Consider the following 144,179-nt stretch of genomic DNA (forward strand, 5'->3'; position numbering starts at 1 on the left):
GGTAGACCTAGGTTTCTTACTTTAATTTCCCTAATTATTTGAATGGCTCTCTTCTTGCTCTTTAACTTCTCTTTGGTTCACGAATATAAAGTGGAGTTGTTCGTACAGGGTCTTCTTCTTGCTTTCTCAGTCCTTTGCTCTTTCCACCTAACCTCTTCAAGGATATGTCCCAGCTATGGGTCGACTGATCCACATGATTTAGATGGTTTAAATGGCTTAAAAATGCCCGTTTAACCAGATTTTCTTTATTGGAAAAGGTACTCCAACTAGCTCAAACCTAAACTAAGTTTCAGCAGACATTTCAAGGTAACCAACAGATGTAGAGGCACCATCTAACCGATCACTTGAACCAACACGAGAAAATATAACATAACCAAGGTCACCAGATGTAGCATAAACAAGGTCTTCAGAAAGGAGCGATAACTAATAAAAGTCTCTAACTAGTTAACGTTCACTAGCTCTTGCTCAATCACCTAGCTTAAATACAAAACCTCTTGATTCAAGGCTACTTCCACTTGTGATAACGAATCCCCCACATACTGAATGCTCAGGATCTGATGTACATGTAGATCCAGCCTAACCTAGAAACCAAGGTGATTAAGAAGACCAAGTCTTTCATATTCACCAAGACCTCTCACCTTTTCCACCTGCTAACCCATGTAGTCCAGCAACTTAACCACTATCACTACCCATTTCGCGATCACTTGAACCTTCGGGTCTATACTTCTTAAGCGTATAACCCTTTTCTAGCCTAGCTAAGTTTATAGAGCCATTTATCATTGAACCAAGAACACTTTCACTACCTGGCCTAACAAAGCTAGCTTTAGAATCAGTAACTAGCCTAGCGGAATCTTCACTTTATGTACTAAGACTCGATCCTGCTCAACCAACCAGTCCAGATCTCGTTAAACCAAGACCGTTTCCACCTGCATCAACTGATTCCTTTGGCCTAGGAAGCGAAGTACCAGCACTTCTTCCATCAAATGAACCACTAAGTACACCAGAAAGTGTAGTATAAATAGATTCACGAGGAAGGGCCAATTCTAAGCTAGAGAAGCAAGAATTTCCTATACTTCCATGACTTTCTTCACTACCAGCAACTCTGGGGACCAAGAAGCTATGAACAAATCTGGTTATATGATTCCACTTTTGCCAGTTCCTAGACCAAGTCCAGTAATTGACTCAGTTTCACCAAGAAACTCAACCATTTCATGATAACCGGAACCTCCTGGACCTTACTTATCAAGCGTTGAAGCTTTTTCTAGCCCAGCCAAGATTCTAGATCCAAACTGACTTTGTCCAGATTAACCAGAGCTTAGTCCAGTATCACCATCCCTTTCAAGGGCATCCACTTCAGTTGAGGAACCTGCTAATCCAGACCGAATCCTAGGAACTGATCTACTAACTGAGATTTGGGTTTTCTAACCTGAAGCACTTGATGAAACTGGCATAACTGACTGACCTGCTTTTGTACGCTTTTACCTAGAAGAAGCTAATCCAGCAGCTAAACCAAGCTCAAGGGTACTCTGCCCAGTTACTAGTCCAGCGGAACCTAATATACCAAGCCTAGAAAGCTCAACAAGGTGACCAAGAAGACCCATTATTTATCATATCCAGTAGGATTTGCTCCAAGTTGTACAAAGGTAGATTCCTCCTCAAGATGACTAAACCCTGTTACTGTACCAAGGAATAAAGCACTTCCTGACCTAGCATAATCTAATCGAGTAGCTGACCAACTAACGAAGTTTTTGCCATCATAACTAGCCGAACCAGTTTCTAATGAATAAAGGGACCAAGCACCTGATCTAGCTTCACGTTCTCCACCAACTAATTCAAACCTAGTTACTAGCTCAGCCGATGAAGCAGATTCTGCCTACTCTGACCTACTATTACCATCCCTTTCACGATCACCAACTCCTGACTAACCTGACGTAGTACTTTCTTCTTTATTATCATCCGCTTATGTTCAACTGTGGTTAGGTTAGGACCTCACAAGCTAGAAGAACCCAAAATTGAGCCTGACCTAGTTATCGTATATGCATGTAGTCTAGAGCCAAATTGTAGGTGAAAAATGAAAGTGCAAATACTTTTTGCATCTGGTGAGATCTAGAAAGTTTCTTGGCTTTCTTGTCCCACAAGGAAGGAACAAAAGAAGAAGCATCCTCCTTCGTCGGATCCCTTAGCCGTTTTTCTTCTCTACCATGACGAATGAGTAGGCATCGCTCTTTTCTTTGTCCTTCCCATTGAGCCCTCTCACTAGTGTAGTGGTTACTCCCGATCCGAAGCACCCCTTTTCCATTCATAGAGAGATCCAATCGTCAATATCAATAAAAAAGGCCATCATGGACCAAGATCCAAAGGAATCAATCTTGTTGGGAGAGACTGCCCAAGGAAAGAAAAAGGTGACTTCCAGATCAGGGATAATAAATAAAATAGAAACCAGATAAATCTTATATCAAAACGACTTCTGGCATCACCGGAAGGATCGGAACCACATGCGTAGGCCGACAATTTTTCTGGATAGGTCGAACTATTGGAAGCAAATAGAAAAGGAAGACCTAGTGAGATCAAAGAAACTAGCGGACAGATCACTAAATAGATACAAATAGGTGCAAGTTCTGACATGACCACATCCCACTTACTTCTCTCGCTCTACTCGCGGTGTTCCTTACTCGCGGAGCGGCATACCGAAAAGTATATTCTCTCACCTCCAGTTTTCTTTAATGCAAGGCTTCTCGCTTTCAGGAACGAAGAGATCTCAAACTATATAAACAAATAAAATATGAAGAACGGAACTCCGGTACCGAATCGAGCCATAACTCTATGGAGCCAATCCAACGCGACGATGTCATTTCAATCGACAACCAAGTCAAAGGAAAACCCTCAATTTAGCTAGTGAATGACCTCGCTGATCACAGACGCTATCTCTTAAAATGCTCTCGCTACTTCCAGAAACGAATTCATCTTAGATCGGAATAGCATTCACATCAGAGTCGAAGATTTCAGAGATTAGTTGAAGATGGGCGCCTAATTCCAAATAGGCCTCTATCAGTGCAAGTCAGCTAAAGAGTCAATGCTGTCGGAACGAGAGAAGAAAGAGAAGTGGACCCAAACCGATTCAAGCCGAGCAATAGTGTAGAAAGCCTTCTGAAAGCGCTTTGTTCTTGTATGATCGACTGAGACTATGCTTTCAGTTCTTACAAGCTGTCCACCCAGCACGCTTCCTTCATCTATTCAGACGAGCTAGCTCCTAGATCAGCAATGCGATGATCAAAAGTTCTCCGTAAAGGCATATCGACAAATTAATATGACATCCCTTTCTACCAGGGCTGCCTGCCCTAGCATAGCTTGTTGGAAGAGTTTCTTGCCTTGGTCAACGGAAGCCACCGACCTTGGAACTTAGCTTGTTTCTGTCAAGTTCTTTAACTGGATTCCTTTTTCTGCCAAGTTATGTAATAGTGTGAAGTGAGCTAGTAAGACTCCCCACCTAAGCTTTTAAGCACGGAGCTATATCGAGTAAGATCATAATTGTTTAACAAGGAGCTCAACCGATCCATCTTTTTTTGATTGAATTCCCGATTGGAAGCGATCTAGTCTTGTTTGAAAATCAAGGTCATATACATATATATTTAACACATAAACGTCCAACTTAGCATTTACATTTCACTTCTCATTTGAGATGCTCTGATCAAAGAAATAGCTATGAAAGATCTTAGAACCCTAAGCGAGACCTGGTCGAGTCCAGAAGCTTGTAGTAGTAGTCTCAATTCCTTGCCATGTTGGCAATTCAAATGAAGTTCAGTAAGTTTCTTGGCTAACTTCTTAGGATAGGTAAATAGTATACTAAGACAGTTATAGATTTAATTCCAACATAGCACTCAGAAAGAGGGAGATGCGCAAACAAAGTTCTTTTAGTTAGTAGCATTGGTCATACCATTACAAGTAGAACGAACGTAGCCTGCGCGAGGATTCCATAGTGTGTTGTGACTCCACATCCAAATAAGGGCGATTAAAAGACATATGGGAAGTACATTAAATTATGTGTATAATCCGTAAAAACTTCCCAACCTCCTAAAAGCAGATAGATTGGTACACGGACACTCGAGCTAAGTGAATTCTCTTTCCATCAAGTCGAGCTATCTTCTTCTGGAAGTCTTCAGATCGGTGAGAAGGTTGTTTACAAACTCATGTGTCCCACAAAGTTGTTGACTTACTCGCTTGCTTATATATAATAATATAATAAAAGACGGGATCGAGACCAAGCCGAGCCACTAGTGGAGTGGTGAAGGAGGCCTATATTCTTTTGGCCGGTTACTCTTTGGTTTTTGGCTCGCAATAAAGCTAGGGTCCTGATCGAGCCTGCTACACTAGTCTACCTCTTCCTATCTATCTACCTCTCCAGACACAATATCTTGAGTACCTATGATGGTGACCACATCTGCTGGCATGTGATGTTTGGACATAGAATCGAGTCCTTGTGAATGGGCAGAACCAGGTGCTCTTATTTTACAACGGTAGGGACGATTGCTTCCATTACTGACCAGAAAGACACCAAATTCTCCTTTAGGTGCTTCAACTGCGGTATAGGTAGAAGGAGCTGGTACGGAAAAACCTTCTGTATAAGGCTCGAAATGGTGAATTAAGGATTCCATGGATAGTTTCATTCGACTTCGTGATGGAGGACATAGCTTACGATCGTCGGCTTTGATCATCCCACTAGGCATTTGATTAGGACATTGCACAATGATCCGAACACTTTGGTGCATCTCTTCGATACGGATACAGTAACGATCATAGCGATCTCCTCTGGTACCTACTGGTATGTCAAGATCTGATTGGTCATGAACATCGTAAGGTGCTGCTCTTCTCGAATCCAAGCATACCCCTGAACCTCTTAACATTACACCACTGAATCCCCAATCCTTTGCTTGTTGTGCAGTGACAGTACCAATATCTACTAAGCGTTCTTTCCAGATACGGTCGCCGGTTAACATCTCTTCTGATTTGTCGATACGAGAAGCAAATTGTTGGGTGAAGGAATCAATATCTCGACATAAGCCAAGAGGCAGATCTTGTGCCACTCTACCTGGTCGTATGAAACTGGCATGCATCCTCGCTCCCGGGACTTTTTCATGGAATTCCAAAAATTTCTCCCGCTCCTCAGAAGCCCACAGGAACGGAGTTGATGCTCCCACATCCGTAGCATGAGTAGTTGAAGCAAGTGAATGATTTGAAGTTCGAGTTATTTCACGGAATAACACTCGTATATATTGAGATCGTAATGGTGCCTCGCAATTCAAAAGTCTCTCTACGGCTGAAGAATAAGCGTGTTCTTGGGCCATCGTAGAAACATAGATAGGGTCGACGACGGAACGAAGAATGAAAATGACGACAACTTTTTTGTACATGTTCACTTGCATCACATAGTATAATTAAATTTATGCTTTTAAAAGATTTTTGGAGTCTTCCTGAGTTTTTTAGAGTTTCTCATAGCTCTTTCAGGGCTCTTTAGTGATTTTAGGGTTTTTAGGAAAAATTTAAAGATAATCTTCATTATTGTAGGAAATTTTGTTAGTATCATTCTTTATATAGAATTAATTTACTTTCAGTTGGCTTTAAAGAATACCCTGGCTAGTATATACTAGCGCTACGAAATATAATTAACTTAAAGCTTTTTCAGAGCTTTATAAAGCTTTTCAGAGTTCTTTAGATTTTTCGGAGCTCTTTAGATATTTTAGGGCTTTTTTGAGTTTTCAGGGTTTTTTATAGTTTTCAAGGCTTTTTAGAGAACATTCAAAGATGATCTTCACTGTTGTAGGGATTTGTTACTATCATTCTTTAACGAATCTCCTAGCTTGTAGATCCCAGTGTTACGGAGTATAATTAAATTTAAGCTTTTCAAAGCTTTTTGGAGTCTTCCTGAGCATTTTAGAGTTTCTCAGAGCTCTTTCAAGGCTCTTTAGTGTTTTTAGGAAACATTCAAAGATAATCTTCATTATTGTAGGGAATTTTGTTAGTATCATTCTTTATAAAGAATTCAGTTACTTTAAGTTGGCTTTAACGGATCCCCTGGCTAGTAGATACTAGGGCTACGAAATATAATTAACTTAAAGCTTTTTCAGAGATTTTTAAAGCTTTTAGAGCTCTTTAGATTTTTATGAGCTCTTTAGATATTTTAGGGCTTTTTAGAGTTTTCAGGGTTTTTTTAGAGCTTTCAAGGCTTTTTAGATTCAAAGTTGATCTTCACTATTGTAGGGATTTTTTTTTATCATTCTTTGACGAATCTCCTAGCTTGTAGATCCCAGTGTTACGGAGTATAATTAAATTTAAGCTTTTCAAAGCTTTTTGGAGTCTTCCTGAGCTTTTTAGATTTTCTCAGAGCTCTTTCAAGGCTCTTTAGTGTTTTCAGGAAACATTCAAAGATAATTTTCATTATTGTACGGAATTTTGTTAGTATCATTCTTTATACAGAATTAAGTTACTTTCAGTTGGCTTTAACGGATCCCCTGGCTAGTAGATACTAGTGCTATGAAATATAATTAACTTAAAGCTTTTTCACAGCATTTTAGAGTTTTTCAAAGCTCTTTAGATTTTTCAGAGCTCTTTGGATATGTAAGGGTTTTTTAGAGTTTTCAGTTTTTTTTTTAGAGTTTTCAAGGCTTTTTAGAGAACATTCAAAGTTGATCTTCACTATTGTAGGAATTTGTTATTATAATTCTTTAACGAATCTCCTATCTTGTAGATCCCAGTGCTCCGGAGTATAATTAAATTTAAGCTTTTCAAAGTTTTTTGGAGTCTTCCTGAGATTTTTAGAGTTTCCCAGAGCTCTTTCAGGGATCTTTAGTGTTTTTAGGGTTTCTAGGAAACATTCAAAGATAATCTTCATTATTATAGGGAAATTTGTTAGTATCATTCTTTATAAAGAATTAAGTTACTTTCAGTTGGCTTTAACGAATCCCCTGTCTAGTAGATACTAGTGCTACGAAATATAATTAACTTAAAGTTTTTTCAGAGCTTTTTAATGCTTTTCAGAGCTCTTTAGATTTTTCAGATCTCTTTAGATATTTTAGGGCTTTTTAGAGTTTTCAGTTTTTTTTTAGAGTTTTCAATGCTTTTTAGAGAACATTCAAAGTTGATCTTCACTATTGTAGGAATTTGTTATTATAATTCTTTAACGAATTATCCTAGCTTGTAGATCCCAGTGTTACGGAGTATAATTAAATTTAAGTTTTTCAAAGCTTTTTGGAGTCTTCCTGAGCTTTTTAGATTTTCTCAGAGCTCTTTCAGGGCTCTTTAGTGTTTCTAGGAAACATTCAAAGATAATCTTCATTATTGTAGGGAATTTTGTTAATATCATTCTTTATAAAGAATTAAGTTACTTTCAGTTGGATTTAACGGATCCCCTGGCTAGTAGATACTAGTGCTACGAAATATAATTAACTTAAAGCTTTTTCACAGCTTTTTAGAGTTTTTCAGAGCTCTTTAGATTTTTCAGAGCTCTTTGGATATGTAAGGGCGTTTTAGAGTTTTCAGGATTTTTTTAGAGTTTTCAAGGCTTTTTAGAGAACATTCAAAGTTGATCTTCACTATTGTAGGGATTTGTTATTATCATTATTTAATGTATCTCCTAGCTTGTAGATCCCAGTGTTACGGAGTATAATTAAATTTAAGCTTTTCAAAGCTTTTTGGAGTCTTCATGAGCTTTTTAGATTTTCTCAGAGCTCTTTCAGGGCTCTTTAATGTTTTTAGGAAACATTCAAAGATAATGTTCATTATTGTAGGGAGTTTTGTTAGTATCATTCTTTATAAAGAATTAAGTTACTTTCAGTTGGATTTAACGAATCCCCTGGCTAGTAGATACTAGTGCTACGAAATATAATTAACTTAAAGCTTTTTTAGAGCTTTTTAAAGTTTTTCAGAGCTCTTTAGATTTTTCAGAGCTCTTTGTATATGTAAGGGCCTTTTAGAGGTTTCAGGGTTTTTTTAGAGTTTTCAAGGCTTTTTAGAGAACATTAAAAGTTGATCTTCACTATTGTAGCGATTTGTTATTATCATTCTTTAACGAATCTCCTATCTTATAAATCCCAGTGCTACAGAGTAGAATTAAATTTAAGCTTTTAAAAGCTTTTTGTAGTCTTCTTGAGCTTTTTAGAGTTTCTCATATCTCTTTCAGGGCTCCTTAGTGACTTTAGGAAAAATTCAAAGATAATCTTCATTATTGTAGAAAATTTTGTTAGTATCATTCTTTATAAAGAATTAAGTTACTTTCAGTTGGCCTTAACGGATCCCATGGCTAGTAGATACTAGTGCTACGAAATATAATTAACTTAAAGCTTTTTCAGAGCTTTTTAGAGTTTTCAAAGCTCTTTAGATTTTCCATAGCTCTTTGGATATGTTAGGGATTTTTCAAGTTTTCAGGGTTTTTTTACAGTTTTCAGGGCTTTTTAGAGAACATTCAAAATTGATCTTCACTATTGTAGGGATTTGTTACTATCATTCTTTAACGAATCTCCTATCTTGTAAAACCCAGTGCTCCGGAGTATAATTAAATTTAAGCTTTTTAAAGCTTTTTGGAGTCTTCCTGAGACTTTTAGAGTTTCCCAGAACTCTTTCAGGGCTCTTTATTGTTTTTAGGGTTTCTAGGAAACATTCAAAGATAATCTTCATTATTGTAGGAAATTTTGTTAGTATCATTCTTTATGAAGAATTAAGTTACTTTCAGTTGATTTTAACGAATCCCCTAGCTAGTAGATACTAGCGCTAAGAAATATAATTAACTTAAAGCATTTTCAGAGCTTTTTAGAGGTTTTCAGAGCTCTTTAGATTTTTATGAGCTCTTTAGATATTTTAGGGCCTTTTAGAGTTTTTCAGGGTTTTATTAGAGTTTTCAAGGCTTTTTAGAGAACATTCAAAGTTGATCTTCACTATTGTAGGGATTTGTGATTATCATTCTTTATCGAATCTCCTAGCTTGTAGATCCTAGTGTTACGGAGTATAATTAAATTTAATCTTTTTAAAGCTTTTTGGAGTCTTCTTGAGCTTTTTAGATTTTCTCAAAGCTCTTTCAGGGCTCCTTAGTGTTTTTAGGAAACTTTCAAAGATAATCTTCATTATTGTACAGAATTTTTTTAGTATCATTCTTTATAAAGAATTAAGTTACTTTCAGTTGGCTTTAACTGATCCTCTGGCTAGTAGATACTAGTGCTACGAAATATAATTAACTTAAAGCTTTTTCACAGCTTTTTAGAGTTTTTCAGAGCTCTTTGGATATGTAAGGGCGTTTTAGAGTTTTCAGGGTTTTTTGTTAGAGTTTTCAAGGCTTTCTAGAGAACATTCAAAATTGATCTTCACTATTGTAGGGATTTTTTATTATAACGAATCTCCTATCTTGTAGATCCCAGTGCTCCGGAGTATAATTAAATTTATGCTTTTCAAAGCTTTTTGGAGTCTTCCTGAGATTTTTAGAGTTTCCTAGAGCTCTTTCAGGCTCTTTATTGTTTTTAGGAAACATTCAAAGATAATCTTCATTATTGTAGAAAATTTTGTTAGTATCATTCTTTATAAAGAATTAAGTTACTTTCAGTTGGCCTTAACGGATCCCATGGCTAGTAGATACTAGTGCTACGAAATATAATTAACTTAAAGCTTTTTCAGAGCTTTTTAGAGTTTTCAGAGCTCTTTAGATTTTCCATAGCTCTTTGGATATGTTAGGGATTTTTCAAGTTTTCAGGGTTTTTTTACAGTTTTCAAGGCTTTTTAGAGAACATTCAAAATTGATCTTCACTATTGTAGGGATTTGTTACTATCATTCTTTAACGAATCTCCTATCTTGTAGAACCCAGTGCTCCGGAGTATAATTAAATTTAAGCTTTTTAAAGATTTTTGGAGTCTTCCTGAGACTTTTAGAGTTTCCCAGAACTCTTTCAGGGCTCTTTATTGTTTTTAGGGTTTCTAGGAAACATTCAAAGATAATCTTCATTATTGTAGGAAATTTTGTTAGTATCATTCTTTATGAAGAATTAAGTTACTTTCAGTTGATTTTAACGAATCCCCTAGCTAGTAGATACTAGCGCTAAGAAATATAATTAACTTAAAGCATTTTCAGAGCTTTTTAGAGGTTTTCAGAGCTCTTTAGATTTTTATGAGCTCTTTAGATATTTTAGGGCCTTTTAGAGTTTTTCAGGGTTTTATTAGAGTTTTCAAGGCTTTTTAGAGAACATTCAAAGTTGATCTTCACTATTGTAGGGATTTGTGATTATCATTCTTTAACGAATCTCCTAGCTTGTAGATCCTAGTGTTACGGAGTATAATTAAATTTAAGCTTTTTAAAGCTTTTTGGAGTCTTCTTGAGCTTTTTAGATTTTCTCAAAGCTCTTTCAGGGCTCCTTAGTGTTTTTAGGAAACTTTCAAAGATAATCTTCATTATTGTACAGAATTTTTTTAGTATCATTCTTTATAAAGAATTAAGTTACTTTCAGTTGACTTTAACAGATCCTCTGGCTAGTAGATACTAGTGCTACGAAATATAATTAACTTAAAGCTTTTTCACAACTTTTTAGAGTTTTTCAGAGCTCTTTTGATTTTTCAGAGCTCTTTGGATATGTAAGGGCGTTTTAGAGTTTTCAGGGTTTTTTGTTAGAGTTTTCAAGGCTTTCTAGAGAACATTCAAAATTGATCTTCACTGTTGTAGGGATTTTTTATTATCATTCTATAACGAATCTCCTATCTTGTAGATCCCAGTGCTCCGGAGTATAATTAAATTTATGCTTTTCAAAGCTTTTTGGAGTCTTCCTGAGATTTTTAGAGTTTCCTAGAGCTCTTTCAGGGCTCTTTATTGTTTTTAGGAAACATTCAAAGATAATCTTCATTATTGTAGGGAATTTTGTTAGTATCATTCTTTATAAATAATTAAATTATTTTCAGTTGGCTTTAACGGATCCCCTGGCTAGTAGATACTAGTGCTACGGAATATAATTAACTTAAAGCTTTTTCAGAGCTTTTTAGATTTTCCAGAGCTCTTTGGATATGTTAGGGATTTTTCAAGTTTTCAGGGTTTTTTTAAAGTTTTCAAGGCTTTTTAGAGATCATTCAAAGTTGATCTTCACTATTGTAGGGATTTGTTATTATCATTCTTTAACGAATCTCCTATCTTGTAGATCCCAGTGCTCCGGAGTATAATTAAATTTAAGCTTTTCAAAGCTTTTTGGAGTCTTCCTGAGACTTTTAGAGTTTCCCGGAACTCTTTCAGGGCTCTTTATTGTTTTTAGGGTTTCTAGGAAACATTCAAAGATAATCTTCATTGTTGTAGGAAATTTTGTTAGTATCATTCTTTATAAAAAAATTAAGTTATTTTCATTTGGCCTTAACGAATCCCCTGGCTAGTAGATACTAGTGCCACGAAATATAATTAACATAAAGCCTTTTCAGAGCTTTTTAGAGGTTTTCAGGGTTTTTTTTAGTGTTTTCAAGGCTTTTTAGAGAACATTCAAAGTTGATCTTCACTATTGTAGGGATTTGTTATTATCATTCTTTAACGAATCTCCTAGCTTACAGATCCCAGTGCTACATAGTATAATTAAATTTAAGCTTTTAAAAGCTTTTTGGAGTCTTCCTGAGCTTTTTAGAGTTTCTCATAGCTCTTTCAAAACTCTTTAGTGATTTTAGGGTTTTTAGGAAAATTCAAAGATAATCTTCATTATTGTAGGAAATTTTGTTAGTATCATTCTTTATAAAGAATTAAGTTACTTTCAGTTGACTTTAACGAATCCCCTGGCTAGTAGATACTAGCGCTACGAAATATAATTAACTTAAAGCATTTTCAGAGCTTTTTAGAGGTTTTCAGAGCTCTTTAGATTTTTCGGAGCTCTTTAGATATTTTAGGGCCTTTTAGAGTTTTTCAGGGTTTTATTAGAGTTTTCAAGGCTTTATAGAGAACATTCAAAGTTGATCTTCACTATTGTAGGGATTTGTGATTATCATTCTTTAACGAATCTCCTAGCTTGTAGATCCTAGTGTTACGGAGTATAATTAAATTTAAGCTTTTTAAAACTTTTTGGAGTCTTCTTGAGCTTTTTAGATTTTCTCAGAGCTCTTTCAGGGCTCTTTAGTGTTTTTAGGAAACTTTCAAAGATAATTTTCATTATTGTACAGAATTTTTTTAGTATCATTCTTTATAAAGAATTAAGTTATTTTCAGTTGGCTTTAACAGATCCTCTGGCTAGTAGATACTAGTGCTACGAAATATAATTAACTTAAAGCTTTTTCACAGCTTTTTAGAGTTTTTCAGAGCTCTTTTGATTTTTCAGAGCTCTTTGGATATGTAAGGGTGTTTTAGAGTTTTCGTGGTTTTTTGTTAGAGTTTTCAAGGCTTTTTAGAGAACATTCAAAGTTGATCTTCACTATTGTAGGGATTTTTTATTATCATTCTATAACGAATCTCCTATCTTGTAGATCCCAGTGCTCCGGAGTATAATTTAATTTAAGCTTTTCAAAGCTTTTTGGAGTCTTCCTGAGATTTTTAGAGTTTCCCAGAGCTCTTTCAGGGCTCTTTATTGTTTTTAGGGTTTCTAGGAAACATTCAAAGATAATCTTCATTATTGTAGGGAATTTTGTTAGTATCATTCTTTATAAATAATTAAGTTATTTTCAGTTGGCTTTAACGAATCCTTTGGCTAGTAGATACTAGTGCTACGAAATATAATTAACTTAAAGCTTTTTCAGAGCTTTTTAAAGCTTTTCAGAGCTTTTTAGATTTTTATGAACTCTTTAGACATTTTAGGGCTTTTTAGAGTTCAGGGTTTTTTTTAGAGTTTTCAAGGCTTTTTAGAGAACACTCAAAGTTGATCTTCACTATTGTAGCGATTTGTTATTATCATTCTTTAACAAATCTCCTAGCTTATAGATCCAAGTGTTACAGAGTATAATTAAATTTAAGCTTTTAAAAACTTTTTGCAGTCTTCCTGAGCTTTTTAGAGTTTCTCATAGCCCTTTCAAGGCTCTTTAGTGATTTTAGGGTTTTTAGGAAAAATTCAAAGATAATCTTCATTATTGTAGGAAATTTTGTTAATATCATTCAGTTACTTTCAGTTGGCTTTAACTAATCTCCTGGCTAGTAGATACTAGCACTACGAAATATAATTAATTTAAAGCTTTTTCAGAGCTTTTTAGAGTTTTTCAGAGCTCTTTAGATTTTTCGGAGCTCTTTAGATATTTTATGGGTTTTTAGTTTTCACAGGTTTTTCTAGAGTTTTCAAGGCTTTTTAGAGAACATTCAAAGTTGATCTTCACTATTGTAGGGATTTGTTATTATCATTCTTTAACGAATCTCCTATCTTGTAGATCCCAGTGCTCCGGAGTATAATCAAATTTAAGCTTTTCAAAGCTTTTTGGAGTCTTCCTGAGCTTTTTAGAGTTTCCCAGAGCTCTTTCAGGCTCTTTAGTGTTTTCAGGAAACATTGAAAGATAATATTCATTATTGTAGGGAATTTTGTTAGTATCATTCTTTATAAAGAATTAAGTTACTTTCAGTTGGCTTTAACGGATCCCCTGGATAGTAGATACTAGTGCTACGAAATATAATTAACTTAAAGCTTTTTCACAGCTTTTTAGAGTTTTTCAAAGCTCTTTAGATTTTTCAGAGCTCTTTGGATATGTAAGGGATTTTTAGAGTTTTCAGGTTTTTTTTTAGAGTTTTCAAGGCTTTTAGAGATCATTCAAAGTTGATCTTCACTATTGTAGGGGTTTGTTATTATCATTCTTTACGAATCTCCTATCTTGTAGATGCCAGTGCTCCGGAGTATAATTAAATTTAAGCTTTTCAAAGTTTTTTCGAGTCTTCCTGAGCTTTTTAAGCGTTTCCCAGAGCTCTTTCAGGACTCTACAGTGTTTTTAGGGTTTCTAGGAAACATTCAAAGATAAAGTTCATTATTGTAGGGAATTTTATTAGTATCATTTTATAAAGAATTAAGTTACGTTCAGTTGGCTTTAAAGAATCCCCTGGCTAGATACTAGTGCTACGAATATAATTAACATAAAGCTTTTTCAGATCTTTTCAGAGCTCTTTAGATTTTTATGAGCTCTTTAGATATTTTAGGGCTTTTTAGAGTTTTCAGCGTTTTTTTAAGACTTTTCAAGGCTTTTTAGAGGACATTAAAGTTGATCTTCACTATTGTAGTGATTTGTTATTATCATTTTTTAAGCTTTTCAAAGCTTTTGGAGTCTTCCTGATCTTTTTAGAGTTTTCCCAGTGCTCTTTCAGGCTCTTTAGTGTTTTTAGGGTTTCTAGGAAACATTCAAAGATAATCTTCATTATTGTAGGGAATTTTGTTAGTATCATTCTTTTTAAAGAATTAAGTTATTTTCTGTTGGCTTTAACGAATCCCCTGGCTAGTAGATACTAGTGCTAGAAATATAATTAACTTAAAGCTTTTTCAGAGCTTTTAAAGATTTTCAGAGCTCTTTAGATTTTTAGAGCTCTTTAGATATTTTAGGGATTTTTAGAGTTTTCAGATTTTTTTTAGAGTTTTCAAGGCTTTTTAGAGAACATTCAAAGTTGATCTTCACTATTGTAGGGATTTGTTTATCATTCTTTAACGAATCTCCTAGCTTACAGATCCCAGTGCTACAGAGTATAATTAAATTTAAGCTTTTAAAAGTTTTTGGAGTCTTCCTGAGCTTTTTAGAGTTTCTAATAGCTCTTTCAGAGCTCTTTAGTGATTTTAGGGTTTTTAGGAAAAATTCAAAGATAATCTTCATTATTGTAGGAAATTTAGTTAGTATCATTCTTTATGAAGAATTAAGTTACTTTCAGTTGATTTTAATGAATCCCCTAGCTAGTAGATACTAGCGCTACTAAATATAATTAACTTAAAGCATTTTCAGAGCTTTTCAGAGCTCTTTAGATTTTTCGGAGCTCTTTAGATATTTTAGGGCTTTTTAGAGTTTTTCAGGGTTTTATTAGAGTTTTCAAGGCTTTTTAGAGAACATTCAAAGTTGATCTTCACTATTGTAGGGATTTGTGATTATCATTCTTTAACGAATCTCCTAGCTTGTAGATCCTAGTGTTACGGAGTATAATTAAATTTAAGCTTTTTAAAACTTTTTGGAGTCTTCTTGAGCTTTTTAGATTTTCTCAGAGCTCTTTCAGGGCTCTTTAGTGTTTTTAGGAAACTTTCAAAGATAATTTTCATTATTGTACAGAATTTTTTTAGTATCATTCTTTATAAAGAATTAAGTTATTTTCAGTTGGCTTTAACAGATCCTCTGGCTAGTAGATACTAGTGCTACGAAATATAATTAACTTAAAGCTTTTTCACAGCTTTTTAGAGTTTTTCAGAGCTCTTTTTTTTTTCAGAGCTCTTTGGTATGTAAGGGTGTTTTAGAGTTTTCGTGGTTTTTTGTTAGAGTTTTCAAGGCTTTTTAGAGAACATTCAAAGTTGATCTTCACTATTGTAGGGATTTTTATTATCATTCTATAACGAATCTCCTATCTTGTAGATCCCAGTGCTCCGGAGTATAATTTAATTTAAGCTTTTCAAAGCTTTTTGGAGTCTTCCTGAGATTTTTAGAGTTTCCCAGAGCTCTTTCAGGGCTCTTTATTGTTTTTAGGGTTTCTAGGAAACATTCAAAGATAATCTTCATTATTGTAGGGAATTTTGTTAGTATCATTCTTTATAAATAATTAAGTTATTTCAGTTGGCTTTAACGAATCCTTTGGCTAGTAGATACTAGTGCTACGAATATAATTAACTTAAAGCTTTTTTCAGAGCTTTTTAAAGCTTTTCAGAGCTTTTTTATTTATGAACTCTTTAGACATTTAGGGCTTTTTAGAGTTCAGGGTTTTTTTTAGAGTTTTCAAGGCTTTTTAGAGAACACTCAAAGTTGATCTTCACTATTGTAGCGATTTGTTATTATCATTCTTTAACAAATCTCCTAGCTTATAGATCCAAGTGTTACAGAGTATAATTAAATTTAAGCTTTTAAAAACTTTTTGCAGTCTTCCTGAGCTTTTTAGAGTTTCTCATAGCCTTTCAAGGCTCTTTAGTGATTTTAGGGTTTTTAGGAAAAATTCAAAGATAATCTTCATTATTGTAGGAAATTTTGTTAATATCATTCAGTTACTTTCAGTTGGCTTAACTAATCTCCTGGCTAGTAGATACTAGCACTACGAAATAAATTAATTTAAAGCTTTTTCAGAAGCTTTTTAGAGTTTTTCAGAGCTCTTTAGATTTTTCGGAGCTCTTTAGATATTTTATGGGTTTTTAGAGTTTTCAAGGTTTTTCTAGAGTTTTCAAGGCTTTTTAGAGAACATTCAAAGTTGATCTTCACTATTGTAGGGATTTGTTATTATCATTCTTTAACGAATCTCCTATCTTGTAGATCCCAGTGCTCCGGAGTATAATCAAATTTAAGCTTTTCAAAGCTTTTTGGAGTCTTCCTGAGCTTTTTAGAGTTTCCCAGAGCTCTTTCAAGGCTCTTTAAGTTTTCAGGAAACATTGAAAGATAATATTCATTATTGTAGGGAATTTTGTTAGTATCATTCTTTATAAAGAATTAAGTTACTTTCAGTTGGCTTTAACGGATCCCCTGGATAGTAGATACTAGTGCTACGAAATATAATTAACTTAAAGCTTTTTCACAGCTTTTTAGTTTTTTCAAAGCTCTTTAGATTTTTCAGAGCTCTTTGGATATGTAAGGGATTTTTAGAGTTTTCAGGGTTTTTTTTAGAGTTTTCAAGGCTTTTTAGAGATCATTCAAAGTTGATCTTCACTATTGTAGGGTTTGTTATTATCATTCTTTAACGAATCTCCTATCTTGTAGATGCCAGTGCTCCGGAGTATATAATTAAATTTAAGCTTTTCAAAGTTTTTTCGAGTCTTCCTGAGCTTTTTAGCGTTTCCCAGAGCTCTTTCAGGACTCTAACAGTGTTTTTAGGGTTTCTAGGAAACATTCAAAGATAAAGTTCATTATTGTAGGGAATTTTATTAGTATCATTCTTTATAAAGAATTAAGTTACGTTCAGTTGGCTTTAAGAATCCCCTGGCTAGTAGATACTAGTGCTACGACATATAATTAACATAAAGCTTTTTCAGATCTTTTCAGAGCTCTTTAGATTTTATGAGCTCTTTAGATATTTTAGGGCTTTTTAGAGTTTCATCAGCGTTTTTTTAGACTTTTCAAGGCTTTTTAGAGGACATTAAAAGTTGATCTTCACTATTGTAGTGATTTGTTATATCATTTTTTTTAAGCTTTTCAAAGCTTTTTGGAGTCTTCCTGATCTTTTTAGAGTTTCCCAGTGCTCTTTCAGGGCTCTTTAGTGTTTTTAGGGTTTCTAGGAAACATTCAAAGATAATCTTCATTATGTAGGGAATTTTGTTAGTATCATTCTTTTAAAGAATTAAGTTATTTTCTGTTGGCTTTAAAAATCCCCTGGCTAGTAGATACTAGTGCTATGAAATATAATTAACTTAAAGCTTTTTCAGAGCTTTTTAAAGATTTTCAGAGCTCTTTAGATTTTATGAGCTCTTTAGATATTTTAGGATTTTTTAGAGTTTTCAGATTTTTTTAGAGTTTTCAAGGCTTTTTTTAGAGAACTTCAAAGTTGATCTTCACTATTGTAGGATTTGTATTATCATTCTTTAACGAATCTCCTAGCTTACAGATCCCAGTGCTACAGAGTATAATTAATTTAAGCTTTTAAAAGTTTTTTGGAGTCTTCCTGAGCTTTTTAGAGTTTCTAATAGCTCTTTCAGAGCTCTTTAGTGATTTTAGGGTTTTTAGGAAAAATTCAAGATAATCTTCATTATTGTAGGAAATTTAGTTAGTATCATTCTTTATGAAGAATTAAGTTACTTTCAGTTTGATTTTAATGAATCCCCTAGCTAGTAATACTAGCGCTACTAAATATAATTAACTTAAAGCATTTTCAGAGCTTTTCAGAGCTCTTTAGATTTTTCGGAGCTCTTTAGATATTTTAGGGCTTTTTTAAGAGTTTTTCAGGGTTTTATTAGAGTTTTCAAGGCTTTTTAGAGAACATTCAAAGTTTTGATCTTCACTATTGTAGGGATTTGTGATTATCATTCTTTAACGAATCTCCTAGCTTGTAGATCCTAGTGTTACGGAGTATATTAAATTTAAGCTTTTAAAACTTTTTGGAGTCTTCTTGAGCTTTTTAGATTTTCTCAGAGCTCTTTCAGGGCTCTTTAGTGTTTTTAGGAAACTTTCAAAGATAATTTTCATTATTGTACAGAATTTTTTTAGTATCATTCTTTATAAAGAATTAAGTTATTTTCAGTTGGCTTTAACAGATCCTCTGGCTAGTAGATACTAGTGCTACGAAATAATTAACTTAAAGCTTTTTTCACAGCTTTTTAGAGTTTTTTCAGAGCTCTTTTGATTTTTCAGAGCTCTTTGGATATGTAAGGGTGTTTTAGAGAGTTTTCGTGGTTTTTGTTAGAGTTTTCAAGGCTTTTTAGAGAACATTCAAAGTTGATCTTCACTATTGTAGGGATTTTTTATTATCATTCTATAACGAATCTCTATCTTGTAGATCCCAGTGCTCCGGATATAATTTAATTTAAGCTTTTCAAAGCTTTTTGGAGTCTTCCTGAGATTTTAGAGTTTCCCAGAGCTCTTTCAGGCTCTTTATTGTTTTTAGGGTTTCTAGGAAACATTCAAAGATAATCTTCATTATTGTAGGGAATTTTTGTTAGTATCATTCTTATAAATAATTAAGTTATTTCAGTTGGCTTTAACGAATCCTTGGCTAGTAGATACTAGTGCTACGAAATATAATTAACTTAAAGCTTTTTCAGAGCTTTTTAAAGCTTTTCAGAGCTTTTAGATTTTTATGAACTCTTTAGACATTTTAGGGCTTTTTAGAGTTCAGGGTTTTTTTTAGAGTTTTCAAGGCTTTTTAGAGAACACTCAAAGTTGATCTTCACTATTGTAGCGATTTGTTATTATCATTCTTTAACAAATCTCCTAGCTTATAGATCCAAGTGTTACAGAGTATAATTAAATTTAAGCTTTTAAAAACTTTTTGCAGTCTTCCTGAGCTTTTTAGAGTTTCTCATAGCCCTTTCAAGGCTCTTTAGTGATTTTAGGGTTTTTAGGAAAAATTCAAAGATAATCTTCATTATTGTAGGAAATTTTGTTAATATCATTCAGTTACTTTCAGTTGGCTTTAACTAATCTCCTGGCTAGTAGATACTAGCACTACGAAATATAATTAATTTAAAGCTTTTTCAGAGCTTTTTAGAGTTTTTCAGAGCTCTTTAGATTTTTCGGAGCTCTTTAGATATTTTATGGGTTTTTAGAGTTTTCAAGGTTTTTCTAGAGTTTTCAAGGCTTTTTAGAGAACATTCAAAGTTGATCTTCACTATTGTAGGGATTTGTTATTATCATTCTTTAACGAATCTCCTATCTTGTAGATCCCAGTGCTCCGGAGTATAATCAAATTTAAGCTTTTCAAAGCTTTTTGGAGTCTTCCTGAGCTTTTTAGAGTTTCCCAGAGCTCTTTCAAGGCTCTTTAGTGTTTTCAGGAAACATTGAAAGATAATATTCATTATTGTAGGGAATTTTGTTAGTATCATTCTTTATAAAGAATTAAGTTACTTTCAGTTGGCTTTAACGGATCCCCTGGATAGTAGATACTAGTGCTACGAAATATAATTAACTTAAAGCTTTTTCACAGCTTTTTAGAGTTTTTCAAAGCTCTTTAGATTTTTCAGAGCTCTTTGGATATGTAAGGGATTTTTAGAGTTTTCAGGGTTTTTTTTTAGAGTTTTCAAGGCTTTTTAGAGATCATTCAAAGTTGATCTTCACTATTGTAGGGGTTTGTTATTATCATTCTTTAACGAATCTCCTATCTTGTAGATGCCAGTGCTCCGGAGTATAATTAAATTTAAGCTTTTCAAAGTTTTTTCGAGTCTTCCTGAGCTTTTTAGCGTTTCCCAGAGCTCTTTCAGGACTCTACAGTGTTTTTAGGGTTTCTAGGAAACATTCAAAGATAAAGTTCATTATTGTAGGGAATTTTATTAGTATCATTCTTTATAAAGAATTAAGTTACGTTCAGTTGGCTTTAAAGAATCCCCTGGCTAGTAGATACTAGTGCTACGACATATAATTAACTTAAAGCTTTTTCAGATCTTTTCAGAGCTCTTTAGATTTTTATGAGCTCTTTAGATATTTTAGGGCTTTTTAGAGTTTTCAGCGTTTTTTTAGACTTTTCAAGGCTTTTTAGAGGACATTAAAAGTTGATCTTCACTATTGTAGTGATTTGTTATTATCATTTTTTTTAAGCTTTTCAAAGCTTTTTGGAGTCTTCCTGATCTTTTTAGAGTTTCCCAGTGCTCTTTCAGGGCTCTTTAGTGTTTTTAGGGTTTCTAGGAAACATTCAAAGATAATCTTCATTATTGTAGGGAATTTTGTTAGTATCATTCTTTTTAAAGAATTAAGTTATTTTCTGTTGGCTTTAACGAATCCCCTGGCTAGTAGATACTAGTGCTATGAAATATAATTAACTTAAAGCTTTTTCAGAGCTTTTTAAAGATTTTCAGAGCTCTTTAGATTTTTATGAGCTCTTTAGATATTTTAGGGATTTTTAGAGTTTTCAGATTTTTTTTAGAGTTTTCAAGGCTTTTTAGAGAACATTCAAAGTTGATCTTCACTATTGTAGGGATTTGTTATTATCATTCTTTAACGAATCTCCTAGCTTACAGATCCCAGTGCTACAGAGTATAATTAAATTTAAGCTTTTAAAAGTTTTTTGGAGTCTTCCTGAGCTTTTTAGAGTTTCTAATAGCTCTTTCAGAGCTCTTTAGTGATTTTAGGGTTTTTAGGAAAAATTCAAAGATAATCTTCATTATTGTAGGAAATTTAGTTAGTATCATTCTTTATGAAGAATTAAGTTACTTTCAGTTGATTTTAATGAATCCCCTAGCTAGTAAATACTAGCGCTACGAAATATAATTAACTTAAAGCATTTTCAGAGCTTTTCAGAGCTCTTTAGATTTTTCGGAGCTCTTTAGATATTTTAGGGCTTTTTAGAGTTTTTCAGGGTTTTATTAGAGTTTTCAAGGCTTTTTAGAGAACATTCAAAGTTGATCTTCACTATTGTAGGGATTTGTGATTATCATTCTTTAACGAATCTCCTAGCTTGTAGATCCTAGTTTTACGGAGTATAATTAAATTTAAGCTTTTTAAAGATTTTTGGAGTCTTCTTGAGCTTTTTAGATTTTCTCAGAGCTCTTTCAGGGCTCCTTAGTGTTTTTAGGAAACTTTCAAAGATAATCTTCATTATTGTACAGAAGTTTTTTAGTATCATTCTTTATAAAGAATTATGTTACTTTCAGTTGGCTTTAACAGATCCTCTGGCTAGTAGATACTAGTGCTACGAAATATAATTAACTTAAAGCTTTTTCACAACTTTTTAGAGTTTTTCAGAGCTCTTTTGATTTTTCAGAGCTCTTTGGATATGTAAGGGCGTTTTAGAGTTTTCAGGGTTTTTTGTTAGAGTTTTCAAGGCTTTCTAGAGAACATTCAAAGTTGATCTTCACTATTGTAGGGATTTTTTATTATCATTCTATAACGAATCTCTTATCTTGTAGATCCCAGGGCTCCGGAGTATAATTAAATTTATGCTTTTCAAAGCTTTTTGGAGTCTTCCTGAGATTTTTAGAGTTTCCCAGAGCTCTTTCAGGGCTCTTTATTGTTTTTAGGAAACATTCAAAGATAATCTTCATTATTGTAGGGAATTTTGTTAGTATCATTCTTTATAAATAATTAAATTATTTTCAGTTGACTTTAACGGATCCCCTGGCTAGTAGATACTAGTGCTACGAAATATAATTAACTTAAAGCTTTTTCAGAGCTTTTTAGATTTTACAGAGCTCTTTGGATATGTTAGGGATTTTTCAAGTTTTCAGGGTTTTTTTACAGTTTTCAAGGCTTTTTAGAGATCATTCAAAGTTGATCTTCACTATTGTAGGGATTTGTTATTATCATTCTTTAACGAATCTCCTATCTTTTAGATCCCAGTGCTCCGGAGTATAATTAAATTTAAGCTTTTCAAAGCTTTTTGGAGTCTTCCTGAGACTTTTAGAGGTTCCCGGAACTCTTTCAGGGCTCTTTATTGTTTTTAGGGTTTCTAGGAAACATTCAAACATAATCTTCATTATTGTAGGAAATTTTGTTAGTATCATTCTTTATAAAAAAATTAAGTTATTTTCATTTGGCTTTAACGAATCCCCTGGCTAGTAGATACTAGTGCCACGAAATATAATTAACATAAAGATTTTTCAGAGCTTTTTAAAGATTTTCAGAGATATTAGATTTTTATGAGCTCTTTAGATATTTTAGGGATTTTTAGAGTTTTCAGGGGTTTTTTTAGTGTTTTCAAGGCTTTTTAGAGAACATTCAAAGTTGATCTTCACTATTGTAGGGATTTGTTATTATCATTCTTTAACGAATCTCTTAGCTTACAGATCCCAATGCTACAAAGTATAGTTAAATTTAAGCTTTTAAAAGCTTTTTGGAGTCTTCTTGAGATTTTTAGAGTTTCTCATAGCTCTTTCAAAACTCTTTAGTGATTTTAGGGTTTTTAGGAAAAATTCAAAGATAATCTTCATTATTGTAGGAAATTTTGTTAGTATCATTTTTTTTTAAAGAATTAAGTTACTTTCAGTTGACTTTAACGAATTTTTTTTTTTGATAAGTCAAAAATTGTATTAATAGATAACAAAATTTACAAAAAGTAGATTACAAGAAAAGAGGTCACAGCAACCCCAAAAACTTGTAACACTACTTGAAACGATAATAGGAAACATTGGGATTTTCAACAGAAATTAAAAAATCAGGTTTTCCTTCATACTGAACTCCTTCTTCATTATCTAGATAACAACCATTCTTAGCCATCTTATCTGCTGAAAAGTTCACCTCTCTGAAAGTATGAATAATCCTTATAGAAATATAATGATTGCATAACCTCTCCCATCTTGTTCTTGCAAACCAAGGAATAGAAGAGCTTTGTAAAGCTTGAACTACTCCATAGGAATCAGATTGCACACAAATACGATCATAATTCCATTGCATTGCCCATTCCATACCAATTATAATTGCATATAGTTCCGCCAAATAGTTTGTAGTAACTCCAAGACCAATACTCAAAGCACCAAGAACTGCACAGCTAGAGTCTCTTGCCACCACTCCTGCTCCCGCAATGCCTGGATTCCCACGCGCTGCTCCATCACAACAAATTAGAATCTCATTAAGATCCGGAGGCTTCCATAACACTTCAATAGGCTGCTGGTGACTAACACTTCTATGAACCACACGGAAGTAATCCAACAGCATCATATCTTCCACACTGTTGCGCATAAACCCTTTTAGACGGACTGAATATTCTTGAATTAGCTTCAGCACTTTTTTAGAAAATAGACTCCAGCTCGGTTTCTGTTTCTCAAAGATGCATTTGTTGCGCATAGCCCAAAGTTCTGACCTGATTACTAAGTTCGCCACCAGCCACAAGTCACGGACAATTGCACTTCTTCCCTTCGCTGCCTTGAAAGAAGCCACAATGTCGAAATTTGCTGACATACCAAAGATACCAGAAATCCAAGACCACGCACGAGCTGCAAAAGAACAATGAAAAAGAATATGTTATAGAGATTCTTCCTCAGTTTCACACAGAACACACTTGTTAGCCAAATTAATGTTGAACCTAGATTGAATGATATCCAAAGTGGCACAAGCACCACGAATAAATTTCCAGTTTTGAGCCGCAAGTTTAGGGTGAATTTCCTTCCTCCACAGCATAGACGCTGCATTGAATCTACCATGTTTCTGACGAATAATTTCCTTGGCAGAACTTACCGAAAAATCACCTGAAAAGTTTGGCATCCAAACTCTCTTATCTTCACCCCCATTTGGCAAAGGAAGATTATGCATATCCACACCAGCCGCGAGTAAACAGTTCAAGTGATTTTCAGAGAAAACCCATTGGTTATCCCTATAACAATCACTCACCAAAACCAATCTGTCAAGAGTAAAATCATCTAGTATCTCTGAAAAACATTTTTCTCCATACCAAACATCATAATAGAGAGAAGTAGACCTGCCATCACCAAGAAGAACTTTAGTGTTAGCCTCCACATATTTATAAACCCTTCTAATGCCTGGAAGAATGGTAGACTTCACCCCATAAGTCTTAATGTAGCCTCTTCGACTAAAAAATTTAGCCTTAAGATAACCTGCCCAATTCTTCTTAGAAGTACTGATTTTCCACCATAACTTCATCAACATTGCAAAATTCATAGTAGCCATACGAGATAAACCCAAACCCCCCTCCTCAAAAGGACAACAGATTTTAGACTTTAACGAATCCCCTGGCTAGTAGATACTAGCGCTACGAAATATAATTAACTTAAAGCATTTTCAGAGCTTTTTAGAGGTTTTCAGAGCTCTTTAGATATTTTAGGGCTTTTTAAAGTTTTTCAGGGTTTTATTAGAGTTTTCAAGGCTTTTTAGAGAACATTCAAAGTTGATCTTCACTATTGTAGGGATTTGTGATTATCATTCTTTAACGAATCTCCTAGCTTGTAGATCCTAGTGTTACGGAGTATAATTAAATTTAAGCTTTTTAAAACTTTTTGGAGTCTTCTTGAGATTTTTAGATTTTCTCAGAGCTCTTTCAGGGGTCTTTAGTGTTTTTAGGAAACTTTCAAAGATAATTTTCATTATTGTACAGAATTTTTTTAGTATCATTCTTTATAAAGAATTAAGTTACTTTCAGTTGGCTTTAACAGATCCTCTGGCTAGTAGATACTAGTGCTACGAAATATAATTAACTTAAAGCTTTTTCACAGCTTTTTAGAGTTTTTCAGAGCTCTTTTGATTTTTCAGAGCTCTTTGGATATGTAAGGGCGTTTTAGAGTTTTCGTGGTTTTTTGTTAGAGTTTTCAAGGCTTTTTAGAGAACATTCAAAGTTGACTCTTCACTATTGTAGGGATTTTTTATTATCATTCTATAACGAATCTCCTATCTTGTAGATCCCAGTGCTCCGGAGTATAATTTAATTTAAGCTTTTCAAAGCTTTTTGGAGTCTTCCTGAGATTTTTAGAGTTTCCCAGAGCTCTTTCAGGGCTCTTTATTGTTTTTAGGGTTTCTAGGAAACATTCAAAGATAATCTTCATTATTGTAGGGAATTTTGTTAGTATCATTCTTTATAAATAATTAAGTTATTTTCAGTTGGCTTTAACGAATCCTCTGGCTAGTAGATACTAGTGCTACGAAATATAATTAACTTAAAGCGTTTTGAGAGCTTTTTAATGCTTTTCAGAGCTTTTTAGATTTTTATGAACTCTTTAGACATTTTAGGGCTTTTTAGAGTTCATGGGTTTTTTTTAGAGTTTTCAAGGCTTTTTAGAGAACACTCAAAGTTGATCTTCACTATTGTAGCGATTTGTTATTATCATTCTTTAACAATTCTCCTAGCTTATAGATCCAAGTGTTACAGAGTATAATTAAATTTAAGCTTTTAAAAACTTTTTGCAGTCTTCCTGAGCTTTTTAGAGTTTCTCATAGCCCTTTCAAGGCTCTTTAGTGATTTTAGGGTTTTTAGGAAAAATTCAAAGATAATCTTCATTATTGTAGGAAATTTTGTTAATATCATTCAGTTACTTTCAGTTGGCTTTAACTAATCTCCTGGCTAGTAGATACTAGCACTACGAAATATAATTAACTTAAAGCTTTTTCAGAGCTTTTTAGAGTTTTTCAGAGCTCTTTAGATTTTTCGGAGCTCTTTAGATATTTTAAGGATTTTTAGAGTTTTCAAGGTTTTTCTAGAGTTTTCAAGGCTTTTTAGAGAACATTCAAAGTTGATCTTCACTATTGTAGGGATTTGTTATTATCATTCTTTAACGAATCTCCTATCTTGTAGATCCCAGTGCTCCGGAGTATAATCAAATTTAAGCTTTTCAAAGCTTTTTGGAGTCTTCCTGAGCTTTTTAGAGTTTCCCAGAGCTCTTTCAAGGCTCTTTAGTGTTTTCAGGAAACATTGAAAGATAATATTCATTATTGTAGGGAATTTTGTTAGTATCATTCTTTATAAAGAATTAAGTTACTTTCAGTTGGCTTTAACGGATCCCCTGGATAATAGATACTAGTGCTACGAAATATAATTAACTTAAACCTTTTTCACAGCTTTTTAGAGTTTTTCAAAGCTCTTTAGATTTTTCAGAGCTCTTTGGATATGTAAGGGATTTTTAGAGTTTTCAGATTTTTTTTAGAGTTTTCAAGGCTTTTTAGAGAACATTCAAAGTTGATCTTCACTATTGTAGGGATTTGTTATTATCATTCTTTAACGAATCTCCTAGCTTACAGATCCCAGTGCTCCGGAGTATAATTAAATTTAAGCTTTTAAAAGTTTTTTGGAGTCTTCCTGAGCTTTTTAGAGTTTCTAATAGCTCTTTCAGAGCTCTTTAGTGATTTTAGGGTTTTTAGGAAAAATTCAAAGATAATCTTCATTATTGTAGGAAATTTAGTTAGTATCATTCTTTATGAAGAATTAAGTTACTTTCAGTTGATTTTAATGAATCCCCTAGCTAGTAGATACTAGCGCTACGAAATATAATTAACTTAAAGCATTTTCAGAGCTTTTCAGAGCTCTTTAGATTTTTCGGAGCTCTTTAGATATTTTAGGGCTTTTTAGAGTTTTTCAGGGTTTTATTAGAGTTTTCAAGGCTTTTTAGAGAACATTCAAAGTTGATCTTCACTATTGTAGGGATTTGTGATTATCATTCTTTAACGAATCTCCTAGCTTGTAGATCCTAGTTTTACGGAGTATAATTAAATTTAAGCTTTTTAAAGATTTTTTGAGTCTTCTTGAGCTTTTTAGATTTTCTCAGAGCTCTTTCAGGGCTCCTTAGTGTTTTTAGGAAACTTTCAAAGATAATCTTCATTATTGTACAGAATTTTTTTAGTATCATTCTTTATAAAGAATTATGTTACTTTCAGTTGGCTTTAACAGATCCTCTGGCTAGTAGATACTAGTGCTACGAAATATAATTAACTTAAAGCTTTTTCACAGCTTTTTAGAGTTTTTCAGAGCTCTTTTGATTTTTCAGAGCTCTTTGGATATGTAAGGGCGTTTTAGAGTTTTCAGGGTTTTTTGTTAGAGTTTTCAAGGCTTTCTAGAGAACATTCAAAGTTGATCTTCACTATTGTAGGGATTTTTTATTATCATTCTATAACGAATCTCCTATCTTGTAGATCCCAGTGCTCCGGAGTATAATTAAATTTATGCTTTTCAAAGCTTTTTGGAGTCTTCCTGAGATTTTTAGAGTTTCCCAGAGCTCTTTCAGGGCTCTTTATTGTTTTTAGGAAACATTCAAAGGTAATCTTCATTATTGTAGGGAATTTTGTTAGTATCATTCTTTATAAATAATTAAATTATTTTCAGTTGGCTTTAACGGATCCCCTGGCTAGTAGATACTAGTGCTACGAAATATAATTAACTTAAAGCTTTTTCAGAGCTTTTTAGATTTTACAGAGCTCTTTGGATATGTTAGGGATTTTTCAAGTTTTCAGGGTTTTTTTACAGTTTTCAAGGCTTTTTAGAGATCATTCAAAGTTGATCTTCACTATTGTAGGGATTTGTTATTATCATTCTTTAACGAATCTCCTATCTTTTAGATCCCAGTGCTCCGGAGTATAATTAAATTTAAGCTTTTCAAAGCTTTTTGGAGTCTTGCTGAGACTTTTAGAGTTTCCCGGAACTCTTTCAGGGCTCTTTATTGTTTTTAGGGTTTCTAGGAAACATTCAAACATAATCTTCATTATTGTAGGAAATTTTGTTAGTATCATTCTTTATAAAAAAATTAAGTTATTTTCATTTGGCTTTAACGAATCCCCTGGCTAGTAGATACTAGTGCCACGAAATATAATTAACATAAAGCTTTTTCAGAGCTTTTTAAAGATTTTCAGAGCTATTAGATTTTTATGAGCTCTTTAGATATTTTAGGGATTTTTAGAGTTTTCAGGGGTTTTTTTAGTGTTTTCAAGGCTTTTTAGAGAACATTCAAAGTTGATCTTCACTATTGTAGGGATTTGTTATTATCATTCTTTAACGAATCTCCTAGCTTACAGATCCCAGTGCTACAGAGTATAATTAAATTTAAGCTTTTAAAAGCTTTTTGGAGTCTTCCTGAGCTTTTTAGAGTTTCTCATAGCTCTTTCAAAACTCTTTAGTGATTTTAGGGTTTTTAGGAAAAATTCAAAGATAATCTTCATTATTGTAGGAAATTTTGTTAGTATCATTTTTTTTTAAAGAATTAAGTTACTTTCAGTTGACTTTAACGAATCCCCTGGCTAGTAGATACTAGCGCTACGAAATATAATTAACTTAAAGCATTTTCAGAGCTTTTTAGAGGTTTTCAGAGCTCTTTAGATATTTTAGGGATTTTTAAAGTTTTTCAGGGTTTTATTAGAGTTTTCAAGGCTTTTTAGAGAACATTCAAAGTTGATCTTCACTATTGTAGGGATTTGTGATTATCATTCTTTAACGAATCTCCTAGCTTGTAGATCCTAGTGTTACGGAGTATAATTAAATTTAAGCTTTTTAAAACTTTTTGGAGTCTTCTTGAGATTTTTAGATTTTCTCAGAGCTCTTTCAGGGGTCTTTAGTGTTTTTAGGAAACTTTCAAAGATAATTTTCATTATTGTACAGAATTTTTTTAGTATCATTCTTTATAAAGAATTAAGTTACTTTCAGTTGGCTTTAACAGATCCTCTGGCTAGTAGATACTAGTGCTACGAAATATAATTAACTTAAAGCTTTTTCACAGCTTTTTAGAGTTTTTCAGAGCTCTTTTGATTTTTCAGAGCTCTTTGGATATGTAAGGGCGTTTTAGAGTTTTCGTGGTTTTTTGTTAGAGTTTTCAAGGCTTTTTAGAGAACATTCAAAGTTGATCTTCACTATTGTAGGGATTTTTTATTATCATTCTATAACGAATCTCCTATCTTGTAGATCCCAGTGCTCCGGAGTATAATTAAATTTAAGCTTTTCAAAGCTTTTTGGAGTCTTCCTGAGATTTTTAGAGTTTCCCAGAGCTCTTTCAGGGCTCTTTATTGTTTTTAGGGTTTCTAGGAAACATTCAAAGATAAACTTCGTTATTGTAGGGAATTTTGTTAGTATCATTCTTTATAAATAATTAAGTTATTTTCAGTTGGCTTTAATGAATCCCCTGGCTAGTAGATACTAGTGCTACGAAATATAATTACCTTAAAGCTTTTTCAGAGCTTTTTAGATTTTTATGAACTCTTTAGACATTTTAGGGATTTTTAGAGATTTCAGGGTTTTTTTTACAGTTTTCTAGGCTTTTTAGAGAACACTCAAAGTTGATCTTCACTATTGTAGAGATTTGTTATTATCATTCTTTAACAAATCTCCTAACTTATAGATCCAAGTGTTACAGAGTATAATTAAATTTAAGCTTTTAAAAGCTTTTTGCAGTCTTCCTGAGCTTTTTAGAGTTTCTCATAGCCCTTTCAAGGCTCTTTAGTGATTTTAGGGTTTTTAGGAAAAATTCAAAGATAATCTTCATTATTGTAGGAAATTTTGTTAATATCATTCAGTTACTTTCAGTTGGCTTTAACGAATCTCCTGGCTAGTAGATACTAGCACTACGAAATGTAATTAACTTAAAGCTTTTTCAGAGCTTTTTAGAGTTTTTCAGAGCTCTTTAGATTTTTCGGAGCTCTTTAGATTTTTTAGGGGTTTTTAGAGTTTTCAAGGTTTTTCTAGAGTTTTCAAGGCTTTTTAGAGAACATTCAAAGTCGATCTTCACTATTGTAGGGATTTGTTATTATCATTCTTTAACGAATCTCCTATCTTGTAGATCCCAGTGCTCCGGAGTATAATCAAATTTAAGATTTTCAAAGCTTTTTGGAGTCTTCCTGAGCTTTTTAGAGTTTCCCAGAGCTCTTTCAAGGCTCTTTAGTGTTTTCAGGAAACATTGAAAGATAATATTCATTATTGTAGGGAATTTTGTTAGTATCATTCTTTATAAAGAATTAAGTTACTTTCAGTTGGCTTTAACGGATCCCCTGGATAGTAGATACTAGTGCTACGAAATATAATTAACTTAAACCTTTTTCACAGCTTTTTAGAGTTTTTCAAAGCTCTTTAGATTTTTCAGAGCTCTTTGGATATGTAAGGGATTTTTAGAGTTTTCAGGGTTTTTTTTTTAGAGTTTTCAAGGCTTTTTAGAGAACATTCAAAGTTGATCTTCACTATTGTAGGGATTTGTTATTATCATTCTTTAACGAATCTCCTAGCTTACAGATCCCAGTGCTACAGAGTATAATTAAATTTAAGCTTTTAAAAGATTTTTGGAGTCTTCCTGAGCTTTTTAGAGTTTCTCATAGCTCTTTCAGAGCTCTTTAGTGATTTTAGGGTTTTTAGGAAAAATTCAAAGATAATCTTCATTATTGTAGGAAATTTTGTTAGTATCATTCTTTATGAAGAATTAAGTTACTTTCAGTTGATTTTAACGAATCCCCTAGCTAGTAGATACTAGCGCTACGAAATATAATTAACTTAAAGCATTTTCAGAGCTTTTTAGAGGTTTTCAGAGCTCTTTAGATTTTTCGGAGCTCTTTAGATATTTTAGGGCTTTTTAGAGTTTTTCAGGGTTTTATTAGAGCTTTCAAGGCTTTTTAGAGAACATTCAAAGTTGATCTTCACTATTGTAGGGGTTTGTGATTATCATTCTTTAACGAATCTCCTAGCTTGTAGATCCTAGTGTTACGGAGTATAATTAAATTTAAGTTTTTTAAAGCTTTTTGGAGTCTTCTTGAGCTTTTTAGATTTTCTCAGAGCTCTTTCAGGGCTCTTTAGTGTTTTTAGGAAACTTTCAAAGATAATCTTCATTATTGTACAGAATTTTTTTAGTATCATTCTTTATAAAGAATTAAGTTACTTTCAGTTGGCTTTAACAGATCCTCTGGCTAGTAGATACTAGTGCTACGAAATATAATTAACTTAAAGCTTTTCACAGCTTTTTAGAGTTTTTCAGATCTCTTTTGATTTTTCAGAGCTCTTTGGATATGTAAGGGCGTTTTAGAGTTTTCAGGGTTTTTTGTTAGAGTTTTCAAGGCTTTCTAGAGAACATTCAAAGTTGATCTTCACTATTGTACGGATTTTTTATTATCATTCTATAACGAATCTCCTATCTTGTAGATCCCAGTGCTCCGGAGTATAATTAAATTTATGCTTTTCAAAGCTTTTTGGAGTCTTCCTGAGATTTTTAGAGTTTCCTAGAGCACTTTCAGGGCTCTTTATTGTTTTTAGGGTTTCTAGGAAACATTCAAAGATAATCTACATTATTGTAGGAAATTTTGTTAATATCATTCAGTTACTTTCAGTTGGCTTTAACGAATCTCCTGGCTAGTAGATACTAGCACTACGAAATGTAATTAACTTAAAGCTTTTTCAGAGCTTTTTAGAGTTTTTCAGAGCTCTTTAGATTTTTCGGAGCTCTTTAGATATTTTAGGGGTTTTTAGAGTTTTCAAGGTTTTTCTAGAGTTTTCAAGGCTTTTTAAAGAACATTCAAAGTCGATCTTCACTATTGTAGGGATTTGTTATTATCATTCTTTGACGAATCTCCTATCTTGTAGATCCCAGTGCTCCGGAGTATAATCAAATTTAAGCTTTTCAAAGCTTTTTGGAGTCTTCCTGAGCTTTTTAGAGTTTCCCAGAGCTCTTTCAAGGCTCTTTAGTGTTTTCAGGAAACATTGAAAGATAATATTCATTATTGTAGGGAATTTTGTTAGTATCATTCTTTATAAAGAATTAAGTTACTTTCAGTTGGCTTTAACGGATCCCATGGATAGTAGATACTAGTGCTACGAAATATAATTAACTTAAAGCTTTTTCACAGCTTTTTAGAGTTTTTCAAAGCTCTTTAGGTTTTTCAGAGCTCTTTGGATATGTAAGGGATTTTTAGAGTTTTCAGGGTTTTTTTTCCAGAGTTTTCAAGGCTTTTTAGAGAACATTCAAAGTTGATCTTCACTATTGTAGGGGTTTGTTATTATCATTCTTTAACGAATCTCCTATCTAGTAGATGCCAGTGCTCCGGAGTATAATTAAATTTAAGCTTTTCAAAGTTTTTTCGAGTCTTCCTGATCTTTTTAGCGTTTCCCAGAGCTCTTTCAGGACTCTACAGTGTTTTTAGGGTTTCTAGGAAACATTCAAAGATAAAGTTCATTATTGTAGGGAGTTTTGTTAGTATCATACTTTATAAAGAATTAAGTTACGTTCAGTTGGCTTTAAAGAATCCCCTGGCTAGTAGATACTAGTGCTGTGACATATAATTAACTTAAAGCTTTTTCAGATCTTTTCAGAGCTCTTTAGATTTTTATGAGCTCTTTAGATATTTTAGGGCTTTTTAGAGTTTTCAGCGTTTTTTTAGAGTTTTCAAGGCTTTTTAGAGGACATTAAAAGTTGATCTTCACTATTGTAGTGATTTGTTATTATCATTTTTTTTAAGCTTTTCAAAGCTTTTTGGAGTCTTCCTGATCTTTTTAGAGTTTCCCAGTGCTCTTTCAGGGCTCTTTAGTGTTTTTAAGGTTTCTAGGAAACATTCAAAGATAATCTTCATTATTGTAGGGAATTTTGTTAGTATCATTCTTTTTAAAGAATTAGGTTATTTTCTGTTGGCTTTGACGAATCCCCTGGCTAGTAGATACTAGTGCTACGAAATATAATTAACTTAAAAGCTTTTTCAGAGCTTTTTAAAGATTTTCAGAGCTCTTTAGATTTTTATGAGCTCTTTAGATATTTTAGGGATTCTTAGAGTTTTCAGGTTTTTTTTAGAGTTTTCAAGGCTTTTTAGAGAACATTCAAAGTTGATCTTCACTATTGTAGGGATTTGTTATTATCATTCTTTAACGAATCTCCTAGTTTACAGATCCCAGTGCTACAGAGTATAATTAAATTTAAGCTTTTAAAAGCTTTTTGGAGTCTTCCTGAGCTTTTTAGAGTTTCTCATAGCTCTTTCAGAGCTCTTTAGTGGTTTTAGGGTTTTTAGGAAAAATTCAAAGATAATCTTCATTATTGTAGGAAATTTTGTTAGTATCATTCTTTATGAAGAATTAAGTTACTTTCAGTTGATTTTAACGAATCCCCTAGCTAGTAGATACTAGCGCTACGAAATATAATTAACTTAAAGCATTTTCAGAGCTTTTTAGAGGTTTTCAGAGCTCTTTAGATTTTTCGGAGCTCTTTAGATATTTTAGGGCTTTTTAGAGTTTTTCAGGGTTTTATTAGAGTTTTCAAGGCTTTTTAGAGAACATTCAAAGTTGATCTTCACTATTGTAGGGGTTTGTGATTATCATTCTTTAACGAATCTCCTAGCTTGTAGATCCTAGTGTTACGGAGTATAATTAAATTTAAGTTTTTTAAAGCTTTTTGGAGTCTTCTTGAGCTTTTTAGATTTTCTCAGAGCTCTTTCAGGGCTCTTTAGTGTTTTTAGGAAACTTTCAAAGATAATCTTCATTATTGTACAGAATCTTTTTAGTATCATTCTTTATAAAGAATTAAGTTACTTTCAGTTGGCTTTAACAGATCCTCTGGCTAGTAGATACTAGTGCTACGAAATATAATTAACTTAAAGCTTTTCACAGCTTTTTAGAGTTTTTCAGAGCTCTTTTGATATGTAAGGGCGTTTTAGAGTTTTCAGGGTTTTTTGTTAGAGTTTTCAAGGCTTTCTAGAGAACATTCAAAGTTGATCTTCACTATTGTAGGGATTTTTTATTATCATTCTATAACGAATCTCCTATCTTGTAGATCCCAGTGCTCCGGAGTATAATTAAATTTATGCTTTTCAAAGCTTTTTGGAGTCTTCCTGAGATTTTTAGAGTTTCCCAGAGCTCTTTCAGGGCTCTTTATTGTTTTTAGGGTTTCTAGGAAACATTCAAAGATAATCTTCATTATTGTAGTGAATTTTGTTAGTATCATTCTTTATAAATAATTGAATTATTTTCAGTTGGCTTTAACGGATCCCCTGGCTAGTAGATACTAGTGCTACGAAATATAATTAACTTAAAGCTTTTTCAGAGCTTTTTAGATTTTCCAGAGCTCTTTGGATATGTTAGGGATTTTTCAAGTTTTCAGGTTTTTTTTACAGTTTTCAAGGCTTTTTAGAGATCATTCAAAGTTGATCTTCACTATTGTAGGGATTTGTTATTATCATTCTTTAACGAATCTCCTATCTTTTAGATCCCAGTGTTCCGGAGTATAATTAAATTTAAGCTTTTCAAAGCTTTTGGAGTCTTCCTGAGACTTTTAGAGTTTCCCGGAACTCTTTCAGGGCTCTTTATTGTTTTTAGGGTTTCTAGGAAACATTCAAAGATAATCTGCATTATTGTAGGAAATTTTGTTAGTATCATTTTTTATAAATAATTAAGTTACTTTCAGTTGACTTTAACGAATCCCCTGGCTAGTAGATACTAGCGCTACGAAATATAATTAACTTAAAGCATTTTCAGAGCTTTTTAGAGGTTTTCAGAGCTCTTTAGATTTTTCGGAGCTCTTTAGATATTTTAGGGATTTTTAGAGTTTTTCAGGGTTTTATTAGAGTTTTCAAGGCTTTTTAGAGAACATTCAAAGTTGATATTCACTATTGTAGGGATTTGTGATTATCATTCTTTAACGAATATCCTAGCTTGTAGATCCTAGTGTTACGGAGTATAATTAAATTTAAGCTTTTTAAAGCTTTTTGGAGTCTTCTTGAGCTTTTTAGATTTTCTCAGAGCTCTTTCAGGGGTCTTTAGTGTTTTTAGGAAACTTTCAAAGATAATTTTCATTATTGTACAGAATTCATTATAAAGAATTAAGTTACTTTCAGTTGGCTTTAACAGATCCTCTGGCTAGTAGATACTAGTGCTACGAAATATAATTAACTTAAAGCTTTTTCACAGCTTTTTAGAGTTTTTCAGAGCTCTTTAGATTTTTCAGAGCTCTTAGGATATGTAAGGGCGTTTTAGAATTTTCATGGTTTTTTGTTAGAGTTTTCAAGGCTTTTTAGAGAACATTCAAAGTTGATCTTCACTATTGTTGGGATTTTTTATTATCATTCTATAACGAATCTCCTATCTTGTAGATCCCAGTGCTCCGGAGTACAATTAAATTTAAGCTTTTCAAAGCTTATTGGAGTCTTCCTGAGATTTTTAGAGTTTCCCAGAGCTCTTTCAGGGCTCTTTATTGTTTTCAGGAAACATTGAAAGATAATATTCATTATTGTAGGGAATTTTGTTAGTATCATTCTTTATAAAGAATTAAGTTACTTTCAGTTGGCTTTAACGGATCCCCTGGATAGTAGATACTAGTGCTACGAAATATAATTAACTTAAAGCTTTTTCAGAGCTTTTTAGAGTTTTTCAAAGCTCTTTAGATTTTTCAGAGCTCTTTGGATATGTAAGGGATTTTTAGAGTTTTCAGGGTTTTTTTTAGAGTTTTCAAGGCTTTTTAGAGAACATTCAAAGTTGATCTTCACTATTGTAGGGGTTTGTTATTATCATTCTTTAACGAATCTCCTATCTTGTAGATGCCAGTGCTCCGGAGTATAATTAAATTTAAGCTTTTCAAAGTTTTTTTGAGTCTTCCTGAGCTTTTTAGCGTTTCCCAGAGCTCTTTCAGGCCTCTACAATGTTTTTAGGGTTTCTAGGAAACATTCAAAGATAAAGTTCATTATTGTAGGGAATTTTGTTAGTATCATTCTTTATAAAGAATTAAGTTACGTTCAGTTGGCTTTAAAGAATCCCCTGGCTAGTAGATACTAGTGCTACGAAATATAATTAACTTAAAGCTTTTTCAGATCTTTTGAGAGCTCTTTAGATTTTTATGAGCTCTTTAGATATTTTAGGGCTTTTTAGAGTTTTTAGCGTTTTTTTAGAGTTTTCAAGGCTTTTTAGAGGACATTCAAAGTTGATCTTCACTATTGTAGTGATTTGTTATTATCATTTTTTTTTTAAGCTTTTCAAAGCTTTTTGGAGTCTTCCTGATCTTTTTAGAGTTTCCCAGTGCTCTTTCAGGGCTCTTTAGTGTTTTTAGGGTTTCTAGGAAACATTCAAAGATAATCTTCATTATTGTAGGGAATTTTTTAGTATCATTCTTTTTAAAGAATTAAGTTATTTTCTGTTGGCTTTAACGAATCCCCTGGCTAGTAGATACTAGTGCTACGAAATATAATTAACTTAAAGCTTTTTCATAACTTTTTAAAGATTTTCAGAGCTCTTTAGATTTTTATGAGCTCTTTAGATATTTTAGGGATTTTTAGAGTTTTCAGGTTTTTTTTAGAGTTTTCAAGGCTTTTTAGAGAACATTCAAAGTTGATCTTCACTATTGTAGGGATTTGTTATTATCATTCTTTAACGAATCTCCTAGCTTACAGATCCCAGTGCTACAAAGTATAATTAAATTTAAGCTTTTAAAAGCTTTTTGGAGTCTTCCTGAGCTTTTTAGAGTTTCTCATAGCTCTTTCAGAGCTCTTTAGTGATTTTAGGGTTTTTAGGAAAAATTCAAAGATAATCTTCATTATTGTAGGAAATTTTGTTAGTATCATTCTTTATGAAGAATTAAGTTACTTTCAGTTGATTTTAACGAATCCCCTAGCTAGTAGATACTAGCGCTACGAAATATAATTAACTTTAAGCATTTTCAGAGCTTTTTAGAGGTTTTCAGAGCTCTTTAGATTTTTCAGAGCTCTTTGGATATCTAACGGCGTTTTAGAGGTTTCAGGGTTTTTTTAGAGTTTTCAAGGCTTTTTAGAGAACATTCAAAGTTGATCTTCACTATTGTAGGGATTTGTTATTATAATTCTTTAACGAATCTCCTAGCTTGTATATCCCAGTGTTACGGAGTATAATTAAATTTAAGCTTTTCAAAGCTTTTTGGAGTCTTCCTGAGCTTTTTAGATTTTCTCAGAGCTCTTTCAGGGTTCTTTAATGTTTTTAGGAAACATTCAAAGATAATCTTCATTACTGTAGGGAGTTTTGTTAGTATCATTCTTTATAAAGAATTAAGTTACTTTCAGTTGGCTTTAACGAATCCCTTGGCTAGTAGATACTAGTGCTACGAAATATAATTAACTTAAAGCTTTTTCACAGCTGTTTAAAGTTTTTCAGAGCTCTTTGGATATGTAAGGGCGTTTTAGAGTTTTTCAGGGTTTTTTTAGAGTTTTCAAGGCTTTTTAGAGAACATTCAAAGTTGATCTTCACTATTGTAGGGATTTGTTATTATAATTCTTTAACGAATCTCCTAGCTTGTATATCCCAGTGTTACGGAGTATAATTAAATTTAAGCTTTTCAAAGCTTTTTGGAGTCTTCCTGAGCTTTTTAGAGTTTCTCAGAGCTCTTTCAGGGCTCTTTACTGTTTTTAGGAAACATTCAAAGATAATCTTCATTATTGTAGAGAATTTTGTTAGTAGCATTCTTTATAAAGAATTAAGTTACTTTCAGTTGGATTTAACGGATCCCCAGGCTAGTAGATACTAATGCTAAGAAATATAATTAACTTAAAGCTTTTTCAGAGCTTTTTAGAGTTTTTTAGAGCTCTTTAGATATTTTAGGGCTTTTAAGAGTTTTCAGGGTTTTTATTAGAGTTTTCAAGGCTTTTTAGAGAACATTCATAGTTGATCTTCACTATTGTAGGGATCTGTTATTATCATTCTTTAACAAATCTCCTAGCTTATAGATCCCAGTGCTACAGAGTATAATTAAATTTAAGCTTTTAAAAGCTTTTTGGAGTCTTCCTGAGCTTCTTAGAGTTTCTCAGAGCTCTTTCAAGGCTCTTTAGTGTTTTTATGAAACATTCAAAGATAATCTTCATTATTGTAGGCAATTTTGTTAGTATCATTCTTTATAAAGAATTAAGTTATTTTCAATTGGCTTTAACGGATCCCCTGGCTAGTAGATACTAGTGCTACGAAATATAATTAACTTAAAGCTTTATCACAACTTTTTAGAGTTTTTCAAAGATCTTTAGATTTTTCAGAGCTCTTTGGATATGTAAGGGCGTTTCAGAGTTTTCAGGGTTTTTTAGAGTTTTCAAAGCTGTTTAGAGAACATTCAAAGTTGATCTTCACTATTGTAGAAATTTGTTATTATCATTCTTTAACGAATCTTCTATCTTGTAGATCCCAGTGCTCCGCAGTGTAATTAAATTTAATCTTTTCAAAGTTTTTTGGAGTCTTCCTGAGCTTTTAAGAGTTTCCCAGAGCTCTTTCAGGGCTCTTTAGTGTTTTTAGGGTTTCTAGGAAACATTCAAAGATAATCTTCATTATTGTAGAGATTTTTGTTAGTATCATTCTTTTTAAAGAATTAAGTTATTTTCTGTTGGCTTTAACGAATCCCCTGGCTAGTAGATACTAGTGCTACGAAATATAATTAACTTAAAGCTTTTTCAGAGCTTTTTATAGATTTTCAGAGCTCTTTAGATTTTTATGAGCTCTTTAGATATTTTAGGGATTTTAGAGTTTTCAGGTTTTTTTTAGAGTTTTCAAGGCTTTTTAGAGAACATTCAAAGTTGATCTTCACTATTGTAGGGATTTGTTATTATCATTCTTTAACGAATCTCCTAGCTTACAAATCCCAGTGCTACAGAGTATAATTAAATTTAAGCTTTTAAAAGCTTTTTGGAGTCTTCCTGAGCTTTTTAGAGTTTCTCATAGCTCTTTCAGAGCTCTTTAGTGATTTTAGGGTTTTTAGGAAAAATTCAAAGATAATCTTGATTAATGTAGAAAATTTTGTTAGTATTATTCATTATAAAGAATTAAGTTACTTTCAGTTGATTTTAACGAATCCCCTAGCTAGTAGATACTAGCGCTACGAAATATAATTAACTTAAAGCATTTTCAGAGCTTTTTAGAGTTTATTAGAGCTCTTTAGATTATTTAGAGATCTTTAGATATATTAGGGCTTTTTATAGTTTTTAGGGTTTTTTTTAGAGTTTTCAATGATTTTTAGAGAACATTCAAAGTTGAACTTCACTATTGTAGGGATTTGTTATTATCATTCTTTAATGAATCTCCTAGCTTGTAGATCACAGTGTTACGGAGTATAATTAAATTTATGCTTATCAAAGCTTTTTAGAGTCTTCCTGAGCTTTTTAGAGTTTCTCAGAGCTCTTTCAGGGCTCTTTACTGTTTTTAGGAAACATTCAAAGATAATCTTCATTATTGTAGAGAATTTTGTTAGTAGCATTCTTTATAAAGAATTAAGTTACTTTCAGTTGGCTTTAACGGATCCCCTGGCTAGTAGATACTAATGCTACGAAATATAATTAACTTAAAGCTTTTTCAGAGCTTTTTAGAGTTTTTCAGAGCTCTTTAGATATTTTAGGGCTTTTTAGAGTTTTCAGGGTTTTTTTTAGAGTTTTCAAGGCTTTTTAGAGAACACTCATAGTTGATTTTCACTATTGTAGGGATCTGTTATTATCATTCTTTAACAAATCTCCTAGCTTATAGATCCCAGTGCTATAGAGTATAATTAAATTTAAGCTTTTAAAAGCTTTTTGGAGTCTTCCTGAGCTTCTTAGAGTTTCTCAAAGCTCTTTCAGGGCTCATTAGTGTTTTTATGAAACATTCAAAGATAATCTTCATTATTGTAGGGAATTTTGTTAGTATCATTCTTTATAAAGAATTAAGTTATTTTCAATTGGCTTTAACGGATCCCATGGCTAGTAGATACTAGTGCTACGAAATATAATTAACTTAAAGCTTTTTCACAGCTTTTTAGAGTTTTTCAGAGCTCTTTAGATTTTTCAGAGCTCTTTGGATATGTAAGGGCGTTTTAGAGTTTTCAGGTTTTTTTAGAGTTTTCAAGGCTGTTTAGAGAACATTCAAAGTTGATCTTCACTATTGTAGGGATTTGTTATTATCATTCTTTAACGAATCTCCTATCTTGTAGATCCCAGTGCTCCGCAGTATAATTAAATTTAATCTTTTCAAAGTTTTTTGGAGTCTTCCTGAGCTTTTTGGAGTTTCCCAGAGCTCATTCAGGGCTCTTTAGTGTTTTTAGGGTTTCTAGGAAACATTCAAAGATAATCTTCATTATTGTAGGAAATTTTGTTAGTATCATTCTTTATAAAGAATTAAGTTACTTACAGTTGACTTTAACGAATCCCCTGGCTAGTAGATACTAGCGCTACGAAATATAATTAACTTAAAGCTTTTTCAGAGCTTTTTAGAGTTTTTCAGAGCTCTTTAGATTTTTCAGAGCTCTTTGGATATGTAAGGGAGTTTTAGAGGTTTCAGGGTTTTTTTAGAGTTTTCAAGGCTTTTTAGAGAACATTCAAAGTTGATCTTCACTATTGTAGCGATTTGTTATTATCATTCTTTAACTAATCTCCTATCTTGTAGATCCCAGTGCTCCGCAGCATAATTAAATTTAATCTTTTCAAAGATTTTTGGAGTCTTCGTGAGCTTTTTAGAGTTTCCCCAGAGCTCTTTCAGGGCTCTTTAGTGTTTTTAGGGTTTCTAGGAAACATTCAAAGATAATCTTCATTATTGTAGAGAATTTTGTTAGTAGCATTCTTTATAAAGAATTAAGTTACTTTCAGTTGGCTTTAACGGATCCCCAGGCTAGTAGATACTAATGCTACGAAATATAATTAACTTAAAGCTTTTTCAGAGCTTTTTAGAGTTTTTTTTTGGGCTCTTTAGATATTTTAGGGCTTTTTAGAGTTTTCAGGGTTTTTATTAGAGTTTTCAAGGCTTTTTAGAGAACATTCATAGTTGATCTTCACTATTGTAGGGATCTGTTATTATCATTCTTTAACAAATCTCCTAGCTTATAGATCCCAGTGCTACAGAGTATAATTAAATTTAAGCTTTTAAAAGCTTTTTGGAGTCTTCCTGAGCTTCTTAGAGTTTCTCAGAGCTCTTTCAAGGCTCTTTAGTGTTTTTATGAAACATTCAAAGATAATCTTCATTATTGTAGGCAATTTTGTTAGTATCATTCTTTATAAAGAATTAAGTTATTTTCAATTGGCCTTAACGGATCCCCTGGCTAGTAGATACTAGTGCTACGAAATATAATTAACTTAAAGCTTTATCACAACTTTTTACAGTTTTTCAAAGCTCTTTAGATTTTTCAGAGCTCTTTGGATATGTAAGGGTGTTTCAGAGTTTTCAGGTTTTTTTAGAGTTTTCAAAGCTGTTTAGAGAACATTTAAAAGTTGATCTTCACCATTGTAGGGATTTTTTATTATCATTCTTTAACGAATCTCCTAGCTTGTAGATCCCAGTGTTACGGAGTATAATTAAATTTAAGCTTTTCAAAGCTTTTTGGAGTCTTCTTGAGATTTTTAGATTTTCTCAGAGCTCTTTCAGGGATCTTTAATATTTTTAGGAAACATTCAGAGATAATCTTCATCTTTGGAGGGAGTTTTGTTAGTATCATTCTTTATAAAGAATTAAGTTACTTTCAGTTGGCTTTAACGGATCCCCTGGCTAGTAGATACTAGTGCTACGAAATATAATTAACTTTAAAAGCTTTTTCAGAGCTTTTTAGAGGTTTTCAGAGCTCTTTAGATTTTTCAGAGCTCTTTGGATATGTTAGGGCTTTTTAGAGTTTCAGGTTTTTTTTACAGTTTTCAAGGCTTTTTAGAGAACATTCAAAGTTGATCTTCACTATTGCAGGGATTTGTTATTATCATTCTTTAACGAATCTCTTATCTTGTAGATCACAGTGCTCCGGAGTATAATTAAATTTAATCTTTTCAAAGTTTTTTGGAGTCTTCCTGAGCTTTTTAGAGTTTCCCCAGAGCTCTTTCAGGGCTCTTTAGTGTTTTTAGGGTTTCTAGGAAACATTCAAAGATAATCTTCATTATTGTAGGAAATTTTGTTAGTATCATTCTTTATAAAGAATTAAGTTACTTTCAGTTAACTTTAACGAATCCCCTGGCTAGTAGATACTAGCGCTACGAAATATTATTAACTTAAAGCTTTTTCAGAGCTTTTTCGAGTTTTTTAGAGCTCTTTAGATTTTTCAGAGCTCTTTATATATTTTAGGGTTTTTTTTATAGTTTTAGGGTTTTTTTAGAGTTTTCAAGGCTTTTTAGAGAACATTCAAAGTTGATCTTCACTATTGTATGGATTTGTTATTATCATTCTTTAATGAATCTCCTAGCTTGTAGATCCCAGTGTTACGGAGTATAATTAAATTTATGCTTATCAAAGCTTTTTAGAGTCTTCCTGAGCTTTTTAGAGTTTCTCAGAGCTCTTTCAGGGCTCTTTACTGTTTTTAGGAAACATTCAAAGATAATCTTCATTATTGTAGAGAATTTTGTTAGTAGCATTCTTTATAAAGAATTAAGTTACTTTCAGTTGGCTTTAACGGATCCCCTGGCTAGTAGATACTAATGCTACGAAATATAATTAACTTAAAGCTTTTTCAGTGCTTTTTAGAGTTTTTCAGAGCTCTTTAGATATTTTAGGGCTTTTTAGAGTTTTCAGGGTTTTTTTTTTAGAGTTTTCAAGGCTTTTTAGAGAACATTCATAGTTGATCTTCACTATTGTAGGGATCTGTTATTATCATTCTTTAACAAATCTCCTAGCTTATAGATCCCAGTGCTACAGAGTATAATTAAATTTAAGCTTTTAAAAGCTTTTTGGATTCTTCCTGAGCTTCTTAGAGTTTCTCAGAGCTCTTTCAGGGCTCATTAGTGTTTTTATGAAACATTCAAAGATAATCTTCATTATTGTAGGGAATTTTTTAGTATCATTCTTTATAAAGAATTAAGTTATTTTCAATTGGCTTTAACGGATCCCCTGGCTAGTAGATACTAGTGCTACGAAATATAATTAACTTACAGCTTTTTCACAGCTTTTTAGAGTTGTTCAAAGCTCTTTAGATTTTTCAGAGCTCTTTGTATATGTAAGGGCGTTTTAGAGTTTTCAGGTTTTTTTAGAGTTTTCAAGGCTGTTTAGAGAACATTCAAAGTTGATCTTCACTATTGTAGGGATTTGTTATTATCATTCTTTAACGAATCTCCTATCTTGTAGATCCCAGTGTTCCGCAGTATAATTAAATTTAATCTTTTCAAAGTTTTTTGGAGTCTTCCTGAGATTTTTAGAGTTTCCCAGAGCTCATTCAGGGCTCTTTAGTGTTTTTAGGGTTTCTAGGAAAACATTCAAAGAATCTTCATTATTGTAGGAAATTTTTGTTAGTATATTCTTTATAAAGAATTAAGTTACTTTACAGTTGACTTTAACGAATCCCCTGGCTAGTAGATACTAGCGCTACGAAATATAATTAACTTAAAGCTTTTTCAGAGCTTTTAGAGTTTTTCAGAGCTCTTTAGATTTTTCAGAGCTCTTTGGATATGTAGGAGGAGTTTTTAGAGGGTTTCAGGTTTTTTAGAGTTTTCAAGGCTTTTTAGAGAACATTCAAAGTTGATCTTCACTATTGTAGCGATTTGTTATTATCATTCTTAACTAATCTCCTATCTTGTAGATCCCAGTGCTCCGCAGCATAATTAAATTTAATCTTTTCAAAGATTTTTGGAGTCTTCTGAGCTTTTTAGAGTTTCCCCAGAGCTCTTTCAGGGCTCTTTAGTGTTTTTAGGGTTTCTAGGAAACATTCAAAGATAATCTTCATTATTGTAGAGAATTTTGTTAGTAGCATTCTTTATAAAGAATTAAGTTACTTTCAGTTGGCTTTAACGGATCCCCAGGCTAGTAGATACTAATGCTACGAAATATAATTAACTTAAAGCTTTTCAGAGTTTTTTAGAGTTTTTTTGGGCTCTTTAGATATTTTAGGGCTTTTTAGAGTTTTCAGGGTTTTTATTAGAGTTTTCAAGGCTTTTTAGAGAACATTCATAGTTGATCTTCACTATTGTAGGGATCGTTATTATCATTCTTTACAAATCTCCTAGCTTATAGATCCCAGTGCTACAGAGTATAATTAAATTTAAGCTTTTAAAAGCTTTTTTGGAGTCTTCCTGAGCTTCTTAGAGTTTCTCAGAGCTCTTCAAGGCTCTTTGTGTTTTTATGAAACATTCAAAGATAATCTTCATTATTGTAGGCAATTTTGTTAGTATCATTCTTTAAAAGAATTAAGTTATTTTCAATTGGCCTTAACGGATCCCCTGGCTAGTAGATACTAGTGCTACGAAATATAATTTTTAGAGAACATTCAAAGTTGATCTTCACTATTGTATGGATTTGTTATTATCATTCTTTAATGAATCTCCTAGCTTGTAGATCCCAGTGTTACGGAGTATAATTAAATTTATGCTTATCAAAGCTTTTTAGAGTCTTCCTGAGCTTTTTAGAGTTTCTCAGAGCTCTTTCAGGGCTCTTTACTGTTTTTAGGAAACATTCAAAGATAATCTTCATTATTGTAGAGAATTTTGTTAGTAGCATTCTTTATAAAGAATTAAGTTACTTTCAGTTGGCTTTAACGGATCCCCTGGCTAGTAGATACTAATGCTACGAAATATAATTAACTTAAAGCTTTTTCAGTGCTTTTTAGAGTTTTTCAGAGCTCTTTAGATATTTTAGGGCTTTTTAGAGTTTTCAGGGTTTTTTTTTTAGAGTTTTCAAGGCTTTTTAGAGAACATTCATAGTTGATCTTCACTATTGTAGGGATCTGTTATTATCATTCTTTAACAAATCTCCTAGCTTATAGATCCCAGTGCTACAGAGTATAATTAAATTTAAGCTTTTAAAAGCTTTTTGGATTCTTCCTGAGCTTCTTAGAGTTTCTCAGAGCTCTTTCAGGGCTCATTAGTGTTTTTATGAAACATTCAAAGATAATCTTCATTATTGTAGGGAATTTTTTAGTATCATTCTTTATAAAGAATTAAGTTATTTTCAATTGGCTTTAACGGATCCCCTGGCTAGTAGATACTAGTGCTACGAAATATAATTAACTTACAGCTTTTTCACAGCTTTTTAGAGTTGTTCAAAGCTCTTTAGATTTTTCAGAGCTCTTTGTATATGTAAGGGCGTTTTAGAGTTTTCAGGTTTTTTTAGAGTTTTCAAGGCTGTTTAGAGAACATTCAAAGTTGATCTTCACTATTGTAGGGATTTGTTATTATCATTCTTTAACGAATCTCCTATCTTGTAGATCCCAGTGTTCCGCAGTATAATTAAATTTAATCTTTTCAAAGTTTTTTGGAGTCTTCCTGAGATTTTTAGAGTTTCCCAGAGCTCATTCAGGGCTCTTTAGTGTTTTTAGGGTTTCTAGGAAACATTCAAAGATAATCTTCATTATTGTAGGAAATTTTGTTAGTATCATTCTTTATAAAGAATTAAGTTACTTACAGTTGACTTTAACGAATCCCCTGGCTAGTAGATACTAGCGCTACGAAATATTATTAACTTAAAGCTTTTTCAGAGCTTTTTAGAGTTTTTCAGAGCTCTTTAGATTTTTCAAAGCTCTTTGGATATGTAAGGGAGTTTTAGAGGTTTCAGGGTTTTTTTAGAGTTTTCAAGGATTTTTAGAGAACATTCAAAGTTGAACTTCACTATTGTAGCGATTTGTTATTATTATTCTTTAACTAATCTCCTATCTTGTAGATCCCAGTGCTCCGCAGTATAATTAAATTTAATCTTTTCAAAGATTTTTGGAGTCTTCGTGAGCTTTTTAGAGTTTCCCCAGAGCTCTTTCAGGGCTCTTTAGTGTTTTTAGGGTTTCTAGGAAACATTCAAAGATAATTTTCATTATTGTAGAGAATTTTGTTAGTAGCATTCTTTATAAAGAATTAAGTTACTTTCAGTTGGATTTAACGGATCCCCAGGCTAGTAGATACTAATGCTACGAAATATAATTAACTTAAAGCTTTTTCAGAGCTTTTTAGAGTTTTTCAGAGCTCTTTAGATATTTTAGGGCTTTTTAGATATTTTAGGGCTTTTTATAGTTTTTAGGGGTTTTTTTAGAGTTTTCAAGGCTTTTTAGAGAACATTGAAAGTTGATCTTCACAATTGTAGCGATTTGTTATTATCATTCTTTAACTAATCTCCTATCTTGTAGATCCCAGTGCTCCGCAGTATAATTAAATTTAATCTTTTCAAAGATTTTTGGAGTCTTCGTGAGCTTTTTAGAGTTTCCCCAGAGCTCTTTCAGGGCTCTTTAGTGTTTTTAGGGTTTCTAGGAAACATTCAAAGATAATTTTCATTATTGTAGAGAATTTTGTTAGTAGCATTCTTTATAAAGAATTAAGTTACTTTCAGTTGGATTTAACGGATCCCCAGGCTAGTAGATACTAATTCTACGAAATATAATTAACTTAAAGCTTTTTCAGAGTTTTTTAGAGTTTTTCAGAGCTCTTTAGATATTTTATGGCTTTTTAGAGTTTTCAGGGTTTTTTTAGAGTTTTCAAGGCTTTTTAGAGAACATTCATAATTGATCTCCACTATTGTAGGGATCTGTTATTATCATTCTTTAACAAATCTCCTAGCTTATAGATCCCAGTGCTACAGAGTATAATTAAATTTAAGCTTTTAAAAGCTTTTTGGAGTCTTCCTGAGCTTCTTAGAGTTTCTCAGAGCTCTTTCAAGGCTCTTTAGTGTTTTTATGAAACATTCAAACATAATCTTCATTATTGTAGGGAATTTTGTTAGTATCATTCTTTATAAAGAATTAACTTATTTTCAATTGGCTTTAACGGATCCCCTGGCTAGTAGATACTAGCGCTACGAAATATTATTAACTTAAAGCTTTTTCAGAGCTTTTTAGAGTTTTTTAGAGCTCTTTAGATTTTTTAGAGCTCTTTAGATATTTTAGGGATTTTTATAGTTTTTAGGGTTTTTTTTAGAGTTTTCAAGGCTTTTTAGAGAACTTTCAAAGTTGATCTTCACTATTGTAGGGATTTGTTATTATCATTCTTTAATGAATCTCCTAGCTTGTAGATCACAGTGTTACGGAGTATAATTAAATTTATGCTTATCAAAGCTTTTTAGAGTCTTCCTGAGCTTTTTAGAGTTTCTCAGGGCTCTTTACTGTTTTTAGGAAACATTCAAAGATAATCTTCATTATTGTAGAGAATTTTGTTAGTAGCATTCTTTATAAAGAATTAAGTTACTTTCAGTTGGCTTTAACGGATCCCCTGGCTAGTAGATACTAATACTACGAAATATAATTAACTTAAAGCTTTTTCAGAGATTTTTAGAGCTTTTCAGAGCTCTTTAGATATTTTAGGGCTTTTTAGAGTTTTCAGGGTTTTTTTTAGAGTTTTCAAGGCTTTTTAGAGAACATTCATAGTTGATCTTCACTATTGTAGGGATCTGTTATTATCATTCTTTAACAAATCTCCTAGCTTATAGATCCCAGTGCTATAGAATATAATTAAATTTAAGCTTTTAAAAGCTTTTTGGAGTCTTCCTGAGCTTCTTAGAGTTTCTCAGAGCTCTTTCAGGGCTCTTTAGTGTTTTTATGAAACATTCAAAGATAATCTTCATTATTGTAGGGAATTTTGTTAGTATCATTTTTTATAAAGAATTAAGTTATTTTCAATTGGCTTTAACGGATCCCCTGGCTAGTAGATACTAGTGCTACGAAATATAATTAACTTAAAGCTTTTTCACAGCTTTTATGAGTTTTTCAGAGCTCTTTAGATTTTTCAGAGCTCTTTGGATATGTAAGGGCGTTTTAGAGTTTTCAGGTTTTTTTAGAGTTTTCAAGGATGTTTAGAGAACATTCAAAGTTGATCTTCACAATTGTAGGGATTTGTTATTATCATTCTTTAAAGAATCTCCTATCTTGTAGATCCCAGTGCTCCGCAGTATAATTAAATTTAATCTTTTCAAAGTTTTTTGGAGTCTTCCTGAGCTTTTTTGAGTTTCCCAGAGCTCATTCAGGGCTCTTTAGTGTTTTTAGGGTTTCTAGGAAACATTCAAAGATAATCTTCATTATTGTAGGAAATTTTGTTAGTATTATTCTTTATAAAGAATTAAATTACTTACAGTTGACTTTAACGAATCCCCTGGCTTGTAGATACTAATGCTACGAAATATAATTAACTTAAAGCTTTTTCAGAGCTCTTTAGAGTTTTTCAGAGCTCTTTAGATATTTTAGGGCTTTTTAGAGTTTTCAGGGTTTTTTTAGAGTTTTCAAGGCTTTTTAGAGAACATTCATAGTTGATCTTAACTATTGTAGGGATCTGTTATTATCATTCTTTAACAAATCTCCTAGCTTATAGATCCCAGTGCTACAAAGTATAATTAAATTTAAGCTTTTAAAAGCTTTTTGGAGTCTTCCTGAGCTTCTTAGAGTTTCTCAGAGCTCTTTCAAGGCTCTTTAGTGTTTTTATGAAACATTCAAAGATAATCTTCATTATTGTAGGGAATTTTGTTAGTATCATTCTTTATAAAGAATTAAGTTATTTTCAATTGGCTTTAACGGATCCCCTGGCTAGTAGATACTAGTGCTACGAAATATAATTAACTTAAAGCTTTTTCACAACTTTTTAGAGTTTTTCAGAGCTCTTTATATTTTTCAGAGCTCTTTGGATATGTAAGGGCGTTTTAGAGTTTTCAGGTTTTTTTAGAGTTTTCAAGGCTGTTTAGAGAACATTCAAAGTTGATCTTCACTATTGTAGGGATTTGTTATTATCATTCTTTAACGAATCTCCTATCTTATAGATCCCATTACTCCGCACTATAATTAAATTTAATCTTTTCAAAGTTTTTTGGGGTCTTCCTGAGCTTTTAAGAGTTTCCCAGAGCTCTTTCAGGGCTCTTTAGTGTTTTTAGGGTTTCTAGGAGACATTCAAGGATAATCTTCATTATTGTAGGAAATTTTGTTAGTATCATTCTTTATAAAGAATTAAGTTACTTTCAATTGGCTTTAACGAATCCCCTGGCTAGTAGATACTAGTGCTACGAAATATAATTAACTTAAAGCTTTTTTAGAGCTTTTAAAGTTTTTCAGAGCTCTTTACATTTTTCAGAGCTCTTTGGATATGTAAGGGCGTTTTAGAGGTTTCAGGGTTTTTTTAGAGTTTTCAAGGCTTTTTAGAGAACATTCAATGTTGATCTTCACTATTGTAGGGATTTGTTATTATCATTCTTCAACGAATATCCTATCTTGTAGATGCCAGTGCTCCGGAGTATAATTAACTTTAATCTTTTCAAAGTTTTTTGGAGTCTTCCGGAGCTTTTTAGAGTTTGCCAGAGCTCTTTCAGGCCTCTTTAGTGTTTTTAGGGTTTCTAGGAAACATTCAAAGATAATCTTCATTATTGTAAGGAATTTTGTTAGTATCATTCTTTATAAAGAATTAAGTTACTTTCAGTTGGCTTTAACGAATCCCCTGGCTAGTAGATACTAGTGCTACGAAATATAATTAACTTAAAGCTTTTTCAGATCTTTTCAGAGCTCTTTAGATTTTTATGAGCTCTTTAGATATTTTAGGGCTTTTTAGAGTTTTCGGCCTTTTTTTATAGTGTTCAAGGCTTTTTAGAGGACATTTAAAGTTGATCTTCACTATTGTAGTGATTTGTTATTATCATTCTTTAACGAATCTCCTAGCTTATAGATCCCAGTGTTACGGAGTATAATTAAATTTAAGCTTTTCAAAGCTTTTTGGAGTCTTCCTGATCTTTTTTAAGTTTCCCAGAGATCTTTCAGGGCTCTTTAGTGTTTTTAGGGTTTCTAGGAGACATTCAAAGATAATCTTCATTATTGTAGGGAATTTTGTTAGTATCATTCTTTTTAAAGAATTAAGTTATTTTCTGTTGGCCTTAACAAATCCCCTGGCTAGTAGATACTAGTGCTACGAAATATAATTAACTTAAAGCTTTTCAGAGCTCTTTAGAATTTTATGAGCTCTTTAGATATTTTAGGGGTTTTTAGAGTTTTCAGGTTTTTTTTAGAGTTTTCAAGGCTTTTTGGAGAACATTCAAAGTTGATCTTCACTATTGTAGGGATTTGTTATTATCATTCGTTAACGAATCTCCTAGTTTGTAGATCCCAGTGTTACAAAGTATAATTAAATTTAAGCTTTTCAAAGCTTTTTGAAGTCTTCCTGAGCTTTTTAGATTGTCTCACAGCTCTTTCAGGGCTCTTTAATGTTTTTAGGAAACATTCAAAGATAATCTTCATTATTGGAGGTAGTTTTGTTAGTATCATTCTTTGTAAAGAATTAAGTTACTTTCAGTTGGCTTTAACAAATCCACTAGCTAGTAGATACTAGTGCTACGAAATATAATTAACTTAAAGATTTTTTAGAGCTTTTTAAAGTTTTTCAGAGCTCTTTAGATTTTTCAGAGCTCTTTGGATATGTAAGGGCTTTTTAGAGGTTTCAGGGTTTTTTTTAGAGTTTTCAAGGCTTTTTAGAGAACATTCAAAGTTGATCTTCACTATTGTAGGGATTTGTTATTATAATTCTTTAACGAATCTCCTAGCTTATAGATCCCAGTGCTACGGAGTATAATTAAATTTAAGCTTTTCAAAGCTTTTTGGAGTCTTCCTGAGCTTTTTAGATTTTCTCAGAGCTATTTCAGGGCTCTTTAATGTTTTTAGGAAACATTCAAAGATAATCTTCATTATTGTAGGGAGTTTTGTTAGTATCATTCTTTATAATGAATTAAGTTACTTTCAGTTGGCTTTAACGGATCCCCTGGCTAGTAGATACTAGTGCTACGAAATATAATTAACTTAAAGCTTTTTCACAGCTTTTTAGAGTTTTTCAGTGCTCTTTATATTTATCAAAGCTCTTTGGATATGTAAGGGCGTTTTAGAGTTTTCAGAGTTTTTTAGAGTTTTCAAGGCTTTTTAGAGAACATTCAAAGTTGATCTTCACTATTGTAGGGATTTTTTATTATCATTATTTAACGTATCTCCTAGCTTGTAGATCCCAGTGTTACGGAGTATAATTAAATTTAAGCTTTTCAAAGCTTTTTTGGAATCTTCCTGAGCTTTTTAGATTTTCTTAGAGCTCTTTCAGGGCTCTGTAGTGTTTTTAGGAAATATTCAAAGATAATCTTCATTATTGTAGGGAATTTTGTTAGTATCATTCTTTATAAAGAATTAAGTTACTTTCAGTTGGATTTAACGAATACCCTGGCTAGTATATACTAGCGCTACGAAATATAATTAACTTAAAGCTTCTTCAGAGCTTTTTAGAGTTTTTCAGAGCTCTTTAGATTTTTCAGAGCTCTTTGGATATTTTAGGGCATTTTAGAGTTTTCAAGGCTTTTTAGAGAGCATTCAAAGTTGATTTTCACTATTGTATGGATTTGTTATTATCATTCTTTAACGAATCTGCTATCTTGTGGATCCCATTGCACCGGAGTATAATTAAATTTAAGCTTTTCAAAGTTTTTTGGAGTCTTCCTGAGCTTTTTTGAGTTTCCTAGAGCTCTTTCAGGGCTCTTTAATGTTGTTAGTATCATTCTTTATATTAATAAAGTTACTTTCAGTTGGCTTTAACGAATCCCCTGGCTAGTAGATACTAGTGCTGCGAAATATAATTAACTTAAAGCTTTTTCATAGCTGTTTAAAGCTTTTCAGAGCTCTTTAGAATTTTATGAGCTCTTTAGATATTTTAGGGCTTTTTAGAGTTTTCAGGTTTTTTTTAGAGTTTTCAAGGCTTTTTGGAGAACATTCAAAGTTGATCTTCACTATTGTAGGGATTTGTTATTATCATTCGTTAACGAATCTCCTAGTTTGTAGATCCCAGTGTTACGGAGTATAATTAAATTTAAGCTTTTCAAAGCTTTTTTGGAATCTTCCTGAGCTTTTTAGATTTTCTTAGAGCTCTTTCAGGGCTCTGTAGTGTTTTTAGGAAATATTCAAAGATAATCTTCATTATTATAGGGAATTTTGTTAGTATCATTCTTTATAAAGAATTAAGTTACTTTCAGTTGGATTTAACGAATACCCTGGCTAGTATATACTAGCGCTACGAAATATAATTAACTTAAAGCTTTTTCAGAGCTTTTGAGAGTATTTCACAGTTTTTTATATTTTTCAGAGCTCTTTGGATATGTAAGGGCGTTTTAGAGTTTTCAGGGTTTTTTTAGTGTTTTTAAGGATTTTTAGAAAACATTCAAAAGTTGATCTTCACTATTGTAGGGATTTGTTATTATCATTCTTTAACGAATCTCCTAGCTTGTAGATCCCAGTGTTACGGAGTATAATTAAATTTAAGATTTTCAAAGCTTTTTGGAGTCTTCCTCAGCTTTTTAGATTTTCTCAGAGCTCTTTCAGGGCTCTTTAATGTTTTTAGGAAACATCAAAGATAATCTTCATTATTGTAGGGAGGTTTTTTAGTATCATTCTTTATAAAGAATTAAGTTACTTTCAGTTGGATTTAAAGAATCCCCTGGCTAGTAGATACTAGTGCTACGAAACATAATTAACTTAAAGCTTGTTTAGAGCTCTTTAAAGTTTTTCAAAGCTCTTTAGATTTTTCAGAGCTCTTTGGATATGTAAGGGCGTTTTAGAGGTTTTTGTGTTTTTTTAGAGTTTTCAAGTATTATTAGAGAACATTCAAAGTTAATCTTCACTATTGTAGCGATTTGTTATTATCATTCTTTAACGAATCTCCTATCTTATAAATCCCAGTGTTACAGAGTATAATTAAATTTAAGCTTGTAAAAGCTTTTTGTAGTCTTCCTGAGCTTTTTAGAGTTTCTGATATCTCTTTCAGGGCTCTTTAGTGATTTTAGGAAAAATTCAAAGATAATCTTCATTATTTTAGGAAATTTTGTTAGTATCATTCTTTATAAAGAATTAAGTTACTTTCAGTTGGCTTTAACGAATCTCCTGGCTAGTAGATAATAGCACTACGAAATATAATTAACTTAAACCTTTTTCAGAGCGTTTTAGAGTTTTTCAGAGCTCTATAGATTTTTCGAAGCTCTTTAGATATTTTAGGGGTTTTTAGAGTTTTCAGGGTTTTTCTAGAGTTTTTAAGGCTTTTTAGAGAACATTCAAAGTTGATCTTCACTATTGTAGGGATTTGTTATTATCATTCTTTAACGAATCTCCTATCTTGTAGATCCAGTGCTCCGGAGTATAATTAAATTTAAGCTTTTCAAAGCTTTTTGGAGTCTTCCGGAGCTTTTTAGAGTTTCCCAGAGCTCTTCCAGGCCTCTTTAGTGTTTTTAAGGTTTCTAGGAAACATTCAAAGATAATCTTCATTATTGTAGGGAATTTTGTTAGTATCATTCTTTATAAAGAATTAAGTTACTTTCAGGTGCTTTAACGGATCCCCTGGCTAGTAGATACTAGTGCTACGAAATATACTAACTTAAAGCTTTTTCACAGATTTTTAGAGTTCTTCAAAGCTCTTTAGATTTTTCAGAGCTCTTAGGATATGTAAGGGCTTTTTAGAGTTTTCAGGGTTTTTTTTCTAGTTTTCAAGGCTTTTTAGAGAACATTCAAAGTTGATCTTCACTATTGTAGGGATTTGTTATTATTATTCTTCAACGAATCTCCTATCTTGTAGATGCCAGTGCTCCGGAGTATAATTAAATTTAAGCTTTTCAAAGTTTTTTGGAGTCTTCCGGAGCTTTTTAGAGTTTCCCAGAGCTCTTTCAGGCCTCTTTAGTGTTTTTAAGGTTTCTAGGAAACATTCAAAGATAATCTTCATTATTGTAGGGAATTTTGTTAGTATCATTCTTTATAAAGAATTAAGTTACTTTCAATTGGCTTTAACGAATCCCCTGGCTAGTAGATACTAGTGCTACGAAATATAATTAACTTAAAGCTTTTTCAGATCTTTTCAGAGCTCTTTAGATTTTTATGAGCTCTTTAGATATTTTAGGGCTTTTTAGAGTTTTCAGCGTTTTTTTAGAGTGTTCAAGGCTTTTAAGAGGACATTTAAAGTTGATCTTCACTATTGTAGTGATTTGTTATTATCATTCTTTAACGAATCTCCTAGCTTATAGATCCCAGTGTTAAGGAGATTAATTAAATTTAAGCTTTTCAAAGCTTTTTGGAGTCTTCCTGATCTTTTTAGAGTTTCCCAGAGCTCTTTCAGGGCTCTTTAGTGTTTTTAGGGTTTCTAGGAGACATTCAAAGATAAACTTCATTATTGTAGGGAATTTTGTTAGTATCATTTTTTTTAAAGAATTAAGTTATTTTCTGTTGGCCTTAACTAATCCCATGGCTAGTAGATACTAGTGCTACGAAATATAATTAACTTAAAGCTTTTTCAGAGCTTTTTAAAGCTTTTCAGAGCTCTTTAGAATTTTATGAGCTCTTTAGATATTTTAGGGCTTTTTAGAGTTTTCAGGGTTTTTTTAGAGTTTTCAAGGCTTTTTAGAGAACATTCAAAGTTGATCTTCACTAATGTAAGGATTTGTTATTATCAATCTTTAACGAATCTCCTAGCTTGTAGATCCCAGTGTTACGGAGTATAATTAAATTTAAGCTTTTCAAAGCTTTTTGGAGTCTTCCTGAGCTTTTTAGATTTTCTTAGAGCTCTTTCAGGGCTCTTTAATGTTTTTAGGAAACATTCAAAGATAATCTTCATTATTGGAGGGAGTTTTGTTAGTATCATTCTTTATAAAGAATTAAGTTACTTTCAGTTGGCTTTAACAAATCCCCTGGCTAGTAGATACTAGTGCTACGAAATATAATTAACTTAAAGCTTTTTTAGAGCTTTTTAAAGTTTTTCAGAGCTCTTTAGATTTTTTAGAGCTCTTTGGATATGTAAGGGCGTTTTAGAGGTTTCAGGGTTTTTTTAGAGTTTTCAAGGCTTTTTAGAGAACATTCAAAGTTGATATTCACTATTGTAGGGATTTGTTATTATCATTATTTAACGTATCTCCTAGTTTGTAGATCCCAGTGTTACGGAGTATAATTAAATTTAAGCTTTTCAAAGCTTTTTGGAATCTTCCTGAGCTTTTTAGATTTTCTTAGAGCTCTTTCAGGGCTCTGTAGTGTTTTTAGGAAACATTCAAAGATAATCTTCATTATTGTAGGGAATTTTGTTAGTATCATTCTTTATAAAGAATTAAGTTACTTTCAGTTGGCTTTAACGAATACCCTGGCTAGTATATACTAGCGCTACGAAATATAATTAACTTAAAGCTTTTTCAGAGCTTTTTAGAGTTTTTCAGAGCTCTTTAGATTTTTCTGAGCTCTTTGGATATGTAAGGGCGTTTTAGAGTTTTCAGGGTTTTTTTAGTGTTTTGAAGGCTTTTTAGAGAACATTCAAAAGTTGATCTTCACTATTGTAGGGATTTGTTATTATCATTCTTTAACGAATCTCCTAGCTTGTAGATCCCAGTGTTACGGAGTATAATTAAATTTAAGCTTTTCAAAGCTTTTTGGAGTCTTCTTGAGCTTTTTAGATTTTCTCAGAGCTCTTTCAGGGCTCTTTAATTTTTTTAGGAAACATTCAAAGATAATCTTCATTATTGTAGGTAGTTTTGTTAGTATCATTCTTTATAAAGAATTAATTACTTTCAGTTGGATTTAATGAATCCCCTGGCTAGTAGATACTAGTGCTACGAAACATAATTAACTTAAAGCTTGTTTAGAGCTTTTTAAAGTTTTTCAAAGATCTTTAGATTTTTCAGAGCTCTTTGGATATGTAAGGGCGTTTTAGAGGTTTCTGGGTTTTTTTAGAGTTTTCAAGGCTTTTTAGAGAACATTCAAAGTTGATCTTCACTATTGTAGCGATTTGTTATTATCTTTTTTTTTGCTAGGTCAAAATGGTTAATTAAAGCAAAAAAACGTAATTACAAGAATTACATAATTGGAGGCTCAAGGCCTCCCCTCCCCCATAAACCAAAGGGGCAAAAAAACTCTAAAAACTCATAAAATAAGCTCCTAAACACGAAAAAACATGCAAAAAGAAGAAAACTAGAAATGTTTTCGTCCCTTATTTCCAACTCTAAATTTCTTCTTCTTGGGAATGAGACCATCAATAACTTGAGTTAAATCATAGTCTCCATAAGACTCCTTGTAAACATCTTCAGAATCATCATAGGTTTCATCATAGTCATAATCCTCTCCATTTTCATCTGAAGCATAATTACCACTCGGAACAAGCTTAATAGGAGATTGTGCTTTCTTCTTAGTTGACATTCTATCCATTTGCTCTTTTTTTTCCTTGAAATACTCTTTTCTAAAGGCTGACTCTCTAATGAAATTAGCACGCACTTCATCATTCTGAATGGTGCTTGCCTCCTCTAGTTCCTCATTTGTCAAAATATTATTCATATCAAAAACACATTTGTCCAACCCGATTAGGCTAGGATTTTCTTCATTGGACCTAGAATTCGTAGCCATGATTTTCGCAGCTTGCTTGGCCACTTTTCTAGCTTGTTTCCTTGCTAGAATATCTGCATCAACTTCACCCCAATCTTTTGAACCCATACTAATATCCGAGTCACTAGAATCATCTTGTTCCTCCTCCACCAAAGCCTTACTAGAATCATTAGCAAGGCCTAACTCAGATGCCAGGGCACCATATTTGTTATTCACCATTAATTCTGTTTGAAAAAGCGCATCCACAAAAGGAGTTTCAAAAGATTTAAATTTAAACGGAGTACCTTTGTTTGGGGAACTCTTACCCTTTACTTTTGTCCAATCCTCTTTCGATTACCCTGATTTAGTAATCAAGCCTTGAGAATTATTCACGACCTGATGCTTGGCCTGAATATTCTTATTCACAGACTCTTGTTTTGAAGAGGATTCTAAAACCGAGTCTTCTAAGGACCCTGGATTTGTATTCAGACCATGAGAATTCACGGCCTGAGTATGACATTGCACGGACATAACCTCAGAGTTTTCATTGGACACGGGTTGTTGCTGAGTTTCCATAACCAAGTTGGATATGGAACTTACCTGATTATGCTTGGATAAGGACTCAGTGTTCTTTTTGGGCACGGAAGTTGGCTGAATCTCCAAGCCAGATTCCACGTTATTTCCTGACTCTTGCCTTATCCCAGTTTGAACTTGTGTAACAGCTACATTAACTTCAGTAACAGATTTAATTCGTGCAGCAATATCTTTTCTCACAGCAAAGCATTCTTACACTTGATCAGTTTGAGCTGTGCTTCCCTATATTCTACAAAAGAGTTATTAAGCTCTTCCTCCAACAGTTTATCCTCATAGCACTCTCGAACTGTAGTATCCTTAGAAACAAAGTTACTATTTGTTGCCACTTCTGTCACATTCCCCTTCCCGGACTGAACACCTTCCCTTGCTGCAATATTGTTAATTTTATCTGCATGGTTTTCATGGGAAACAATAACTATACTCTCCTTACCAGCCTGCACTTTATTGACGTTAACTGCATGGCCTGCATGGGAAGTTTCACTAACTTCTTTCCAAACAGATTTGATTGATTTTTCCTTCTTTGCCATTCTTAATGTTAACAGTAGGTGACTTCTTTTCAGCATTAGAACCTCCCAATATTTTCTTTGCAGCAAGGAAATTCTCAAATTTGTGGCCCATAAACTTACAATGAGTGCAGAATTTGACATTCTCTAAGTCTTGAATTTCAATATACTGCCAGAACTCTTTTTCATTTGCCTTCAAGCGAATTCTTTTAGGAATCAACTTAGCAAAGTCAATATCAATCAGAACCGCAACATAGTTTCCAACATCATGATCCAATGTCTTCTGATCAATAGCAATCGGTTTTCCAATAATTTTAGCAATGGAAAGAAGAATTTTCTTAGTCCATAACTCAATGTACAAACCATGGAAACTTACGCAAACTGAAGCTCTTGAAGTTTGTTGTCTTTCTGGATCAAAATTTGGGTAAAAATTAAAAACCCTAAGCTGTTGATTCTGTATAACCCAAGTATCACCATGCCATACACGTTCCTTATCATCTGCTGAAGTTAACTTTATGATAAAGAACCCTTTTGTCATTGGAACTAACTTACATCTTCCAGCACCGAAACCCCATTATTCCTCCAAACTCTTTTGAACATCAGCAAGTTTTAAACCCTTAAAGTTCAATCTCCGAATGAGACTGAACTGAAATATATCACGTCCCTCTTGAAGAAGACTATTAGGCAAAACCAAAGATGGTTCTTCCAAATATGTTGATGCCTCAGGGAGAGATAAGAAATCTGAATCTGTTAACATATAGGGTTTTTTACCCTTAACCAAATCAGCAAAAGATACCTTATTGTTCCCATGATTATTCACGTTTGAATCAGGGTTTTCCCCCATCCTAAATCACCAAAGATGATCTAGAATGAAGGAAAAACGTTGATGAAAGTTGAAAACCCTAAAGAAAAAATTCGCCAATTTTTTGGAGAGAAAAATTCGCATGAGAGAGAAAAACAACAGGTTTTCCACGATTTGTTATTATAATCTTTAACGAATCTCCTATCTTATAAATCCCAGTGCTACAGAGTATAATTAAATTTAAGCTTTTAAAAGCTTTTTGTAGTCTTCCTGAGCTTTTTAGAGTTTCTCATAGCTCTTTCAGGGCTCTTTAGTGATTTTAGGAAAAATTCAAATATAATCTTCATTATTGTAGGAAATTTTGTTAGTATCATACTTTATAAAGAATTAAGTTACTTTGAGTTGGCTTTAACGAATACTCTGGATAGTATATACTAGCGCTACGAACTTAAAGCTTTTTCAGAGCTGGTTAGAGTTTCCCAGAGCTCTTTGGAGCCTCTTTAGTGTTTTTAAGGTTTCTAGGAAACATTCAAAGATAATCTTCATTATTGTAGGGAATTTTGTTAGTATCATTCTTTATAAAGAATTAAGTTACTTTCAATTGGCTTTAACGAATCCCCTGGCTAGTAGATACTAGTGCTACGAAATATAATTAACTTAATGCTTTTTCAGATCTTTTCAGAGCTCTTTAGATTTTTATGAGCTCTTTAGATATTTTAGGGCTTTTTAGAGTTTTCAGCGTTTTTTTAGAGTGTTCAAGGCTTTTAAGAGGACATTTAAAGTTGATCTTCACTATTGTAGTGATTTGTTATTATCATTCTTTAACGAATCTCCTAGCTTATAGATCCCAGTGTTAAGGAGTATAATTAAATTTAAGCTTTTCAAAGCTTTTTGGAGTCTTCCTGATCTTTTTAGAGTTTCCCAGAGCTCTTTCAGGGCTCTTTAGTGTTTTTAGGGTTTCTAGGAGACATTCAAAGATAAACTTCATTATTGTAGGGAATTTTGTTAGTATCATTTTTTTTAAAGAATTAAGTTATTTTCTGTTGGCCTTAACTAATCCCATGGCTAGTAGATACTAGTGCTACGAAATATAATTAACTTAAAGCTTTTTCAGAGCTTTTTAAAGCTTTTCAGAGCTCTTTAGAATTTTATGAGCTCTTTAGATATTTTAGGGCTTTTTAGAGTTTTCAGGGTTTTTTTAGAGTTTTCAAGGCTTTTTAGAGAACATTCAAAGTTGATCTTCACTAATGTAAGGATTTGTTATTATCAATCTTTAACGAATCTCCTAGCTTGTAGATCCCAGTGTTACGGAGTATAATTAAATTTAAGCTTTTCAAAGCTTTTTGGAGTCTTCCTGAGCTTTTTAGATTTTCTTAGAGCTCTTTCAGGGCTCTTTAATGTTTTTAGGAAACATTCAAAGATAATCTTCATTATTGGAGGGAGTTTTGTTAGTATCATTCTTTATAAAGAATTAAGTTACTTTCAGTTGGCTTTAACAAATCCCCTGGCTAGTAGATACTAGTGCTACGAAATATAATTAACTTAAAGCTTTTTTAGAGCTTTTTAAAGTTTTTCAGAGCTCTTTAGATTTTTTAGAGCTCTTTGGATATGTAAGGGCGTTTTAGAGGTTTCAGGGTTTTTTTAGAGTTTTCAAGGCTTTTTAGAGAACATTCAAAGTTGATATTCACTATTGTAGGGATTTGTTATTATCATTATTTAACGTATCTCCTAGTTTGTAGATCCCAGTGTTACGGAGTATAATTAAATTTAAGCTTTTCAAAGCTTTTTGGAATCTTCCTGAGCTTTTTAGATTTTCTTAGAGCTCTTTCAGGGCTCTGTAGTGTTTTTAGGAAACATTCAAAGATAATCTTCATTATTGTAGGGAATTTTGTTAGTATCATTCTTTATAAAGAATTAAGTTACTTTCAGTTGGCTTTAACGAATACCCTGGCTAGTATATACTAGCGCTACGAAATATAATTAACTTAAAGCTTTTTCAGAGCTTTTTAGAGTTTTTCAGAGCTCTTTAGATTTTTCTGAGCTCTTTGGATATGTAAGGGCGTTTTAGAGTTTTCAGGGTTTTTTTAGTGTTTTGAAGGCTTTTTAGAGAACATTCAAAAGTTGATCTTCACTATTGTAGGGATTTGTTATTATCATTCTTTAACGAATCTCCTAGCTTGTAGATCCCAGTGTTACGGAGTATAATTAAATTTAAGCTTTTCAAAGCTTTTTGGAGTCTTCTTGAGCTTTTTAGATTTTCTCAGAGCTCTTTCAGGGCTCTTTAATTTTTTTAGGAAACATTCAAAGATAATCTTCATTATTGTAGGTAGTTTTGTTAGTATCATTCTTTATAAAGAATTAATTACTTTCAGTTGGATTTAATGAATCCCCTGGCTAGTAGATACTAGTGCTACGAAACATAATTAACTTAAAGCTTGTTTAGAGCTTTTTAAAGTTTTTCAAAGATCTTTAGATTTTTCAGAGCTCTTTGGATATGTAAGGGCGTTTTAGAGGTTTCTGGGTTTTTTTAGAGTTTTCAAGGCTTTTTAGAGAACATTCAAAGTTGATCTTCACTATTGTAGCGATTTGTTATTATCTTTTTTTTTGCTAGGTCAAAATGGTTAATTAAAGCAAAAAAACGTAATTACAAGAATTACATAATTGGAGGCTCAAGGCCTCCCCTCCCCCATAAACCAAAGGGGCAAAAAAACTCTAAAAACTCATAAAATAAGCTCCTAAACACGAAAAAACATGCAAAAAGAAGAAAACTAGAAATGTTTTCGTCCCTTATTTCCAACTCTAAATTTCTTCTTCTTGGGAATGAGACCATCAATAACTTGAGTTAAATCATAGTCTCCATAAGACTCCTTGTAAACATCTTCAGAATCATCATAGGTTTCATCATAGTCATAATCCTCTCCATTTTCATCTGAAGCATAATTACCACTCGGAACAAGCTTAATAGGAGATTGTGCTTTCTTCTTAGTTGACATTCTATCCATTTGCTCTTTTTTTTCCTTGAAATACTCTTTTCTAAAGGCTGACTCTCTAATGAAATTAGCACGCACTTCATCATTCTGAATGGTGCTTGCCTCCTCTAGTTCCTCATTTGTCAAAATATTATTCATATCAAAAACACATTTGTCCAACCCGATTAGGCTAGGATTTTCTTCATTGGACCTAGAATTCGTAGCCATGATTTTCGCAGCTTGCTTGGCCACTTTTCTAGCTTGTTTCCTTGCTAGAATATCTGCATCAACTTCACCCCAATCTTTTGAACCCATACTAATATCCGAGTCACTAGAATCATCTTGTTCCTCCTCCACCAAAGCATTACTAGAATCATTAGCAAGGCCTAACTCAGATGCCAGGGCACCATATTTGTTATTCACCACTAATTCTGTTTCAAAAAGCGCATCCACAAAAGGAGTTTCAAAAGATTTAAATTTAAACGGGGTACCTTTGTTTGGGGAACTCTTACCCTTTACTTTTGTCCAATCCTCTTTCGATGACCCTGATTTAGTAATCAAGCCTTGAGAATTATTCACGACTTGATTATCAGCTTGCTTGGCCTGAATATTCTTATTCACAGACTCTTGTTTTGAAGAATATTCTAAAACCGAGTCTTCTAAGGACCCTGGCATTGTATTCAGACCATGAGAGATATTCACGGCCTGAGTATGACATTGCACGGACATAACCTCAGAGTTTTCATTGGACACGGGTTGTTGCTGAGTTTCCATAACCAAGTTGGATACGGAACTTACCTGATTATGCTTGGATAAGGACTCAGTGTTCTTTTTGGGCACGGAAGTTGGCTGAATCTCCAAGCCAGATTCCACGTTATTTCCTGACTCTTGCCTTATCCCGGTTTGAACTTGCGTAACAGCTACATTAACTTCAGTAGCAGATTTAATTCTTGCAGCAATATCTTTTCTCGCAGCAATAGCATTCTTACACTTGATCAGTTTGAGTTGTGCTTCCCTATATTCTACAAAAGAGTTATTAAGCTCTTCCTCCAACAGTTTATCCTCATCGCACTCTTGAACTGTAGTATCCTTAGAAACAACGTTACTATTTGTTGCCACTTCTGTCACATTCCCCTTCCCGGACTGAACACCTTCCCTTGCTGCAATATTGTTAATGTTATCTGCATGGTTTTCATGGGAAACAATAACTATACTCTCCTTACCAGCCTGCACATTATTGACGTTAACTGCATGGCCTGCATGGGAAGTTTCACTAACTTCTTTCCAAACAGATTTGATTGATTTTCCTTCTTTGCCATTCTTAATGTTCACAGTAGGTGACTTCTTTTCAGCATTAGAACCTCCCAAAATTTTCTTTGCAGCAAGGCAATTCTCAAATTTGTGGCCCATAAACTTACAATGAGTGCAGAATTTGACATTCTCTAAGTCTTGAATTTCAATATACTGCCAGAACTCTTTTCCATTTGCTTTCAAGCGAATTCTTTTAGGAATCAACTTAGCAAAGTCAATATCAATCAGAACCGCAGCATAGTTTCCAACATCATGATCCAATGTCTTTTGATCAATAGCAATCGGTTTTCCAATAATTTTAGCAATGGAAAGAAGAATTTTCTTAGTCCATAACTCAATGTACAAACCAGGGAAACTTACCCAAACTGAAGCTCTTGAAGTTTGCTGTCTTTCTGGATCAAAATTTGGGTAAAAATTAAAAAACCTAAGTTGTTGATTCTGTATAACCCAAGTATCACCATGCCATACACGTTCCTTGTCATCTGCTGAAGTTAACTTTATGATAAAGAACTCTTTTGTCATTGGAACTAACTTACATCTTCCAGCACCGAAACCCCATTGTTCCTCCAAACTCTTTTGAACATCAGCAAGTTTTAAGCCCTTAAAGTTCAATCTACCAATGAGACTGAACTGAAATATATCACGTCCCTCTTGAAGAAGACTATTATGCAAAACCAAAGATGGTTCTTCCAAATATGTTGATGCCTCAGGGAGAGATAAGAAATCTGAATCTGTTAACATATAGGGTTTTTTACCCTTAACCAAATCAGCAAAAGATACCTTATTGTTCCCATGATTATTCACGTTTGAATCAGGGTTTTCCCCCATCCTAAATCACCAAAGATGATCTAGAATGAAGGAAAAACGTTGATGAAAGTTGAAAACCCTAAAGAAAAAATTCGCCAATTTTTTGGAGAGAAAAATTCGCATGAGAGAGAAAAACAACAGGTTTTCCACGATTTGTTATTATAATCTTTAACGAATCTCCTATCTTATAAATCCCAGTGCTACAGAGTATAATTAAATTTAAGCTTTTAAAAGCTTTTTGTAGTCTTCCTGAGCTTTTTAGAGTTTCTCATAGCTCTTTCAGGGCTCTTTAGTGATTTTAGGAAAAATTCAAATATAATCTTCATTATTGTAGGAAATTTTGTTAGTATCATACTTTATAAAGAATTAAGTTACTTTGAGTTGGCTTTAACGAATACTCTGGATAGTATATACTAGCGCTACGAACTTAAAGCTTTTTCAGAGCTGGTTAGAGTTTCCCAGAGCTCTTTGGAGCCTCTTTAGTGTTTTTAAGGTTTCTAGGAAACATTCAAAGATAATCTTCATTATTGTAGGGAATTTTGTTAGTATCATTCTTTATAAAGAATTAAGTTACTTTCAATTGGCTTTAACGAATCCCCTGGCTAGTAGATACTAGTGCTACGAAATATAATTAACTTAATGCTTTTTCAGATCTTTTCAGAGCTCTTTAGATTTTTATGAGCTCTTTAGATATTTTAGGGCTTTTTAGAGTTTTCAGCGTTTTTTTAGAGTGTTCAAGGCTTTTAAGAGGACATTTAAAGTTGATCTTCACTATTGTAGTGATTTGTTATTATCATTCTTTAACGAATCTCCTAGCTTATAGATCCCAGTGTTAAGGAGTATAATTAAATTTAAGCTTTTCAAAGCTTTTTGGAGTCTTCCTGATCTTTTTAGAGTTTCCCAGAGCTCTTTCAGGGCTCTTTAGTGTTTTTAGGGTTTCTAGGAGACATTCAAAGATAAACTTCATTATTGTAGGGAATTTTGTTAGTATCATTCTTTTTAAAGAATTAAGTTATTTTCTGTTGGCCTTAACGAATCCCATGGCTAGTAGATACTAGTGCTACGAAATATAATTAACTTAAAGCTTTTTCAGAGCTTTTTAAAGCTTTTCAGAGCTCTTTAGAATTTTATGAGCTCTTTAGATATTTTAGGGCTTTTTAGAGTTTTCAGGGTTTTTTTAGAGTTTTCAAGGCTTTTTAGAGAACATTCAAAGTTGATCTTCACTAATGTAAGGATTTGTTATTATCAATCTTTAACGAATCTCCTAGCTTGTAGATCCCAGTGTTACGGAGTATAATTAAATTTAAGCTTTTCAAAGCTTTTTGGAGTCTTCCTGAGCTTTTTAGATTTTCTTAGAGCTCTTTCAGGGCTCTTTAATGTTTTTAGGAAACATTCAAAGATAATCTTCATTATTGGAGGGAGTTTTGTTAGTATCATTCTTTATAAAGAATTAAGTTACTTTCAGTTGGCTTTAACAAATCCCCTGGCTAGTAGATACTAGTGCTACGAAATATAATTAACTTAAAGCTTTTTTAGAGCTTTTTAAAGTTTTTCAGAGCTCTTTAGATTTTTTAGAGCTCTTTGGATATGTAAGGGCGTTTTAGAGGTTTCAGGGTTTTTTTTAGAGTTTTCAAGGCTTTTTAGAGAACATTCAAAGTTGATATTCACTATTGTAGGGATTTGTTATTATAATCTTTAACGAATCTCCTATCTTATAAATCCCAGTGCTACAGAGTATAATTAAATTTAAGCTTTTAAAAGCTTTTTGTAGTCTTCCTGAGCTTTTTAGAGTTTCTCATAGCTCTTTCAGGGCTCTTTAGTGATTTTAGGAAAAATTCAAAGATAATCTTCATTATTGTAGGAAATTTTGTTAGTATCATACTTTATAAAGAATTAAGTTACTTTGAGTTGGCTTTAACGAATACTCTGGATAGTATATACTAGCGCTACGAACTTAAAGCTTTTTCAGAGCTGGTTAGAGTTTTTCAGAGCTCTTTGGATATTTTGTTAGTATAATTCTTGATAAAGAATTAAGTTACTTTCAGTTGGCTTTAACGGATCCCCTGGCTAGTAGATACTAGTGCTACGAAATATAATTAACTTAAAGCTTTTTCACAGCTTTTTAGAGTTTTTCAGAGCTCTTTAGATTTTTCAGAGCTCTTTGGATATGTAAGGGCGTTTTAGAGTTTTCAGGGTTTTTTTTAGAGTTTTCAAGGTATTTTTGAGAACATTCAAAGTTGATCTTCACTATTGTAGGGATTTGTTATTATCATTATTTAACGTATCTCCTAGCTTGTAGATCCCAGTGTTACATAATATAATTAAATTTAAGCTTTTCAAAGCTTTTTGGAATCTTCTTGAGCTTTTTGGATTTTCTTAGAGCTCTTTCAGGGCTCTTTAGTGTTTTTAGGAAACATTCAAAGATAATCTTCATTATTGTAAGGAATTTTGTTAGTATCATTCTTTATAAAGAATTAAGTTACTTTCAGTTGGCTTTAACGAATACCCTGGCTAGTATATACTAGCGCTACGAAATATAATTAACTTAAAGCTTTTTCAGAGATTTTTAGAGTTTTTCAGAGCTCTTTAGATTTTTCAGAGCTCTTTGGATATGTAAGGGCGTTTTAGAGTTTTCAGGGTTTTTTTAGTGTTTTTAAGGCTTTTTAGAGAACATTCAAAAGTTGATCTTCACTATTGTAGGGATTTGTTATTATCATTCTTTAATGAATCTCCTAGCTTGTAGATCCCAGTGTTATGGAGTATAATTAAATTTAAGCTTTTCAAAGCTTTTTGGGGTCTTCCTGAGCTTTTTAGATTTTCTCAGAGCTCTTTCAGGGCTCTTTAATGGTTTTTGGGTTTTTAGGAAAAATTCAAAGATAATATTCATTTTTGTAAGAAATTTTGTTAGTATCATTCTTTATAAAGAATTAAGTTACTTTTAGTTGGCTTTAACGAATACCCTGGATAGTATATACTAGCGCTACGAAATATAATGAACTTAAAGCTTTTTCAGAGCTTTTTAGAGTTTTTCAGAGCTCTTTAGATTTTTCGGAGCTCTTTAGATATTTTAGGGCTTTTTAGAGTTTTTCAGGGTTTTTTTTAGAGTTTTCAAAGCTTTTTAGAGAACATTCAAAGTTGATCTTCACTGTTGTAGGGATTTTTTATTATCATTCTTTAACGAATCTCCTAGCTTGTAGATCCCAGTGTTACGAGTATAATTAAATTTAAGCTTTTTAAAGCTTTTTGGAGTCTTCCTGAGCTTTTTAGATTTTCTCAGAGCTCTTTCAGGGTTCTTTAGTGTTTTTAGGAAACTTTCAAAGATAATATTCATTATCGTAGGGAATTTTGTTAGTATCATTCTTTATAAAGAATTAAGTTACTTTCAGTTGGATTTAACGAATACCCTGGCTTGTACATACTAGCGCTATGCAATATAATTAACTTAAAGCTTTTTCAGAGCTTTTTAGAGTTTTTCAGAGCTCTTTAGATTTTTCAGAGCTCTTTGGATATGTAAGCGCGTTTTAGAGTTTTCAGGGGTTTTTTAGAGATTTCAAGGCTTTTTAGAGAAAATTCAAAGTTGATCTTCACTATTGTAGGGATTTCTTATTATCATTATTTAATGTATCTCCTAGCTTGTAGATCCCAGTGTTACGGAGTATAATTAAATTTAAGCTTTTCAAAGCTTTTTGGAATCTTCCTGAGCTTTTTAGATTTTCTTAGAGCTCTTTCAGGGCCCTTTAGTGTTTTTAGGAAACATTCAAAGATAATCTTCATTATTGTAGGGAATTTTGTTAGTATCATTCTTTATAAAGAATTAAGTTACTTTCAGTTGGCTTTAATGAATACCCTGGCTAGTATATCCTAGCGCTACGAAATATAATTAACTTAAAGCTTTTTCAGAGCTTTTTAGAGTTTTTCAGAGCTCTTTAGATTTTTCTGAGCTCTTTGGATATGTAAGGGCGTTTTAGAGTTTTCAGGGTTTTTTTAGTGTTTTTAAGGCTTTTTAGAGAACATTCAAAAGTTGATCTTCAATATTGTTGGGATTCGTTATTATCATTCTTTAACGAATCTCCTAGCTTGTAGATCCCAGTGTTATGGAGTATAATTAAATTTAAGCTTTTCAAAGCTTTTTGGAGTCTTCCTGAGCTTTTTATATTTTCTCAGAGCTCTTTCAAGGCTCTTTAATGTTTTTAGCAAACATTCAAAGATAATCTTCATTATTGTAGGAAATTTTGTTAGTATCATTCTTTATAAAGAATTAAGTTACTTTCAGTTGGCTTTAACGGATCCCCTGGCTAGTAGATACTAGTGCTACGAAATATAATTAACTTAAAGCTTTTTCCGGAGCTTTTTAGAGTTTACAAGGCTTTTAAGAGAGCATTCAAAGTTGATCTTCACTATTGTAGGGATTTGTTATTATCATTCTTTAACGAATCTGCTATCTTGTGGATCCCATTGCTCCGGAGTATAATTAAATTTAATCTTTTCAAAGTTTTTTGGAGTCTTCCTGAGCTTTTTTGAGTTTCCTAGAGCTCTTTCAGGGCTCTTTAATGTTTTTAGGGTTTCTAGGAAACATTCAAAGATAATCTTCATTATTTAGGGAATTTTGTTAGTATCATTCTTTATAAATAATAAAGTTACTTTCAGTTGGCTTTAACGAATCCTCTGGCAGTAGATACTAGTGCTACGAAATATAATTAACTCAAAGCTTTTTCATAGCTGTTTAAAGCTTTTCAGATCTCTTCAGATTTTTATGAGCTCTTCAGATAGTTTAGGGTTTTTTAGAGTTTTCAGGGTTTTTTAAGAGTTTTCAAGGCTTTTTAGAGAACATTCATAGTTGATCTTCACTATTGTGGGGATCTGTTATTATCATTCCTTAACAAATCTCCTAGCTTATAGATCCCAGTGCTACAGAGTATAATTAAATTTAAGTTTTTAAAAGCTTTTCGGAGTCTTCCTGAGCTTTTTAGTGTTTCTCAGAGCTCTTTCAGGGCTCTTTAGTGTTTTTATGAAACATTCAAAGATAATCTTCATTATTGTATGGAATTTTGTTAGTATCATTTTTTATAAAGAATTAAGTTACTTTCAATTGGCTTTAACGGATCCCCTGAATAGTAGATACTAGTGCTACGAAATATAATTAACTTAAAGCTTCTTCAGAGCTTTTTAGAGTTTTTCAGAGCTCATTAGATTTTTCAGAGCTCTTTGGATATTTTAGGGCATTTTAGAGTTTTCAAGGCTTTTTAGAGAGCATTCAAAGTTGATTTTCACTATTGTATGGATTTGTTATTATCATTCTTTAACGAATCTGCTATCTTGTGGATCCCATTGCACCGGAGTATAATTAAATTTAAGCTTTTCAAAGTTTTTTGGAGTCTTCCTGAGCTTTTTTGAGTTTCCTAGAGCTCTTTCAGGGCTCTTTAATGTTTTTAGGGTTTCTAGGAAACATTCAAAGATAATCTTCATTATTGTAGGGAATTTTGTTAGTATCAATCTTTATAAATAATAAAGTTACTTTCAGTTGGCTTTAACGAATCCCCTGGCTAGTAGATACTAGTGCTGCGAAATATAATTAACTTAAAGCTTTTTCATAGCTGTTTAAAGCTTTTCAGAGCTCTTTAGATTTTTATGAGCTCTTTAGATATTTTAGGGCTTTTTAGAGTTTTCAGGTTTTTTTAGAGTTTTCAAGGCTTTTTAGAGAACATTCAAAGTTGATCTTCACTATTGTAGCGATTTGTTATTATCATTCTTTAACGAATCTCCTAGCCTATAGATCCCAGTGTTACGGAGTATAATTAAATTTAAGCTTTTTGAAGTCTTCCTGAGCTTTTTAGACTTTCTCAGAGCTCTTTCCGGGTTCTTGATTGTTTTCAGGAAACATTCAAAGATAATCTTCATTATTGTAGGGAATTTTGTTAGTATCATTCTTGATAAAGAATTAAGTTACTTTCAGTTGGCTTAAACGGATCCCCTGGCTAGTAGATACTAGTGCTACGAAATATAATTAACTTAAATCTTTTTCACAGCTTTTTAGAGTTTTTCAGAGCTCTTTAGATTTTTCAGAGCTCTTTGGATATGTAAGGGCGTTTTAGAATTTTCAGGGTTTTTTTTTAGAGTTTTCAAGGTATTTTAGAGAACATTCAAAGTTGATCTTCACTATTGTAGGGATTTGTTATTATCATTCTTTAACGAATCTCCTAGCTTACAGATCCAGTGCTACATAGTATAATTAAATTTAAGCTTTTAAAAGCTTTTTGGAGTCTTCCTGAGCTTTTTAGAGTTTCTCATAGCTCTTTCAGGGATCTTTAGTGATTTTAGGGTTTTTAGGAAAAATTCAAAGATACTCTTCATTATTGTAGGAAATTTCGTTAGTATCATTCTTTATAAAGAATTAAGTTACTTTCAGTTGGCTTTAACGAATACCATTGCTAGTATATACTAGTGCTACGAAATATAATGAACTTAAAGCTTTTTCATAGCTGTTTAAAGCTTTTAAGATCTCTTCAGATTTTTATGAGCTCTTCAGATATTTTAGGGCTTTTTAGAGTTTTCAGGGTTTTTTAAGAGTTTTCAAGGCTTTTTAGAGAACATTCATAGTTGATCTTCACTATTGTGGGGATCTATTATTATCATTCCTTAACAAATCTCCTAGCTTATAGATCCCAGTGCTACAGAGTATAATTAAATTTAAGTTTTTAAAAGCTTTTCGGAGTCTTCCTGAGCTTTTTAGTGTTTCTCAGAGCTCTTTTAGGGCTCTTTAGTGTTTTTATGAAACATTCAAAGATAATCTTCATTATTGTATGGAATTTTGTTAGTATCATTTTTTATAAAGAATTAAGTTACTTTCAATTGGCTTTAACGGATCCCCTGAATAGTAGATACTAGTGCTACGAAATATAATTAACTTAAAGCTTCTTCAGAGCTTTTTAGAGTTTTTCAGAGCTCTTTAGATTTTTCAGAGCTCTTTGGATATTTTAGGGCATTTTAGAGTTTTCAAGGCTTTTTAGAGAGCATTCAAAGTTGATTTTCACTATTGTATGGATTTGTTATTATCATTCTTTAACGAATCTGCTATCTTGTGGATCCCATTGCACCGGAGTATAATTAAATTTAAGCTTTTCAAAGTTTTTTGGAGTCTTCCTGAGCTTTTTTGAGTTTCCTAGAGCTCTTTCAGGGCTCTTTAATGTTTTTAGGGTTTCTAGGAAACATTCAAAGATAATCTTCATTATTGTAGGGAATTTTGTTAGTATCATTCTTTATAAATAATAAAGTTACTTTCAGTTGGCTTTAACGAATCCCCTGGCTAGTAGATACTAGTGCTGCGAAATATAATTAACTTAAAGCTTTTTCATAGCTGTTTAAAGCTTTTCAGAGCTCTTTAGATTTTTATGAGCTCTTTAGATATTTTAGGGCTTTTTAGAGTTTTCAGGTTTTTTTTAGAGTTTTCAAGGCTTTTTAGAGAACATTCAAAGTTGATCTTCACTATTGTAGCGATTTGTTATTATCATTCTTTAATGAATCTCCTAGCCTATAGATCCCAGTGTTACGGAGTATAATTAAATTTAAGCTTTTTGAAGTCTTCCTGAGCTTTTTAGACTTTCTCAGAACTCTTTCAGGGTTCTTGATTGTTTTCAGGAAACATTCAAAGATAATCTTCATTATTGTAGGGAATTTTGTTAGTATCATTCTTGATAAAGAATTAAGTTACTTTCAGTTGGCTTAAACGGATCCCCTGGCTAGTAGATACTAGTGCTACGAAATATAATTAACTTAAATCTTTTTCACAGCTTTTTAGAGTTTTTCAGAGCTCTTTAGATTTTTCAGAGCTCTTTGGATATGTAAGGGCATTTTAGAATTTTCAGGGTTTTTTTTTAGAGTTTTCAAGGTATTTTAGAGAACATTCAAAGTTGATCTTCACTATTGTAGGGATTTGTTATTATCATTCTTTAACGAATCTCCTAGCTTACAGATCCAGTGCTACATAGTATAATTAAATTTAAGCTTTTAAAAGCTTTTTGGAGTCTTCCTGAGCTTTTTATTGTTTCTCAGAGCTCTTTCAGGGCTCTTTAGTGTTTTTATGAAACATTCAAAGATAATCTTCATTATTGTATGGAATTTTGTTAGTATCATTTTTTATAAAGAATTAAGTTACTTTCAATTGGCTTTAACGGATCCCCTGAATAGTAGATACTAGTGCTCCGAAATGTAATTAACTTAAAGCTTCTTGAGAGCTTTTTAGAGTTTTTCAGAGCTCTTTAGATTTTTCAGAGCTCTTTGGATATTTTAGGGCTTTTTAGAGTTTTCAAGGCTTTTTAGAGAGCATTCAAAGTTGATCTTCACTATTGTAGGGATTTGTTATTATCATTCTTTAACGAATCTGCTATCTTGTGGATCCCATTGCACCGGAGTATAATTAAATTAAAGCTTTTCAAAGTTTTTTGGAGTCTTCCTAAGCTTTTTTGAGTTTCCTAGAGCTCTTTCAGGGCTCTTTAATGTTTTTAGGGTTTCTAGGAAACATTCAAAGATAATCTTCATTATTGTAGGGAATTTTGTTAGTATCATTCTTTATAAATAATAAAGTTACTTTCAGTTGGCTTTAACGAATCCCCTGGCTAGTAGATACTAGTGCTGCGAAATATAATTAACTTAAAGCTTTTTCATAGCTGTTTAAAGCTTTTCAGAGCTCTTTAGATTTTTATGAGCTCTTTAGATATTTTAGGGCTTTTTAGAGTTTTCAGGGTTTTTTTAGAGTTTTCAAGGCTTTTTAGAGAACATTCAAAGTTGATCTTCACTATTGTAGCGATTTGTTATTATCATTCTTTAACGAATCTCCTAGCCTATAGATCCCAGTGTTACGGAGTATAATTAAATTTAAGCTTTTTGGAGTCTTCCTGAGCTTTTTAGATTTTCTCAGAGCTCTTTCAGGGCTCTTGATTGTTTTCAGGAAACATTCAAAGATAATCTTCATTATTGTAGGGAATTTTGTTAGTATCATTCTTGATAAAGAATTAAGTTACTTTCAGTTGGCTTTAACGGATCCCCTGGCTAGTAGATACTAGTGCTACGAAATATAATTAACTTACATCTTTTTCACAGCTTTTTAGAGTTTTTCATAGCTCTTTAGATTTTTCAGAGCTCTTTGGATATGTAAGGGCGTTTTAGAGTTTTCAGGGTTTTTTTTTAGAGTTTTCAAGGTATTTTAGAGAACATTCAAAGTTGATCTTCACTATTGTAGGCATTTGTTATTATCATTCTTTAACGAATCTCCTAGCTTACAGATCCCAGTGCTACAGAGTATAAATAAATTTAAGCTTTTAAAAGCTTTCGGGAGTCTTCCTGAGCTTTTTAGAGTTTCTCATAGCTCTTTCAGGGCTCTTTAGTGTTTTTATGAAACATTCAAAGATAATCTTCATTATTGTATGGAATTTTGTTAGTATCATTTTTTATAAAGAATTAATTTACTTTCAATTGGCTTTAACGGATCCCCTGAATAGTAGATACTAGTGCTACGAAATATAATTAACTTAAAGCTTCTTCAGAGCTTTTTAGAGTTTTTCAGAGCTCTTTAGATTTTTCAGAGCTCTTTGGATATTTTAGGGCTTTTTAGAGTTTTCAAGGCTTTTTAGAGAGCATTCAAAGTTGATCTTCACTATTTTAGGGATTTGTTATTATCATTCTTTAACGAATCTGCTATCATGTGGATCCCATTGCACCGGAGTATAATTAAATTTAAGCTTTTCAAAGTTTTTTGGAGTCTTCCTGAGCTTTTTTGAGTTTCCTAGAGCTCTTTCAGGGCTCTTTAATGTTTTTAGGGTTTCTAGGAAACATTCAAAGATAATCTTCATTATTGTAAGGAATTTTGTTAGTATCATTCTTTATAAATAATAAAGTTACTTTCAGTTGGCTTTAACGAATACCCTTGCTAGTATATACTAGTGCTACGAAATATAATTAACTTAAAGCTTTTTCCAAGATTTTTAGAGTTTTTCAGAGCTCTTTAGATTTTTCAGAGCTCTTTAGATATTTTAGGGCTTTTTAGAGTTTTTCAGAGCTCTTTAGATTTTTCAGAGCTCTTTAGATATTTTAGGGCTTTTTAGAGTTTTCAGGGTTTTTTAGAGTTTTCAAGGCTTTTTAGAGAACATTCAAAGTTGATCTTCACTATTGTCGGGATATGTTATTATCATTCTTTAACAAATCTCCTAGCTTATAGATCCCAGTGCTACAGAGTATAATTAAATTTAAGTTTTTAAAAGCTTTTTGGAGTCTTCCTGAGCTTTTTAGTGTTTCTCAGAGCTCTTTCAGGGCTCTTTAGTGTTTTTATGAAACATTCAAAGATAATCTTCATTATTGTAAGGAATTTTGTTAGTATCATTTTTTATAAAGAATTAATTTACTTTCAATTGGCTTTAACGGATCCCCTGAATAGTAGATACTAGTGCTACGAAATATAATTAACTTAAAGCTTCTTCAGAGCTTTTTAGAGTTTTTCAGAGCTCTTTAGATTTTTCAGAGCTCTTTGGATATTTTAGGGCTTTTTAGAGAGCATTCAAAGTTGATCTTCACTATTTTAGGGATTTGTTATTATCATTCTTTAACGAATCTGCTATCTTGTGGATCCCATTGCACCGGAGTATAATTAAATTTAAGCTTTTCAAAGTTTTTTGGAGTCTTCCTGAGCTTTTTTGAGTTTCCTAGAGCTCTTTCAGGGCTCTTTAATGTTTTTAGGGTTTCTAGGAAACATTCAAAGATAATCTTCATTATTGTAGGGAATTTTGTTAGTATCATTCTTTATAAATAATAAAGTTACTTTCAGTTGGCTTTAACGAATCCCCTGGCTAGTAGATACTAGTGCTGCGAAATATAATTAACTTAAAGCTTTTTCATAGCTGTTTAAAGCTTTTCAGAGTTCTTTAGATTTTTATGAGCTCTTTAGATATTTTAGGGATTTTTAGAGTTTTCAGGGTTTTTTTAGAGTTTTCAAGGCTTTTTAGAGAACATTCAAAGTTGATCTTCACTATTGTAGCGATTTGTTATTATCATTCTTTAACGAATCTCCTAGCCTATGGATCCCAGTGTTACGGAGTATAATTAAATTTAAGCTTTTTGGAGTCTTCCTGAGCTTTTCAGATTTTTTCAGAGCTCTTTCAGGGATCTTTATTGTTTTCAGGAAACATTCAAAGATAATCTTCATTATTGTAGGGAATTTTGTTAGTATCATTCTTGATAAAGAATTAAGTTACTTTCAGTTGGCTTTAACGGATCCCCTGGCTAGTAGATACTAGTGCTACGAAATATAATTAACTTAAATCTCTTTCACAGCTTTTTAGAGTTTTTCAGAGCTCTTTAGATTTTTCAGAGCTCTTTGGATATGTAAGGGCGTTTTAGAAGTTTCAGGGTTTTTTTTAGAGTTTTCAAGGTATTTTAGAGAACATTCAAAGTTGATCTTCACTGTTGTAGGGATTTGTTATTATCATTCTTTAACGAATCTCCTAGCTTACAGATCCCAGGGCTACAGAGTATAATTAAATTTAAGCTTTTAAAAGCTTTTTGGAGTCTTCCTGAGCTTTTTAGAGTTTCTCATAGCTCTTTCAGGGATCTTTAGTGATTTTAGGGTTTTTAGGAAAAATTCAAAGATACTCTTCATTATTGTAGGAAATTTCGTTAGTATCATTCTTTATAAAGAATTAAGTTACTTTCAGTTGGCTTTAACGAATACCCTTGCTAGTATATACTAGTGCTACGAAATATAATTAACTTAAAGCTTTTTCCAAGCTTTTTAGAGTTTTTCAGAGCTCTTTAGATTTTTCGGAGCTCTTTAGATATTTTAGGGATTTTTAGAGTTTTCAGGATTTTTTAGAGTTTTCAAGGCTTTTTAGAGAACATTCAAAGTTGATCTTCACTATTGTCAAGATCTGTTATTATCATTCTTTAACAAATCTCCTAGCTTATAGATCCCAGTGCTACAGAGTATAATTAAATTTAAGTTTTTAAAAGCTTTTTGGAGTCTTCCTGAGCTTTTTAGTGTTTCTCAGAGCTCTTTCAGGGCTCTTTAGTGTTTTTATGAAACATTCAAAGATAATCTTCATTATTGTATGGAATTTTGTTAGTATCATTTTTTATAACAAAATTAAGTTACTTTCAATTGGCTTTAACGGATCCCATGAATAGTAGATACTAGTGCTACGAAATATAATTAACTTAAAGCTTCTTCAGAGCTTTTTAGAGTTTTTCAGAGCTCTTTAGATTTTTCAGAGCTCTTTGGATATTTTAGGGATTTTTAGAGTTTTCAAGGCTTTTTAGAGAGCATTCAAAGTTGATTTTCACTATTTTAGGGATTTGTTATTATCATTCTTTAACGAATCTGCTATCTTGTGGATCCCATTGCACCGGAGTATAATTAAATTTAAGCTTTTCAAAGTTTTTTGGAGTCTTCCTGAGCTTTTTTGAGTTTCCTAAAGCTCTTTCAGGGCTCTTTAATGTTTTTAGGGTTTCTAGGAAACATTCAAAGATAATCTTCATTATTGTAGGGAATTTTGTTAGTATCATTCTTTATAAATAATAAAGTTACTTTCAGTTGGCTTTAACGAATCCCCTGGCTAGTAGATACTAGTGCTGCGAAATATAATTAACTTAAAGCTTTTTCGTAGCTGTTTAAAGCTTTTCAGAGATCTTTAGATTTTTGTGACCTCTCTAGATAGTTTAGTGATTTTTAGAGTTTTCAGGGTTTTTTTAGAGTTTTCAAGGCTTTTTAGAGAACATTCAAAGTTGATCTTCACTATTGTAGCGATTTGTTATTATCATTCTTTAACGAATCTCCTAGCCTATGGATCCCAGTGTTACGGAGTATAATTAAATTTAAGCTTTTTGGAGTCTTCCTGAGCTTTTTAGATTTTCTCAGAGCTCATTCAGGGATCTTTATTGTTTTCAGGAAACATTCAAAGATAATCTTCATTATTGTAGGGAATTTTGTTAGTATCATTCTTGATAAAGAATTAAGTTACTTTCAGTTGGCTTTAACGGATCCCCTGGCTAGTAGATACTAGTGCTACGAAATATAATTAACTTAAATCTCTTTCACAGCTTTTTAGAGTTTTTCAGAGCTCTTTAGATTTTTCAGAGCTCTTTGGATATGTAAGGGCGTTTTAGAGTTTTCAGGTTTTTTTTAGAGTTTTCAAGGTATTTTAGAGAACATTCAAAGTTGATCTTCACTATTGTAGGGATTTGTTATTATCATTCTTTAACGAATCTCCTAGCTTACAGATCCCAGTGCTACAGAGTATAATTAAATTTAAGCTTTTAAAAGCTTTTTGGAGTCTTCTTGAGCTTTTTAGAGTTTCTCATAGCTCTTTCAGGGCTCTTTAGTGATTTTAGGGTTTTTTAGGAAAAATTCAAAGATACTCTTCATTATTGTAGGAAATTTCGTTAGTATCTTTCTTTATAAAGAATTAAGTTACTTTCAGTTGGCTTTAACGAATACCCTTGCTAGTATATACTAATGCTACGAAATATAATTAACTTAAAGCTTTTTCCAAGATTTTTAGAGTTTTTCAAAACTCTTTAGATTTTTTTTCGGAGCTCTTTAGATATTTTAGGGCTTTTTAGAGTTTTCAGGTTTTTTTAGAGTTTTCAAGGCTTTTTAGAGAACATTCAAAGTTGATCTTCACTATTGTAGGGATTTGTTATTATCATTCTTTCACGAATCTCCTAGCTTGTAGATCCCAGTGTTACGGAGTATAATTAAATTTAAGCTTTTTGGAGTCTTCCTGAGCTTTTTAGATTTTCTCAGAGCTCTTTCAGGGGTCTTTAGTGTTTTTAGGAAACATTCAAAGATAATCTTCATGATTGTAAGGAATTTTGTTAGTATCATTCTTTATAAAGAATTAAGTTACTTTCAGTTGGCTTTAACAGATCCCCTGGCTAGTAGACACTGGTGCTACGAAATATAATTAACTTAAAGCTTTTTCACAGCTTTTTGGAGTTTGTCAGAGCTCTTTAGATTTTTCAGAGCTCTTTGGATATATAAGGGCGTTTTAGAGTTTTCAGGTTTTTTTTAGAGTTTTCAAGGCTTTTTAGAGAACATTCAAAGTTGATCTTCACTATTGTAGGGATTTGTTATTATCATTATTTAACGTATCTCCAAGCTTGTAGATCCCAGTGCTACAGAGTATAATTAAATTTAAGTTTTTAAAAGCTTTTTGGAGTCTTCCTGAGCTTTTTAGTGTTTCTCAGAGCTCTTTCAGGGCTCTTTAGTGTTTTTATGAAACATTCAAAGATAATCTTCATTATTGTAGGGAATTTTGTTAGTATCATTTTTTATAACAAAATTAAGTTACTTTCAATTGGCTTTAACGGATCCCCTGAATAGTAGATACTAGTGCTACGAAATATAATTAACTTAAAGCTTCTTCAGAGCTTTTTAGAGTTTTTCAGAGCTCTTTAGATTTTTCAGAGCTCTTTGGATATTTTAGGGCTTTTTAGAGTTTTCAAGGCTTTTTAGAGAGCATTCAAAGTTGATTTTCACTATTGTAGGGATTTGTTATTATCATTCTTTAACGAATCTGCTATCTTGTGGATCCCATTGCACCGGAGTATAATTAAATTTAAGCTTTTCAAAGTTTTTTGGAGTCTTCCTGAGCTTTTTGGAGTTTCCTTGAGCTCTTTCAGGGCTCTTTAATGTTTTTAGGGTTTCTAGGAAACATTCAAAGATAATCTTCATTATTGTAGGAATTTTGTTAGTATCTTTCTTTATAAATAATAAAGTTACTTTCAGTTGGCTTTAACAAATCCCCTGGCTAGTAGATACTAGTGCTGCGAAATATAATTAACTTAAAGCTTTTTCGTAGCTGTTTAAAGCTTTTCAGAGCTCTTTAGATTTTTATGAGCTCTTTAGATATTTTAGGGCTTTTTAGAGTGTTCAGGGTTTTTTAGAGTTTTCAAGGCTTTTTAGAGAACATTCAAAGTTGATCTTCACTATTGTAGCGATTTGTTATTATCATTCTTTAACGAATCTCCTAGCCTATGGATCCCAGTGTTACGGAGTATAATTAAATTTAAGCTTTTTGGAGTCTTCCTGAGCTTTTTAGATTTTCTCAGAGCTGTTTCAGAGCTCTTTCAGGGATCTTTATTGTTTTCAGGAAACATTCAAAGATAATCTTCATTATTGTAGGGAATTTTGTTAGTATCATTCTTGATAAAGAATTAAGTTACTTTCAGTTGGCTTTAACGGATCCCCTGGCTAGTAGATACTAGTGCTACGAAATATAATTAACTTAAATCTCTTTCACAGCTTTTTAGAGTTTTTCAGAGCTCTTTAGATTTTTCAGAGCTCTTTGGATATGTAAGGGCGTTTTAGAAGTTTCAGGGTTTTTTTTTAGAGTTTTCAAGGTATTTTAGAGAACATTCAAAGTTGATCTTCACTGTTGTAGGGATTTGTTATTATCATTCTTTAACGAATCTCCTAGCTTACAGATCCCAGGGCTACAGAGTATAATTAAATTTAAGCTTTTAAAAGCTTTTTGGAGTCTTCCTGAGCTTTTTAGAGTTTCTCATAGCTCTTTCAGGGATCTTTAGTGATTTTAGGGTTTTTAGGAAAAATTCAAAGATACTCTTCATTATTGTAGGAAATTTCGTTAGTATCATTCTTTATAAAGAATTAAGTTACTTTCAGTTGGCTTTAACGAATACCCTTGCTAGTATATACTAGTGCTACGAAATATAATTAACTTAAAGCTTTTTCCAAGCTTTTTAGAGTTTTTCAGAGCTCTTTAGATTTTTCGGAGCTCTTTAGATATTTTAGGGCTTTTTAGAGTTTTCAGGATTTTTTAGAGTTTTCAAGGCTTTTTAGAGAACATTCAAAGTTGATCTTCACTATTGTCAAGATCTGTTATTATCATTCTTTAACAAATCTCCTAGCTTATAGATCCCAGTGCTACAGAGTATAATTAAATTTAAGTTTTTAAAAGCTTTTTGGAGTCTTCCTGAGCTTTTTAGTGTTTCTCAGAGCTCTTTCAGGGCTCTTTAGTGTTTTTATGAAACATTCAAAGATAATCTTCATTATTGTATGGAATTTTGTTAGTATCATTTTTTATAACAAAATTAAGTTACTTTCAATTGGCTTTAACGGATCCCATGAATAGTAGATACTAGTGCTACGAAATATAATTAACTTAAAGCTTCTTCAGAGCTTTTTAGAGTTTTTCAGAGCTCTTTAGATTTTTCAGAGCTCTTTGGATATTTTAGGGATTTTTAGAGTTTTCAAGGCTTTTTAGAGAGCATTCAAAGTTGATTTTCACTATTTTAGGGATTTGTTATTATCATTCTTTAACGAATCTGCTATCTTGTGGATCCCATTGCACCGGAGTATAATTAAATTTAAGCTTTTCAAAGTTTTTTGGAGTCTTCCTGAGCTTTTTTGAGTTTCCTAAAGCTCTTTCAGGGCTCTTTAATGTTTTTAGGGTTTCTAGGAAACATTCAAAGATAATCTTCATTATTGTAGGGAATTTTGTTAGTATCATTCTTTATAAATAATAAAGTTACTTTCAGTTGGCTTTAACGAATCCCCTGGCTAGTAGATACTAGTGCTGCGAAATATAATTAACTTAAAGCTTTTTCGTAGCTGTTTAAAGCTTTTCAGAGATCTTTAGATTTTTGTGACCTCTCTAGATAGTTTAGTGATTTTTAGAGTTTTCAGGGTTTTTTTAGAGTTTTCAAGGCTTTTTAGAGAACATTCAAAGTTGATCTTCACTATTGTAGCGATTTGTTATTATCATTCTTTAACGAATCTCCTAGCCTATGGATCCCAGTGTTACGGAGTATAATTAAATTTAAGCTTTTTGGAGTCTTCCTGAGCTTTTTAGATTTTCTCAGAGCTCATTCAGGGATCTTTATTGTTTTCAGGAAACATTCAAAGATAATCTTCATTATTGTAGGGAATTTTGTTAGTATCATTCTTGATAAAGAATTAAGTTACTTTCAGTTGGCTTTAACGGATCCCCTGGCTAGTAGATACTAGTGCTACGAAATATAATTAACTTAAATCTCTTTCACAGCTTTTTAGAGTTTTTCAGAGCTCTTTAGATTTTTCAGAGCTCTTTGGATATGTAAGGGCGTTTTAGAGTTTTCAGGTTTTTTTTAGAGTTTTCAAGGTATTTTAGAGAACATTCAAAGTTGATCTTCACTATTGTAGGGATTTGTTATTATCATTCTTTAACGAATCTCCTAGCTTACAGATCCCAGTGCTACAGAGTATAATTAAATTTAAGCTTTTAAAAGCTTTTTGGAGTCTTCTTGAGCTTTTTAGAGTTTCTCATAGCTCTTTCAGGGCTCTTTAGTGATTTTAGGGTTTTTTAGGAAAAATTCAAAGATACTCTTCATTATTGTAGGAAATTTCGTTAGTATCTTTCTTTATAAAGAATTAAGTTACTTTCAGTTGGCTTTAACGAATACCCTTGCTAGTATATACTAGTGCTACGAAATATAATTAACTTAAAGCTTTTTCCAAGATTTTTAGAGTTTTTCAAAACTCTTTAGATTTTTTTTCGGAGCTCTTTAGATATTTTAGGGCTTTTTAGAGTTTTCAGGTTTTTTTAGAGTTTTCAAGGCTTTTTAGAGAACATTCAAAGTTGATCTTCACTATTGTAGGGATTTGTTATTATCATTCTTTCACGAATCTCCTAGCTTGTAGATCCCAGTGTTACGGAGTATAATTAAATTTAAGCTTTTCAAAGCTTTTTGGAGTCTTCCTGAGCTTTTTAGATTTTCTCAGAGCTCTTTCAGGGGTCTTTAGTGTTTTTAGGAAACATTCAAAGATAATCTTCATGATTGTAAGGAATTTTGTTAGTATCATTCTTTATAAAGAATTAAGTTACTTTCAGTTGGCTTTAACAGATCCCCTGGCTAGTAGACACTGGTGCTACGAAATATAATTAACTTAAAGCTTTTTCACAGCTTTTTGGAGTTTGTCAGAGCTCTTTAGATTTTTCAGAGCTCTTTGGATATATAAGGGCGTTTTAGAGTTTTCAGGTTTTTTTTAGAGTTTTCAAGGCTTTTTAGAGAACATTCAAAGTTGATCTTCACTATTGTAGGGATTTGTTATTATCATTATTTAACGTATCTCCAAGCTTGTAGATCCCAGTGCTACAGAGTATAATTAAATTTAAGTTTTTAAAAGCTTTTTGGAGTCTTCCTGAGCTTTTTAGTGTTTCTCAGAGCTCTTTCAGGGCTCTTTAGTGTTTTTATGAAACATTCAAAGATAATCTTCATTATTGTAGGGAATTTTGTTAGTATCATTTTTTATAACAAAATTAAGTTACTTTCAATTGGCTTTAACGGATCCCCTGAATAGTAGATACTAGTGCTACAAAATATAATTAACTTAAAGCTTCTTCAGAGCTTTTTAGAGTTTTTCAGAGCTCTTTAGATTTTTCAGAGCTCTTTGGATATTTTAGGGCTTTTTAGAGTTTTCAAGGCTTTTTAGAGAGCATTCAAAGTTGATTTTCACTATTGTAGGGATTTGTTATTATCATTCTTTAACGAATCTGCTATCTTGTGGATCCCATTGCACCGGAGTATAATTAAATTTAAGCTTTTCAAAGTTTTTTGGAGTCTTCCTGAGCTTTTTGGAGTTTCCTTGAGCTCTTTCAGGGCTCTTTAATGTTTTTAGGGTTTCTAGGAAACATTCAAAGATAATCTTCATTATTGTAGGAATTTTGTTAGTATCTTTCTTTATAAATAATAAAGTTACTTTCAGTTGGCTTTAACAAATCCCCTGGCTAGTAGATACTAGTGCTGCGAAATATAATTAACTTAAAGCTTTTTCGTAGCTGTTTAAAGCTTTTCAGAGCTCTTTAGATTTTTATGAGCTCTTTAGATATTTTAGGGCTTTTTAGAGTGTTCAGGGTTTTTTAGAGTTTTCAAGGCTTTTTAGAGAACATTCAAAGTTGATCTTCACTATTGTAGCGATTTGTTATTATCATTCTTTAACGAATCTCCTAGCCTATGGATCCCAGTGTTACGGAGTATAATTAAATTTAAGCTTTTTGGAGTCTTCCTGAGCTTTTTAGATTTTCTCAGAGCTGTTTCAGAGCTCTTTCAGGGATCTTTATTGTTTTCAGGAAACATTCAAAGATAATCTTCATTATTGTAGGGAATTTTGTTAGTATCATTCTTGATAAAGAATTAAGTTACTTTCAGTTGGCTTTAACGGATCCCCTGGCTAGTAGATACTAGTGCTACGAAATATAATTAACTTAAATCTCTTTCACAGCTTTTTAGAGTTTTTCAGAGCTCTTTAGATTTTTCAGAGCTCTTTGGATATGTAAGGGCGTTTTAGAGTTTTCAGGGTTTTTTTAGAGTTTTCAAGGTATTTTAGAGAACATTCAAAGTTGATCTTCACTATTGTAGGGATTTGTTATTATCATTCTTTAACGAATCTCCTAGCTTACAGATCCTAGTGCTACAGAGTATAATTAAATTTAAGCTTTTAAAAGCTTTTTGGAGTCTTTCTGAGCTTTTTAGAGTTTCTCATAGCTCTTTCAGGGCTCTTTAGTGATTTTAAGGTTTTTAGGAAAAATTCAAAGATACTCTTCATTATTGTAGGAAATTTCGTTAGTATCATTCTTTATAAAGAATTAAGTTACTTTCAATTGGCTTTAACGAATACCCTTGCTAGTATATACTAGTGCTACGAAATATAATTAACTTAAAGCTTTTTCCAAGCTTTTTAGAGTTTTTCAGAGCTCTTTAGATTTTTCGGAGCTCTTTAGATATTTTAGGGCTTTTTAGAGTTTTCAGGATTTTTTAGAGTTTTCAAGGCTTTTTAGAGAACATTCAAAGTTGATCTTCACTATTGTCAAGATCTGTTATTATCATTCTTTAACAAATCTCCTAGCTTATAGATCCCAGTGCTACAGAGTATAATTAAATTTAAGTTTTTAAAAGCTTTTTGGAGTCTTCCTGAGCTTTTTAGTGTTTCTCAGAGCTCTTTCAGGGCTCTTTAGTGTTTTTATGAAACATTCAAAGATAATCTTCATTATTGTATGGAATTTTGTTAGTATCATTTTTTATAACAAAATTAAGTTACTTTCAATTGGCTTTAACGGATCCCATGAATAGTAGATACTAGTGCTACGAAATATAATTAACTTAAAGCTTCTTCAGAGCTTTTTAGAGTTTTTCAGAGCTCTTTAGATTTTTCAGAGCTCTTTGGATATTTTAGGGATTTTTAGAGTTTTCAAGGCTTTTTAGAGAGCATTCAAAGTTGATTTTCACTATTTTAGGGATTTGTTATTATCATTCTTTAACGAATCTGCTATCTTGTGGATCCCATTGCACCGGAGTATAATTAAATTTAAGCTTTTCAAAGTTTTTTGGAGTCTTCCTGAGCTTTTTTGAGTTTCCTAAAGCTCTTTCAGGGCTCTTTAATGTTTTTAGGGTTTCTAGGAAACATTCAAAGATAATCTTCATTATTGTAGGGAATTTTGTTAGTATCATTCTTTATAAATAATAAAGTTACTTTCAGTTGGCTTTAACGAATCCCCTGGCTAGTAGATACTAGTGCTGCGAAATATAATTAACTTAAAGCTTTTTCGTAGCTGTTTAAAGCTTTTCAGAGATCTTTAGATTTTTATGACCTCTCTAGATAGTTTAGTGATTTTTAGAGTTTTCAGGGTTTTTTTAGAGTTTTCAAGGCTTTTTAGAGAACATTCAAAGTTGATCTTCACTATTGTAGCGATTTGTTATTATCATTCTTTAACGAATCTCCTAGCCTATGGATCCCAGTGTTACGGAGTATAATTAAATTTAAGCTTTTTGGAGTCTTCCTGAGCTTTTTAGATTTTCTCAGAGCTCATTCAGGGATCTTTATTGTTTTCAGGAAACATTCAAAGATAATCTTCATTATTGTAGGGAATTTTGTTAGTATCATTCTTGATAAAGAATTAAGTTACTTTCAGTTGGCTTTAACGGATCCCCTGGCTAGTAGATACTAGTGCTACGAAATATAATTAACTTAAATCTCTTTCACAGCTTTTTAGAGTTTTCTCAGAGCTCTTTAGATTTTTCAGAGCTCTTTGGATATGTAAGGGCGTTTTAGAGTTTTCAGGTTTTTTTTAGAGTTTTCAAGGTATTTTAGAGAACATTCAAAGTTGATCTTCACTATTGTAGGGATTTGTTATTATCATTCTTTAACGAATCTCCTAGCTTACAGATCCCAGTGCTACAGAGTATAATTAAATTTAAGCTTTTAAAAGCTTTTTGGAGTCTTCTTGAGCTTTTTAGAGTTTCTCATAGCTCTTTCAGGGCTCTTTAGTGATTTTAGGGTTTTTTAGGAAAAATTCAAAGATACTCTTCATTATTGTAGGAAATTTCGTTAGTATCTTTCTTTATAAAGAATTAAGTTACTTTCAGTTGGCTTTAACGAATACCCTTGCTAGTATATACTAGTGCTACGAAATATAATTAACTTAAAGCTTTTTCCAAGATTTTTAGAGTTTTTCAAAACTCTTTAGATTTTTTTTCGGAGCTCTTTAGATATTTTAGGGCTTTTTAGAGTTTTCAGGTTTTTTTAGAGTTTTCAAGGCTTTTTAGAGAACATTCAAAGTTTATCTTCACTATTGTAGGGATTTTTTATTATCATTCTTTAACGAATCTCCTAGCTTGTAGATCCCAGTGTTACGGAGTATAATTAAATTTAAGCTTTTCAAAGCTTTTTGGAATCTTCCTGAGCTTTTTAGATTTTCTTAGAACTCTTTCAGGGCTCTTTAGTTTTTTTATGAAACATTCAAAGATAATCTTCATTATTGTAGGGAATTTTGTTAGTATCATTCTTTATAAAGAATTAAGTCACTTTCAATTGGCTTTAACGGATCCCCTGGCTAGTAGATACTAGTGCTACGAAATATAATTAACTTAAAGCTTTTTCACAGCTTTTTGGAGTTTGTCAGAGCTCTTTAGATTTTTCAGATCTCTTTGGATATGTAAGGGCGTTTTAGAGTTTTCAGGTTTTTTTTTAGAGTTTTCAATGCTTTTTAGAGAACATTCAAAGTTGATCTTCACTATTGTAGGGTTTTGTAATTATCATTTCTTAAAGAATCTCCTAGCTTGTAGATCCTAGTGTTACGGAGTATAATTAAATTTAAGCTTTTTAAAGCTTTTTGGAGTCTTCCTGAGCTTTTTAGATTTTCTCAGAGCTTTTTCAGGGCTCTTTAGTGTTTTTAGGAAACTTTCAAAGATAATCTTCATTATTGTAGGGAATTTTGTTAGTATCATTCTTTATAAAGAATTAAGTCACTTTCAATTGGCTTTAACGGATCCCCTGGCTAGTAGATACTAGTGCTACGAAATATAATTAACTTAAAGCTTTTTCACAGCCTTTTAGAGTTTTTCAGAGCTCTTTAGATTTTTCAGATCTCTTTGGATATGTAAGGGCTTTTTAGAGTTTTCAGGTTTTTTTTTAGAGTTTTCAAGGCTTTTTAGAGAACATTCAAAGTTGATCTTCACTATTGTAGGGTTTTGTAATTATCATTTCTTAAAGAATCTCCTAGCTTGTAGATCCTAGTGTTACGGAGTATAATTAAATTTAAGCTTTTTAAAGCTTTTTGGAGTCTTCCTGAGCTTTTTAGATTTTCTCAGAGCTTTTTCAGGGCTCTTTAGTGTTTTTAGGAAACTTTCAAAGATAATTTTCATTATTGTAGGGAATTTTGTTAGTATCATTCTTTATAAAGAATTAAGTCACTTTCAATTGGCTTTAACGGATCCCCTGGCTAGTAGATACTAGTGCTACGAAATATAATTAACTTAAAGCTTTTTCACAGCCTTTTAGAGTTTTTCAGAGCTCTTTAGATTTTTCAGATCTCTTTGGATATGTAAGGGCGTTTTAGAGTTTTCAGGTTTTTTTTTTAGAGTTTTCAAGGTATTTTAGAGAACATTCAAAGTTGATCTTCACTATTGTAGGGATTTGTTATTATCATTATTTAACATATCTCCTAGCTTCTAGATCCCAGTGTTACGGAGTATAATTAAATTTAAGCTTTTCAAAGCTGTTTGGAATCTTCCTGAGCTTTTTAGATTTTCTTAGAGCTCTTTCAGGGCTCTTTAGTGTTTTTAGGAAACATTCAAAGATAATCTTCATTATTGTAAGGAATTTTGTTAGTATCATTCTTTATAAAGAATTAAGTCACTTTCAATTGGCTTTAACGGATCCCCTGGCTAGTAGATACTAGTGCTACGAAATATAATTAACTTAAAGCTTTTTCACAGCTTTTTGGAGTTTGTCAGAGCTCTTTAGATTTTCAGAGCTCTTTGGATATGTAAGGGCGTTTTAGAGTTTTCAGGGTTTTTTTAGAGTTTTCAAGGCTTTTTAGAGAACATTCAAAGTTGATCTTCACTATTGTAGGGATTTGTTATTATCATTCTTTAACGAATCTCCTAGCTTGTAGATCCCAGTGTTACGGAGTATAATTAAATTTAAGCTTTTCAAAGCTTTTTGGAATCTTCCTGAGCTTTTTAGATTTTCTTAGAACTCTTTCAGGGCTCTTTAGTGTTTTTATGAAACATTCAAAGATAATCTTCATTATTGTAGGGAATTTTGTTAGTATCATTCTTTATAAAGAATTAAGTCACTTTCAATTGGCTTTAACGGATCCCCTGGCTAGTAGATACTAGTGCTACGAAATATAATTAACTTAAAGCTTTTTCACAGCTTTTTGGAGTTTGTCAGAGCTCTTTAGATTTTTCAGATCTCTTTGGATATGTAAGAGCGTTTTAGAGATTTCAGGTTTTTTTTTAGAGTTTTCAAGGCTTTTTAGAGAACATTCAAAGTTGATCTTCACTATTGTAGGGTTTTGTAATTATCATTTCTTAAAGAATCTCCTAGCTTGTAGATCCTAGTGTTACGGAGTATAATTAAATTTAAGCTTTTTAAAGCTTTTTGGAGTCTTCCTGAGCTTTTTAGATTTTCTCAGAGCTTTTTCAGGGCTCTTTAGTGTTTTTATGAAACTTTCAAAGATAATCTTCATTATTGTAGGGAATTTTGTTAGTATCATTCTTTATAAAGAATTAAGTCACTTTCAATTGGCTTTAACGGATCCCCTGGCTAGTAGATACTAGTGCTACGAAATATAATTAACTTAAAGCTTTTTCACAGCCTTTTAGAGTTTTTCAGAGCTCTTTAGATTTTTCAGATCTCTTTGGATATGTAAGGGCGTTTTAGAGTTTTCAGGTTTTTTTTTAGAGTTTTCAAGGCTTTTTAGAGAACATTCAAAGTTGATCTTCACTATTGTAGGGTTTTGTAATTATCATTTCTTAAAGAATCACCTAGCTTGTAGATCCTAGTGTTACGGAGTATAATTAAATTTAAGCTTTTTAAAGCTTTTTGGAGTCTTCCTGAGCTTTTTAGATTTTCTCAGAGCTTTTTCAGGGCTCTTTAGTGTTTTTAGGAAACTTTCAAAGATAATTTTCATTATTGTAGGGAATTTAGTTAGTATCATTCTTTATAAAGAATTAAGTCACTTTCAATTGGCTTTAACGGATCCCCTGGCTAGTAGATACTAGTGCTACGAAATATAATTAACTTAAAGCTTTTTCACAGCCTTTTAGAGTTTTTCAGAGCCCTTTAGATTTTTCAGATCTCTTTGGATATGTAAGGGCGTTTTAGAGTTTTCAGGTTTTTTTTTTTTAGAGTTTTCAAGGTATTTTAGAGAACATTCAAAGTTGATCTTCACTATTGTAGGGATTTGTTATTATCATTATTTAACATATCTCCTAGCTTCTAGATCCCAGTGTTACGGAGTATAATTAAATTTAAGCTTTTCAAAGCTGTTTGGAATCTTCCTGAGCTTTTTAGATTTTCTCAGAGCTCTTTCAGGGCTCTTTAGTGTTTTTAGGAAACATTCAAAGATAATCTTCATTATTGTAAGGAATTTTGTTAGTATCATTCTTTATAAAGAATTAAGTCACTTTCAATTGGCTTTAACGGATCCCCTGGCTAGTAGATACTAGTGCTACGAAATATAATTAACTTAAAGCTTTTTCACAGCTTTTTGGAGTTTGTCAGAGCTCTTTAGATTTTTCAGAGCTCTTTGGATATGTAAGGGCGTTTTGGAGTTTTCAGGGTTTTTTTAGAGTTTTCAAGGCTTTTTAGAGAACATTCAAAGTTGATCTTCACTATTGTAGGGATTTGTTATTATCATTCTTTAACGAATATCCTAGCTTGTAGATCCCAGTGTTACGGAGTATAATTAAATTTAAGCTTTTCAAAGCTTTTTGGAATCTTCCTGAGCTTTTTAGATTTTCTTAGAACTCTTTCAGGGCTCTTTAGTGTTTTTATGAAACATTCAAAGATAATCTTCATTATTGTAGGGAATTTTGTTAGTATCATTCTTTATAAAGAATTAAGTCACTTTCAATTGGCTTTAACGGATCCCCTGGCTAGTAGATACTAGTGCTACGAAATATAATTAACTTAAAGCTTTTTCACAGCTTTTTGGAGTTTGTCAGAGCTCTTTAGATTTTTCAGATCTCTTTGGATATGTAAGGGCGTTTTAGAGTTTTCAGGTTTTTTTTAGAGTTTTCAAGGCTTTTTAGAGAACATTCAAAGTTGATCTTCACTATTGTAGGGTTTTGTAATTATCATTTCTTAAAGAATCTCCTAGCTTGTAGATCCTAGTGTTACGGAGTATAATTAAATTTAAGCTTTTTAAAGCTTTTTGGAGTCTTCCTGAGCTTTTGAGATTTTCTCAGAGCTTTTTCAGGGCTCTTTAGTGTTTTTAGGAAACTTTCAAAGATAATCTTCATTATTGTAGGGAATTTTGTTAGTATCATTCTTTATAAAGAATTAAGTCACTTTCAATTGGCTTTAACGGATCCCCTGGCTAGTAGATACTAGTGCTACGAAATATAATTAACTTAAAGCTTTTTCACAGCTTTTTGGAGTTTGTCAGAGCTCTTTAGATTTTCAGAGCTCTTTGGATATGTAAGGGCGTTTTAGAGTTTTCAGGGTTTTTTTAGAGTTTTCAAGGCTTTTTAGAGAACATTCAAAGTTGATCTTCACTATTGTAGGGATTTGTTATTATCATTCTTTAACGAATCTCCTAGCTTGTAGATCCCAGTGTTACGGAGTATAATTAAATTTAAGCTTTTCAAAGCTTTTTGGAATCTTCCTGAGCTTTTTAGATTTTCTTAGAACTCTTTCAGGGCTCTTTAGTGTTTTTATGAAACATTCAAAGATAATCTTCATTATTGTAGGGAATTTTGTTAGTATCATTCTTTATAAAGAATTAAGTCACTTTCAATTGGCTTTAACGGATCCCCTGGCTAGTAGATACTAGTGCTACGAAATATAATTAACTTAAAGCTTTTTCACAGCTTTTTGGAGTTTGTCAGAGCTCTTTAGATTTTCAGAGCTCTTTGGATATGTAAGGGCGTTTTAGAGTTTTCAGGGTTTTTTTAGAGTTTTCAAGGCTTTTTAGAGAACATTCAAAGTTGATCTTCACTATTGTAGGGATTTGTTATTATCATTCTTTAACGAATCTCCTAGCTTGTAGATCCCAGTGTTACGGAGTATAATTAAATTTAAGCTTTTCAAAGCTTTTTGGAATCTTCCTGAGCTTTTTAGATTTTCTTAGAACTCTTTCAGGGCTCTTTAGTGTTTTTATGAAACATTCAAAGATAATCTTCATTATTGTAGGGAATTTTGTTAGTATCATTCTTTATAAAGAATTAAGTCACTTTCAATTGGCTTTAACGGATCCCCTGGCTAGTAGATACTAGTGCTACGAAATATAATTAACATAAATCTTTTTCACAGCTTTTTGGAGTTTGTCAGAGCTCTTTAGATTTTTCAGATCTCTTTGGATATGTAAGGGCGTTTTAGAGTTTTCAGGGTTTTTTTAGAGATTTCAAGGCTTTTTAGAGAACATTCAAAAGTTGATCTTCACTATTGTAGGGTTTTGTTATTATCATTCTTTAACGAATCTCCTAGCTTATAGATCCCAGTGTTACGGTGTATAATTAAATTTAAGCTTTTCAAAGCTTTTTGGAGTCTTCATGAGCTTTTTAGATTTTCTCTGATCTCTTTCAGGGATTTTTAATGTTTTTAGGAAACATTCAAAGAGAATCTTCATTATTGTAGGGAGTTTTGGTAGTATCATTCTTTATAAAGAATTAAGTTACTTTCCGTTGGCTTTAAAGAATCCACTGGCTAGTAGATACTAATGCTACGAAATATAATTATAACTTAAAGCTTTTTTTAGAGCTTTTTCAAGTTTTTCAGAGCTCTTTAGATTTTTCAGAGCTTTTTGGATATGTAAGGGCGTTTTAGAGGTTTCAGGGTTTTTTTTAGAGTTTTCAAGGCTTTTTGAGAACATTCAAAGTTGATCTTCACTATTGTAGGGATTTGTTATTATCACTCTTTAACACTCCTAGATTACAGATCTCAGTGCTACAGAGTAAAATTAAATTTAAGCTTTAAAAAGCTTTTTGGAGTCTTACTGAACTTTTTCGAGTTTTTCATAGCTCTTTCAGGGCTCTTTAGTGATTTTAGGGTTTTTAGGAAAAATTCAAAGATAACCTTCATTATTGTAGGAAATTTCGTTAGTATCATTCTTTATAAAGAGTTAAGTTACTTTCAGTTGGCTTTAATGGATACCCTGGCTAGTAGATACTAGTGCTACGAAATATAATTAACTTAAATCTTTTTCAGAGCTTTTTGGAGTTTTTCAGAGCTCTTTAGATTTTTCAGAGCTCTTTGGATATGTTACGGCTTTTTAAAGTTTTCAGGTTTTTTTTTTACAGTTTTCAAGGCTTTTTAGAGAACATTCAAAGTTGATCTTCACTTTTGTAGGGATTTGTTATTATCATTCTTTAACGAATCTCCTATCTTTTAAAGCTTTTTGGAGTATTCCTGAGATTTTTAGAGTTTCCCAGAGCTCTTTCAGGTCTCTTTAGTGTTTTTAGAAAACATTCAAAGATAATCTTCATTATTGTAGGGAATTTTGTTAGTAGCATTCTTTATAAAGAATTAAGTTACTTTCAGTTGGCTTAAACGAATACCCTGGCTAGTATACACTAGCGCTACATAATATAATTAAATTAAAGCTTTTTCAGAGCTTTTTAGAGTTTTTCAGAGCTCTTTGGATATGTAAGGGCGTTTTAGAGTTTTCAGGGTTTTTTTAGTGTTTTTAAGGCTTTTTAGAGAACATTCAAAAGTTGATCTTCACTATTGTAGGTATTTGTTATTATCATTCTTTAACGAATCTCCTAGCTTGTAGATCCCAGTGTTATGGAGTATAATTAAATTTAAGCTTTTCAACGCTTTTTGGAGTCTTCCTGAGCTTTTTAGATTTTCTCAGAGCTCTTTCAGGGCTCTTTAATGTTTTTAGGAAACATTCAAAGATAATCTTCATTATTGTAGGAAATTTTGTTAGTATCATTCTTTATAAAGAATTAAGTTACTTTCAGTTGGCTTTAACGGATCCCCTGGCTAGTAGATACTAGCGCTACGAAATATATTTAACTTAAAAGCATTTTCAGAGCTTTTTAGATGTTTTCAGAGCTCTTTAGATTTTTCGGAGCTCTTTAGATATTTTAGGGCTTTTTAGAGTTTTTCAGGGTTTTATTAGAGTTTTCAAGGATTTTTAGAGAACATTCAAAGTTGATCTTCACTATTGTAGGGATTTGTTATTATCATTCTTTAACGAATCTCCTAGCTTGTAGATCCCAGTGTTACAGAGTATAATTAAATTTAAGCTTTTAAAAGCTTTTTGGAGTCTTCCTGAACTTTTTAGATTTTCTCAGAGCTCTTTAGTGTTTTTAGGAAACTTTCAAAGATAATCTTTATTAGTGTAGGGAATTTTGTTAGTATCATACTTTATAAAGAATTAAGTTACTTTCAGTTGGCTTTAACAGATCTCCTGGCTAGTAGATACTAGCACTACGAAATATAATTAACTTAAAGCTTTTTCAAAGCTTTTTAGAGTTTTTCAGAGCTCTTTAGATTTTTCGGAGCTCTTTTGATATTTTAGGGCTTTTTAGAGTTTTTAGGGTTTTTCTAGAGTTTTCAAGGGTTTTTAGAGGACATTCAAAGTTGATCTTCACTATTGTAGGGATTTGTTATTATCATTATTTAACGTATCTCCTAGCTTCTAGATCCCAGTGTTACGGAGTATAATTAAATTTAAACTTTTCAAAGCTTTTTGGAATCTTCCTGAGCTTTTTAGATTTTCTTAGAGCTCTTTCAGGGCTCTTTTGTGTTTTTAGGAAACATTCAAAGATAATCTTCATTATTGTAGGGAATTTTGTTAGTATCATTCTTTATAAAGAATTAAGTTACTTTCAGTTGGCTTTAAAGAATCCACTGGCTAGTAGATACTAGTGCTACGAAATATAATTAACTTAAAGCTTTTTTAGAGCTTTTTAAAGTTTTTTAGAGCTCTTTAGATTTTTCAGAGCTCTTTGGATATGTAAGGGCGTTTTAGAGGTTTCAGGGGTTTTTAAGAGTTTTCAAGGCTTTTTAGAGAACATTCAAAGTTGATCTTCACTATTGTAGCGATTTGTTATTATCTTTCTTTAACGAATCTCCTAGCTTATAAATCCTAGTGCTACAGAGTATAATTAAATTTAAGCTTTTAAAAGCTTTTTGTAGTCTTCCTGAGCTTTTTAGAGTTTCCCAGAGTTCTTTCAGGGCACTTTAGTGTTTTTAGGGTTTCTAGGGAACATTCAAAGATAATCTTCGTTATTGTAAGGAATTTTGTTAGTATCATTCTTTATAAAGAATTAAGTTATTTTCAGTTAGCTTTAACGAATCCCCTGGCTAGTAGATACTAGTGCTACGATATATAATTAACTTAAAGCTTTTTCAGAGCTTTTTAAAGCTTTTCAGATCTCTAAAGATTTTTATGAGTTCTTTAGATATTTCAGGGTTTTTTTAGAGTTTTCAGGGTTTTTTTAGAGTTTTCAAGGCTTTTTAGAGAACATTCAAAGTTGATCTTCACTAATGTAGGGATTTGTTATTATCACTCTTTAACACTCCTAGATTACAGATCTCAGTGCTACAGAGTATAATTAAATTTAAGCTTTAAAAAGCTTTTTGGAGTCTTCCTGAACTTTTCCGAGTTTTTCATAGCTCTTTCAGGGCTCTTTAGTATTTTTAGGGTTTCTAGGAAACATTCAAAGATAATCTTCATTATTGTAGGGAATTTTGTTAGTATCATTCTTTATAAAGAATTAAGTTATTTTCAGTTGGCTTTAACGAATCCCCTGGCTAGTAGATACTAGTGCTACGAAATATAATTAACTTAAAGCTTTTCAGAGCTTTTTAAAGCTTTTCAGAGGTCTTTAGATTTTTATGAGCTCTTTAGATATTTTAGGGCTTTTTAGAGTTTTCAAGGTTTTTTTAGAGTTTTCAAGGGTTTTTAGAGAACATTCAAATTTGATCTTCACTATTGTAGGGATTTGTTATTATCATTCTTTAACGAATCTCCTATTTTGTAGATCCCAGTGCTCCGGAGTATAATTAAATTTAAGCTTTTCAAAGCTTTTTGGAATCTTCCTGAGCTTTTTAGATTTTCTTGGAGCTCTTTCAGGGCTCTTTAGTGTTTCTTGGAAACATTCAAAGATAATCTTCATTATTGTAGGGAATTGTGTTAGTATCATTCTTTATAAAGAATTAAGTTACTTTCAGTTGGCTTTAACGAATACCCTGGCTAGTATATACTTGCGCTACGAAATATAATTAACTTAAAGCTTTTTCAGAGCTTTTTAGAGTTTTTCAGAGCTCTTAGGATATGTAAGGGCATTTTAGAGTTTTCAGGGTTTTTTTAGTGTTTTAAAGGCTTTTTAGAGAACATTCAAAGTTGATCTTCACTATTGTAGGGATTTGTTATTATCATTCTTTAACGAATCTCTTATCTTGTAGATCCCAATGCTCAGGAGTATAATTAAATTTAAGCTTTTCAAAGTTTTTTGGAATCTTCCTGAGTTTTTTAGATTTTCTTCGAGCTCTTTCAGGGCTCTTTAGTGTTTCTTGGAAACATTCAAAGATAATCTTCATTATTGTAGGGAATTTTGTTAGTATCATTCTTTATAAAGAATTAAGTTACTTTCAGTTGGCTTTAACGAATACCCTGGCTAGTATATACTTGCGCTACGAAATATAATTAACTTAAAGCTTTTTCAGAGCTTTTTAGAGTTTTTCAGAGCTCTTTGGATATGTAAGGGCATTTTGGAGTTTTCAGGGTTTTTTTAGTGTTTTAAAGGCTTTTTAGAGAACATTCAAAATTTGATCTTCACTATTGTAGGGATTTGTTATTATCATTCTTTAACGAATCTCCTAGCTTGTAGATCCCAGTGTTACGGAGTATAATTAAATTTAAGCTTTTCAAAGCTTTTTGGAGTCTTCCTGAGCTTTTTAGATTTTCTCAGAGCTCTTTCAGGGCTCTTTAATGTTTTTAGGAAACATACAAAGATAATCTTCATTATTGTAGGGAGTTTTGGTAGTATCATTCGTTATAAAGAATTAAGTTACTTTCGGTTTGTTTTAACGAATCCCCTGGCTAGTAGATACTAGTGCTACGAAATATAATTAACTTAAAGCTTTTTTAGAGATTTTTAAAGTTTTTCAGAGCTCTTTAGATTTTTCAGAGATCTTTGGATATGTAAGGGAGTTTTAGAGGTTTCAGGGGTTTTTTAGAGTTTTCAAGGATTTTTAGAGAACATTCAAAGTTGATCTTCACTATTGTAGCGATTTGTTATTATCTTTCTTTAACGAATCTCCTAGCTTATAAATCCCAGTGCTACAGAATATAATTAAATTTAAGCTTTTAAAAGCTTTTTGTAGTCTTCCTGAGCTTTTTAGAGTTTCCCAGAGTTCTTTCAGGGCTCTTTAGTATTTTTAGGGTTTCTAGGGAACATTCAAAGATAATCTTCATTATTGTAAGGAATTTTGTTAGTATCATTCTTCATAGAGAATTAAGTTATTTTCAGTTAGCTTTAACGAATCCCCTGGCTAGTAGATACTAATGCTACGATATATAATTAACTTAAAGCTTTTTCAGAGCTTTTTAAAGCTTTTCAGATCTCTTAAGATTTTTATGAGCTCTTTAGATATTTTAGGGATTTTTAGAGTTTTCAGGCTTTTTTAGAGTTTTCAAGGCTTTTTAGAGAACATTCAAAGTTGATCTTCACTATTGTAGGGATTTGTTATTATCACTCTTTAACACTCCTAGATTACAGATCTCAGTGCTACAGAGTATAATTAAATTTAAGCTTTAAAAAGCTTTTTGGAGTCTTCCTGAACTTTTTCGAGTTTTTCATAGCTCTTTCAGGGCTCTTTAGTGATTTTAGGGTTTTTAGGAAAAATTCAAAGATAACCTTCATTATTGTAGGAAATTTCCTTAGTATCATTCTTTATAAAGAATTAAGTTACTTTCAGTTGGATTTAATGGATATCCTGGCTAGTAGATACTAGTGCTACGAAATATAATTAACTTAAATCTTTTTTCAGAGCTTTTTGGAGTTTTTCAGAGCTCTTTGGATATGTTTGGGCTTTTTAAAGTTTTCAGAGCTCTTTGGATATTTTTAGAGAACATTCAAAGTTGATCTTCACTTTTGTAGGGATTTGTTATTGTCATTCTTTAACGAATCTCCTATCTTTTAAAGCTTTTTGGAGTCTTCCTGAGATTTTTAGAGTTTCCCAGAGCTCTTTCAGGTCTCTTTAGTGTTTTTAGGAAATATTCAAAGATAATCTTCATTATTGTAGGGAATTTTGTTAGTAGCATTGTTTATAAAGAATTAAGTTACTTTCAGTTGGCTTAAACGAATACCCTGACTAGTATATACTAGCGCTACATAATATAATTAAATTAAAGCTTTTTCAGATCTTTTTAGAGTTTTTCAGAGCTCTTTAGATTTTTCAGAGCTCTTTGGATATGTAAGGGCGTTTTAGAGTTTTTAGGGTTTTTTTAGTGTTTTTAAGGCGTTTTAGAGAACATTCAAAAGTTGATCTTCACTATTGTAGGGATTTGTTATTATCATTTTTTAACGAATCTCCTAGCTTGTAGATCCCAGTGTTATGGAGTATAATTAAATTTAAGCTTTTCAAAGCTTTTTGGAGTCTTCCTGAGCTTTTTAGATTTTCTCAGAGCTCTTTCAGGGCTCTTTAATGTTTTTAGGAAACATTCAAAGATAATCTTCATTATTGTAGGAAATTTTGTTAGTATCATTCTTTTTAAAGAATTAAGTTACTTTCAGTTGGCTTTAACGGATCCCCTGGCTAGTAGATACTAGCGCTACGAAATATATTTAACTTAAAGCATTTTAGGAGCTTTTTAGAGGATTTCAGAGCTCTTTAGATTTTTCGGAGCTCTTTAGATATTTTAGGGCTTTTTAGAGTTTTTCTGGGTTTTAATAGAGTTTTCAAGGCTTTTTAGAGAATATTCAAAGTTGATCTTCACTGTTGTAGGGATTTGTTATTATCATTCTTTAACGAATCTCCTAGCTTGTAGATCCAAGTGTTACGGAGTATAATTAAATTTAAGCTTTTTAAAGCTTTTTGGAGTCTTCCTGAACTTTTTAGATTTTCTCAGAGCTCTTTCAGGGATCTTTAGTGTTTTTAGGAAACTTTCAAAGATAATCTTTATTAGTGTAGGGAATTTTGTTAGTATCATTCTTTATAAAGAATTAAGTTACTTTCAGTTGGCTTTAACAGATCCCCTGGCTAGTAGATACTAGTGCTACGAAATATAATTAACCTAAAGCTTTTTCACAGCTTTTTAGAGTTTTTCAGAGCTCTTTAGATTTTTCAGAGCTCTTTGGATATGTAAGGGCGTTTTAGAGTTTTCAGGGTTTTTTTTAGAGTTTTCAAGGCTTTTAGAGAACATTCAAAGTTGATCTTCACTATTGTAGGGATTTGTTATTATCATTCTTAACGAATCTCCTATCTTGTAGATCCCAGTGCACCGGAGTATAATTAAATTTAATCTTTTCAAAGTTTTTTGGAGTCTTCCTGAGCTTTTTAGAGTTTCCTAGAGCTCTTTCAGGGCTCTTTAGTGTTTTTAGGGTTTCTAGGAAACATTCAAAGATAATCTTCATTATTGTAGGGAATTTTGTTAGTATCATTCTTTATAAAGAATTAAGTTATTTTCAGTTGGTTTAACGAATCCCCTGGCTAGTAGATACTAGTGCTACGAAATATAATTAACTTAAAGCTTTTCAGAGTTCATTAGATTTTTATGATCTCTTTAGATATTTTAGGGCGTTTTAGAGTTTTCAGGGTTTTTTTAGAGTTTTCAAGTCTTTTTAGAGAACACTCAAAGTTGATCTTCACTATTGTAGCGTTTTGTTATTATCATTCTTTAACGAATCTCCTAGCTTATAGATCCCAGTGCTACAGAGTATAATTAAATTTAAGCTTTTAAAAGCTTTTTGGAGTCTTCCTAAGCTTTTTAGAGTTTCTCATAGCCCTTTCAAGGCTCTTTAGTGATTTTAGGGTTTTTAGGAAAAATTCAAAGATAATCTTCATTATTGTGGGAAATTTTGTTAATATCATTCAGTTACTTTCAGTTGGCTTTAACGAATCTCCTGGCTAGTAGATACTAGCACTATGAAATATAATTAACTTAAAGCTTTTCCAAAGCTTTTTAGAGTTCTTTAGATTTTTCGGAGCTCTTTGGATATTATAGGGATTTATATAGTTTTCAGGGTTTTTTTTTATAGTTTCCAAGGCTTTTTTAGAGAGCATTCAAATTTGATCTTCACTATTGTAGGGATTTGTAATTATCATTCTTTAACGAATCTCCTATCTTGTAGATCCCAGTGCTCCGGAGTATAATTAAATTTATGCTTTTCAAAGATTTTTGGAGTATTCCTGAGCTTTTTAGAGTTTCCCAGAGCTCTTTCAGGTCTCTTTAGTGTTTTTAGGAAAAATTCAAAGATATTCTTCATTATCGTAGGAAATTTTGTTAGTATCATTTTTTATAAAGAATTAAGTTACTTTCAGTTGGCTTTAACAGATCCCCTGGCTAGTAGATACTAGCGCTACAAAATATAATTAACTTAAAGCTTTTTAGAGTTTTTCAGAGCTCTTTAGATTTTTCGGAGCTCTTTAGATATTTTAGAGCTTTTTAGAGTTTTCAGGGTTTTTTTAGAGTTTTCGAGGCTTTTTGGAGAACATTCAAAGTTGATCTTCACTATTGTAGGGATTTGTTATTATCATTCTTTAACGAATCTCCTAGCTTATAGATCCCGGTGCTACAGACTATAATTAAATTTATGCTTTTAAAAGCTTTTTGGAGTCTTCTTGAGCTTTTTAGAGTTTCTCATAGCTCTTTCAGGGCTCTTTACTGATTTTAGGGTTTTTAGGAAAAATTCAAAGATAATCTTCATTATTGTAGGATTAAGTTACTTTCAGTTGCCTTTAACGAATCCCCTGGCTAGTAGATACTAGCGCTACGAAGTATAATTAACTTAAACTTTTTCAGAGCTTTTTAGAGTTTTTCAGAGCTCTTTAGATTTTTCAGAGTTCTCGGATATTTTAGGGCTTTTTAGAGTTTTCAGGGTTATCTTAGAGTTTTCAAGGCTTTTTAGAGAACATTCAAAGTTGATCTTCACTATTGTAGGGATTTGTTATTATCATTCTTTAACGAATCTCCTATCTTGTAGATCCCAGTGCTCCAGAGTATAATTAAATTTAAGCTTTTCAAAGATTTTTGGGGTCTTCCCGAGCTTTTTAGAGTTTCCCAGAGCTCTTTAGTGTTTTTAGAAAACATTCAAAGATAATCTTCATTATTGTAGGGAATATGGTTAGTATCATTCTTTATAAAGAATTAAGTTACTTTCAGTTGGCTTTAACAGTTCCACTGGCTAGTAGATACTAGTGCTACGAAATATAATTAACTTAAAGTTTTTTCAGAGCTTTTTAGAGTTTTTCAGAGCTCTTTAGATTTTTCAGAGCTCTTTAAATATTTTAGGGATTTATATAGTTTTAAGGTTTTTTTAGAGTTTTCAAGGATTTTTAGAGAGCATTAAAAGTCTATCTTCACTATTGTAGGGATTTGTTATTATCATTCTTTAACGAATCTCCTATCTTTTAGATCCCAGTGCTCCGGAGTATAATTAAATTTAAGCTTTTTAAAGATTTTTGGAGTCTTCCTGAGATTTTTAGAGTTTCTCAGAGCTCTTTCACGACTCTTTAGTGTTTTTAGGAAAAATTCAAAGATATTCTTCATTATTGTAGGAAATTTTATTAGTATCATTCTTTATAAAGAATTAAGTTACTTTCAGTTGGCTTTAATGGATCTCCTGGCTAGTAGATACTAGCGCTACGAAATATAATTAACTTAAAGCTTTTTCAGAGCTTTTTAGAGTTTTTCAGCGCTCTTTAGATTTTTCAGAGATCTTTGGATATTTTAGGGCTTTATATAGTTTTCAAGGTTTTTTTAGATTTTTAAGGATTTTTAGATAACATTCAAAGTTGATCTTCACTATTGTAGGGATTTGTTATTATCATTCTTTAACGAATCTCTTATCTTGTAGATCCCAGTGCTCCAGTGTATAATTAAATTTAAGCTTTTCAAAGATTTTTGGAGTCTTCATGATATTTTTTAGAGTTTCCCAGAGCTCTTTCAGGGCTCTTTAGTGTTTTAAGGAAACATTCAAAGATAATCTTCATAATTGTAGGGAATATTGTCAGTATAATTCTTTATAAAGAATTAAGTTTCTTTCAGTTGGCTTTAACGGTTCCCCTGGCTAGTAGATACTAGTGCTACGAAATATAACTAACTTAAAGCTTTTTCAGAGCCTTTAGAGTTGTTCAGAGCTCTTTAGCTTTTTCAGAGTTCTTTAGATATTTTAGGGCTTTTTAGAGTTTTCAGGGTATTTTTAGAGTTTTCAAGGCTTTTTAGAGAACATTCAAAGTTCATATTCACTATTGTAGGGATTTGTTATTATCATTCTTTAACGAATCTCCTAGCTTATAGATCCCAGTGCTACAAACTATAATTAAATTTATGCTTTTAAAAGATTTTTGGAGTCTTCTTGAGCTTTTTAGAGTTTCTCTTAGCTCTTTCAGGGCTCTTTACTGATTTTAGGGTTTTTAGGAAAAATTCAAAGATAATCTTCATTATTATAGGGAATTTTGCTAGTATCATTCTTTATAAAGAATTAAGTTACTTTTAGTTGGCTTTAACGGATCCCCTGGCTAGTAGATACTAGTGCTACGAAATATAATTAACTTAAAGCTTTTTCAGAGCTTTTTAAAGCTTTTCAGAGCTCTTTAGGTTTTTATGAGCTCTTTAAATATGTTCGGGCTTTTTAGAGTTTTCAGGTTTTTTTTAGATTTTTCAAGGCTTTTTAGATAACATTCAAAGTTGATCTTCACTATTGTAGGGATTTGTTCTTATCATTCTTTAACGAATCTCCTATCTTGTAGATCCCAGTGCTCCAGTGTATAATTAAATTTAAGCTTTTCAAAGATTTTTTGAGTCTTCCTGAGCTTTTTAGAGTTTCCCAGAGCTCTTTCAGGGCTCTTTAGTGTTTTAAGGAAACATTCAAAGATAATCTTCATCATTGTAGGGAATATTGTCAGTATCATTGTTTATAAAGAATTAAGTTACTTTCAGTTGGCTTTAACGGTTCCCCTGGCTAGTAGATACTAGTGCTACGAAATATAATTAACTTAAAGCTTTTTCAGAGCTTTTTAGAGTTTTTCAGAGCTCTTTAGATTTTTCAGAGCTCTTTAGATAATTTAGGGCTTTTTAGAGTTTTCAGGGTATTTTTAGAATTTTCAAGGCTTTTTAGAGAACATTCAAAGTTCATCTTCACTATTGTAGGTTTTTTTTTGTTAAGTCCAAAGTTTATTATAACAAAAAAACGAAATTACAAGAATTACAAATTTGGAGCACAAAACTCCCTACCCCCATAAACCAAAGGGGTCTAAATAACTTTTAAGAAATAACAAAAGTAATAACCACAAAAAAGAAAATTAAAAGAAGCTACCTATATCTATTGCCAACTCCTTTCAATTTACTTCTGCTGCTACCAACTCTATACGATTTGCTCTTAGAAATTTTGTTAGTATCATTCTTTATAAAGAAGTAAGTTACTTTTAGTTGGCTTTAACGAATACTCTGGCTAGTATATACTAGCGCTACGAAATATAATGAACTTAAAGCTTTTTCAGAGCTCTTTAGATTTTTCGGAGCTCTTTAGATATTTTAGGGCTTTTAGAGTTTTTCAGGGTTTTTTTAGAGTTTTCAAAGCTTTTTAGAGAACATTCAAAGTTGAACTTCACTATTGTAGGGATTTGTTATTATCATTCTTTAACGAATCTCATAGCTTGTAGATCCCAGTGTTACGGAGTATAATTAAATTTAAGTTATTTAAAGCTTTTTGGAGTCTTCCTGAGCTTTTTAGATTTTCTCAGAGCTCTTTCAGGGTTCTTTATTGTTTTTAGGAAACTTTCAAAGATAATATTCATTATTGTAGGGAATTTTGTTAGTATCATTCTTTATAAAGAATTAAGTTACTTTCAGTTGGCTTTAACGAATACCCTAGCTAGTACATACTAGCACTATGAAATATAATTAACTTAAAGCTTTTTCAGAGCTTTTTAGAGTTTTTCAGAGCTCTTTAGATTTTTCAGAGCTCTTTGGATATGTAAGGGCGTTTTAGAGTTTTCAAGGTTTTTTTAGAGATTTCAAAGCTTTTAAGAGAACATTCAAAGTTGATCTTCACTATTGTAGGTATTTGTTGTTATCATTATTTAACGTATCTCCTAGCTTGTAGATCCCAGTGTTACAGAGTATAATTAAATTTAAGCTTTTCAAAGCTTTTTGGAATCTTCCTGAGCTTTTTAGATTTTCTTAGAGCTCTTTCAGGGATCTTTAGTGTTTCTTGGAAACATTCAAAGATAATCTTCATTATTGTAGGGAATTTTGTTAGTATCATTCTTTATAAAGAATTAAGTTACTTTCAGTTGGCTTTAACGAATACCCTGGCTAGTATATACTTGCGCTACGAAATATAATTAACTTAAAGCTTTTTCAGAGCTTTTTAGAGTTTTTCAGAGCTCTTTGGATATGTAAGGGAATTTTAGAGTTTTCAGGTTTTTTTTAGTGTTTTAAAGGCTTTTTAGAGAACATTCAAAAGTTGATCTTCACTATTGTAGGGATTTGTTATTATCATTCTTTAACGAATCTCCTAGCTTGTAGATCCCAGTGTTACGAAGTATAATTAAATTTAAGCTTTTCAAAGCTTTTTGGAGTCTTCCTGAGCTTTTTAGATTTTCTCAGAGCTCTTTCAGGGATCTTTAATGTTTTTAGGAAACATTCAAAGATAATCTTCATTATTGTAGGGAGTTTTAGTAGTATCATTCTTTATAAAGAATTAAGTTACTTTCAGTTGGCTTTAAAGAATCTACTGGCTAGTAGATACTAATGCTACGAAATATAATTAACTTAAAGCTTTTTTAAAGCTTTTTAAAGTTTTTCAGAGCTCTTTAGATTTTTCAAAGCTCTTTGGATATGTAAGGGCGTTTTAGAGATTTCAGGTTTTTTTTTAGAGTTTTCAAGGCTTTTTAGAGAACATTCAAAGTTGATCTTCACTATCGTAGCGATTTGTTATTATCTTTCTTTAACGAATCTCCAAGCTTATAAATCCCAGTTCTACAGAGTATAATTAAATTTAAGCTTTTAAAATCTTTTTATATTCTTCCTGAGCTTTTTAGAGTTTCCCAGAGCTCTTTCAGGGCTCTTTACTGTTTTTAGGGTTTCTAGGGAACATTCAAAGATAATCTTCATTATTGTAGGGAGTTTTGGTAGTATCATTCTTTATAAAGAATTAAGTTATTTTCAGTTAGCTTTAACGAATCCCCTGGCTAGTAGATACTGGTGCTACGATATATAATTAACTTAAAGCTTTTTCAGAGCTTTTTAAAGCTTTTCAGAGCTCTTAAGATTTTTATGAGCTCTTTAGATATTTTAGGGCTTTTTAGAGTTCTCAGGTATTTTTAGAGTTTTCAAGGCTTTTTAGAGAACATTCAAAATTGATCTTCACTAGAAATAGGGATTTGTTATTATCACTCTTTAACACTCCTAGATTACAGATCTCAGTGCTAAAGAGTATAATTAAATTTAAGCTTTAAAAAGCTTTTTCGAGTCTTCCTGAACTTTTTCGAGTTTTTCATAGCTCTTTCAGGGCTCTTTAGTAATTTTAGGGTTTTTAGGAAAAATTCAAAGATAATCTTCATTATTGTAGGAAATTTCTTTAGTATCATTCTTTATAAAGAATTAAGTTACTTTCAATTGGCTTTAATGGATACCCTGGCTAGTAGATACTAGTGCTACGAAATATAATTAACTTAAATCTTTTTCAGAGCTTTTTGGAGTTTTTCAGAGCTCTTTAGATTTTTCAGAGCTCTTTGGATATGTTAGGGCTTTTTAAAGTTTTCAGGTTTTTTTTTTACAGTTTTCAAGGCTTTTTAGAGAACATTCAAAGTTGATCTTCACTTTTGTAGGGATTTGTTATTATCATTCTTTAACGAATCTCCTATCTTTTAAAGCTTTTTGGAGTCTTCTTGAGATTTTTAGAGTTTCCCAGAGCTCTTTCAGGGCTCTTTAGTGTTTTTATGAAACATTCAAAGATAATCTTCATTACTGTAGGGAATCTTGTTAGTATCATTCTTTATAAAGAATTAAGTTACTTTAAGTTGGCTTTAACGGATCCCCTGGCTAGTAGATACTAGTGCTACGAAATATATTTAACTTAAAGCTTTTTCAGAGCTTTTTAGAGTTTTTCAGAGCCCTTTAGATTTTTCAAAGCTCTTTAGATATTTTAGGGCTTTTTAGAGTTCTCAGGTATTTTTAGAGTTTTCAAGGCTTTTTAGAGAACATTCAAAGTTGATCTTCACTAGAAATAGGGATTTGTTATTATTAATGAATCTCCTATCTTGTAGATCCCAGTGCTCCGGAGTATAATTAAATTTAAGCTTTTCAAAGATTTTTGGAGTCTTCCTGAGATTTTTAGAGTTTCCCAGAGCTCTTTCAGATCTCTTTAGTGTTTTTAGGAAACATTCAAAGATAATCTTCATTATTGTAGGGAATATTGTTAGTATCATTCTTTATAAAGAATTAATTTACTTTCAGTTGGATTTAACGGTTCCCCTGGCTAGTAGATACTAGTGCTACGAAATATAATTAACTTAAAGCTTTTCCTGAGCTTTTTAGAGTTTTTCAGAGCTCTTTAGATTTTTCAGAGCTCTTGAGATATTTTAGGGCTTTTTAGAGTTTTAAGGGTATTTTTAGAGTTTTCAAGGCTTTTTAGCGAACATTCAAAGTTGATCTTCACTATTGTAGGGATTAGTTATTATCATTCTTTAACGAATCTCCTATCTTTTAGATCCCATTGCTCCGGTGTATAATTCAATTTAAGCTTTTCAAAGATTTTTGGAGTCTTCTTGAGCTTTTTAGAGTTTCCCGGAGCTCTTTCAGGGCTCTTTAGTGTTTTTAGGAAAAATTCAAAGTTAATCTTCATTATTGTAGGAAATTTTGTTAGTATCATTCTTTATAAAGAATTAAGTTACTTTAAGTTGGATTTAGCGGATCCCCTGGCTAGTAGATACTAGCGCTACGAAATATAATTAACTTAAAGTTTTTTCAGAGCTTTTTAGAGTTTTTCAGAGCTCTTTAGATTTTTCGGAGCTCTTTAGATATTTTAGGGCTTTTTTGAGTTTTCAGGGTTTTTTTAGAGTTTTCAAGGCTTTTTAGAGAACATTCAAAGTTGATCTTCACTATTGTAGGGATTTGTTATTATCATTCTTTAACGAATCTCCTATCTTTTAGATCTCAGTGCTCCGGAGTATAATTAAATTTAAGCTTTTCAAATCTTTTTGGAGTCTTCCTGAGCTTTTTAGAGTTTCTCAGAGCTCTTTCAGGGCTCTTTAGTGTTTTTAGGATAAATTCAAAGATATTCTTCATTATTGTAGGAAATTTTGTTAGTATCATTCTTTATAAAGAATTAAGTTACTTTGAGTTGGCTTTAACGGATCCCCTGGCTAGTAGAAACTAGCGCTACGAAATATAATTAACATAAAGCTTTTTCAGAGATTTTTAGAGTTTTTCAGAGCTCTTTAGATTTTTCAGAGCTCTTAGGATATTATAGGGATTTATATAGTTTTCAGGGTTTTTTTGTAGTTTTCAAGGCTTTTTTAGAGAGCATTCAAATTTGATCTTCACTATTGTAGGGATTTGTTATTATCATTCTTTAACGAATCTCCTATCTTGTAGATCCCAGTGCTCCGGAGTATAATTAAATTTATGCTTTTCAAAGATTTTTGGAGTATTCCTGAGCTTTTTAGAGTTTCCCAGAGCACTTTCAGGTCTCTTTAGTGTTTTTAGGAAAAATTCAAAGATATTCTTCATTATCGTAGGAAATTTTGTTAGTATCATTTTTTATAAAGAATTAAGTTACTTTCAGTTGGCTTTAACGAATCCCCTGGCTAGTAGATACTAGCGCTACAAAATATAATTAACTTAAAGCTTTTTTAGAGCTTTTTAGAGTTTTCCAGAGCTCTTTAGATTTTTCGGAGCTCTTTAGATATTTTAGGGCTTTTTAGAGTTTTCAGGGTTTTTTTAGAGTTTTCGAGGATTTTTGGAGAACATTCAAAGTTGATCTTCACTATTGTAGGGATTTGTTATTATCATTCTTTAACGAATCTCCTATCTTTTAGATCCCAGTCCTCCGGAGTATAATTAAATTTAAGCTTTTTAAATCTTTTTGGAGTCTTCCTGAGCTTTTTAGAGTTCCTCAGGGTTCTTTAGTGTTTTTAGGAAACATTCAAAGATAATCTTCATTATTGTAGGGAATTTTTTTAGTATCATTCTTTATAAAAAATTAAGTTACTTTCAGTTGGTTTTAACGGATCCCCTGGCTAGTAAATACTAGTGCTACGAAATATAATTAACTTAAAGCTTTTTCAGAGCTTTTTAGAGTTTTTCAGAGCTCTTTAGATTTTTCAGAGCTCTTTGGATATGTAAGGGCTATTTAAAGTTTTCAGGGTTTTTTTAGAGTTCTCAAGGCTTTTTAGAGAACATTCAAAGTTGATGTTCACTATTGTAGGGATTTGTTATCATCATTTTTTAACGAATATCATAGCTTATAGATCCCAATGTTACGGAGTATAATTAAATTTAAGATTTTCAAAGATTTTTGGAGTCTACCTGAGCTTTTTAGAGTTTCCCGGAGCTCTTTCAGAGCTCTTTAGTGTTTTTAAGAAACATTCAAATATAATCTTCATTATTGTAGGGAATCTTGTTAGTATCATTCTTTATAAAGAATTAAGTTATTTTAATTTGGATTTAACGGATCCCCTGGCTAGTAGATACTAGTGCTACGAAATATAATTAACTTAAAGCTTTTTCGGAGCTTTATAGAGTTTTTCAGAGCTCTTTAGATTTTTCAGAGCTCTTTGGATATGTTAGCGCTTTTTATAGTTTTCAGGGTTTTTTTAGATTTTTCAAGGCTTTTTAGAGAACATTCAAAGTTGATGTTCACTATTGTAGGGATTTGTTATTATCATTTTTTAACGAATCTCCTATCTTGTAGATCCCAGTGCTCCAGTGTATAATTAAATTTAAGCTTTTCAAAGATTTTTGGAGTCTTCCTGAGCTTTTTAGAGTTTCCCAGAGCTCTTTCAGGGCACTTTAGTGTTTTTAGGAAACATTCAAAGATAATCTTCATTATTGTAGGGAATATTGTTAGTATCATTCTTTATAAAGAATTAAGTTACTTTCAGTTGGCTTTAACGAATCCCCTGGCTAGTAGATACTAGCGCTACGAAATATAATTAACTTAAAGCTTTTTCAGAGCTTTATAGTTTTTCAGAGCTCTATCGATTTTTCGGAGCTCTTTAGATATTTTAGGGTTTTTTTTAGGGTTTTCAAGGTTTTTTTAGAGTTTTCAAGGTTTTTTAGAGAACATTCAAAGTTGATATTCATTATTGTAGCGATTTGTTATTATCATTCTTTAACGAATCTCCTAGCTTATAGATCCCAGTGCTACAGACTATAATTAAATTTATGCTTTTAAAAGCTTTTTGGAGTATTCTTGAGCTTTTTAGAGTTTCTCATAGCTCTTTTCAGGGCTCTTTACTGATTTTAGGGTTTTTAGAAAAAATTCAAAGATAATCTTCATTATTGTAGGAAATTTTGTTAGTATCATTTTTATAAAGAATTAAGTTACTTTCAGTTGGCTTTAACGAATCCCCTGGCTAGTACATACTAGCGCTACGAAATATAATTAACTTAAACTTTTTCAGAGCTTTTTAGAGTTTTTCAGAGCTCTTTAGATTTTTCAGAGTTCTTTGGAAATTTCAGGGTTATCTTAGAGTTTTCAGGGTTATCTTAGAGTTTTCAAGGCTTTTTAGAGAACATTCAAAGGTGATCTTCGCTATTGGAGGGATTTGTTATTATCATTCTTTAACGAATCTCCTATCTTGTAGATCCCAGTGCTCCAGAGTATAATTAAATTTAAGCTTTTAAAATATTTTTGGAGTCTTCCTGAGCTTTTTAGAGTTTCCCAGAGCTCTTTCAGGGCTTTTTAGTGTTTTTAGAAAACATTCAAAGATAATCTTCATTATTGTAGGGAATATGGTTAGTATCATTCTTTATAAAGAATTAAGTTACTTTCAGTTGGCTGTAACGGTTCCACTGGCTAGTAGATACTAGTGCTACGAAATATAATTAACTTAAAGCTTTTTCAGAGCTTTTTAGAGTTTTTCAGAGCTCTTTAGATTTTTCAGAGCTCTTTAGATATTTTTGGGCTTTTTAAAGTTTTCAGGGTATTTTTATAGTTTTCAAGGCTTTTTAGAGAACATTCAAAGTTGATCTTCACTATTGTAGGGATTTGTTATTATCATTCTTTAACAAATCTCCTATCTTTTAGATCCCAATGCTCCGGAGTATAATTAAACTTAAGCTTTATAAATCTTTTTGGAGTCTTCCTGAGCTTTTTAGAATTTCTCAGAGCTCTTTCAGGGCTCTTTAGTGTTTTTGGGAAACATTCAAAGATAATCTTCATTATTGTAGGGAATTTCAGTAGTATCATTCTTTATAAAGAATTAAGTTACTTTCAGTTGGCTTTAACGGATCCCCTGGCTAGTAGATACTAGCGCTACGAAATATAATTAACATAAAGCTTATTCAGAGCTTTTTAGAGTTTTTCAGAGCTCTTTAGATTTTTCAGAGCTCTTTGGATATTTTAGGGATTTATATAGTTTTGAGGGTTTTTTTAGAGTTTTCAAGGCTTTTTAGAGAGCATTAAAAGTCTATCTTCACTATTGTAGGGATTTGTTATTATCATTCTTTAACGAATCTCCTATATTTTAGATCCCAGTGCTCCGGAGAATAATTAAATTTAAGATTTTCAAAGATTTTTGAGTCTTCCTGAGCTTTTTAGAGTTTCCGAGAGCTCTTTCAGGGCTCTTCAGTGTTTTTAGGAAACATTCAAATATAATCTTCATTATTGTAGGGAATTTTGTTAGTATCATTCTTTATAAAGAATTAAGTTACTTTCAGTTGGCTTTAACGGATCCCCTGGCTAGTAGATACTAGTGCTACGAAATATAATTAACTTAAAGCTTTTTCAGAGCTTTTTAGAGTTTTTCAGCGCTCTTTAGATTTTTCAGAGATCTTTGGATATTTTAGGGCTTTATATAGTTTTCAAGATTTTTTTAGAGTTTTCAAGGCTTTTTAAAGAGCATTCAAAGTTGATCTTCACTATTGTAGGGATTTGTTATTATCATTCTTTAACGAATCTCCTATCTTTTAGATCCCAGTGCTCCGGAGTATAATTAAATTTAAGCTTTTTAAATCTTTTTGGAGTCTTCCTGAGCTTTTTAGAGTTTCCCAGAGCTCTTTCAGGACTCTTTAGTGTTTTAAGGAAACATTCAAAGATAATCTTCATCATTGTAGGGAATATTTTCAGTATCATTCTTTATAAAGAATTAAGTTACTTTCAGTTGGCTTTAACAGTTCCCCTGGCTAGCAGATACTAGTGCTACGAAATATAATTAACTTAAAGCTTTTTCAGAGCTTTTTAGAGTTTTCCAGAGCTCTTTTAGATTTTTCAGAGCTCTTTAGATATTTTAGGGCTTTTTAGATTTTTCAGCGTATTTTTAGAGTTTTCAAGGCTTTTTAGAGAACATTAAAAGTTGATCTTCACTATTGTAGGGATTTTTTATTATCATTCTTTAACGAATATCCTAGCTTGTAGATCCCAGTGTTACGGAGTATAATTAAATTTAAGCTTTTCAAACAATTTTGGATTCTTCCTGAGCTTTTTAGAGTTTCCCAGAGCTCTTTCAGGGCCCTTTAGTATTTTTAGGAAACATTCAAATATAATCTTCATTATTGTAGGGAATTTTGTGAGTATCATTCTTTATAAAGAATTAAGTTACTTTAGGTTCGCTTTAACGGATCCCCTAGCTAGTAGATACTAGCGCTACGAAATATAATTAACTTAAAGCTTTTTCAGAGCTTTTTAGAGTTTTTCAGAGCTGTTTAGATTTTTCTGAGATATTTTATGGCTTTTTAGAGTTTTCGGGTTTTTTTTAGAGTTTTCAAGGCTTTTTAGAGAGCATTCAAAAATGATCTTCACTATTGTAGGGATTTGTTATTATCATTCTTTAACGAATCTCCTATCTTTTAGATCCCAGTGCTCCGGAGTATAATTAAATTTAAGCTTTTTAAGGATTTTTGGAGTCTTCCTGAGCTTTTTAGAGTTTCTAAGAGCTTTTTCAGGGCTCTTTAGTGTTTTTAGGAAACATTTAAAGATAATCTTCATTATTGTAGGGAATTTTATATCATTCTTTATAAAGAATTAAGTTACTTTTAGTTGGCTTTAACGGATCCCCTGTCTAGTAGATACTAGTGCTACGAAATATAATTAACTTAAAGCTTTTTCAGAGCTTTTTAGAGTTTTTCAGAGTTCTTTAGATTTTTCAGAGCTCTTTAAATATGTTCGGGCTTTTAAGAGTTTTCAGGGTTTTTTTAGATTTTTCAAGGCTTTTTAGATAACATTCAAAGTTGATCTTCACTGTTGTAGGGATTTTTTATTATCATTCTTTAACGAATCTCTTATCTTGTAGATCCCAGTGCTCCAGTGTATAATTAAATTTAAGCTTTTCAAAGATTTTTGGAGTCTTCATGAGATTTTAGAGTTTCCCAGAGCTCTTTAGTGTTTTAAGGAAACATTCAAAGATAATCTTCATAATTGTAGGGAATATTGTCAGTATAATTCTTTATAAAGAATTAAGTTTCTTTCAGTTGGCTTTAACGGTTCCCCTGGCTAGTAGATACTAGTGCTACGAAATATAACTAACTTAAAGCATTTTCAGAGACTTTAGAGTTTTTCAGAGCTCTTTAGCTTTTTCAGAGCTCTTTAGATATTTTAGGGCTTTTTAGAGTTTTCAGGGTATTTTTAGAGTTTTCAAGGCTTTTTAGAGAACATTCAAAGTTCATCTTCACTATTGTAGGGATTTGTTATTATCATTCTTTAATTAATGTCCTATCTTGTAGATCCCAGTGCTCCGGAGTATAATTAAATTTAAGCTTTTCAAAGATTTTTGGAGTCTTCCTGAGCTTTTTAGAGTTTTCCAGAGCTCTTTCAGGGCTCTTTAGTGTTTTTAGGAAAAATTCAAAGATATTCTTCATTATTGTAGGAAATTTTGTTAGTATCATTCTTTATAAAGAATTAATTTACTTTCAGTTGGCTTTAACGGATCCCCTGGCTAGTAGATACTAGCGCTACGAAATATAATTAACTTAAAGCTTTTTCAGAGCTTTTTAGAGTTTTTCAGAGCTCTTTAGATTTTTCAGAGCTCTTTGGATATTTTAGGGCTTTATATAGTTTTCAGGGTTTTTTTAGAGTTTTCAAGGCTTTTTAGAGAACATTCAAAAGTTGATCTTCACTATTGTAGGGATTTGTTATTATTATTCTTTAACGAATCTCCTATCTTTTAGATCCCAGTGCTCCGGAGTATAATTAAATTTAATCTTTTTAAATCTTTTTGGAGTCTTCCTGAGCTTTTTAGAGTTTCCCAGAGCTCTTTTAGGGCTCTTTAGTGTTTCAAGGAAACATTCAAAGATAATCTTCATCATTGTAAGGAATATTGTCAGTATCATTCTTTATAAAGAATTAAGTTACTTTAAGTTGGCTTTAACGGATCCTCTGGCTAGTAGATACTAGTGCTACGAAATATAATTAACTTAAAGTTTTTCAGAGCTTTTTAGAGTTTTTCAGAGCTCTTTAGATTTTTCAGAGCTCTTTGGATATTTTAGGGCTTTTTATAGTTTTTAGGGTTTTTTTAGAGTTTTCATGGCTTTTTAGAGAGCATTCAAAGTTGATCTTCACTTTTGTAGGGATTTGTTATTATCATTCTTTAACGAATCTCATATCTTTTAGATCCCAGTGCTCCGGAGTATAATTAAATTTAAGCTTTTTAAAGATTTTTTGAGTCTTCCTAAACTTTTTAGAGTTTCTCAGAGCTCTTTCAGGGATCTTTAGTGTTTTTAGGAAACATTCAAAGATAATCTTCATTATTGTAGGGAATTTTTCTAGTATCATTCTTTATAAAGAATTAAGTTACTTTTAGTTGGCTTTAACGGATCCCCTGGCTAGTAGATACTAGTGCTACGAAATATAATTAACTTAAAGCTTTTTCAGAGCTTTTTAAAGCTTTTCAGAGCTCTTTAGGTTTTTATGAGCTCTTTAAATATGTTCGGGCTTTTTAGAGTTTTCAGGTTTTTTTTAGATTTTTCAAGGATTTTTAGATAACATTCAAAGTTGATCTTCACTATTGTAGGGATTTGTTATTATCATTCTTTAACGAATCTCCTATCTTGTAGATCCCAGTACTCCAGTGTATAATTAAGTTTAAGCTTTTCAAAGATTTTTTGAGTCTTCCTGAGCTTTTTAGAGTTTCCCAGAGCTCTTTCAGGGCTCTTTAGTGTTTTAAGGAAACATTCAAAGATAATCTTCATCATTGTAGGGAATATTTTCAGTATCATTGTTTATAAAGAATTAATTTACTTTCAGTTGGCTTTAACGGTTCCCTTGGCTAGTAGATACTAGTGCTACGAAATATAATTAACTTAAAGCTTTTTCAGAGCTTTTTAGAGTTTTTCAGAGCTCTTTAGATTTTTCAGAGCTCTTTAGATAATTTAAGGCTTTTTAGAGTTTTCTGGGTATTTTTAGAATTTTCAAGGCTTTTTAGAGAACATTCAAAGTTCATCTTCACTATTGTAGGTTTTTTTTTGTTAAGTCCAAAGTTTATTATAACAAAAAAACGAAATTACAAGAATTACAAATTTGGAGCACAAAAATCCCTACCCCCATAAACCAAAGGGGTCTAAATAACTTTTAAGAAATAACAAAAGTAATAACCACAAAAAAGAAAATTAAAATAAGCTACCTATATCTATTGCCAACTCCTTTCAATTTACTTCTGCTGCTACCAACTCTATACGATTTGCTCTTAGAAAAAATTTCATCCATAATATCCATATCAAAAGCATAATTACCCAAGATATCTTAATCTTCATCCTCATAAAACTCTTCGTCTTCATCCTCTGTGGCAAAGTTACCAGGAACAAGCTTAATAGGAGACAACTTACTAGGAGATTTTTTCTTTGAATTCATTCTTTCCATTTGCTCCCTCTTTTCTTTGAAATATTCTTGTCTAAAAGCTGGACTTCTAATGAACTGAGCACGCACATCTTCCAACTGAATATTGCTTGCCACCTCTAATTCTTCCTTAGACAAAATATTATTCTTATCAAAAACAGTATCAACCAACCCCGCTTGAATTTTCATGTTAGTGTCACGGCTCGGAGATTCCTCAATAGACTTGCTGGGAGAAGATTCCAAACTTGAATCAGAATGAAAAGAACGCTTTGCTATAATATTAGCAGCCTGTTTGGCAACTTTCCTAGCTTTTTTCCTTGCTAAAATGTCAGCATCAACCTCACCCCAATTTTTAGAGCCCATACTAACATCTGAGTCACTAGATTCCAATTGTTCCTCCTCCTCCTCCTCAATAATAACATTATCAAGGCCTAACTCAGATGCTAGGACATCAAATTTGTTTTTAACCACAACTTCAGTTTGCATCAAATCATCCACAAAAGGAGTATAATCATTCTCAAAAGGAGTAAAAGAGAAATAAGTACCTTTACTAGGGGATTTCTTTCCTTTCACTTCAGTCCATTCGTCTTTAGAAAAACTTTGTGCAGCCATGTCTTCCTGATTTTTACGTAAAGCTATATCTTTCTGAGCTGCAATAGTATTTTTACAATGAATAAACTTCATCTGAGCTTCACGCAACTCAACAGCAGATTTAGCAAGCTCCTTTTCCAACTGATTAGCTTCATCAATAACTTCAGTAGGAGTGGTTTTATGTTTTATCAATTCAACCACGGACTGAGCACCAGACTGATCAAGTGCATCTGCATGGCCTGCATTGATAGAATCTGTACGTGCATTATCTTCTTTAGCTGTAGTTTCACGAGACCCAACAGTTTCAGAAGTTTTAAAAGATTTATCCACGAAATTTTGTTTGTTCACAACCCTTGTCTGGGTTTCCAACTCAGACACGGACTGAGCTTCAGAGTTTTGCTTCTTCTCGGACTGAATTTGAGTATTAGATGTCACTTGCGTAACTTTTGCATGGTCTGCATGAGCAGATTGTGTACGTGCAGCAAGCGCTTCCTTGGATGCAATTGCGTTTTGCAATCTAAGATGAGCTTCACGAACCTCAGATTCAGAGCGATCAAGCTCCTCCTTCAACTGTGTATCATCATCTGAAGCACCAACCGTATTATCCTCCATATTATCCAGATTCAAAGACTTCTCCTCTTCCTCATCAGTTTTAGCTGATTTTGCTTGCCAAACTTGGATTGTAGGTTTATGAACAATCTGTTTTTCCTTACCAGCAGTCTTCATGCTATTCTTCTTTTTGCATTCACCATCAACATGCCCAATAATATTGCAAGATAAACAGAATTTAGGTTAATTTGGTATATCAACATATTGCCAAATTTTTTTACCTCCTGCAGTGATAGAGATGCGCTCAGGAATATGCTTTGCGAAGTCTATATCTACCAAAATAGCTGCGAAGTGACCATATTCCAGATTTAGGGTTCTTTGATCCACCACAATTGGTGTTCCAAGGATTTTCCCAATAGAAAGTAATGATCTCTCAGTCCATATCTCAATAGGGAGACCAAGAAAACGTACCCAAACAGCTGCATGGGACGTTCTTTGTTTATCAGGATTAAAACCTGGATACCAATCAATCAACCTCAGAATTTACTGATTGACAAACCACTTTTCAGCACGTATGTTCTCCTTGTCCAATTCTGATGATAACATAATAACAAAGAATCCTTTGCTCATAGGTATAAACTTACACCTATTCTTAAGTTTCCATTGATTTTCAAGGATTTTTTGAACCTCCACAAACTTTAAACCTGTAGCATCCAGCCTAGCCATGAAGCTATGTTGAAATGGCTTACACCCTTCTTGATAATAATCATTAGGAATGCCAAGAGCTGGCTCACCCTCAACAAGAGTAGGGTTTGGTAACAAAGAAATATCAACTGAAGTTGGATTTAGGGTTTTACGTTCCCTAACTTTTTCAGCAAAAGAAACTGTTTTAGCATGGCTTTGATTTGACCTACTAGGAATGTTAACTGAAGAATGAATCATCATGAATCAAAGAATTAATTCTGATAATCCAAATACGTAAAGCTTGAAACCCTAAACGTGAAAAAAATTGGTTTCCAAAATCGCCAAAAAGAGAAAAAAAAACGGACATTCTCTTTCCTCTCTAACCCTCAAGGCTTCCTTTTTCTCAACTCTTATAGGTCGTTTTCTCTTCACTATTGTATGGGTTTGTAATTATCATTCTTTAACGAATATCCTAGCTTGTAGATCCCAATGTTACGGAGTATAATTAAATTTAAGCTTTTCAAAGATTTTTGGAGTCTTCCTGAGCTTTTTAGAGTTTCCTAGAGCTCTTTCAGGGCTCTTTAGTGTTTTTAGGAAACATTCAAATATAATCTTCATTATTGTAGGGAATTTTGTTAGTATCATTCTTTATAAAGAATTAAGTTACTTTAAGTTGGCTTTAACGGATCCCCTGGCTAGTAGATACTAGTGCTACGAAATATAATTAACTTAAAGCTTTTTCAGAGCTTTTTAGGGTTTTTCAGAGCTCTTTGGATATTTTAGGGCTTTTTCTAGTTTTCAGCGTTTTTTTAGAGTTTTCAAGGCTTTTTAGAGAGCATTCAAAGTTGAACTTCACTATTGTACGGATTTGTTATTATCATTCTTTAACGAATCTCCTATCTTTTAGATCCCAGTGCTCCGGAGTATAATTAAATTTAAGCTTTTTAAATCTTTTTGGAGTTTCCCAGTGCTACAGAGTATAATTTAATTTAAGCTTTTAAAAGCTTTTAGGAGTCTTCTTGAGCTTTTTAGAGTTTCTCATAGCTCTTTCAGGGCTCTTTAGTGATTTTAGAGTTTTTAGGAAAAATTCAAAGATAATCTTCATTATTGTAGGAATTAAGTTACTTTCAGTTGGCTTTAACAAATCCCCTGGCTAGTAGATACTAGCGCTACGAAATATAATTAACTTAAAGCTTTTTCAGAGCTTTTTAAAGTTTTTCAGAGCTCTTTAGATTTTTCGAAGCTCTTTAGATATTTTAGGGCTTTTAGAGATTTCAAGGTTTTTTCACAGTTTTCAAGGCTTTTTAGAGAACATTCAAAGTTCATCTTCACTATTATTGTAGGGATTTGTTATTGTCATTCTTTAATGAATCTCCTATCTTGTGGATCCTATCTTCGGAGTATAATTAAATTTAAGCTTTTCAAAGTTTTTTGGATTCTTCCTGAGCTTTTTAGAGTTTCCCATTGCTCTTTCAGGGCTATTTAGTGTTTTTAGGGTTTCTAGGAAACATTCAAAGAAAATCTTCATTATTGTAGGGAATTTTGTTAGTATCATTCTTTTTAAAGAATTAAGTTACTTTCAATTGGCTTTAACGAATCCCCTGGCTAGTAGATACTAGTGCTACGAAATATAATTAATTTAAAGCTTTTTCAGAGCTTTTTAAAGATTTTCAGAGCTCTTTAGATTTTTATGAGCTCTTTAGATATTTTAGGGCTTTTTATAGTTTTTCAGGGTTTTTTTAGAGTTTTCAAAGCTTTTTAGAGAACATTCAAAGTTGATCTTCACTATTTGTAGCGATTTGTTATTATCATTCTTTAACGAATCTCCTAGCTTATAGATCCAGTGCGACAGAGTATAAATAAATTTAAGCTTTTAAAAGCTTTTTGGAGTCTTCTTGAGCTTTTTAGAGTTTCTCATAGCTCTTTCAGGGTTCTTTAGTGATTATCGGGTTTTTAGGAAAAATTCAAAGATAATCTTCATTATTGTAGGAAGTAAGTTACTTTCAGTTGGCTTTAACAAAACCCTGGCTAGCAGATACTAGCGCTACGAAATATAATTAACTTAAAGCTTTTTCAGAGCTTTTTAAAGTTTTTCTGAGCTCTTTAGATTTTTCGGAGCTCTTTAGATATTTTAGGGCTTTTTAGAGTTTTCAGGTTTTTTTTAGAGTTTTCAAGGCTTTTTAGAGAACATTCAAAGTTGATCTTCACTATTGTAGGGATTTGTTATTATCATTCTTTAACGAATCTCCTATCTTGTAGGTCCCAGTGCTCCGGAGTATAATTAATTTTAAGTTTTTCTGAGCTTTTTGGAGTCTTCCTGAGCTTTTTAGAGCTCTTTCAGGGCTCTTTAGTGTTTTTAGGAAACATTCAAAGATAATCTTCATTATTGTAGGGAATTTTGTTAGTATCATTCTTTATAAAGAATTAAGTTACTTTCAGTTGGCTTTAACGGATCCCTTGGATAGTAGATACTAGTGCTACGAAATATAATTAACTTAAAGCTTTTCCAGAGATTTTTAGAGTTTTTCAGAGCTCTTTAGATTTTTCAGAGCTCTTTGGATATTTTAGGGCTTTTTAGAGTTTTCAGGTTTTTTTTTAGAGTTTTCAAGGCTTTTTAGAGAACATTCAAAGTCGAACTTCACTATTGTAGGGATTTGTTATTATCATTCTTTAACGAATCTCCTATCTTGTAGATCCCAGTGTTACAAAGTATAATTAAATTTAAGCTTTTCAAAGCCTTTTGGAGTCTTCCTGAGCTTTTTAGCGTTTACTAGGGCTCTTTAGTGTTTTTAGGGTATCTAGGAAACATTCAAAGATAATCTTCATTATTGTAGGGAATTTTGTTAGTATCATTCTTTATAAAGAATTAAGTTATTTTCAGTTGGCTTTAACGAATCCCCTGGCTAGTAGATACTAGTGATACGAAATATAATTAACTTAAAGCTTTTTCAGAGCTTTTTAAAGTTTTTCAGAGTGATGTGTGTCGTAACCACAACAAATTAATTAATATTTTTTTAACTTATTAACAAGTAATATAGCGATAGAAAGGATCGTTCCTACGAGGAGCAAGAGGTTTTAGTTGTCTTATAATGCCACAAAAAAAGGGGGGTTTTAGATTTTATAAAGTAAAAGAATAAAAAAAGCAATTAAAAAAAAGGAAAATCAATAAGAGAGACAAGACTAAGGAATCCTTCTTCGTTGCAAAACAATGATTCAAGTTATGTTCTTTTCCATTTTTTATTAGTCACAGATTATCACCAACCGTAGATAAAGCAGCTAGCTCAGTGCTAAACCCCTAAATCCCTAGTATCACCAGATACGGAAGTTCTCGACTACCGGATTCTGTTCACCAAACCACCTAGTAGTAGCTCACTCAAGATGTAATTTAGTTAAACGCATTAAGATTTATGAATTTATTAGGTTGATATTAGTAGTTAGACTCTTAGCTCAAGGTCTATTTGCTAACGTTGTTTCCACACACAATTGCTCCACGGAATCCCTCCGCAAGGTCTCGTGTTTGCTACTTATGTAAAGAGTCAAGAAACGATTACTTATCCCCTAACTTTCACTAGCTTTAGATCAATTGACAAATCAATTTAGTATGCATCCTAAACGACATATCAATCAACCATGAATGTATAAACATTCTTATTAGTAAAAACAAACGATAATCATGTGAAAACTTCAAAGTAGATTTAAAACAAAACTCAAAACATGTTAAGAACTAGGAATTCATCCTCAATCAATAAAATTAGCTACTCATGCTAAGGAGTTCACACAAAGAATAAAGAAAAGAGAAGTGTTGTGTGTGTAAAAGGTGTATCAAAGTTGTGTAGAGAACTTCTCTATTTATAGGCTTCAATTTCCTAGCAATCCTCTTAGGAATAGAATCCTCATTTCATAATAACACCACTTTCCCAATTTGAGCCTAATTCCAATTTTAAGTCCAATTCTCCAAATCTTCCATCTTCTCTTTCCATATCCAAGCCCAATTCTTCATCTAATTTAAAATTTAAGTCTTCACACCCATGAGAAGAATCCACACAAAAAGCTACAATTTTGGGTCGCCGGAATAGTTCTTAGGATCACCGGAATCCGGACTGAAATGGCACCGGAATAGTGCTGCCGGTCGCCAGAATCTTCTTCTCAGTCAAGGAATATTCCTTCACGGTGCCGTTTAAGTTAACAGTCAAACTAACAGTCATCATCAGTCAATCGGGTCAAAGGAAGGGATGTTAGCCGAGTCAGTTATCGAGTCAGCTTCTAACTCGGCTGACTGGTCTGAGACAAGTGAGCTGGATCGGTCACTGAGTTGACTCATCAGAGGGAAAATTTAAACAGAGTTTCCTCTGTTTCACAACATTTCCAGGCCATACTCCGACCTATTTTTCTGCATTCTTCCCTTGCTCAAATCCTAGCACATACATCTAACAATTAAAACACATTCAGTGCTGCTTTAATTTTCTCTACTCAGCCCACAACTCCACAGGTTTAACAACACTCCTGCCATCTGCTCAGCTGCAATTCCCAGACCTGTATCCCAATCAATCCATAGCACCAACCTTCTCTATTCATCTCCAATTGCAGCTGCATCACTTGCACAATCAATCTCCTCCTTTCACAACTCATTCCGCATTGTTCTTCATTGAGTTTTAGTCTTGAAACTCCACAAAATCCATAATTCACAGTACCCACAGAGATTTCATCTTCCTGAACAAACCTGCATCCTAGACATACATCTAATTCTCAAGCATCGGTCCCTGTAAAACAACAACATCTTCAATTTCAAATCTACTGAAACTGCAGCCATTTCCTTCTTCCACTCACACCCATGAATATCAACATAATCCTTCTCTGAACCAATAGCAGCAACAATCAACATCTCAAACATCAACCTCTATATCTTCATCTGAATCTCACCACCAACAAAAATCCGTCTCCGATTCATCCAAATACCCATTTAATTCATGGCAGATACCCACTGTTCTTCCCTGAGTTCACCACCACAACCAATTCTCTTTTTTCTCTGATAGAAACGGCTTCAAATCTCAGTTCACTAATCAATTCATCACCAACCCTTAAATCGACACCATTCCATCTGCTCGGATCATTCTTCATCACAAGAAATCTCAATCTTCAATTCATCAGCAACAATTCAATCTCAATCGAGACCAAAATCCAACAGTAATTCTCGAGCCACAAAACCCATATGATTCATAGAAACGGCAAACCCTAACAGCAATTTCGAATTTAAACTGAACCCAGCTCCAATTTCATGTTCTTTAAACAGATTCTTCCATCTTCAATTTCTGTAAATCTCAGATCCCCTTTTTCTCATCTCGGTGATATGATTTCTTGTTCTTCTTCCTGAGACCAACAACAACATCACCATCATCTTCTCATCATCTCTATTTGTCTCTCGAATTCTGAGTTCCTCTTAATTTCTCAGTTTCAGCATCCATAGCTGCTTGCGCAGCTTTTCTCTTTTCTCAGTTTCAGGTGAAAATAATGATGATTGATAGAGAACTCAATTTTAGGTTATACAAATTGGGTCCGGACTTGGGCACTAATATGGGCCGGCCAATAACATCTCAAGCTAGCTTTAGGTGCCTTGAGTGTCTAACCGGGTGCTTTAAACACTTAAGTGGGTTGCCCCTTAACATTGAATGGACTCCAGATAGTGTTCTCCTATGAAATGACAATATTTCCCATTTCACACAAATTGGGTGATTTCTTCTTCTTTTCCTCCGTGCGACTCCAAAATACCTAATAACTCAAAAACATGCGTAAAATACATAATTTACAAGAAAAATAGCAGAGAAAGCATAAACAATAGATAATAAATAGGGTGTATTCTACACCCTATCACAGAGCTCTTTAGATTATTATGAGCTCTTTAGATATTTTAGGGATTTTTAGAGTTTTCAGGGTATTTTTAAGAGTTTTCAAGGCTTTTTAGAGAACATTCAAAGTTGATCTTCACTATTGTAGTGATTTGTTATTATCATTCTTTAACGAATCTCCTAGCTTATAGATCCCAGTGCTACAGAGTATAATTAAATTTAAGCTTTTAAAAGCTTTTTGGAGTCCTCCTGAGCTTTTTAGAGTTTCTCATAGCTCTTTCAGGGATCTTTAGTGATTTTAGGGTTTTTAGGAAAAATTCAAAGATAATCTTCATTATTGTAGGAAATTTTGTTAGTACCATTCTTTATAAAGAATTAAGTTACTTTCAGTTGGCTTTAACGAATCCCCTGGCTAGTAGATACTAGCGCTACGAAATATAATTAACTTAAAGCTTTTTTAGAGATTTTTAGAGTTTTTTAGAGCTCTTTAGATATTTTAGGGCTTTTTTGAGTTTTCAGAGTTTTTCTAGAGTTTCCAAGGCTTTTTAGAGAACATTCAAAGTTGATCTTCACTATTGTAGTGATTTGTTATTATCATTCTTTAACGAATCTCCTATCTTGTAGATCCCAGTGCTCCGGAGTATAATTAAATTTAAGCTTTACAAAGCCTTTTGGAGTCTTCCTGAGCTTTTTAGATTTTCTTAGAACTCTTTCAGGGCTCTTTAGTGTTTTTATGAAACATTCAAAGATAATCTTCATTATTGTAGGGAATTTTGTTAGTATCATTCTTTATAAAGAATTAAGTTACTTTCAGTTGGCTTTTAAGAATCCCCTGGCTAGTAGATACTAGGGCTATAAAAATATAATTAACTTAAAGCTTTTCAGAGCTTTTAAGATTTTTTCAGAGCTCTTTAGATTTTTCGGAGCTCTTTAGATATTTTAGGGCTTTTTAGAGTTTTCAAGTTTTTTCTAGAGTTTTCAAGGCTTTTTAGAGAACATCCAAAGTTGATCTTCACTATTGTACGGATTTGTTATTATCATTCTTATCGAATATCCTAGCTTGTGGATCTCATGTTACGGAATATAATTAAATTTAAGCTTTTCAAAGCTTTTTGGAGTCTCCTGAGCTTTTTAGAGTTTCCCAGAGCTCTTTCATAGCTCTTTAGTGTTTTAAGGGTTTCTAGGAAACATTCAAAGATAATCTTCATTATTGTAGGGAATTTTGTTAGTATAATTCTTTATAAAGAATTAAGTTATTTTCAGTTGGCTTTAACGAATCCCCCTGGATAGTAGATACTAGTGCTACGAAATATAATTAACTTCAAGCTTTTTCAGAGCTTTTTAGAGTTTTTCAGAGCTCTTTATATTTTTATGAGCTCTTTAGACATTTTACGGGTTTTTAGAGTTTTCAGGTTTTTTTTTAGAGTTTTCAAGGATTTTTAAAGAACATTCAAAGTTGATCTTCACTATTGTAGGGATTTGTTATTATCATTCTTTAACGAATATCCTAGCTTATAGATCCCAGTGCTACAGAGTATAATTAAATTTAAGCTTTTAAAAGCTTTTTGGAGTCTTCCCGAGGTTTTTAGAGTTTCTCATAGCTCTTTCAGGGCTCTTTAGTGATTTTAGGGTTTTTAGGAAAAATTCAAAGATAATCTTCGTTATTGTAGGAAAATTTGTTAGTATCATTCTTTATAAAGAATTAAGTTACTTTCAGATGGCTTTAAAGAATCCCCTGGCTAGTAGATACTAGAACTACGAAATATAATTAACTTAAAGCTTTTTAGAGTTTTTCAGAGCTCTTTAGGTTTTTCAGAGCTCTTTAGATATTTTAGGGCTTTTTTCGGTTTTCAGGGTTTTTTTAGAGTTTTCAAGGCTTTTTAGAGAACATTCAAAGTTGATTTTCACTAGTAGGGATTTGTTATTATCATTCATTAATGAATCTTTTATCTTATAGATCCCAGTGCTAAAGAGTATAATTAAATTTAAGCTTTTAAATGCTTTTTGGAGTCTTCCTGAGCTTTTTAGAGTTTCTCATAGCTCTTTTAGGGCTCTTTAGTGATTTTAGAGTTTTTAGGAAAAATTCAAAAATAATCTTCATTATTGTAGGAAATTTTGTTAGTATCATTCTTTATAAATAATTAGTTACTTTCAGTTGGCTTTAACGAATCCCCTGGCTAGTAGATACTGGCGCTACGAAATATAATTAACTTCAAGCTTTTTCAGAGCTTTTTAGAGTTTTTCAGAGCTCTTTAGATTTTTCGGAGCTTTTTAGATTTTTTAGGGCTTTTTAGAGTTTTCAGGGTTTTTTTAGAGTTTTCAAGGCTTTTTATAGAACATCCAAAGTTGATCTTCACTATTATAGGAATTTGTTATTATCATTCTTTAACGAATCTCCTAGCTTGTAGATCTCAGTGTTACGGAGTATAATTAAATTTAAGCTTTTCAAAGCTTATTGGAGTTTTCCTGAGGTTTTTAAAGTTTTTCAGAGCTCTTTCAGGTCTCTTTAGTGTTTTTAGGGTTTCTAGGAAACATTCAAAGATAATCTCCATTATTGTAGGGAATTTGTTAGTATCATTCTTTATAAAGAATTAAGTTACTTTCAGTTGGCTTTAACGAATACCCTGGCTAGTAGATACTAGTGCTACGAAATATAATTAACTTAAAGCTTTTTCAGAGCTTTGTAGAGTTTTTCAGAGCTCTTTAGATTTTTCGGAGCTCTTTAGATATTTTAGGGCTTTTTAGAGTTTTCAGGTTTTTTTTAGAGTTTAAAATGCTTTTTAGAGAACATCCAAAGTTGATCTTCACTGTTGTAGGGATTTGTTATTATCATTCTTTAACGAATCTCCTAGCTTGTAGATCTCAGTGTTACGGAGTACAATTAAATTTAAGCTTTTTGGAGTCTTCCTGAGATTTTTAGAGTTTCCAGAGCTCTTTCAGGGCTCTTTAGTGTTTTAAGAGTTTCTAGGAAACATTCAAAGATAATCTTCATTATCGTAGGGAATTTTTATAGTATCATTCTTTACAAAGAATTAAGTTACTTTCAGTTTGCTTTAACAGATCCCATGGCTAGTAGATACTAGTGCTATGAAATATAATTAACATAAAGCTTTTTCAGAGCTTTTTAGAGTTTTTCAGAGCTCTTTAGATTTTTCAGAGCTCTTTGGATATTTTAGGGATTTTTAAAGTTTTCAGGGTTTTTTTAGAGTTTTCAAGTCTTTTTAGAGAACATTCAAAGTTGATCTACACTATTGTAGGGATTTTTTATTATCATTCTTTAACGAATCTACTATCTTGTAGATCCCAGTGCTCCGGAGTATAATTAAATTTAAGCTTTGCAATTTTTTTAGAGTCTTCCTGATCTTTTTAGAGTTCCCAGAGCTCTTTCAGGGCTCTTTAGTGTTTTTAGGGTTTCTAGCGAACATTCAAAGATAATCTTCATTATTGTAGGGAATTTTGTTAGTATCATTCTTTATAAAGAATTAAGTTACTTTCAATTGGCTTTAACGAATTCCCTGGTTAGTAGATACTAGTGCTACGAAATATAATTAACTTCAAGCTTTTTCAGAGCTTTTTCAGAGCTTTTTAAAGCTTTTCAGAGCTCTTTATGTTTTTATGAGCTCTTTAGATATTTTAGGGCTTTTTAGAGTTTTCGGGGTTTTTTTTAGAGTTTTCAAGGCTTTTTAGAGAACATTCAAAGTTGATCTTCACTATTGTAGCGATTTGTTATTATCATTCTTTAACGAATCTCCTATCTTATAAATCCCAGTGCTTTAAAGTATAATTAAATTTAAGCTTTTAAAAGCTTTTTGGAGTCTCCCTGAGCTTTTTAGGGTTTCTCATAGCTCTTTCTGGGCTCTTTAGTGATTTTAGGGTTTTTAGGAAAAATTCAAAGATAATCTTCATTATTGTAGGAAATTTTGTTAGTCTCATTCTTTATAAAGAATTAACTTACTTTAAATTGGCTTTAAAGAATCCCCTGGCTAGTAGATACTAGCGCTACGAAATATAATTAACTTAAAGATTTTTCAGAGCTTTGTAGAGTTTTTCAGAGCTTTTTATATTTTTCGGAGCTCTTTAGATGTTTTAGGGCTCTTTAGAGTTTTCAGGGTTTTTTAGAGGTTCAAGGATTTTTATAGAACATCCAAAGTTGATCTTCACTATTGTAGGGATTTGTTATTATCATTCTTTAACGAATCTCCTAGCTTGTAGATCCCAGTGTTACAGAGTATAATTAAATTTAAGCTTTTTAAATATTTTTGGAGTCTTCCTGAGCTTTTTAGAGTTTCTTAGAGCTCTTTCAGGGCTCTTTAGTGTTTTTAGGAAACATTCGAAGATAATCTTCATTATTGTAGGGAATTTACTTAGTATCATTATTATAAAGAATTAAGTTACTTTCAGTTGGCTTTAACGGATCCCCTGGTTAGTAGATACTATTGCTACAAAATATAATTAACTTAAAGCTTTTTTAGAGCATTTTAGAGTTTTTCAGAGCTCTTTAGATTTTTCAGAGCTCTTTGGATATGTAAGTGCTTTTTAGAGTTTTCAGGTTTTTTTTAGAGTTTTCAAGGCTTTTTAGAGAACATTCAAAGTTGATCTTCACTATTGTAGGGATTTGTTATTATCATTCTTTAACGAATTTCCTATCTTGTAGATCCCAGTGCTCCGGAGTATATAATTAAATTTAAGCTTTTCAAAGTTTTTTGGAGTCTTCCTAAGCTTTTTAGAGTTTCCCAGAGCTCTTTCAGGGCTCTTTAGTGTGTATAGGGTTTCTAGGAAACATTCAAAGATAATCTTCATTATTGTAGAGAAATTTGTTAGTATCATTCTTTATAAAGAATTAAGTTATTTCGTGTTGGCTTTAACGAATCCCCTGGTTAGTAGATACTAGTGCTACGAAATATAATTAACTTAAAGCTTTTTCAGAGCTTTTTAAAGTTTTTCAGAGCTCTTTAGATTTTTATGAGCTCTTTAGATACTTTAGGGATTTTTTAGGTTTTCAGGGTTTTTTTAAAGTTTTCAAGGCTTTTTAGAGAACATTCAAAGTTGATCTTCTCTATTGTAGGGATTTGTTATTATCATTCTTTAAGGAATCTCCTAGATTATAGATCCCAGTGCTACAGAGTATAATTAAATTTAAGGTTTCAAAAGCTTTTTGGAGTCTTCCTGAGCTTTTTAGAGTTTCTCATAGCTTTTTCAGGGCTCTTTAGTGATTTTAGGGTTTTTAGGAAAAATGCAAAGATAATCTTCATTATTGTAGGAAATTTTGCTATTATCATTCTTTATAAAGAATTAGGTTACTTTCAGTTGGCTTTAAAGAATCCCATGGCTAGTAGATACTAGCGCTACGAAATATAATTAACTTAAAGCTTTTTCAGAGATATTTAGAGTTTTTCAGAGCTGTTTAGATATTTTAGGGCTTTTTAGAGTTTTCAGGTTTTTTTTTAGAGTTTTTAAGGCTTTTTAGAGCTATGAGAAACTCTAAAAGCTCAGGAAGACTCCAAAAAGCCTAAATTTAATTATACCGTGTGGCACTGGGATCTATAAGCTAGGAGATTCATTAAATAATGAAAATAACAAATCCCTACAATAGTGAAGATCAACTTTTAATGTTCTCTAAAAAGCCTTGAAAACTCTAAAAAACCCTGAAAACTCTAAAAGCCCTAAAATATCTAAAGAGCTCATAAAAATCTAAAGAGCTCTGAAAAACTCTACAAAGAACTGAAAAAGCTTCAAGTTAATTATATTTCGTAGCACTAGTATCTACTAGCTAGGGGATTCGTTAAAGCCAATTGAAAGTAACTTAATTCTTTATAAAGAATGATACTAACAAAATTACCTACAATAATGAAGATTATCTTTGAATGTTTCCTAAAAACCCTAAAAACACTAATGAGCCTGAAAGAGCTCTGGGAAACTCTAAAAAGCTCAGGAAGACTTTGAAAAGCTTAAATTTAATTATACCCTGTGGCACTGGGATCTATAATCTAGGAGATTCGTTAAATAATGATAATAAGAAATCCCTACAATAGTGAAGATCAACTTTGAATGTTCTCTAAAAAGCCTTGAAAACTCTATAAAAACCCTGAAAACTTTAAAAAGCCCTAAAATATCAAAAGAGCTCTGAAAAATCTAAAGAGCTCTGAAAAACTCTAAAAAGCTTTGAAAAAGCTTTAAGTTAATTATATTTCGTAGCACTAGTATCTACTAGCCAGGGGATTCGTTAAATCCAACTGAAAGTAACTTAATTATTTATAAAGAATGATACTAACAAAATTTCCTACAATAATGAAGATTATCTTCGAAAGTTTCCTAGAAACTCTAAAAACACTAAAGAGCCTGAAAGAGCTCTCGGAAACTCTAAAAAGCTCAGAAAGACTCCAAAAAGCTTTTAAAAGCTTAAATTTAATTATTCTCCGTAGCACTGGGATCTACAAGCTATAAGATTCGTTAAAGAATCATAATAACAAATCCCTACAATGTTGAAGATCAACTTTGAATGTTCTCTAAAAAGCCTTGAAAACTCTAAAAAAACCTGAAAACTCTAAAAAGCCCTAAAATATCCAAAGAGCTCTGAAAAATCTAAAGAGCTATGAAAAACTTTAAAAAGCTCTGAAAAAGCTTTAAGTTAATTATATTTCGTACCTCTAGTATCTACTAGCCAGGGGATCCGTTAAAGCAATCTGAAAGTAATTTAATTCTTTATAAAGACCCTAATTCTTTGTAACTTAATTCCCTACAATAATGAAGATTATCTTTGAATATTTCCTAAAAACCCTAAAAACATTAAAGATCCCTGAAAGAGCTACGAGAAACTCTAAAAAGCTCAGGAGACTCTAAAAAGCTTTTAAAAACTTAAATTTAATTATACTCTGTAGCACTAGGATCTATAAGCTAGGAGATTCGTTTAAGAATAATAATAACATATCCCTACAATAATGAAGATCAACTTTGAATGTTCTCTAAAAAGCCTTGAAAACTCTAAAAAAAACCCTGAAAACTCTAAAAAGCCATAAAATATCTAAAGAGCTCATTAAAATCTAAAGAGCTCAGAAAAACTCTAAAAAGATCTGAAAAAGCTTTAAGTTAATTATATTTCGTAGCACTAGTATCTACTAGATAGGGGATTCGTTAAAGCCAACTGAAAGTAACTTAATTCTTTATAAATAATGATACTAAAAAAATTCCCTACAATAATGAAGATTATCTTTGAATGTTTCCTAAAAACCCTAAAAACACTAAAGAACCTGAAAGAGCTCTAGGAAATTCTAAAAAGCTCAGGAAGACTCCAAAAAGTGAAAATCCTAAATTTAATTGTACTCCGTAGCACTGGGATCTATAAATTAGGATATTCGTTAAAGAATGATAATAAAAAATCCCTACAATAGTGAAGATCAACTTTGAATGTTCTCTAAAAAAACCCTGAAAACTCTAAAAAGCCCTAAAATATCTAAAGAGCTCATAAAAATCTAAAGAGCTCTGAAAAACTCTAAAAAGATCTGAAAAAGCTTTAAATTAATTAAATTTCGTAGCACTAGTATCTACTAGCCATGGGATTCGTTAAAGCCAACTGAAAGTAACTTAATTCTTTATAAAGAATGATACTAACAAAATTCCCTATAATAATGAAGATTATCTTTGAATGTTTTCTAGAAACCCTAAAAACACTAAAGAGCCTGAAAGAGCTCTGGGAAACTCTAAAAAGCTCAGGAAGACTCCAAAAAGATTTTTAAAAGCTTAAATTTAATTATACTCCGTAGCACTGGGATCTACAAGCTAGAAGATTTGTTAAATAATGATAATAACAAATCCCTACAATAGTGAAGATCAACTTTGAATGTTCTCTGCAAAGCCTTGAAAACTCTAAAAAAAACCCTGAAAACTCTAAAAAGCCCTAAAATATCTAAAGAGCTCCTAAAAATCTAAAGAGCTATGAAAAACTCTAAAAGGCTCTGAAAAGGCTTTAAGATAATTATATTTCGTAGCGCTAGTATCTACTAGCCAGGGGATTCGTTAAAGCCAACTGAAAGTAACTTAATTCTTTATAAAGAATGATACTAACAAAATTCCCTACAATAATGAAGATTATCTTTGAATGTTCCTAGAAACCCGAAAAACACTAAAGAGCCCTGAAAGAGCTCTCGGAAACTCTAAAAAGCTCAGGAATACTTCAAAAAGCTTTGAAAAGCTTAAATTTAATTATACTCCGTAGCACTGGGATCTACAAGATAGGAGATTCGTTAAAGAATGATAATAACAAATCCCTACAATGGTAAATATCAACTTTGAATGTTCTCTAAAAAGCCTTGAAAACTCTAAAAAAAACCTGCTCTAAAAAGCCCTAAAACATCCAAAGAGCTCTGAAAAATCTAAAGAGCTCTGAAAAACTCAAAAAAGCTCTGAAAAAGCGTTAAGTTAATTATATTTCGTATCACTAGTATCTACTACCCAGGGGATCCGTTAAGGCCAACTGAAAGTAACCTTGTTCTTTATAAAGAATGATACTAACAAAATTCCCTACAATAATGAAGATTATCTTCGAATGTTTCCCAAAAACCCTAAAAACACTAAAGAGCTCTGAGAAACTCTAAAAAGCTCAGGAGGACTCCAAAAAGCTTTTAAAGCTTAAATTTAATTATACTCTCTAGCATTGGGATCTATAAGCTAGGAGATTCGTTAAAGAATGATAATAACAAATCCCTACAGTAGTAAAGATTAACTTTGAATGTTCTCTAAAAAGCCTTGAAAACTCTAAAAAAACCCTGAAAACTCTAAAAATCCCTAAAATATCTAAAGAGATCCGAAAAATCTAAAGAGCTCTGAAAAACTCTAAAAAGCTCTGAAAAAGCTTTAAGTTAATTAAATTTCATAGCGCTAGTAACTACTAGCCAGGGGATTCGTTAAAGCCAACTGAAAGTAACTTAATTCTTTATAAAGAATGATACTAACAAAATTTCCTAAAATAAGGAAGATTATCTTTGAATTTTTCCTAAAATCATTAAAGATCCCTGAAGAGCCCTGAAAGAGCTATGAGAAACTCTAAAAAGCTCAGCAAGACTCCAAAAAGCGTTGAAAAGCTTAATTTAATTATACTCCGTAGCACTCGGATCTACCAGCTAGGAGATTCGTTAAAGAATAATAATAACAAATCCCTACAATAATGAAGATCAGCTTTGAATGTTCTCGAAAAAGCTTTGAAAACTCTAAAAAAACCTGAAAACTCTAAAAAGCCCTAAAATATCTAAAGAGCTCCGAAAAATCTAAAGTGCTCTGAAAAATTCTAAAAGGCTCTGAAAAAGCTTTAAGTTAATTATATTTCGTAGCGCTAGTCTACTAGCCAGGGGATTCGTTAAAGCCAACTGAAAGTAACTTAATTCTTTATAAAGAATGATACTAACAAAATTTCTTACTATAATGAAGATTATCTTTTAATTTTTCCTAAAAACCCTAAAATCACTAAAGAGCCCTGAAAGAGCTATGAGAAACTCTACAAAGCTCAGGAAGACTCCAAAACGCTTTTAAAAGCTTAAATTTAATTATACTCTGTAGCACTGGGATCTATAACCTAGGATATTCGTTAAAGAATGATAATAACAAATACCTACAATAGTGAAGATCAACTTTGAATGTTCTCTAAAAAGCCTTGAAAACTCTAAAAAACCCTGAAAACTCTAAAAGCCCTAAAATATCTAAAGAGCTCATAAAAATCTAAAGAGCTCTGAAAAACTCTAAAAAGAACTGAAAAAGCTTCAAGTTAATTATATTTCGTAGCACTAGTATCTACTAGCTAGGGGATTCGTTAAAGCCAATTGAAAGTAACTTAATTCTTTATAAAGAATGATACTAACAAAATTACCTACAATAATGAAGATTATCTTTGAATGTTTCCTAAAAACCCTAAAAACACTAATGAGCCTGAAAGAGCTCTGGGAAACTCTAAAAAGCTCAGGAAGACTTTGAAAAGCTTAAATTAAATTATACCCTGTGGCACTGGGATCTATATTCTAGGAGATTCGTTAAATAATGATAATAAGAAATCCCTACAATAGTGAAGATCAACTTTGAATGTTCACTAAAAAGCCTTGAAAACTCTATAAAAACCCTGAAAACTTTAAAAAGCCCTAAAATATCAAAAGAGCTCTGAAAAATCTAAAGAGCTCTGAAAAACTCTAAAAAGCTTTGAAAAAGCTTTAAGTTAATTATATTTCGTAGCACTAGTATCTACTAGCCAGGGGATTCGTTAAATCCAACTGAAAGTAACTTAATTATTTATAAAGAATGATACTAACAAAATTTCCTACAATAATGAAGATTATCTTCGAAAGTTTCCTAGAAACTCTAAAAACACTAAAGAGCCTGAAAGAGCTCTCGGAAACTCTAAAAAGCTTTTAAAAGCTTAAATTTAATTATTCTCCGTAGCACTGGGATCTACAAGCTATAAGATTCGTTAAAGAATCATAATAACAAATCCCTACAATGTTGAAGATCAACTTTGAATGTTCTCTAAAAAGCCTTGAAAACTCTAAAAAAACCTGAAAACTCTAAAAAGCCCTAAAATATCCAAAGAGCTCTGAAAAATCTAAAGAGCTATGAAAAACTTTAAAAAGCTCTGAAAAAGCTTTAAGTTAATTATATTTCGTACCTCTAGTATCTACTAGCCATGGGATCCGTTAAAGCAATCTGAAAGTAATTTAATTCTTTGTAAAGACCCTAATTCTTTGTAACTTAATTCCCTACAATAATGAAGATTATCTTTGAATATTTCCTAAAAACCCTAAAAACACTAAAGATCCCTGAAAGAGCTACGAGAAACTCTAAAAAGCTCAGGAGACTCTAAAAAGCTTTTAAAAACTTAAATTTAATTATACTCTGTAGCACTAGGATCTATAAGCTAGGAGATTCGTTAAAGAATAATAATAACATATCCCTACAATAATGAAGATCAACTTTGAATGTTCTCTAAAAAGCCTTGAAAACTCTAAAAAAAAACCTGAAAACTCTAAAAAGCCATAAAATATCTAAAGAGCTCATTAAAATCTAAAGAGCTCAGAAAAACTCTAAAAAGATCTGAAAAAGCTTTAAGTTAATTATATTTCGTAGCACTAGTATCTACTAGATAGGGGATTCGTTAAAGCCAACTGAAAGTAACTTAATTCTTTATAAATAATGATACTAAAAAAATTCCCTACAATAATGAAGATTATCTTTGAATGTTTCCTAAAAACCCTAAAAACACTAAAGAACCTGAAAGAGCTCTAGGAAACTCTAAAAAGCTCAGGAAGACTCCAAAAAGATTTTTAAAAGCTTAAATTTAATTATACTCCGTAGCACTGGGATCTACAAGCTAGAAGATTTGTTAAATAATGATAATAACAAATCCCTACAATAGTGAAGATCAACTTTGAATGTTCTCTACAAAGCCTTGAAAACTCTAAAAAAAACCCTGAAAACTCTAAAAAGCCCTAAAATATCTAAAGAGCTCCTAAAAATCTAAAGAGCTCTGAAAAACTCTAAAAGGCTCTGAAAAGGCTTTAAGATAATTATATTTCGTAGCGCTAGTATCTACTAGCCAGGGGATTCGTTAAAGCCAACTGAAAGTAACTTAATTCTTTATAAAGAATGATACTAACAAAATTCCCTATAATAATGAAGATTATCTTTGAATGTTTTCTAGAAACCCTAAAAACACAAAAGAGCCTGAAAGAGCTCTGGGAAACTCTAAAAAGCTCAGGAAGACTCCAAAAAGATTTTTAAAAGCTTAAATTTAATTATACTCCGTAGCACTGGGATCTACAAGCTAGAAGATTTGTTAAATAATGATAATAACAAATCCCTACAATAGTGAAGATCAACTTTGAATGTTCTCTACAAAGCCTTGAAAACTCTAAAAAAAACCCTGAAAACTCTAAAAAGCCCTAAAATATCTAAAGAGCTCCGAAAAATCTAAAGTGCTCTGAAAAATTCTAAAAGGCTCTGAAAAAGCTTTAAGTTAATTATATTTCGTAGCGCTAGTCTACTAGCCAGGGGATTCGTTAAAGCCAACTGAAAGTAACTTAATTCTTTATAAAGAATGATACTAACAAAATTTCTTACTATAATGAAGATTATCTTTTAATTTTTCCTAAAAACCCTAAAATCACTAAAGAGCCCTGAAAGAGCTATGAGAAACTCTACAAAGCTCAGGAAGACTCCAAAACGCTTTTAAAAGCTTAAATTTAATTATACTCTGTAGCACTGGGATCTATAACCTAGGATATTCGTTAAAGAATGATAATAACAAATACCTACAATAGTGAAGATCAACTTTGAATGTTCTCTAAAAAGCCTTGAAAACTCTAAAAAACCCTGAGAACTCTAAAAGCCCTAAAATATCTAAAGAGCTCATAAAAATCTAAAGAGCTCTGAAAAACTCTAAAAAGAACTGAAAAAGCTTCAAGTTAATTATATTTCGTAGCACTAGTATCTACTAGCTAGGGGATTCGTTAAAGCCAATTGAAAGTAACTTAATTCTTTATAAAGAATGATACTAACAAAATTACCTACAATAATGAAGATTATCTTTGAATGTTTCCTAAAAACCCTAAAAACACTAATGAGCCTGAAAGAGCTCTGGGAAACTCTAAAAAGCTCAGGAAGACTTTGAAAAGCTTAAATTAAATTATACCCTGTGGCACTGGGATCTATATTCTAGGAGATTCGTTAAATAATGATAATAAGAAATCCCTACAATAGTGAAGATCAACTTTGAATGTTCACTAAAAAGCCTTGAAAACTCTATAAAAACCCTGAAAACTTTAAAAAGCCCTAAAATATCAAAAGAGCTCTGAAAAATCTAAAGAGCTCTGAAAAACTCTAAAAAGCTTTGAAAAAGCTTTAAGTTAATTATATTTCGTAGCACTAGTATCTACTAGCCAGGGGATTCGTTAAATCCAACTGAAAGTAACTTAATTATTTATAAAGAATGATACTAACAAAATTTCCTACAATAATGAAGATTATCTTCGAAAGTTTCCTAGAAACTCTAAAAACACTAAAGAGCCTGAAAGAGCTCTCGGAAACTCTAAAAAGCTTTTAAAAGCTTAAATTTAATTATTCTCCGTAGCACTGGGATCTACAAGCTATAAGATTCGTTAAAGAATCATAATAACAAATCCCTACAATGTTGAAGATCAACTTTGAATGTTCTCTAAAAAGCCTTGAAAACTCTAAAAAAACCTGAAAACTCTAAAAAGCCCTAAAATATCCAAAGAGCTCTGAAAAATCTAAAGAGCTATGAAAAACTTTAAAAAGCTCTGAAAAAGCTTTAAGTTAATTATATTTCGTACCTCTAGTATCTACTAGCCATGGGATCCGTTAAAGCAATCGGAAAGTAATTTAATTCTTTGTAAAGACCCTAATTCTTTGTAACTTAATTCCCTACAATAATGAAGATTATCTTTGAATATTTCCTAAAAACCCTAAAAACACTAAAGATCCCTGAAAGAGCTACGAGAAACTCTAAAAAGCTCAGGAGACTCTAAAAAGCTTTTAAAAACTTAAATTTAATTATACTCTGTAGCACTAGGATCTATAAGCTAGGAGATTCGTTAAAGAATAATAATAACATATCCCTACAATAATGAAGATCAACTTTGAATGTTCTCTAAAAAGCCTTGAAAACTCTAAAAAAAACCCTGAAAACTCTAAAAAGCCATAAAATATCTAAAGAGCTCATTAAAATCTAAAGAGCTCAGAAAAACTCTAAAAAGATCTGAAAAAGCTTTAAGTTAATTATATTTCGTAGCACTAGTATCTACTAGATAGGGGATTCGTTAAAGCCAACTGAAAGTAACTTAATTCTTTATAAATAATGATACTAAAAAAATTCCCTACAATAATGAAGATTATCTTTGAATGTTTCCTAAAAACCCTAAAAACACTAAAGAACCTGAAAGAGCTCTAGGAAACTCTAAAAAGCTCAGGAAGACTCCAAAAAGATTTTTAAAAGCTTAAATTTAATTATACTCCGTAGCACTGGGATCTACAAGCTAGAAGATTTGTTAAATAATGATAATAACAAATCCCTACAATAGTGAAGATCAACTTTGAATGTTCTCTACAAAGCCTTGAAAACTCTAAAAAAAACCCTGAAAACTCTAAAAAGCCCTAAAATATCTAAAGAGCTCCTAAAAATCTAAAGAGCTCTGAAAAACTCTAAAAGGCTCTGAAAAGGCTTTAAGATAATTATATTTCGTAGCGCTAGTATCTACTAGCCAGGGGATTCGTTAAAGCCAACTGAAAGTAACTTAATTCTTTATAAAGAATGATACTAACAAAATTCCCTATAATAATGAAGATTATCTTTGAATGTTTTCTAGAAACCCTAAAAACACAAAAGAGCCTGAAAGAGCTCTGGGAAACTCTAAAAAGCTCAGGAAGACTCCAAAAAGATTTTTAAAAGCTTAAATTTAATTATACTCCGTAGCACTGGGATCTACAAGCTAGAAGATTTGTTAAATAATGATAATAACAAATCCCTACAATAGTGAAGATCAACTTTGAATGTTCTCTACAAAGCCTTGAAAACTCTAAAAAAAACCCTGAAAACTCTAAAAAGCCCTAAAATATCTAAAGAGCTCCGAAAAATCTAAAGTGCTCTGAAAAATTCTAAAATGCTCTGAAAAAGCTTTAAGTTAATTAATTATATTTCGTAGCGCTAGTCTACTAGCCAGGGGATTCGTTAAAGCCAACTGAAAGTAACTTAATTCTTTACAAAGAATGATACTAACAAAATTTCTTACTATAATGAAGATTATCTTTTAATTTTTCCTAAAAACCCTAAAATCACTAAAGAGCCCTGAAAGAGCTATGAGAAACTCTACAAAGCTCAGGAAGACTCCAAAACGCTTTTAAAAGCTTAAATTTAATTATACTCTGTAGCACTGGGATCTATAACCTAGGATATTCGTTAAAGAATGATAATAACAAATACCTACAATAGTGAAGATCAACTTTGAATGTTCTCTAAAAAGCCTTGAAAACTCTAAAAAAAACCCTGAAAACTCTAAAACATCTAAAGAGATCCAAAAAATCTAAAGAGCTCTGAAAAACTCTAAGAAGCTCTGAAAAAGCTTTAAGTTAATTATATTTCATAGCACTAGTATCTACTAGCCAGGGGATTCGTTAAAGCCAACTGAAAGTAACTTAATTCTTTATAAAGAATGATACTAACAAAATTTCCTAAAATAAGGAAGATTATCTTTGAATTTTTCCTAAAATCATTAAAGATCCCTGAAGAGCCCTGAAAGAGCTATGAGAAACTCTAAAAAGCTCAGCAAGACTCCAAAAAGCGTTGAAAAGCTTAATCTAATTATACTCCGTAGCACTCGGATCTACCAGCTAGGAGATTCGTTAAAGAATAATAATAACAAATCCCTACAATAATGAAGATCAGCTTTGAATGTTCTCGAAAAAGCTTTGAAAACTCTAAAAAAACCTGAAAACTCTAAAAAGCCCTAAAATATCTAAAGAGCTCCGAAAAATCTAAAGTGCTCTGAAAAATTCTAAAAGGCTCTGAAAAAGCTTTAAGTTAATTATATTTCGTAGCGCTAGTCTACTAGCCAGGGGATTCGTTAAAGCCAACTGAAAGTAACTTAATTCTTTATAAAGAATGATACTAACAAAATTTCTTACTATAATGAAGATTATCTTTTAATTTTTCCTAAAAACCCTAAAATCACTAAAGAGCCCTGAAAGAGCTATGAGAAACTCTACAAAGCTCAGGAAGACTCCAAAACGCTTTTAAAAGCTTAAATTTAATTATACTCTGTAGCACTGGGATCTATAACCTAGGATATTCGTTAAAGAATGATAATAACAAATACCTACAATAGTGAAGATCAACTTTGAATGTTCTCTAAAAAGCCTTGAAAACTCTAAAAAAAACCCTGAAAACTCTAAAACATCTAAAGAGATCCAAAAAATCTAAAGAGCTCTGAAAAACTCTAAGAAGCTCTGAAAAAGCTTTAAGTTAATTATATTTCATAGCACTAGTATCTACTAGCCAGGGGATTCGTTAAAGCCAACTGAAAGTAACTTAATTCTTTATAAAGAATGATACTAACAAAATTCCCTACAATAATGAAGATTATCTTTGAATGTTTCCTAGACACCCGAAAAACACTAAAGAGCCCTGAAAGAGCTCTCGGAAACTCTAAAAAGCTCAGGAATACTTCAAAAAGCTTTGAAAAGCTTAAATTTAATTATACTCTGTAGCACTGGGATCTACAAGATAGGAGATTCGTTAAAGAAAGATAATAACAAATCCCTACAATGGTAAAGATCAACTTTGAATGTTCTCTAAAAAGCCTTGAAAACTCTAAAAAAAACCTGCTCTAAAAAGCCCTAAAATATCCAAAGAGCTCTGAAAAATCTAAAGAGCTCTGAAAAACTCAAAAAAGCTCTGAAAAAGCTTTAAGTTAATTATATTTCGTATCACTAGTATCTACTACCCCGGGAATCCGTTAAGGCCAACTGAAAGTAACCTTGTTCTTTATAAAGAATGATACTAACAAAATTCCCTACAATAATGAAGATTATCTTCGAATGTTTCCCAAAAACCCTAAAAACACTAAAGAGCTCTGAGAAACTCTAAAAAGCTCAGGAGGACTCCAAAAAGCTTTTAAAGCTTAAATTTAATTATACTCTCTAGCATTGGGATCTATAAGCTAGGAGATTCGTTAAATAATGATAATAACAAATCCCTACAGTAGTAAAGATTAACATTGAATGTTCTCTAAAAAGCCTTGAAAACTCTAAAAAAACCCTGAAAACTCTAAAAATCCCTAAAATATCTAAAGAGATCCGAAAAATCTAAAGAGCTCTGAAAAACTCTAAAAAGCTCTGAAAAAGCTTTAAGTTAATTAAATTTCATAGCGCTAGTATCTACTATCCAGGGGATTCGTTAAAGCCAACTGAAAGTAACTTAATTCTTTATAAAGAATGATACTAACAAAATTTCCTAAAATAAGGAAGATTATCTTTGAATTTTTCCTAAAATCATTAAAGATCCCTGAAGAGCCCTGAAAGAGCTATGAGAAACTCTAAAAAGCTCAGGAAGACTCCAAAAAGCGTTGAAAAGCTTAATTTAATTATACTCCGTAGCACTCGGATCTACAAGCTAGGAGATTCGTTAAAGAATAATAATAACAAATCCCTACAATAATGAAGATCAACTTTGAATGTTCTCGAAAAAGCTTTGAAAACTCTAAAAAAAACCTGAAAACTCTAAAAAGCCCTAAAATATCTAAAGAGCTCCGAAAAATCTAAAGTGCTCTGAAAAATTCTAAAAGGCTCTGCAAAAGCTTTAAGTTAATTATATTTCGTAGCGCTAGTCTACTAGCCAGGGGATTCGTTAAAGCCAACTGAAAGTAACTTAATTCTTTATAAAGAATGATACTAACAAAATTTCCTACCATAATGAAGATTATCTTTTAATTTTTCCTAAAAACCCTAAAATCACTAAAGAACCCTGAAAGAGCTATGAGAAACTCTACAAAGCTCAGGAAGACTCCAAAACGCTTTTAAAAGCTTAAATTTAATTATACTCTGTAGCACTGGGATCTATAAGCTAGGATATTCGTTAAAGAATGATAATAACAAATACCTACAATAGTGAAGATCAACTTTGAATGTTCTCTAAAAAGCCTTGAAAACTCTAAAAAAAACCCTGAAAACTCTAAAACATCTAAAGAGCTCCGAAAAATCTAAAGAGCTCTGAAAAACTCTAAGAAGCTCTGAAAAAGCTTTAAGTTAATTATATTTCATAGCACTAGTATCTACTAGCCAGGGGATTCGTTAAAGCCAACTGAAAGTAACTTAATTCTTTATAAAGAATGATACTAACAAAATTTCCTAAAATAATGAAGATTATCTTTGAATTTTCTTAAAAAACTTAAAATCACTAAACAGCCCTGAAAGAGCTATGAGAAACTCTAAAAAGCTCAGGAAGACTCCAAAAAGCATTGAAAAGCTTAAATTTAATTATACTTCGTAGAACTGGGATCTACAAGCTAGGAGATTCGTCAAAGAATGATAATAACAAATCCCTACAATTGTGAAGATCAGCTTTGAATGTTCTCGAAAAAGCTTTGAAAACTCTAAAAAAACCCTGAAAACTCTAAAGAGCCCTAAAATATCTAAAGAGCTCCGAAAAATCTAAAGTGCTCTGAAAAATTCTAAAAAGCTCTGAAAAAGCTTAAAATTAATTATATTTCATAGCGCTAGTATCTACTAGCCAGGGGATTCGTTAAAACCAACTGAAAGTAACTTAATTCTTTATAAAGAATGATACTAACAAACTTTCCTACAAGAATGAAGATTATCTTTGAATTTTTCCTAAAAACCCTAAAATCACTAAAGAGCCCGGAAAGAGCTATGAGAAACTCTAAAAATCCCAGGAAGACTCCAAAAAGCTTTTAAAAGCTTAAATTTAATTATACTATATAACACTGGGATCTATAAGCTAAGATATTCGTTAAAGAATCATAATAACAAATCCCTACAATGGTGAAGATCAACTTTTGAAACCCCCTAACAAAAAAAAACACGAGGAAAGAGAAAGTCTGGCGATTTCTCTAGGGTTTTGTTTTTTTCAAGTTTTCTTAACGTTTTTTCAATCTGATCATCATGGTTGAGGAAACACAAGTAACTTCTTCTAGTTTTATTTCCCAGCAACAATCTTTTGCGGAGAAAGTAAAAGGAAAACAGACTTTGCAGCCTACGTGTGTTGATATTAATAGCTTGCCAAACCCTACTCTGATTGATGGAGAGCCTTCTCTTATTATTCCAGCTGATTTTTATCAGAAAGGATGTAAACCCTTTGAGCATAGTTTTATTGCACGTCTGAACTTCACGGGATTGAAGTTTGTGGAAGTGAAATCCAGCTTGGTTAATCAATGGCAGATAAACCCTAGCTCAGCAAGGTTTATGACTATGAGTAAAGGATTTTTCGTGGTTATGTTACATGATGCTGAAACAAAAGAGAGGATTAGACGTACTAAATGGTATGTAAATCAACATGAGCTCAAACTGATGGATTGGTACACAGGTTTTGATCCTGAACGTCAAAAAACTTCACATGCAAACGTATGGGTTCACTTTCCAGGTCTCCATGCAGAACTATGGACAGAGAAGAACTTGTTATCTATGGGGAAGGTATTAGGCACTCCCATTGTAGTTGATCAGAGAACTCTTAATCTAGAGTATGGTAACTTTGCCTCAGTTTTGGTGGATGTGGATTTTGCGAAGCACATTCCTAGTAGAATCAAGATTACAGCTGGGGGACGTACTTTCTGGCAATATTTGGAGATTCCACGGGCTCCAAAATTCTGTATGAAGTGCTGCATTATTGGGCACAATGATGATGAGTGCAGGAGGCAAACTAAGAGTGATGATAACTCTTCAAAGGCTGATACTACAGCAAAGGGAGATTCTTCCAAAGGCTGGCAGACTGCTAGGAATAGGAGGCAGCGTAAAGGAAAGAATGCTGAGAACTTTCCTGGTGGTGATAATGCTTCAAAAGATGCGGAGCATGATGCTTCAAAAAATGCAGAACATGATGGTGTTCTTGCTGTGTTACCAGGTGAAGTAGAGGAGAATGCTATTGGTGTGGAGGAAACCAATCAGCTTGAGAATGAGCTAGCTTCTTCTGAAGCTGTTTTTCATGCAGCGTCTGTAGCTTTAGAGAAAACAAAGCAGGCGTTAGCTTAGAAAAGAGTATTAGCTAGTAGGTTACCAGTGGGTGAAATTGGAACCTCAGCTAAGTCAGTAGAGAGTGGTGAATTGGCTAGAACTAATCACTCTATCACTGATAAGACTAATGCTAGCTCTTCTTCTACTCCTATTGAAACTTCAGGAAGGAAGGGAGGTGATGCTGTGGTGGACAATATTGAGAATTTGTCTCGCTACAAAGCTATTAATGAGAATGCTTGTGTGCTTTCTCCTAATAAATTCAATGTTTTGTCTGCTGAGTTGGGGTTGGATTCTGTGCAGCAATCCAATGAGAAAAGGGAGGAGAGTTCGGATGAAGAAATCACTCCAGAGAAAGCTTCGTCAGGTGTTAGGGGGTCTAAATGGTCTGACATACCCGTGGAGCAGCCAAAGAAATCTAGGAAACCTGTTAGGATTCGGATTTCTAATGATCAGAAAAGTACTTCTCAACAAAGTACAAATAAGGAGTCCAAGTCTGATTCGGAAACTGAGATCAATGATTTGGGAATTCGAGTTAGAAAGGGATTCTCCCCAGTTATACTTAAACGGAATTCTGATAGGATTCCTGATGCTAGTAATAATTCAAAGAATATAGTTTCCTGATGCGTGTGCTCTATTGGAATATCAATGGGGTGGCAAAGGTGGAGGCTGGGCAGAAGTTACGTGAACTTGTTCATGATCTGAAGCCGGAGATTCTTTGTGTTGCTGAGCCAAAGATTAAGTTCTCTGACAAGGTAATTTGTAAGTTAAATTTAACTGGTTTTATGAGGAAGGTTGTTCATAATTCTTCTATGCATAATATTGGGAATCTTTGGATCCTGTGGAGTGCTAATATTGAAGAGCCAGAGGTGGTTAATATGACTAGGCAAGCAATTACTGTTAAAACTGAGGGGGTTTTAATCTCTTTTGTTCATGCTAGTTATATTCAAGTTTTTCGAAGAAGATTATGGTCTCAACTTTCAGCTGTGGATACTATAACTCCTTGGCTGATAATGGGAGATTTCAACTGTGTTCTTCGTCAAGATGAAAAGGAGGGAGGCCGTGAGGTTCGTGTCTCTTGTATTAATGAGTTTTCTGATTGGATGGAGGATAATGATCTTTTTGAAGCAGATTCTTTGGGGTCTAAGTTTACTTGGACTAATGGTCAATCTGGTGTTGGTAGAATTCTTAGTAAATTGGATCGTGATATTATCAATGAGCCTTGGTTAGCTAAGTTTTCGAATTGGCGGTGTAAAGCTCTTCCTAGGGAAGTTTCTGATCATTCAACGCTTATTGGGTTTCCTTTCCTTGCTCCGAGGCCTAGGCGTGCTCCTTTTCGTATCCAAAAAATGTGGTTTTCTCATCCTGATTTTTTGAGAATGGTGGAAGATTCTTGGAAGTCTCCGGTTTATGGTAATTTGGATTTTATTTTTCCTTATAAATTGAAAAGGTTGAAGGAGGCAATCAAATTGTGGAATCAAACGGTCTTTGGAAATGTTAATGCTAGGCTGAAACAAGCTCAACTTAAGTTTGAAGTGGCTTGTAGGAATTCTGATGAGGATCCTTTTAATACTTCTAAATTGAACATTATGAAGGATTCTCTGGTGGCGGTTCAAGATGTTCGTATGCAACATCTTACTATGTTGAAACAAAAGGCTCGTAATAGGTGGATTTTGGAGGGTTCTAGTAACACTTCTTTTTTTCACAGCAATATAAACATTTGAAGGAGCGCAAATACAATCTCGGAGTTGGTTACTGAAGATGGTGTGACTATCTCAGAGCCTATTCAGCTTCGTGACCATGTGGTTTCTTATTATGAGTCGAAGTTCAATGGTGTGGAGCTTCCTATTGAGGATAATCTCTTTGATTATGAGCATGAGTCCATTTCTTTGACTGAAAGGCAGATGTTGGATGCCATTCCTTATTTGGATGAAATTAAATCAACAGTTTTTGATTTAGGTGCGGATAGTGCTCCGGGTCCGGATGGCTTCTCAGGGTGTTTTTATAGACATTGTTGGGATATAATTCAGCAGGATCTTCATTCGGCTATTGTTTATGCTTGGACTTCTAAGTCCATTCCAAAGGGTTCGAATTATAGCCTAATTATTTTGATTGCTAAGGTTAGATGTGCGGATAGCTTGAGGAAATATAGACCTATCGGTCTAAGCAATTTCTTCTTCAAGATTTTCACTAAAATTCTGGCTACTAGACTTGGTCGGGTGTTGGATAAGTTAGTGTCAGAGGAGCAGGTGGCTTTTATGAAAGGTAGGAATATTCATGAGAATATTAGTTTGGCTTCTGAGATGGTGAATGAGCTGCACATCAAAAGGAAGGATGGTAATTTGGGCCTGAAGCTTGATATTTCTCAAGCTTTTGATACTGTTAATTGGTCTTTCATTATGGAGGTGTTTAAAATATATGGTTTTTCTGAGGATTGGTGTTTGTGGATTCAGAAAATTCTGGAGTCAGCGCGCATATCTATTCTTCTCAATGGTAGCCCGGAAGGTTTTTTCAAAATTAATAGAGGGTTGCGTCAGGGGGATCCTCTTTCGCCTCTTATTTTTGTTTTGATTGAGGATGTTCTTAGTAGAAACATCACAAAACTATTTCAAAACAAGGATATGTCTCACCTGGTTAGGCGTAATGGTATTGCTCCAACTCATTTATTCTTTGCTGATGATATTATGATTTTTTGCAAGGGAAATATGAAGAGCTTGAGAAGTTTGGTGAAGTTGCTAGATTCTTATCAGCAAGCTTCAGGTCAGCGTGTTTGTAGAGAGAAGAGAAAAATTTACTTTGGGGGTGGCTCTTTGAGTAGACATCATACCATTGCTGCTTTTCTAGGGATGGAAGTTACGCATTTTCCTGATCGTTATTTGGGGGTGAAAGTTATGCCTGGTGCGGTGAGATATCATCATATTAGCAATGTGGTGGATAAGCTTAAAGAGCAACTTTCGGTTCTGAAAGGTAAGATGCTTTCTTTTCAAGACAGAGTTGTTCTAGTTAAAAATGTTCTTTCGAGTTATTCCATTCATAATATGTCTGTGTATAAGTGGCCGGTGAAATTCATTCAGCAAAGTGAGCGTGTGATCCGTAATTTCCTTTGGTCGGGTGATTCAAATCTTTCAAGAGATTTTGTGGTTGGTTTTGATAAACTGTGCAGTCCTGTGGAGGAGGGTGGTCTTGGAATCACTAGTTTAAAAACTATGAACAAGGCTTTGCTTATGAAGCTTTGGTGGTCTATTAAATCTTCTTCTAAGAAGTGGGCTCGTTTTTTGGAGTCTAAATTCACTTGCAGGGATGGGCGTCTCAAGATGGCTGGTGTAAAATCTTCTATTCTTCCTGGAATTCGTTGGGTTCATAAGGAAGTTGTGAATAATACAAAGTGCATCATTGGAGATGGTAGGAATACGTCTCTTTTCTATGATGTGTGGTGTGGAAGTGAGACTTTGGCAAGTGTTCTTAATCGTTCAGACTTGGACAGATCAGGTCGGGTTTGTGATTTATTTCACATGGTAATTGGCTGTTGCAAGGAGCTCACTTGCAAGATCTTGTAAGTGCTGGTGTGGTTATGGAGAATTTGCCAACACTTTGTAGTGGTAGGGACAAAAGGATTTGGATGCCTGATATGAAGGGTGTGTTTTCAGTTAAGTCAGCTAGAGAATTGATTAGAAAGAAGTTCCCTACTATGAAAGAAGCTTCACTATTGTGGAGGAAAGTTGTGCATCCTTCTTTGGCGGCTCAGAATTGGAAGTTTGTTCGGGGAGCGTGTGCAACTCTTGATAAAGTTCGCAGCAGGTTTAAGATTCAATTGGCTTCTAGGTGCAGCGTTTGTCAAATTGAAGAGGAGACACTTCAGCACGTCCTCTGGAGCTATAGTTTTACGCAAAAAGCTTGGAACTGGATAACAGGTATTT

The 144,179-nt window shown here is 32.2% G+C and overlaps 2 protein-coding genes across 2 annotated transcripts; one reads left to right on the forward strand and one right to left on the reverse strand.

Moving 5' to 3' along the window:
• Nucleotides 1-56,567: 56,567 nt before the first annotated feature.
• LOC113342064 lies at nt 56,568-114,070 on the reverse strand. Its single transcript, XM_026586723.1, has 6 exons — nt 113,441-114,070; nt 61,880-62,455; nt 61,594-61,786; nt 57,004-57,270; nt 56,814-56,935; nt 56,568-56,720 (listed from the first exon to the last, which is right to left on the reverse strand). Exons 1-6 carry the CDS (start codon nt 114,068-114,070, stop codon nt 56,568-56,570), a joined length of 1,941 nt encoding a protein of 646 aa, XP_026442508.1.
• A 25,649-nt stretch (nt 114,071-139,719) lies between these two features.
• Nucleotides 139,720-140,886, forward strand: LOC113342066. The gene is made up of 2 exons (XM_026586724.1): nt 139,720-140,273; nt 140,364-140,886. The coding sequence occupies exons 1-2, from the start codon at nt 139,720-139,722 to the stop codon at nt 140,884-140,886; spliced, it is 1,077 nt and encodes a 358-aa protein (XP_026442509.1).
• Nucleotides 140,887-144,179: the final 3,293 nt, after the last annotated feature.

Source organism: Papaver somniferum, unplaced genomic scaffold (assembly GCF_003573695.1).
Source record: "Papaver somniferum cultivar HN1 unplaced genomic scaffold, ASM357369v1 unplaced-scaffold_33, whole genome shotgun sequence".
Lineage (NCBI taxonomy): Eukaryota > Viridiplantae > Streptophyta > Magnoliopsida > Ranunculales > Papaveraceae > Papaver > Papaver somniferum.

Coding starts and splice junctions, on each gene's coding strand:
- LOC113342066 (XM_026586724.1), top strand. CDS start 139,720: ATGGGGAAGGTATTAGGCACTCCCATTGTAGTTGATCAGAGAACTCTT. Junction 140,274..140,363: donor TTAGAGAAAACAAAGCAGGC/GTTAGCTTAGAA, acceptor TGAATTGGCTAG/AACTAATCACTCTATCACTG.
- LOC113342064 (XM_026586723.1), bottom strand. CDS start 114,070: ATGGAGGATAATACGGTTGGTGCTTCAGATGATGATACACAGTTGAAG. Junction 56,936..57,003: donor ACAGCTCAAACTGATCAAGT/GTAAGAATGCTT, acceptor AAGTTAATGTAG/CTGTTACACAAGTTCAAACT. Junction 56,721..56,813: donor CCTTATCCAAGCATAATCAG/GTAAGTTCCATA, acceptor TGTCATACTCAG/GCCGTGAATTCTCATGGTCT.